Source organism: Mytilus edulis, unplaced genomic scaffold (assembly GCF_963676685.1).
Source record: "Mytilus edulis unplaced genomic scaffold, xbMytEdul2.2 SCAFFOLD_96, whole genome shotgun sequence".
Classification (NCBI taxonomy): domain Eukaryota; kingdom Metazoa; phylum Mollusca; class Bivalvia; order Mytilida; family Mytilidae; genus Mytilus; species Mytilus edulis.
In genome coordinates, this window is record NW_027266967.1 from 1,966 (window position 1) to 146,144 (window position 144,179).

The following is a 144,179-nucleotide window of genomic DNA, read 5'->3' on the forward strand; positions in this document are numbered from 1 at the left end:
CACATCTTCAAACGCCATCCATGTCAACAACGAAGTTCCCTTTCAAGTAAACGTGCACTTGAAAGGTCACGGATAGATTATATCTAAGGCTTTTTCCACTTCCAAATACAAGCCAATGTTCATCTGCCCCCATGTCACGGAATAATGACACAGCAATGACAGCAGCATCAGTATCGACTGTTCAAGTCATGAGTCAGTTAAGTCTGTGAATCACTGCATCAGACACAAGTTTTTTTTTATATTGATTCTATAGTATAAGCCTATTCATTTTAACATGGGGCTAAACTTGAAACACCATCATGTGGTGAATAACACAAAACATCCTGAGCATTTGTAGCTACAACTAACTCTTCCTCAAAATCTATTGATCAAGCGCCTGTGAATAAAAACTAAAAAGTTCTTTCTTAATGTCGCCATCTCTCAGAAAACTTTACCAATTTTGAGATTTGATTCGACTCTGGATTCGTCTTTGTATTCTCTTACCCCTAAGTGTATTTCTTTTTTCTGGTGGCAGCATTCAAACTACCGGTATTGTCTATATATGCATTCATCCACTGTTACAGTTTCAAGTTGTTTCATAACGAGTATGCTGATAGGGTATTATGCCCTTATCTTAAAAAGCATGAAACTATTATGATAAAGTCTTGGATGCATATGACAGTAGTAGCAACACATGTTCAGGATATTCTATCTTTACCGCCGTGATGCGTTTCAAGTTAAACACCATATTAATACATATGTATTAAAAGGCTGACACTAGAATCATGGTGCATGTGTCTGATGCAGTGAAACACGAAATTAAACAAGTCATTATTCGAACAGTCGTTACTGATGATGCTGTCATTACTGTTTCGCTATTTCGTGACATAGGGGTAGACGAACTATGGATTGTGTTTAAGAGGAGGAAAAGCTTTGGATAAATATATATAAATGACCTTCCAAATGCACTCGCGATTAGGGATCACACACAAATATTGTGATCCATTTTTCCGGTTGTGATACGGTTCTCTGTTTTCTTGAAAAGGGGGAAAAAGACTGTTTGGGAGACATTGATAGCATTTGAAGATGTGACTTTAACTTAAAGAATGATAATTGATCCGCCTAAATCACCGGTGTTTACTGTAAGATAGTAAAAAATAATCATATGGGGTTAGCATGGTTAACAAAGCAAGAAATATCTATTTACGCAAAAGGGTAGGTTAATTGAGGTTATCAACTTAGTCTAGTCTTTTCCAGCATGCAAAATGTACAATATACTAAGACACGTGTTTAGGGGACGAGCCTGAAATTGGCTCGTATGCTACCAAGTCCAGCCGCTAATGGATGACGACGGGACAAAGAGGATCACTTTTAAAAAACTCTTTCTGAGGGCTCATCATGTTGTCAGAAGCTTGCACATTGTGGATGTAAGAAAGGTTGTCGCGGTTGTTTTTATGAGGAAAATCAAGTCTCCCGTGCCCTGCGTCGTGTGCATGTGGTGGTAACTGGGAATTTACAAGGTTTTTTTGCCAAATAGTGGTAATTTTTAAAAGGTTTAGTACTTAAGTGATTTTATTTTGATTAAATCAATCTATCCAAAGCTCTACATCGAACATATGGAGTGAGGACTCATCTTTGACATTTACGCACTATTGGTTTTTTTTACCGGAAGTGTTAACTTTGTATTTAAATATTAACTACAGAATATGATAAGTGGTTTAGAGGATAAATTAAAACCTAAAGTTGATGACCACCACAAAAAAAAAACCACTTTCTTCACATTTTGAAAAAAAAGATAGATATCAAAATAAAAAAATGACATATTTATGTCCTCCATTTTGAATATTACCGGAAGAAAGGATTTATAAGACATATATCTTATACATTGTATTCCTTGGAAGCATCAAAGAAATGTTCCTGTACAATTTAATGATAGTAACAATACGTTAAAACACATTTCAATCCCCCTCCCTAAAAAATAAGCTTATTTTAGTCAATGTCCGCCATATTGGATTCTACCGAAAGTAGGGTTTTTAGAGACATTTTATCTATATAATATATCCAAAAGTATTACATAACAAAGGTTTGTACCAAATATTATTATAGCAGCATGCTGATAGATCCTTTTCACACATTGTGGATTCATTATTATTCGTGGGATACCAATTTTTCGTGGATTTTGTTGGTACAGGCAAACCACGAAATTTGATGTTCAACGAATGACAAATTTTACAAAGGCTTGTACTAGTATGCAGACTTCGGTAAAACCACGAAGTTAAATATCCACGAATATGTGAGTTTCCCTGAATCCACGAAAATTGGTACCCACGAAAATAAATGAATCCACAGTACTAGCCTTCTATATTGGGCCGATTAAAGTATCGAGGGGTTAATGCATCAACCACGTAACTGAAAATTTTGCAGTTTTGAGATTTATTGATTTGTTTAGCACTAAAGTATTAAATGATATTACCTAAATTTTTTAGAGCAATTGGTTATAAAATAAATTTTTAATTGACATGTTCATCAATCTATTATAAGTTTGATAACGAAAGTTTGCCAACATGAACGACTTATCTCGTATTACTATTAGAATGAACGTTTTATTCTTATAATTAAATAGCTTGCACCAAGCGCCCCAACAAAATATCTAACGATGAGGTGTGTCGCATTCCTATAAACAAACAAATGTTTGAAAATGCATATGCCTCAACACTGTAACAAGTACTATCTTCATATTGCAATTGACATTTTGATTTATTTATTTCAACACCTAAAACCATTTCCCCCACAACATCAGATAATGTTTTGCAGCTGTTAAAGAAATGTGAATATCAGCAGGTTATCAAACAAGCAAGGTCAACTAAGTGTTACTGGCATGACCTCATATTAGATATATAAACATCAACTGAGATTAAACCAAGTAATTGTTTTGATTGATGACGGGTTTTGACACGGAATTTTGATATTCAGCAAAAAAACTGCAAATTAGAAAAAAAGTTTGTATATTTTGTTAAAAAATAATGCATATTATTGAAATAATTGATTAATTTTTAATTCCATTATACTTAACTTTTACATTTTATTATACGTTTTTAATTAAAATTGATATTATTACAAAACATATTTACGGTACAATTCATTTTCATTATACCTGTTTCCTAAGAGAAAAATATTTAAAAAGATATTAAATTTAATATGTTTGTATCTTCCTTAATTTCATTAGTACCAATAAGCGCATGTTTTTTTTGTTTTTGCAGTAGCATCTATATTATTTGAGACAAGAGAAAAAGAAAAAGGAATTAAAATGTATGCCTAAATGTTTCATTTGGTAAGTTAATACGGAAAAAGTATTACATTGAAAAATGAATCAATTATTTTATGTAACATACAAATTAAGTATATTTTTTTAAAATGCAAAAAATAATCGTAGCATAGTTTTTTTTCAGAGATAAATATGCTGAATCAGTATGTAAGAAAATATATATCTATTTACTTTTTATTTTTAAGCATTTCGAATACAAAACACTTGTACGTGCTTATCTCATATAAATAAAAAAAAATGTAATAATTAATAATTAATCTAATAATACTAGATTATGTTTTATAGGAAAAATGTTTGAATGAAAATATCTGAATGATATTTCGTATCTGTTGTAGATATACAAAATATGGCAGACATACAGTGGTCCTCAGATGATGACTTGGAGGAAATTTTGAATGCAATTGAACTTGATGAAACAAGTGGTGACCAAAAAGAAGAAGCTGTGAGTTTTGATAATACTAGTAGTGTTAACAGAACTGGACAGACTGATACGGAACACTGTAAAACCTTATTCGGAATCAACTATCCAACAGGCTGATGTCACTGTAAACCTTGATACGGAATCAACTATCCAACAGGCTGATGTCACTGTAAACCCTGATACGGAACCAACTATCCACAGGCTGATGTCACTGAAAACCCTGATACGGAATCAACTATCCAACAGGCTGATGTCACTGAAAACCCTGATACGAATCAACTATCCAACAGGTTGATGTAACTGAAAACCCTGATACGGAATCAACTATCCAACAGGCTGATGTCACTGTAAATCTTGATACGGAATCAACTATCCGACAGGCTGATGTCACTGTAAACCCTGATACAGAACCAACTATCCAACAGGTTGATGTCACTGAAAACCCTGATACGGAATCAACTATCCAACAGGCTGATGTCACTGTAAACCCTGATACGGAATCAACAATTCAACATGCTGATGTCACTGTGAACCCTGATACGGAATCAACTATCCAACAGGCTGATGTCACTGTAAACCCTGATACGGAATCAACAATTCAACATGATGATGTCACTAAAAAAAAACCCTGATACGGAATCAACTATCCAACAGGCTGATTTCACTGTAAACCCTGATACGGAATCAACTATCCAACAGGAACATTTCACTGTAAAACCTGATTCGGAATCAACTATCCAACAGGCTGATGTCACTGTAAACCCTGATACGGAATCAACTATCCAACAGGAAGATTTCACTGTAAAACCTGATACGGAACCAACTATCCAACAGTTCATCGCTACTTGCCTAATGCATGCTGTTACAACACTTCCTAATATCGAAACTATTGACCACAAATTCCTAGAAAGTGGACACACTCAGATGGAATGTGACAGTATGCATTCTGCCATTGAATTTGCAAAAAAAAAAAGACCGAGATTTATGTTCCACAGCAATGGTCGACAGTAATCCGCATGGCCAGGAGGAATGATCCATATTTGATAGTTCCGCTCACATTTGAAAATATATACAGGACTCCAAAAACAGATTTTTCGGTACAGAAAAGAAGACATCAATGGAAAAAAAATCAAATAGCTGAAAATGATATGGTTGAGATTTGAAAAGAAGGATCCAGATCATATATCCTTTAAACATAAATTTGGATATTCGTTCCGTAAAATGAGAGTTACAGAAAAGACTAGAAAAGGTCGTCCCGTAAATTTAATGGAGATACATAAGAGATATACAGCTAAACAGACAGTATCTGCTGCTAAAATGAAAGATTTACTGAATCTTTGTAAAACTGGTGTTATTCCAAGCGAGTACCACAGTTTCTACAAAGGATCACAATCGGACAGCAAAACACCAGATATACTCCCAGATCCGGATTGTGAGGAAGATGAAATTGACTCCGAAAAAGAATAATGATTAAGACTGAAAACTGCATCAGTTGTCTTCAAAGCAAAAACAATATAACAATCTTGGTTTATCAGTTATAATATAACATAAACTGATATAGTGAATTATGCATTTCATTTTCAATTCACGTAGTCTTAGGAAATTCATTGATTTTTGCTGTGTTATATTTTCTTGTAATCAAGTCTAATTGCCACAAATGTCGAAGGAAACATAAGAAAGTTTTAATTTTGAAAGAAAAGGAATATTCTTAAGGGAAAGTTTAAATAAGTCGTTTTTCCTCTATTATTATTTTAATTTTAAAATAACTTTATTTTGTTTTATTAACAACATCCAATCTTTTTCTATTGGAACTTTTGTCTTTTTTCTTTAAAATTCAGTGAAAACTACTTCACACAATATATTAATAATTTTTTATGTGTATTTAATTTCATCATGTGTTTTAGAAAATAATAGTATTTCTTATAAATATAATAAAGATCATCCATTACCATAAATTCTTTAAAATAATGTAATTTTTTAAAACAACCAAAAAACAGAATGATTGGAAAATATTTGGTCAAAAATAACAATTTGAATTTTGTTCGTGAATAATAATATATATTTTAAAATTCACATTCCGTGATTACTTTGTGTATAGTTTTCCCTGTAATTACATCACCTTATGTATTGTTTTCTTTCACTTAACAATGTTTAATTATATCAAGTGTTATTTTGCATTTATCACAGTATATCATTCAAAACAAATAAAAAATAATTAGTTATATTTATTCGTTTTTCAAATTCCACAATCTCTTATTGCTTGCAAATGCAATGATGCTTATTAAACAACATTTAGAATATGATACACCACACAGGCGTAAAAATGTTATCACTAGTAATGACCTTGTGACACAAACATCTGCATTACATTTTAATCATTATGGAATACCTATATCCGTTAAACATTTCAAGTGCAATTATATCTTTTATCTGACAACCAATTAGCATCAAATTATAAAAGGATAGTAACTAAGTCTATTTTTGCAATCTATGTTAATTTGGTACATTTCTGTAGTAAAATAGAATTTACATTTACAGTCAAACTTTGTATGTCGGTTTCTGAAAAGTCACAACTTTCTAGATACGAGATTGTTGCATTAACCCATCGGTATGATGTCCGCTATTTTTTATTTAACCGGCAGTGAGACATTTTTTTCAAATGCCTTCTTATCTGAAATAAAAGAGTAATATTTCAGGAAGGTCTATGCCAATGTTCATGCTTATATCAGGATGTGCACAACTCGTCTAAAATATACTTGTGGCCGCCGGACTAAATGTGATATTCCAATACTAGACATTGTAACAAAAAGTGAGATTTTGAAAATTCTTCGAAAAAATACGATCCACTTAGAATACTTAGCCTGGTCACAATACGAACAAAGAAGCTCATACAGGATCTATGGAAAAGTGGATTGAATTGGGATAAACACGTTTCGGAAAACTCTAAGGATTACTGTAGCAAGCGACTTTGAGAAAGCGACACACAACGTATTTCCGAGATATTATTTCTCCGGTAATTCTATTTCGGAATAGTCTGGTAACAGCGCTTCTGTCTTCTGTTCTACGATCTGACTGATTTCATTTTTTCGAGATCCGGGTCACGGTATCATAAATAAAGATGATAGTTAAGGCAATATGTACTACAACAACTGTTCAGCCAGTACATTAAATATACATATTCGTATTCCAACGCGAAGTCACTGACAGTACGACGTCGACAATGGACAAGTACAATAAATCGGACGTTATGCTCCCGCGATAGGTTAACCAATAATGGCTAACGTGGAGAATCTCTTAGTATGGCCAGTCAACAATAGTTAATTTCCATTTTTAACCCACTTCTGAAAAATCTTACGGGTCTAAGGCATCAGTGCTTTTATCCATTTTTAAAGGTAATAACTACCTTTGTCCCTGTTATCGTGGCCCTAGTGGAGAATCTTTTAGTTTTGCGAGTCGGCAACAGTTCAATAAACCCAATTCCCTTTGCTGACTGACTCGTACGGGTCTAGGGCATAAGTGTTATGGGTCATTTTAGAGTCAATATCAACTTCTACCTCTGGTATAATTGTCGATGTGGAGAATCTCTTAGCTTGGCCAGCCGGCAATAGTTCAGTTCGAATTTGTTGTAAACCGGTATCCCATATCCCCACTTTTAACCCTCTACTTACTTACTCATACGGGTCTAGGGTATAAGTGCTATGGGTCATTTTAAAGTCAATAAGTACCTCTTCCTCTGGTATCATTGCCTACGGGGACAATCTCTTCGTTTGGCCAGCAGGCAATAATTCATTTCGAATTTGTGATATACTTGGGTACCCCCTCCTTATCCTTTCCTGACTAACTCATACGGGTCTAGGGCATAAGTGCTATCGGCCATTTTAGAGGCAGTACCAACCTCTACCTCTGGTATAATGGTCGATGTGGTGAATCTTTTAGTTTGGCCAGCCGGCAATAGTTCAGTTCGAATTCGTTGTTAACCGGAATACCATATCCCCCCTTTTAACCTTCTACTGACAAACTCGTGCGGGTCCAAGGTACAAGTGCTCTGGGCCATTTTAAAGGCAATAAGTACCTCTTCCTCTGGTATCATTGCCCACGTGGAGAATCTCTTCGTTTGGCCAGCCGGCAATAGTTCATTTTCGAATTTGTGATATACCAGGGTACCCCCCTTATCCTTTTCTGACTAACTCGTACGGGTCTAGGGCATAAGTGATATGGGCCATTTTAGAGGCAATATCAACCTCTACCTCTGGTATAATGGTCGGTGTGAAGAATCTCTTAGTTTGGCCAGCCGGCACTAGTTCAGTTCGAATTCGTTGTATCTTGGATTCCATATCCCCCCTTTGAACCCTCTACTGACAAACTCGTACGGGTCTAGGGTATAAGTGTTATGTGCCATTTTAAAGGCAATAAGTACCTCTTCCTCTGGTATCATTGACCACGTGGAGAATCTCTTCGTTTGGCCAGCCCGCAATAGTTTATTTTCGAATTTGTGATATACCAGGGTACCCCCCTTATCCTTTTCTGACTAACTCGTACGGGTCTAGGGCATAAGTGCTATGGGCCATTTTAGAGGCAATACCAACCTCTACCTCTGGTATAATGGTCGGTGTGGAGAATCTCTTAGTTTGGCCAGCCGGCACTAGTTCAGTTCGAATTCGTTGTATCTTGGATTCCATATCCCCCCTTTGAACCCTCTACTGACAAACTCGTACGGGTCTAGGGTATAAGTGCTATGGGCCATTTTAAAGGCAATAAGTACCTCTTCCTCTGGTATCATTGCCCACGTGGAGAATCTCTTCGTTTGGCCAGCCGGCAATAGTTCATATTCGAATTTGTGATATACCAGGGTACCCCCCCCTTATCCTTTTCTGACTAACTCGTACGGGTCTAGGGCATAAGTGTTATGGGCCATTTTAGAGGCAATACCAACCTCTACCTCTGGTATAATGGTCGATGTGGAGAATCTCTTAGTTTGGCCAGCCGGCAATAGTTCAGTTCGAATTCGTTGTATCTTGGATTCCATATCCCCCCCTTTGAACCCTCTACTGACAAACTCGTACGGGTCTAGGGTATAAGTGCTATGGGCCATTTTAAAGGTAATAAGTACCTCTTCCTCTGGTATCATTACCCACGTGGAGAATCTCTTCGTTTGGCCAGCCGGCAATAGTTCATTTTCGAATTTGTGATATAACAGGGTACCCCCCCCCCCTTATCCTTTTCTGACTAACTCGTACGGGTCTAGGGCATAAGTGCTATGGGCCATTTTAGAGGCAATACCAACCTCTACCTCTGGTATAATGGTCGGTGTGGAGAATCTCTTAGTTTACCCAGCCGGCACTAGTTCAGTTCGAATTAGTTGTATCTTGGATTCCATATCCCCCCTTTGAACCCTCTACTGACAAACTCGTACGGGTCTAGGGTATAAGTGCTATGGGCCATTTTAAAGGCAATAAGTACCTCTTCCTCTGGTATCATTGCCCACGTGGAGAATCTCTTCGTTTGGCCAGCCGGCAATAGTTCATTTTCGAATTTGTGATATACCAGGGTACCCCCCCTTATCCTTTTCTGACTAACTCGTACGGGTCTAGGGCATAAGTGCTATGGGCCATTTTAGAGGCAATACCAACCTCTACCTCTGGTATAATGGTCGGTGTGGAGAATCTCTTAGTTTGGCCAGCCGGCACTAGTTCAGTTCGAATTCGTTGTATCTTGGATTCCATATCCGCCCTTTGAACCCTCTACTGACAAACTCGTACGGGTCTAGGGTATAAGTGTTATGTGCCATTTTAAAGGCAATAAGTACCTCTTCCTCTGGTATCATTGACCACGTGGAGAATCTCTTCGTTTGGCCAGCCGGCAATAGTTCATTTTCGAATTTGTGATATACCAGGGTACCCCCTTATCCTTTTCTGACTAACTCGTACGGGTCTAGGGCATAAGTGTTATGGGCCATTTTAGAGGCAATACCAACCTCTACCTCTGGTATAATGGTCGGTGTGGAGAATCTCTTAGTTTGGCCAGCCGGCACTAGTTCAGTTCGAATTCGTTGTATCTTGGATTCCATATCCCCCCTTTGAACCCTCTACTGACAAACTCGTACGGGTCTAGGGTATAAGTGCTATGAGCCATTTTAAAGGCAATAAGTACCTCTTCCTCTGGTATCATTGCCCACGTGGAGAATCTCTTCGTTTGGCCAGCCGGCAATAGTTCATATTCGAATTTGTGATATACCAGGGTACCCCCCCCCCCCTTATCCTTTTCTGACTAACTCGTACGGGTCTAGGGCATAAGTGCTATGGACCATTTTAGAGGCAATACCAACCTCTACCTCTGGTATAATGGTCGATGTGGAGAATCTCTTAGTTTGGCCAGCCGGCAATAGTTCAGTTCGAATTCGTTGTATCTTGGATTCCATATCCCCCCTTTGAACCCTCTACTGACAAACTCGTACGGGTCTAGGGTATAAGTGCTATGTGCCATTTTAAAGGCAATAAGTACCTCTTCCTCTGGTATCATTGACCACGTGGAGAATCTCTTCGTTTGGCCAGCCGGCAATAGTTCATTTTCGAATTTGTGATATACCAGGGTACCCCCCTTATCCTTTTCTGACTAACTCGTACGGGTCTAGGGCATAAGTGCTATGGGCCATTTTAGAGGCAATACCAACCTCTACCTCTGGTATAATGGTCGGTGTGGAGAATCTCTTAGTTTGGCCAGCCGGCACTAGTTCAGTTCGAATTCGTTGTATCTTGGATTCCATATCCCCCCTTTGAACCCTCTACTGACAAACTCGTACGGGTCTAGGGTATAAGTGCTATGGGCCATTTTAAAGGCAATAAGTACCTCTTCCTCTGGTATCATTGCCCACGTGGAGAATCTCTTCGTTTGGCCAGCCGGCAATAGTTCATATTCGAATTTGTGATATACCAGGGTACCCCCCCCCCCACCCCCTTATCCTTTTCTGAATAACTCGTACGGGTCTAGGGCATAAGTGCTATGGGCCATTTTAGAGGCAATACCAACCTCTACCTCTGTTATAATGGTCGGTGTGGAGAATCTCTTAGTTTGGCCAGCCGGCACTAGTTCAGTTCGAATTCGTTGTATCTTGGATTCCATATCCCCCCTTTGAACCCTCTACTGACAAACTCTTACGGGTCTAGGGTATAAGTGCTATGGGCCATTTTAAAGGCAATAAGTGCCTCTTCCTCTGGTATCATTGCCCACGTGGAGAATCTCTTCGTTTGGCCAGCCGGCAATAGTTCATATTCGAATTTGTGATATACCAGGGTACCCACCCCCCCCCCCTTATCCTTTTCTGACTAAATCGTACGGGTCTAGGGCATAAGTGTTATGGGCCATTTTAGAGGCAATACCAACCTCTACCTCTGGTATAATGGTCGATGTGGAGAATCTCTTAGTTTGGCCAGCCGGCAATAGTTCAGTTCGAATTCGTTGTATCTTGGATTCCATATCCCCCCTTTGAACCCTCTACTGACAAACTCGTACGGGTCTAGGGTATAAGTGCTATGGGCCATTTTAAAGGCAATAAGTGCCTCTTCCTCTGGTATCATTGCCCACGTGGAGAATCTCTTCGTTTGGCCAGCCGGCAATAGTTCATATTCGAATTTGTGATATACCAGGGTACCCCCCCCCCCCTTATCCTTTTCTGACTAACTCGTACGGGTCTAGGGCATAAGTGTTATGGGCCATTTTAGAGGCAATACCAACCTCTACCTCTGGTATAATGGTCGATGTGGAGAATCTCTTAGTTTGGCCAGCCGGCAATAGTTCAGTTCGAATTCGTTGTATCTTGGATTCCATATCCCCCCTTTGAACCCTCTACTGACAAACTCGTACGGGTCTAGGGTATAAGTGCTATGGGCCATTTTAAAGGCAATAAGTACCTCTTCCTCTGGTATCATTACCCACGTGGAGAATCTCTTCGTTTGGCCAGCCGGCAATAGTTCATTTTCGAATTTGTGATATAACAGGGTACCCCCCTTATCCTTTTCTGACTAACTCGTACGGGTCTAGGGCATAAGTGCTATGGGCCATTTTAGAGGCAATACCAACCTCTACCTCTGGTATAATGGTCGGTGTGGAGAATCTCTTAGTTTGGCCAGCCGGCAATAGTTCAGTTCGAATTCGTTGTATCTTGGATTCCATATCCCCCCTTTGAACCCTCTACTGACAAACTCGTACGGGTCTAGGGTATAAGTGCTATGGGCCATTTTAAAGGCAATAAGTACCTCTTTCTCTGGTATCATTGACCACGTGGAGAATCTCTTTGTTTGGCCAGCCGGCAATAGTTCATTTTCGAATTTGTGATATACCAGGGTACCCCCCTTATCCTTTTCTGACTAACTCGTACGGGTCTAGGGCATAAGTGATATGGGCCATTTTAGAGGCAATATCAACCTCTACCTCTGGTATAATGGTCGGTGTGAAGAATCTCTTAGTTTGGCCAGCCGGCACTAGTTCAGTTCGAATTCGTTGTATCTTGGATTCCATTTCCCCCCTTTGAACACTCTACTGACAAACTCGTACGGGTCTAGGGTATAAGTGTTATGTACCATTTTAAAGGCAATAAGTACCTCTTCCTCTGGTATCATTGACCACGTGGAGAATCTCTTCGTTTGGCCAGCCGGCAATAGTTCATTTTCGAATTTGTGATATACCAGGGTATCCCCCTTATCCTTTTCTGACTAACTCGTACGGGTCTAGGGCATAAGTGCTATGGGCCATTTTAGAGGCAATACCAACCTCTACCTCTGGTATAATGGTCGGTGTGGAGAATCTCTTAGTTTGGCCAGCCGGCACTAGTTCAGTTCGAATTCGTTGTATCTTGGATTCCATATCCCCCCTTTGAACCCTCTACTGACAAACTCGTACGGGTCTAGGGTATAAGTGCTATGGGCCATTTTAAAGGCAATAAGTACCTCTTCCTCTGGTATCATTGCCCACGTGGAGAATCTCTTCGTTTGGCCAGCCGGCAATAGTTCATATTCGAATTTGTGATATACCAGGGTACCCCCCCCCCCACCCCCTTATCCTTTTCTGACTAACTCGTACGGGTCTAGGGCATAAGTGCTATGGGCCATTTTAGAGGCAATACCAACCTCTACCTCTGGTATAATGGTCGGTGTGGAGAATCTCTTTGTTTGGCCAGCCGGCACTAGTTCAGTTCGAATTCGTTGTATCTTGGATTCCATATCCCCCCTTTGAACCCTCTACTGACAAACTCTTACGGGTCTAGGGTATAAGTGCTATGGGCCATTTTAAAGGCAATAAGTGCCTCTTCCTCTGGTATCATTGCCCACGTGGAGAATCTCTTCGTTTGGCCAGCCGGCAATAGTTCATATTCGAATTTGTGATATACCAGGGTACCCCCCCCCCTTATCCTTTTCTGACTAACTCGTACGGGTCTAGGGCATAAGTGTTATGGGCCATTTTAGAGGCAATACCAACCTCTACCTCTGGTATAATGGTCGATGTGGAGAATCTCTTAGTTTGGCCAGCCGGCAATAGTTCAGTTCGAATTCGTTGTATCTTGGATTCCATATCCCCCCTTTGAACCCTCTACTGACAAACTCGTACGGGTCTAGGGTATAAGTGCTATGGGCCATTTTAAAGGCAATAAGTACCTCTTCCTCTGGTATCATTACCCACGTGGAGAATCTCTTCGTTTGGCCAGCCGGCAATAGTTCATTTTCGAATTTGTGATATAACAGGGTACCCCCCCTTATCCTTTTCTGACTAACTCGTACGGGTCTAGGGCATAAGTGCTATGGGCCATTTTAGAGGCAATACCAACCTCTACCTCTGGTATAATGGTCGGTGTGGAGAATTTCTTAGTTTGGCCAGCCGGCACTAGTTCAGTTCGAATTCGTTGTATCTTGGATTCCATATCCCCCCTTTGAACCCTCTACTGACAAACTCGTACGGGTCTAGGGTATAAGTGCTATGGGCCATTTTAAAGGCAATAAGTACCTCTTCCTCTGGTATCATTGCCCACGTGGAGAATCTCTTCGTTTGGCCAGCCGGCAATAGTTCATTTTCGAATTTGTGATATACCAGGGTACCCCCCTTATCCTTTTCTGACTAACTCGTACGGGTCTAGGGCATAAGTGCTATGGGCCATTTTAGAGGCAATACCAACCTCTACCTCTGGTATAATGGTCGGTGTGGAGAATCTCTTAGTTTGGCCAGCCGGCACTAGTTCAGTTCGAATTCGTTGTATCTTGGATTCCATATCCGCCCTTTGAACCCTCTACTGACAAACTCGTACGGGTCTAGGGTATAAGTGCTATGGGCCATTTTAAAGGCAATAAGTACCTCTTCCCGTGGTATCATTGCCCAGATGGAGAATCTCTTCGTTTGGCCAGCCGGCAATAGTTCATTTTGGAATTTGTGATATACCAGGGTACCCCCCCCCCTTATCCTTTTCTGACTAACTCGTACGGGTCTAGGGCATAAGTGATATGGGCCATTTTAGAGGCTATAATATGGACTGAATTAAAGATTAAAGACTCTTATTGATCTCCGTAATTTTGAAGAATTATGTCATTGAAATAGTAATTGACAGTTTCTAATTTTCTGTTTATTATATGTCTTCAATTAACTATGTTTCTTGTTTTTCTGATCTTTTTAATTGTGTGATACTATCATATGTATTGTATATTTTAGTTTTAGTATTGGACTATATTTGTAGACAACGAACAGATTATGGAATGCCCATATGACAATTAATTCCATTTAATTACCCTCTATTTAATCATCTTGTTTTAATTACTAAAGTTTACATTGATTCAATAATAACAACATTTTAATGATCATAATTGTTTTGTGTTGTGTGAGGTAATGCATTTAAACTTTTCATTTACTTTCATTTTAAATGACGCGGACCTTACAGAAGACACCTATTGGCTTAATATTTCTTAATTACTTTATATTGCTATAAATAGCATAACCATAATGGATATTGACAGCAAAATTTATTTTATTGTCACAATCTAATAACTACCCAAAACATTTCATCGAACGCGGTTTTGATCTCATGAATATTATTGACGGCTAGCCTCATGAATATTAACGCCGGCTAGATCCACACTAGTGAATAGGGAATAGGTAACGAATAGGCAACGAATAGGGAATAGGGAATAGGTAACGAATAGGGAATAGGGAATAGGTAACCAACTTGACGCCCATGTCTGTTTGTCTTTTTCCTTTTTTTGCCATGGCGTTGTCAGTTTATGTTAATGTAAAGACGATGATATTTAAAAAAGTAGAAAGAAATGATTTGATATGTATTTACACATTTTCCTTATCGATATCAAAAAAGCCGAATGAAAGGAAAGATAAGTACTAAAAAACTAGTTTAGCGAAGCTTTATACCAATATGAATAACTTGATTTAAAACTTCGTTCGTAATTGTCTTTTAAAAAAAATGACATTGCATATATCTAATATTTTTAAATACACTAGTATTCTAAGAGAAAAATATTTCAACAAAGCATTTCATAATTGTACTTATATAGGAATTGAAGTAGCTTAATATTGACTTTTTTGCCATTGGACTCTTAACAAGCAACGATCAATCTTAATATTGACAAGGTATTTGATTGCTAGTAAATTTAGGTAAACAAATATTACATAACGATCAACAAACACATACTTCTAACGCTGAAAGACAAAAGTTTAAGACGTGTAAATTAACCTTGAAAAGTTTTGTTTTATACTATGCGAATTTTACATTCAATAATTTGAGGACAAATACAAAGTTGCAGGATCAATAATTTAGGTTTTGTCAGTTTATTTTCAATTTATGAGTTTGACTGTCCCTCTGGTATCTTTCTTCCCTCATTTAAAACTTGTCCAAAGCTTTTATTTGCTTCTCTTCTCCTTAAGCTTTACGTATAGTTTCGAACTCTTGAAATTTGTTGGGCTTACGTTGCTTTTGTGTTAAATTCGGTCTAATTTTTCTGAGTTGTTTGTTGAGAAACCATATTAGACAATGTCTATGCACTTTCTATTGCTCACAAATTTGTCTAACCAGAAAACTTATATTTTACTTAGTTTTAGGGTTAGAAAATTTGCATGTTCATGTTTTTTATGAATTTCATCTTAAACTTTTTTTTTATTTGGTCTTCACTGTTTTAATTCGAGCGCCATTGAGTTGTTTTATGTAATCTCTAGTCCTTAATTGTAAGCCTTGTATCTTTGATTGAACGGTAGGGTCCATCAATTCGCTTACGTTGTAAAGATATATATTTCATTACAATTCCATATTAAAAAATTCGCTCCCATATTTAAAAAAAATTAAAATTCAAATGGGAACGTGTTTTAAGCGGTGTTGAGGGGGTTTGCAGGATGATGTTGAAAAATAAATAGCTTGGCCCATTAAAAACCCACAAATAAATTATACTGCCAAAAACAGGATAAAATATTCTGTAGCACAAAAAAGAAAAAGCAATCCGCCATAAAAATCCTGCTGCCCACCCCAGAATATTAAATATGCATAACAGACGATGTTGAGTATATACTAAGTTATTTCAAATTAAATTCTGCAAATTATTAGTATGTTTTATTTCGTTAATGCATTTAAAAAAAAACGTACTAGCTGATTGTATTACAAAATTATAGATCAGTATGTATGAGTTATAACTTCTTCATAAAGAATTAAACTAGTAAATGACAAATCGAATTCGTAGTGACATATTTTAAAATGGAAATAACGAATTGAGTTAAAATTTATTTCTAAAAGGTCTTTATTGGCTTTAATAAATCTTTCATAATTTTACGATCGTAAAGTGAATATTTGATTATTATTCTGACACTGGATTGGTACATTGAGTGCTTTTACTGATAGGTGTACACACAGTACAATTTCTAATTGCTTTATCTATTTGAAACAATATTTAAGTTAAACATCTAAATAGCTGTACACACAAGGCAAGTAGGAGCGTGCATTTAGAATAACCTTGAAAAATAGTGTTTTACGATTTCGTTCAAACACTAGTTTAAATGGCCAACTTAAATTTGATAAATATTCCAGTTTTGATATTTGCACAATAATTTGTACTTGTAAAAATCATCCAGATACTCGCGTTGGTTGCTTCGATGCTTTTTATAATTTTTTGGGGCAATTTTCTATAGAAACCTTACTAAATAACTCTTCATTGTGTTTTATTCACACAAAAACAAAGATTCTTTTCTAAGGAATAGAATAAGCTCCGAATAGTATTACGGAAAAGATAAAGTTCATCATTGTAAAAATGTCTTCCTATTTGATATCATGTGCTTTTTTGTCTACCGAGAAAACATGTACAGGAAGTTGTAATTGATGTAAATAAAGGCAACAGTAGTTTCGATGTTCGAAAGTCATGAATCGATTGAGAGAAAACAAATCCGGGTTACAAACTAAAACTGAGTTAAACACATCAACTATAAGAAGAAAACAATGAAACAACAGAAACACTGAAGTGCAATAAAAAACCAAAACGACGATGAAACACACACAGAAACGAACTATAAGATAACAACTGCCGTAATTGGTGTAACATATAATGTAAACACTGATTGTTCAAGTATTATGCACAGTTACCGTAAAACATAATTATTCTATTGTGTTATAAATATTTTCGTCCATTCGATATATTTTTAAAATAATCAATTACAACCATTTCATTAAATAGAGATGGAAAATAGACATTCAATTGATTTGAAGTTGTTTCAATGGTATCGACTTGGTTATTCAAATTCGTAATTATTGCATTGATTTACTAGTATATACATCTTTTAATCTGTGACTTTTATTTACATTTGAAAAAGTTCCCGTATTTTTTTGTGTATGTGCAATGAACTCTTATTAACACAATATAATGTGTTCTGTAAAAATATTATTGCAATCTTCATGAAAAACTGGGTTTTTTTTGTAATCATCATACGTGACGTGGCGTAAAACCCGAAGTAACTTTGAAATTTATTTTGATTACGTATGTTTTTCCCAAATCAATATCGCTTCTTATGTGAGTTTAGCCAACCATGTCTTTCTTTTCTGATGATCACACAATGAAACATTATCAGCTATTGCCATAATGATTTACAGCACATTATACATATACAGCTGACACGTTTTTTTTTGTAATAGGAACTATGATTGCCAAATTCCTACTTTGTATAGATGATGTCGCCTCACTAAATGATTTAATGTTTGATGACTATGTTAAACGCATATTAATACAAAATTTAATCCTTGTATCCACTGGGTCGATGCCACTGCTGGTGGAGTATCACCAGCCCAGTATTCAGCACTTCTATGCTCTGTACTGACATGAAGTATCATTGATATGGTCATATTTATAAATTAACTGTTAACAAAACTTTTGAATTTTTGAAATACTAAGGCTTTTCTACCTCATGAATAGATTACCTTAGCTGTATTCAGTAAAACTTTTAGGAATTTTGGTCCTCAGTGCTCTTGAACTTCGTACTTTATTTCGACTTTTTAACATTTTTGGATTCGAGATTCACTGACGAGTCTTTTGTAGACGAAACGCGCGTCTGGCGTAAATACAAAATTTTATTTTGGTATCTATGATGAGTTTATTTACAACCACTGGGTCGATGACACTGCTGGTGGAGTTTTAATTCCCAGATGGTATCACCAACCCAGTAGTCAGTACTTCTGTGCTGACATGAATTATCATTGATATGATCATATTTACAAATTAACTGTTCACAAAACTTTTGAACTTTTGAAATACATAGGCTTATACCTCAGGATTGGATTACCTGAGCTGTATTTGGCAAACTTTTAGGAATTTTGGTCCTCTATCCTCTTCAACTTCGTGCTTTATTTGTCCTTTTTAATTTTTGTTGATTCGAGCGGCACTGATGAGTCACTGATGTAGATGAAACGCGCGTATGACGTAAATTTAAAACTTAATACTGGTATCTATGATGAGTTTATATCTATCATATCGAAATTTAAATAAATGATACAACAGATATAGTAAAGTCTGTCTCATATAGAAAATAACTTTGAGGGTAGGTTGAAAACAAAGCTTGCAGAGTGCCCGATAAGGCCCATCGGCATTCCGCAAGAAAACATTAAATTCTAGTCAGTTAACAGAGTATAACAGACCTACCACGTGCGTGGTCCGAACTGACGACTTGAGTGATACATTAGACGAGCTACAAAGTTGGAAATTTTGCTAGCTATAAACCCAATTTGGACTACCATTTTTATTTTGAAAACTACCTATACCCAGTAAAAAAATTGTTTTCCATTCGTCCTGTTGGTTTATATAGACGAACGTTTGTTTGGTCAAGTTTCATGGACTTCTCCCCTTTTTGAATTTTCCTTGGAGTTCGTTATTTTTGTGAATACTTTTTTGGACGCTTTCGTAAATCAATATCGTAGGGTTTGAATAAATTCAGAGACGAGGGAGTACAGTTTAGTCCCGCTGGAATTGTATGAACCAGTGACCTGTCTTAAGTTAGGAATCTGATGTTCAGTAGTTGTCGTTTGTTAATGTGGTTTATTAGTGATTCTCATTTCTCTTTTTTTTTGTATAGATTAGACCGTTGGTTTTCCCGTTTGATTGGTTTTACACTTGTAATTTTTGGGGCCCTTTAAATCTTGTTGTTCGGTTGTTCGTTGAGAACCAAGGCTCCGTGTTGGTGACCGTAATTTGACCTATAATGGTGTACTTTTATAAATTGTGACTTGGAGGAGAGATGTCTCATTGGCACTCATACCACATCTTCCTATATCTGTTTTAGTATCATATTTCAGATATAGTTCTAGTACTACAAAACTAAAATATACTATCGATATTTGCTGTGTAAAATGATCTGTATATTTACGACAACATAGATATTCTTTTACTGTATATATCTAGCAGGTCAATTTTGGTTACTAAGAATACTGATGAACAACAACTTTTTATGGAGAAATATAATTCTGTGAATGGGGGACCCATCCTATCTGTATTCAAAATGTTCATATAGGACACGAACTCAATCAACAAATTAAAAAAAGTATCCTACGAAGGAAATCTCTAAGTGGAGGTGTACTTAGCTAAAATACACAAATCTTATAATTATATACATGTAAACAAAAGGCAAAGTGTTGGAATAATTTATTTGGAATCAACTTCTTAAATTCCCAGGTGATTTAAAAAAAAACCTTCTCAAAGATGACTTTCTGAATTTATCAATTCCAAACTAAAAACATATCTCATTTTACACCCATTTGAAAGCATAAAATTTGACAACAATAAACTTAAATGCAAAATAAACTGTAATTGGTGAGAACAGCATATAATGGAGATTGCCTTCAAGTTTTATGAAAATCACACATGATTTGAAAAGTTATAGAAATTTTTGTAGTTGATTATCTAAGCTCAAACCCAATAAAAAAGTCTTTTTTCCCCCCATAGATTAAGTTCACAAAATTTGACAGCAAACAATTTTAATAAAAATAAACTTGACAATTGGAAAAGCTGTAACCTATTATGAAAAACCAATAACCATTTTTTGAGACGACTGACTGATCAATTTAAAATAGTACCTTTTAAAATATAAAGTTCATTTTCATATTAGAAAAAAAGGTATATACATTTTCAACTGATAAAATAACAGTACACAATATATTCTTTCAGGTTTGTATGATTTTACAATATTTTATTCCTATTAAATCTGCTTAAAAAACTGAGGCAGAGCCTGTATATGACATTTCACCCCCTAGTTGACTAAATACAATAAATATATGATCAAATCATATTTGGGAATCTCATTCATCCGGAGTCGTATTTTTTTCTTCAAATCAAAAATTATGACAATATTAGCTAACATCTACGTCATTTGGTCTCATTATATATTTGTATTATAGGCAATCATACCATATATCCTTATTTTCTACAAAACATATGTGGTTGCTATTTTATTTGTCAACGCTGTAACTAAATACCATAACTTCAGAAGTTTAGGCTTTAATCGATATGATGTAAAGATCGATGGGCCCGCCCAACAACACCCACTTACACAGTGTTTATCAAATTTCTATATTTATTTATGTATCTATTCAATGCATTAATAGATTTAAATAACACTCAAATGTAATCACTTTAAAGACCGTGTTTACTTTTAAGAATAACACGCCTATTAGTCTATCATCTTGAAATCTGTAGTATTTAAAACAGCTCACTATTAACCAAAAATATATTAAATGAATAGGTGCGTAAAATTAGTAAATTCTGTAGGAAACTATCTCGACAATGTAAAAAAAAAATATTTGCATTTGCTTAACATATCTTTGTCTTATCTATTATTACCAAGTAATATATCCAATAAGAAAATCAAATAATTAATGAAAGAAAACATATTGTGTAATCTTAGAACTAGATAATAATTAAGGAACATACTATTATTTGTTTTGTAACCGGTTGTATAAAAAGAAATAAAATGCAATAAAACAGGATAGAAAATAAAAAAAATCCTCGAGCTTTTAATAAATTTATGCAGCAAAATAACAAACAATGAACCCGATGAACTGTAATTACTTGTTCATTTTTCAGTTGAGTATTTAATTCAAACAACGGGTCTCATAATCAGAATGACGTGATTATTATTCCTCGGACTAAAATGATTTTTTTTATCAACTTTATTATAAAGATTCAATGTTCAAATAGACATAGTTGTAATCTTTCTAAAATTTTGGCACATAAATCAACATATGATATAGTTGTGAGATTTGTAAACCCGGTTTCCCTCGGTTTTAGTTTGTAACCCAGATATGATTTTTTTCCTTCAATTACTTTAATGACTTTTAACAGCGGTATATTACTGTTGCCTTTATTTACAATGTATGACAACCTTTCTAGCTTTGTTTTTTTTTTAGAGATCACAATAAACTCATCATAAACATTAGGATTCAATTGTGTACGCCAGACGTGCGTTTCGTGCGGTTTTCTCCGTGTTTGTCTGTTTTCCTTGATTTGTATCTTCATACCAATGATTTATAAGAATACTGGTACATAGAAGTTACTTCTAACAACCATATTTCTTTTCTTGAAGTAATAAATAGTTTACTAATTGGCTATGCGTCTTCTAATCTATAGTATCTTGCCAACAATATACCTAGAACTAAGTCATTAACGTATTTTTGTGTATTTCTGAAAAAGAAAACAATATCACAAATGTTTAAGCATTTCACAAAGTTAACATAGTCAATTAAGATGTTTATAAATACAGTTGACAATCAAGTAAAATTGTTTCAATGATCCTGTTAAAGATCACTATTTGGAAACTTTGAAACTGCTATGTAATTACTGTATGAATTACAGAATGGTAGTGCTGCTTCCTGTATTGCTCTAACGTAAACCTGCAACTGGAATGACTAGTTTCCACCATTTAAAAAATTCTGGAATTTCTGAATTGTTATCACATTGATTTCTAAAACAAATACAGTGATTTAACAAAAATATAAATCAATGTGTCCTTCAATTACTTTCGTTTAACTTCGGTTGATAAGTTTACTTCCAATCTATACAAATGTAAAGAAAAGAAAATGTCTTACTGTTCCTTAATTGCAGGGGAAAATTTTACTTTTTTAAAACCCAAATCACTACTGCTGTATTGTCTTTGAAAAAGTTGCACAACCCTATGCCCATAGCACTTGATCAAAACGCTTAGAGAAATTGATATTGATGATATTGATAAAATTCTCATAATTTGCGGTTTCATGTGCTAAAACCGTAGCATGTTGATATTTAAATGTGTTTTTTGTGTGTTTTTATTGTTCTTAATTTTGTTGTAAGTTTAATTGACTCTTGTTGGCATGATTCATTAACAAGAATAGTTCAAGAATAGATTAAATGTGTATGAATATGACTTTACAGATACGTACAATTGATGTCGAGTGTACCTGATGACATTTATTCAAGAACATATGTCGTACTTGCTAAAATCTGCATATTTCATATTACTACCGCTGGGTCAACGCTGCTGATGGTGAACTTTGAACAACATAAACCGTCAGATCAGAATTAGGTTCGTCTGTATGATCACTAGGTCGATCGCTCTTGATGAACTGTTTAATCTTAAAGGTACTGTCAGCTTCTTATCATACTTTTATATTGCTACCATTGAGTCGACACCACTGTTGTTGAACTATTAACCCCAAACAGAACCGTCACCTTTGTAACAACTACATCAGTATTGAACATTTATATTAATCTCAACGAGTCATTAAGTCACCATCGCTACAATAAAATGACACTGCTGCTTGTCAATTGTTAGCGTCAAAGGGTTCGTCAGCCCAGAAGCGAGTACATTAGTATCTACTCAATTACATTTTCTTAAAATGTTCTTATGTTTGAAACTAGTATTTCATTACTTTTTGAATTAAAAGTGAGACAATTTTTTACCTAAGACTTATTCCCTTATGGGTTCCAAGGAGATTTATATACATGTATTTTGCTCACAAAATTTGGTTTCTGGTTATCTAAATTGTACTATATCAGAAACATGCTTTGTATACATTGAGACTGGTACCATAATTTTTTTAAAAGATACATTGCTTATACTAGAGGACTTATAAATGTGCCTTATATTTCTCCTAGAAAATTCACCTCATGTTTTCCAATAGACTTCATCCAAACTCGTCTCTTCCATACATTAACGATCATCTTTCTAACTGGTTTAACTTTCTGAAATTATTGAAGTCGTGATTGTATTTGAACATTACATTTTATATAAAAATGAAAATATTCATAGAATAGCTTTGTTTCTCTCAAAGACATTATCTTTTTGATTATTAAAATTCTGTTATTCTGCATTTATTTATCAATATAAATCTCTCACTTTGCTGGTATATGCAATAAGCTCTAATTTTATTCTTTACAACATTAAATCTATCCATTAAGAGTTTATTCACCGACCGTCACAAGGTCGATGCAACTGCTGGTGGCGGTTTCTTCGTACTTGTTTGGCTTTATAAATAAATATTTTGATATGAGCGTCACTGATGAGTCTTATGTAGACGAAACGCACGTCTGGCGTACTAAATTAAAATCCTGGTACCTTTGATAACTATCTGACCCCATTATGTGTATCCCACCATCCCAGTACCCAGTTGTCAGCACTTACGTGTTGAAATGCATTATCATTGGTACGGTCAAACTAATAAATTAACTGTTTTCAAAACTATTTTTTAAAACTAAGGGTTTTCTACCAATGCATATATTATTTAAGTGTTTTTTGATAAAAAAAAAAAAAAAAAAAAAAAAAAACTCTAGACATTTGGATCATAACTGCTTTCCAACTTCGTTCTTTATTTGGCCAATGTTTACTTCATTCGAACGTCATTTGTAAACGAACATGAGTGTTTGACGTACACAAAATCAGGCCTGGTATCTATAATGAGTTAATAAATGTTTTCTTTTTACACATTCTGACTTGAATGGAGAGTTTTCTCATTTGGTACTCATACAACATCTCTTTATTTCTATTTATCATGTTGCAATGCCATTTCAAAAGCTACATGTTCATCATTTTCACTCCAGCGCAAAAGCTTAAGTAATTGAAATTAATTTTAATTAAGTATTTTGTCGGTTTTTCAGTATAATTATTTTGTGATTTTTGTTGATAACATAAAATAAAGGTGTTTTAAATACACTATCTTCTTATTCTACACGAAACATGTTTGGTCGCATTTTTATTTTATCAGCGATGTTACTTAGTACCATATATTAAAATGTTTTGACTGTTATCGATATGATGCAAAGAACGACAGGTCCTATCCACAACACCCACTTGCGCAGTGTTTGTAAAATTCCCAATGTCGTCTATCTTATGCACTAATAATCTTATATAACACTTATCTGAAAACTATATATCTTTGATTTGTATGTTTTTTTGTATTTGACGATAAACACCGTTTAATGTCAATAATATTATTTGTATTAAAGATATGTGTTTTGGCAACTATTACACCTTTAACAAATTGTAAAACATATTTTTGTTGTCGTTATGGCGAGTGTACTCATGTATTTAATGTTAAGTACATTTAAGTACAAGTAATGTCGGATAATAGTCAGATTCATGGCATTTTGAAATGAAGAAAGAGTGAAAATGTACGATGCATTTTTAATTTTTAACAAAAGCTATCATAAATTTTATTCAAAATTAAAATTTAAGGAAAAAAATATACAGTTCCTGTCAAAAAAAGAAAAAAAAACAGAAGACAAGCAACATTTCACTTCATACTTAACAGAAATCTTAAGCTAGAGCAACGATAACTTAACCTAATACCAGGATTAACTCAGATAGTCCAAGAAATGGGTAGAATAGTTAGACACAGGGTAAAAAAGGAAAAATTACAAAACGAAATGATATTTATATCTATATTAGTCTTTTGTTTTTCTCATGAAACGGAGTTGATTTTTTTTTCATGTCATAGACACACAACAGCTTAATGAAAAGCATAAAGATTAAGCAACTAGTCCAAATTGAAAACCGGGAACGATCTCATGTGCCCTGGTAGGTTAAGAAGATCATCATGTGGCATTTGTGGGGTCGACCATGTATATAAAACTATGAGATGCGATAACTTAACATAGTGCTCGACACTTTTTTCGATGCAGAATATAAGTGAACGCATCAAAAATAATAAATTGAAGAGCGTTTTAATTACGATAAGTTTCACTGTTTTAACCAGTTTTTACAATTAATTTGTAAAACATTAGTAAATTTATATTTTCTAACACTGACACATAGCAGATCTCATCCTTGGCTTTCAAATATTTTGCTTCGAGCGTTCCTGGTGAAGATGAATCCAGAAATGGCATTCAGAAGCAAGAAATTTATAAAAAGTTGTTACATATTTTTTTCTCAGTGGAAAACGATGTTTATGTCAAGTACGAGCTTACCATTCTTGAAACAAGATATTTGTACCTGCATTTGGTCTTTGTTTCTCTCATGAAACGGAGTTGTCCAATAGTGTTGAACTTAACGAGGACCGATTTATTAATTTAATTGTGTTCGATGTTTTCAGATATCTGAAGAAAATGCTGTTCAACGTATAAAGCACAATAACAATCAATTTATAATGTGGGCAAATGCGAGTTGTTTTTGTAACTTCTGAACTTGTATTGGCATTATTAGCATTTTGTACATATGACATAAAATTGAGAATGGAAATGGGGAATGTGTCAAAGAGACAACAACCCGACCATAGAAAAAAACAACAGCAGAAGGTCACCAACAGGTCTTCAATGTAGCGAGAAATTCCCGCACCCGGAGGCGGACGTCGCTTTTTTAACCATATTAAATATGCTTAAAAAAACACAATCTTTTTTGGAAACCAGCTTCTAAAAATATTATTAGAACTGGATAATCAAGAATGTACTCTTTCTTTGATTTATTTTGGGAAAATGTATAAAAAATAATTGAATGCAATGAAAGATAATGTTATATATTGAATACAAGTAATAAACTATTTGGAAACTGGTAAACTAATAAATAGTGTAGACGCTTGCTTTGATCTTTTATAGTTTAAATTCAATAATTTTAAACAAAGAATGAATCTGTTTGTAAAGTGCATTATGTCATAGTAACTCAGTAAAAAATCGATTTCCCCTTCTGGTGAATTTACGCAGCATAGGAACAATAACAAAGAACCCGATGAACTTTTAATTATTTATTCATACTTCTTTGAGTATTTCAATTCGAACAATACGTTTAACTCACAAAATGACTTAATAGTCATCGTTATAAAATACAAACGTTTTTCTTTAACTTTATGCTTTAAGAATCAATATCGAAAATACATAATGTACTTTAAGAATTTGAAGTTTTGGCACACTAAGTAAACATGTAGGAACCAGGATTAATATTTTGTATGCCAATTGCGAGTTTTGTATACAGGAGTCTCATTAATGACACTCGAATAAAAAGATAAATGACGAAGTCGATGAGCATTGAGAACTAAAAATCTCCTAAACTATGCCATATACCAGTGGTTCATCATCTGGTTATACAATTAATTATTGATGTATACATAGCAGCAGGGAACACTTACAGATACCTCTGATGGAAGACTATCAGTCTCCGAGGGTATCAACTAAACGATTCAACCGTGGATATATTAATTGACCCGAACGAAAATGACGTTGGTGCAGGATACGAAAAGTACCACATGCATGGATATGATATGTTTTCTGTCCTTTCGGAACTTCTGATCAAACTCGTTTAGTTAAGGAGAGTTGTTGATGTACAAGTTTAAATTTTCAGTGTTAATTAAATATGTGTCTTTGAGATTTGATTGTCTTTCACTCTTTATTTATTATATAGATGTTTGGTCTGGTATTTTCATTTTTTTCCGGCACAGTCACTTTGGTCTTCACAAGTTCTCATCCTGATGGTTTATGTCGGATCTGAACCTGCAATCAGATTTAATTCACTATCCTTTATTGATTTATACATATTATCATATTTTGTTTTACTTGTTTCCTTCATTTCTGGTATTATATCTGTAACAAATTGCTAATTTGATACAGTTTATCTTGGTATCTATAATGATATTATTTATCTTAAATTTTTATTATCTGAGCGTCACTTATGAGTCTTATGTAGACGAAACGCGCGTCTAGTGTATTATCTTATACGTCTGGTACCTTTGACAACTATTTCTAAGAAGTTCCTGTATGAATAAATAAAGGCAACAGTAGTATACCGCTGCCGCTGTTCATGTCAACTTCATAATGATAAAGGAAAAGTCTACAAGAAGAGGTGCACAATTGGTTCCCATTGGAATGCCGACAATCTGTTGTAAAACACGTCTTCCAAATGTGACAAATATGTTGTCAATCAAGAAATCAAGCATCTTTATACTGTCAGATTCAGAGTGATTCTTTTGAAATATTCGTCTTATAGGTGATTGTATTTTGTCGTCGTATGCCATTTTATTATTTCACTAAAGTAGAGAATGGAACGTACATCAAACAGTTATACAACAGTCCACTCATGTCTATAATGCAAATCGAGAATATTATGTATTAAGTTACTCTTAAATCAAAAATTTTATCTCATTTTTGGAGAAATCATAAAAAGGTTAAATTGATGTTTTTAACAACCAAGGAACAAATTTCTTTCAGTTTTAAGCAAACACATATACGTGTATCATACACCTTTAGTAAACAGTTTTATAGTGTTAAGTGTGCCTTTCATAAAATACACAAGTATCTCATTATTTTCCGTAAAGATAGGTTAAACGTTATAAAACGAACATTGTATTACACCAAAGTAAATACTTTAAAGTGAAATCTTTAATACGATTTTTTTCAATCGTGCTTTCGTGTAACTTATTTGCATTATTAATTGATTACCTCCATCAGTTATTTTGCCTTTTAAATATAAAAGCAAATTTTTGATATACGCAAACGTCAGTATGTGTATTTGAAGTCCTTATGATACTTTACCGAAGCTATAAGCATATAGTTTCATATGTAAATTTCAGCAATATAAAAACAAGTCTTGTGAATAATATAAATATCATATTTTCAAATCAATGTCTTTATATAACTGCTATTATTAATGTATACATATATTCATAATGTTTAAAGAACAAGTAGAAAAAACAGTAAAAAATATTCCAATGTAGACCAAGGATCCTTTAAAAAATCATTGTTATACATTTTACAAACTATAAAAAATTTCACTGCTTCTTTCTCTCTTTAAAGTAATTAAAAATTGCTTTGACGTAAAAAAAAAAAAAAAAGCAATAGAAAATTAATTACTTTCAACATTAGAAAAAATGAAATTGATAAATGCTGAATGTTGTCACATGGATTTTTGAAAAGGTTGAAAACATTAAAAGAGATATGAATCATTATTATATCCATAAATTACTCCAGTTAGAGAAACTTATCCACCGAGGATAATTATTGTTGATAAGTTAATTTCTATTGGAAACGCTCACAAATGAAATATAAATAAGGCATCTTTTCTGAATAACATAATTGCATGAGAAATTTACCTTTTAGCAAAACACGTTGAAATTAAAACGATAATCAATATCGTTATATTGTTCTGTATATTCTATTCAATTGTCTAGGCCAATGGGATAATGGGGTATTGTCATTTGCAGTGTAATTTTGATACGAGATGGAATTTTCTTACTGGTTTGCTTTCTTGCTTTTTTAAGGCGACACTGGAGAGATTTGAATAATCTTTGTACATGACGCTCTCAATCGAGGTCTCAATATTTGTATGGATTTGACTTTCCGCATACATTTAATTGATTTCAACCGTAGCTGGCGACATATAAATAGAGGCAACAGTACTATACCCCTGTTAGAAAGTCATAAATCGATTGAGACAATAGGTTTATGTCGTACTAACTAGAATCTGTCTCACACACATATATTTCTACCACTGGGCCAGTTAAGCTTCTGGTAAATTATGTTCTAAATTCACTGTGTTCAAACGAACATAAAGTATTTATGTGCTAAATCTCTCTAGATTTTTGTAAAGCATACATATCTGAGCACATTCAGATATATACCTTTATACGATAAAGGCATAATAGAAAACTAAATACATATTTAGGTACTGTTAGGCGCAATGACCATCTCAATTTTAATAACTATAGATCCAGAGATCACAATATTTCTAATATCAAACACCATTAACAGTTCATGTTTTGAATACGGCAACCATGTATCTACGAAAACAAATCCCGGTTTATAAACATCACACAATCAACAATACCGGTAAAAGACAGCAATCAAACATCTACAAAATATATACAAAACACATTAATTCTTTACATACAACTTCAATACATTAAAAAAACAGAATTCTTAATGAAAATTAAACTTCAATACAAAGGAAACGTACGATAATGGTCACTGCCCAAACCTCGATAGTTAAATCTCGTGCAAAGTTTCATTATATACTGACCGCCAAAACTGGTTTACAACTATTGTGAAAACACAATAGAAAATTACATACTTCAAAAATCATACGCGAACCGCACATAAATATATCTATCGCCTCCATAGCAAGGACGTCAGGTAAGATAAGTCAAAACTGGTAGTGTCGGCCACAAATCAATTAAAAACTGGATAATGTGGTATGGTTCACATTGAGACAAATGTATAAAAATACATTTTGATTAAAACCACTGAATTGAACCTACTGCTGGCGAACAATTAAACCCTTTTAAGGTACCGTCTCCCCTTACACAAACAAAATCGATATTATACATTTTTATTAATACCATTTTGTCCACACTGCTGCTGGTTTACTATTATGTCTTTTAGCCACGTATCTAGTATATCGGTATCATACATTTTATTATTACCACTGGGTTGACACCTCTGTTTGAAAACTATTATCCATAAGGGGTATCGTAAGCCCATAGGAAAGAACATCGGTATCATACATTCATATAAGTACCACTGGGTCAATGACTCTGATGTTAAACTTTCAATACCTATTAGTACCGCTTACCAAGTGGCAAGCACATCGGTATGAAGCATTTACATAACTATCTCTCGGTCGAAAGATCAGGTGGTGAACTGTTTGTCCCTAAGGGTACCAACAGCCCGAAGTGTACTTAATAAATGTTTCAGATAAAGAAGGTATTTCTGAGGGTTAAATGAATGAAAATGAAATACTTATTAAGAATGCGTCAATAAAAATAGTGTCATTGTGAATTGTATGACAACAGGCTTATTTAAACAATGCCACATACATTTTAAACTATCTATAAGAGTTTTCAGTCAAAATCCGAAACATTAGATATGGATCAAGCAAAATATCTAACGGACAAAGGTCAAGGATCAATGGCTCTGTGTATTTGCATTATTTTTGTTTTCATAGCTCGGAAATATGAATATACCCATAGGTAAAAATACGGCATTTATATATTTAAAAAAAAGGGATGTGGGCAAGACTTTGTCCTCGTTGACCCTAATTCCAAGCTGAAATAATTCACAATCCTTTGTTGATTAATACAAATGCGCATATTTTGTTTTCCGTGTTTCCTGCATTTCTTGTATTATATCTGTAACAAATTTCGAATTAAATACAGTTTATCTTGGTATCTATGATGAGAATAATTATAAAGCTGCTGATTTTTATAACCTGATTCAGATTGTATGTATAAAAATGCAGATATGGTATGATTGCCAATTAGACAATTTTCCACAAGAGACCAATGACACAGAAATTAACAACTATAGAGCACCGTACTGCCTTCATCAATGAGCATAGCCCATACCACATAGTCAGACAAACGTAAAACAATTTAAACGAGAAAACTAACGGCCTAATTTATGTACAAAAAAATGAACGAAAAACAAATATGTTATACATCAACAAATGACAACCACTGAATTACAGGCTCCTGACTTGGGACAGGTACATACATACCGGAATGTGGTGGAGTTAAACATGTTTGCGGGATCCTAACCTCTCTTAACTGGGACATTAGTGTAACAATATAACATAAGAACGAACTATAAAAATCAGTTGCAAAAAGGCTTTGATTCGTTTCAAAATTGCCTTTCTGATCTCCTTCGCCCGTCAATTTCCGTCTCTCATACAAAACCAAATACACAAAATACACACCAACACTTCATACGTGATTAAGTATTGATCATAACTATATTATGCCTTTTTGTAGATTTTGCTTGTATTTGAAGCTTATTTCTGTAGAAAACATAAAATACCAGAAAAACAATTCATGGCATCTTGAGATAGCTTTCGAATTGATAAATCCAAAGCAATTATCAGTTTCAGCTACTATTGGTTTATAATTATGCTGACGTTTTATGTGATTTTATTTTGTTGAAAATAAAAAGAATAGTCAGGAAATGAAAATTCCTAAATATACAATATACAACAAGTTCTAATAAAATATATGCGTGAGAAAACCAATGCTGTAACGATTTTTCAGAATATCTTCATCTTTTTCAAACAATAACACAGTTTTGAAATTGGATTTTCATCATTGATGTTATTCTAATTGAATTTTTCATTTGAAACCATTGAGGTGAACAAAAATCAATACACAAAACAGTCTGCTGAGTCAAAATGTTTAACATTATTTAAAATAAAAGCTGCGTGAAACGGTTGAAACTAAATAACATTAACGTTAAGAAGTGAATATATATATTATCTTTCATGTGTATAATCGAATATACGCTAACAGGTCGTCAATATTTATCTCAAATCTTTGTTTACCATAACAAACTAACTAACTTAGCAGGGGGATATAGAAACGTACAGTTTATCAACAAATTCAAATTCATACTATTAATCCAATGTCTATTACTTAAAGAGTATGTCTTTACGTTTATCATCGTATAATTCCGTGAAAGTCAATTACAATCTACTGCATCATTCATTTCCATGGTCATATCTTTTATATTAAAGATATAAATATATCTATCTGTATATATGGTATACTAAGATCTGCGTCCAGTGTCAAATCGACATCCGTTGTCCAGTAAGATTCCATATTAGAATAAGATTTCAAATCACGTCCTTTTCTGATACCATCGATAATCGATGTCCTTCCTTTTTGTCTGGGCGAATTGCTTCGGATAAAAGAATTCAAACATTCCAGCACCATGCTAATATTTGAAATCATCAGAGACAAGTTGATACCGCTAGTCTGTTCAAAAAGGTTGTAAATTTGTAAACGATTTAATGGATTTATTTTAAACTATGATCACTAGAATTCTATCATACAATTTTAAACAGTCATTTAGTGCAAGTCATAACATAAGTTCTGTTTTTTGTTCACTGGTATTGGTAACACTCTTTGCAAACTTGACAAACTCACAAACATGGATTGTGTGAAAACAAAAGGAAAAAAACGGACAATATGTGACTGAAAGATAACATGGATTCATCAGTTTTCGTATAATACCAATGTTCGTTGATTTCTTATGTAAAGTTGAACCAACAATTAAAACGTTCAGCAAATTACCAGATGTCAATAGGCGTGTATACAGACTTGTTTCGTGTTGTTCAGTCTTTAGTGTTGTCTGTTTATCCTTTTCTTTTTTAGCCATGGAGTCGTCAGTTTTATTTTAGCCTTATGAGTTTGATTGTCCCTTTGGTATCTTTCGTTGCTCTATTTTAATGCCCATACTATCTGTTATTTTATAGTCGTTACCAACAATATGGTGACGAGTTGAAGAAGCTTATAACAGCGTATGCATTTTTACTGTCGATTATTGTCGTTTGTTTTTATGAGTAAATTACGTGGCGATTTTGTGACTCGTTAACGAGTTGCACAGGTATTATTATTTGTCAAACTTGTCCGACTATAAAGATAAAACCAAAAATATCAATACTGAACTGGAATGTTTATGTCATATCATTCAAATATGGAGGAGTCTCCAATCAGATTGGACATACTTGACATGGAAATTTGACCTCGATTTAAGGATATCATTTTTTTTACTCAGTTTGAGACAAGTACGACACGACAGATCAGGACTTCCTCTAGAGACCATACACAATCAGGTTCTATACACGTATCAGTAAATATTTCTGATATTCTGCATCAGTATGATTTACAATGAATCTTATCGATCTAAGCTATTTTTTTCCTAAAATAATCTTGAATGCAATAAAAGATTAAAACGAACCACTCAAGTATGATTCTGAAGTCTTGAAATGCACGCAAATTAAGTATTTACAAAATTGAAACGAACACATCAGCTGCTGCAGCGTTTTAACTGATCCCGTGTATTGCCATGATTAATAATTTTCTTACATTGCATCTTACCCCGAGTGATTCTCTCCTCCTCCCAAGACATATCAGCCTGGTGGTAATTGATGGTAAAAGAGTGCCTTTGTGTGGTCAGAGGTTCGTATATATCTTCTGAAAGGAATTCTGTCTTCTTTCATAGACACAACGATAGCCATTCAAACGATTTTAAAATAGATGTTCTGACTCGCCAACATACTACTTACTTCTAGTACGTTACAACTGTAGAAGGTACACCGTATTTGTAGTCTTGCAAGTAAAATGGCAAAATATGAAGTATTTCGTCCTAGCGGAGAGACTGTTAAAAGTCTTGGTATGTAGTATTTGCTACCAAGTCAGATACACTTGTAATTTGATTTTGTCATTTGATAAGGGACTTTACGATTGAATTTTCCTCGGAGATCAGTATTTTTGTGATTTTACACATTTTATACACTAGTTTCTATTACCCTTTAAATTATAAATCAAATTCAATTAGCATGTCTTGAAGGCTTTTGGGGATACAGAAAGCTAATATGGGTGGCTCGGGTTCGTTTATTGCCATGATTAATAATTTTCTTACATCGCATCTTACCCCGAGTGATTCTCTCCTCCTCCCAAGACATATCAGCCTGGTGGTAATTGATGGTAAAAGAGTGCCTTTGTGTGGTCAGAAGGTCGTATATATCTTCTGAAAGGAACTCTGTCTTCTTTCATAGACACAACGATAGCCATTCAAACGATTTTAAAATAGATGTTCTGACTCGCCAACATACTACTTACTACTAGTACGTTACAACTGTAGAAGGTACACCGTATTTGTAGTCTTGCAAGTAAAATTGCAAATTATGAAGTATTTCGTCCTAGCGGAGAGACTGTTAAAAGTCTTGGTATGTAGTATTTGCTTGCAAGTCAGATACACTTGTAATTTGATTTTGTCATTTGATAAGGGACTTTACGATTGAATTTATGTCGGAATTCAGTATTTTTGTGATTTTACATATTTTATACACTAGTTTCTATAACCCTTTAAATTATAAATCAAATTCTATTAGCAAGTCTTGAAGGTTTTTGGGGATACAGAAAGCTAATATGGGTGGCTCGGGTAATATCTTGGATAGTTTATGATGTTGGTTTTTTTTTTTTTTTTTTCAAATTTTAACGGATGAGATTGACCTTTTTCTCTTATATTGTGAACTTTCATCTTGGCTGATGTTGTAAGAACGTCAATAAAATTGAGAATGGAAATGGAGGAATGTGTCAAAGAGACAATAACCCGACCATAGAGCAGAATGTATATTCTTCTGTATACCAGAGTTTTTATGTGATCGCGAAGTTTTTATAAACGCTTTTTCACAGTATCATTTGTGTAGCAAAACAGTTTTATTTGGATGCTTAGGTTGTAAGAAATTCTACCTACTGCAGTGTTCCAGGTGATAGCTCATGGGAGAAAGATATTAACATAAGTCTAACGGTTAATGGTGCAGATTAGTAATGTGTATTCATTTATATAGCAATGTCAAAGAATGTAATCTTAGAGGCAGATATTTCTTACGTGAGTGTTATAACGAGATGGGTTTTGTTTGCATGTTGAATGATCAAATTTAGTTCTTGTTCAGTATTTTTCCACTTCATAGGTTGATAGAGAGAAGTATTGAAATTATATTGTCTCTATTTACCATAAAAATATTGGCTTAACACAGGGCTTTCTTTTTAGTTTCATTGCTATTTCATAAACCTTGAAGTAGTGTTCACTATTAAATGTGAAATTATGACATTTTAATGAAGTTGGACTTAACATTTAGTTGGTGGTTGTAAGGTGTTGTGAGAGTCCAGGGATCAATATTATCATCTCCGTAGATGTTAGTATGGAGACCCATAACGATAAGCGAAACAATGATGATTTTAGGTGGGAGAGGGTTTAAGGTTTATATATATACCTCGTCCAAATTCTGATTCAACATTGCAGGATTAGTAGGATTAAAAACTTGCATCTGTGGCATCTCCTGCATTGTGTCAGTGACCTAGACCACTCGGCCAACTAGAATTTATCAAAATATGTATTTAGTTAACCGAGGAATATTCCACCTGATACAACCTTGTCTTCTCTGGTTGGAATTATCTATACGTATTGTATTGTGGTATGAAGATAGAATGCTTTACATTTAAGCTATTTATTCGTAATTGATGGTGTCAATGTCATATAACCATAGATAATTTTATGGTGAACTTTTTTCGTTAAGTTTAGCAACATATTTTGATTATTAAATGATGATGATGTGAGCTTAGAAGCAAGGCATTCCATCATCGTACAACAATATGTACGGTGCAACAGGCTTACATAAGTCATATCATACATTGACGAGGAAAGCGTTCCAGGTTAACAAAAGCTGTTTATATAGCATAGTGGCTAAATGGTTTTGGTCGCTCAAAAAAATGCAAGTGGAGTTTCCAGGATTTTAAAGCAGTATTTGTTCAAATTCTGCTGCGGGATCAACAATATAATATGGTTAGGTTTATTCCTGTTTAATGTTATATTATCTGTTAAGCTGTCAAGTATTCAGATGAATAAAAAATTATCATTGTCGTAAAAGGTAGATTATTTAAAAAAAATACAACATATGTGTTCTCGGTTAATTTGTGTTGGCTGTTCTTAATGAAGAGTTTTTCCTCATGATTAATCTTTACATCGAAACTGATGATTTTGACATATACATGTATATTGATAGATTCTCTAACGATAAGAAATATATCTTCAATTAACACTGTAATTATTTTAGGTTTATGGAGATATGTTCCATTTCTGTAGAATTAGATTTGAAATAAAGATGATGTAATATTGTAAAATTAAACCGGGACTGATTAAAGTGACTGACCATCAAGGGATAGTTTTAAACTTTAAGACAGGGGCTTCAGAAAGAGGGAATGATACTGGAAACTAAATAATTCTATTTTAAAGGATATTGAATATAAAAAAACAATCAACAGAGTAATAAATCAGTTCGAAAATCGTATACTCAATAGTGACAGTAGCGATATCCGTCTATTATTGGACAATCTAAAAATTGAAATTAGAGACGAATCTATTCTATACTGTAAAAGAAAATTGAAATTATCAAGGGAGACAACAAGAAAATTAGAAAGCGAATTAGAACACTTAACGACAATTAGAGATGAGCAATTAAACGAAGATGAAACACTAAAAAATAATAGAAAACAGTTGGAATTACAATTAGACACTATTTATGAATTTAAAGCAAAGGGGCTCAAATTAGATCAAGGGAGAAATGGATGGAACTAGGGGAAAAGAATAATTCTTATTTTCTGGAATTAGAAAAACAGCGACAAGTCAAAAAATCTGTTAACAACCTCAAAAATGAAAATAACGAAGTAACAACAAACCAAGAACAAATTTTAGAAATGATTAAAAACTATTATAAAATATTATATACAACCACGGTTCCAGATAAAGATATACTGCATAAATATGTAGGTGATACTGTTATGGAAAGGGAGATAAATGTAAATGACTTTAAAATTTGTGATGGTGAGGTTACTATAGATGAATGTACTAAAGCTATTAACACGATGAAGCTAAATAAATCACCGGGTCTAGATGGTTTAACATTAGAATTTTATAAGACGTTCTGGGAAAAATTAAAAACAATGTTAGTAAAAGTTCTAAATAAGGGACATGAGGAAAAACTTCTTTCATACACACAACGAACATGTGTTCTAACTTTATTATTAAAAAAATTATCCATTATCTTTAGACAATATTCGTCCAATATCATTATTAAATGTAGATTTGAAAATACTATCTTATGTTTTAGCACAGAGACTTAAAAAACTTCTTCCTAAATTAATTAATGAAGATCAAACCGGAATTGTAAAAAATCGTTTTTTAATTATTGGATTTAATTTACGGCAAATCCAAGATATAATGGACCATGCAGAATCAAACGGAATAGATGGGGCTATAATATTTGTTGATTTTACAAAAGCTTTTGATTCTTTGGAATGGGAATTTATGTTAAGTGTTCTAAAACATTTTGATTTTATAATGAATCATTCATATCATGGGTGGAAACATTATATAAGGGAATACAGACGTGTGTAATAAATAATGGATGGGTATCCGAAATTTTTGAAAACTCTAGAGGAATTCATCAAGAATGTCCTTTACTTTTTGTTTCATCGGTCGAAACTATGGCTGAGCGATTGAGGCAAACCTCAGACATTAAAGGTTTTCGTATTACTATAGATAATAAAACACATAGCATCAAAATATCACAATTAGCTGATGATACAACACTGTTTTGTAGTTCAAAATCAGATATATCTAAAGCTATGAATATAATTGAAACATTTGCTTCTTTCTCAGGGTTGAAGCTAAACCGTAATAAAACAGAAGGAATTTGGATTGGGGCGCTTAAAAACAGCGTATATAAGATTGAGGGCATACGCTGGACAAACAAACCCGTCAAAGCTTTAGGCATTTATTTTGGTCACGATAGACTTAAATGTGAAAAGTTAAATTGGGAACCTAAAATTGATAACATGAAATCATTATTAAAACATGGGAAAAAAGAAAATTAACAATGGTTGGGAAAAAATATTGATCATAAAATCTTTAATATTACCAAAATTTACATTTTTGGCTACTTCGTGCAAAGTTCCAGATATTTACCTGAAAGAAATTGAAAGCTGCTGTTTCAAATATATTTGGGAAGGAAAAAATGACAAAGTAAAAAGAAACACATTTATTGGCGAATATCAGAAAGGGGGGTTGAGAATGATTGATTTTGACAGTTATTTTACAGCACTGAAAGCCTCATGGGTCTTCAAATTAACAACAACCAATCTGCCGAATTGGAAGATTATTCCTACTAAATATTTTAACAATCTTGGTAAAAACTCTCTTGTCTTTAACATGAATTTAGATAATATCAAATCAATAGATGGACTTGGAAAAATACCCGATTTTTATTTACAAGTAATTTCAAGTTGGGTTAAAACAGGATGAGGTTTATCAACATTTTCTAATCACTTTTTTAATATTAGAAAAACAGATTATTTGGGGAAATACATATATATAATATCGCAACAAATGCTTGTTTTTCCCGAACTGGGTAAAAAGTGGATTGCTGTATATTAACGACATATTCGATCGTGAAGGAAATTTATCCGAAAGTTTTATTTAAAAAAGGTTAATTAATAACACAAACTGGATTGCAGAGTTTAAGATGTTAAAATCCTGCATCCCAAAAGAATGGATGCAAGTTTAAAAAAAAGAAAACTCCGTTATGAGTATAATCAATATATAAACTCATCATAGATACCAGGACTAAATTTTGTATATACAAAGTACGAAGTTGAAGAGCATTGAGGACCAACATTTCTAAAAGTTTGCCAAATCAAGCTATGGTAATCTATGCCTGAGGTAGAAAAGCTTTAGTATTTCAAAAATTTTAAATTTTGTATACAGTTAATTTATAAATACATGTATAACCATATCTATGATAATTCAGGTCAGCACAAAAAGTGCTGACTACTGGGCTATAGGTAAGGGTAAATTAAGATGGCAAAATAAACAAATTGAGACAAAAGATATCAACAATAAAATACTCTATAAAACTTTAGTAGATAAAAAAGCCAATCGGTATCAACATTTGGACAAGACTTTATATTTAAAATTTTAAAGGAAAATGAGTTAAAAAATTTCAGATGGAAACTGCTTCAGTATATTATTCCTACAAAGCAGCTACTACGAAAGTGGAAAATTTCTAAGAACAATAAATGCAATTTTTGTAAAACAAAAGACGAATATTATTTGCGTTTCTTTATTACATGTTCATTTTTGAAAGATTTTTGGGAGAAATTACATTATCTTCTAGCAAAAATTAATTTTCAAAACAAGATATTAGCAAAACATATAGTGTTTAGATACAAAATATCAGATCAAGGGTGTAACGGTTTTAATTATTTCTTGACAATACTATGTTTTTGTATTTACAAGTCGTACTATGTATCCGAGCAAAAACTGAAATTTTTAGATGTGTATGCTATGTTTATAAAGGAGCTACGAAGGTTTATGAATGAGAACAAAACAGTATCTCAAAATGTATTTTTCATAAAGTTAAAAAGATTGATTTAATTGATGGAAAAAAAATAATGTTTATATTTTATTATATTCTGTGTATTTTCCTGGATACTCAGAAAGTATTTCACAGGGATACTTTATTGTAGTTTGGACAATGAAGTAAAGTTGTAAAAAGCAATTTGAAGAATAAAGAATACTTATTTGTTGTAAAAAAAAGAAAGAAAAAAGATGAATTTTTTTATCGTGCCATGATGTCATGTTGAGAAAAAGTTTCTTTGTTTTGACTATTAGAAACGCACTCAATACAATTTTAATTACAACAGACACTGCAAGTTTTCAAAAATATAAAAACTCGAAAGAGAAGCAAAGGTTTAAGGTAGATCATAAGTGTATATTTTTTGAGACAGAATTTTTTTATAATTTGCCAAAATGAAGATTTTACTATGCTTTTTTCAAAAATATAATAAAAAGTATGGGTCACAGTGCTATTTTTCAAGCTATGAGTCGTTGAAAATTGCCTAAATTTGGTTAGTTTGTTCATGAAAAAACGCATTAGTGTGCATAAAATTAGAATTTTGAAATAAATTGTGAGAAGATTAAAAGTTAAAAATTTCTCTATCAACCCAGTATAAATTTTGTAATAAAAGAGTTATCTCCCCTAAAATGGCTCATTTGATAAAATGATATTGAAAACCAAAAAATTTGCAGATTTGGGCAAATAACTAGACCGATTTTGTACTGGGATTGTACAATCCAAGATGGCGGTATACCATGAATCTACCTTAAAGTGAACATCCTTTATCTAGTATCAATGCAAACAAAAACGGCTCGAATACTGCTTTGACAAAAGCCTAAATAATTGAATATTTACATAGCCCTCTGGGAAAATGACGATATCGAGTTTGTAATTCTTGTTTGTTAATAACAAAGAGTTATAATTAAGACAATATATCATACCATAGAATTGATAAATGAATTTTCTATATAGTCATCGCCTCTTCCCTCCCTGAAGAGATATGAACTATTATATCAAAACAGTTATATAAAATACAACGTTGGTGTCGTGGTTGCGTGCTTGTCTCAGTTGAAGGAACTCATTGGTTGAATACTGAACTCGGTCGACTCAAACTAATTAAAACTTTTTAATTAGTATTAGTTGCTTCTCTGTCGAGGAAGTGACCGTGTACAATATGGACAAAGACGTATCGACTCTGCATTCTAATAATATAAAGGTGACATTCCTTTATTTGATGGATTTGGCTATTATTTAAGTACTTTTTGTTTATATAGCTCTTTAACTGTTTAGGTCTTTTACATCTGCGGCTTTCAAATATTCGGCTTTAGGGGTCCTTGGTGAAGGTAAATCCAGATAAGCGCTTCAGACGCATGACATTATTAATGTGTTGTTTTCTCTTTTTGGGAAAGCGCTCTAAAAATCAGACTTTACATTTTCATTTCGTACAAACTAGTTTGTATGATAAGAGTCGTTATCCTCCTGGACATGGTCGTTATACAGAAAACGACGTTGAACACATACTATTCAAATTGTACAGAATTTTCGTTTACACCTATTTTTTTCTAAACAATATTCAACAATATTTCGGCTTTTTTTTTTTTAACTTTCATTGTGGAAGTTTAAGGGAACGATACTTATTATAAAATGCATTCTACGATTTTATTTTATATTATTGTTCGTTTCTGTGTGTGTTGCATTTTAACGTTGAGTCGTTTGTGTTTTCTCTTATTTTTGAGAAATTGAGATAAGACGTGGGACGGTACTTGTCTATCCCAAATTCATGTATTTGGTTTTCATGTTATATTTGTTATTCTCGTGGTGTTTTGTCTGATGCTTGGTCCGTTTCTGTGTGTGTTACGTTTCGGTGTTATGTCGTTGTTCTCCTCTTATATTTAATGCGTTTCCCTCGGTTTTAGTTTGTTACCCCGATTTTGTTTTTTGTCCATGGATTTATGAGTTTTGAACAGCGGTATACTACTGTTGCCTTTATTTACGAGGTGGACTTAGCATAATTTGTCCGGATAAAAACAAAAATACCAAACTTCAACGCAAATTCAAAAAGTGGCAAGTCCATAAAAACTAAAGAAATCAAACGCCATCAATTAACGGAACAAGTGAAAAACAACTGCCAACATTTGTCCTGACAAAAACTATGGGTAAGTTTAATTACCTTGGATTGTTAAATGTAGTGTTGTTTGTTCTTGTCCATTCGTTTTTTATGTGTTTTGTTATTTGATTTTGTCATGTGATTATGGACTTTCCGATTAGATTTTCCTCTAAGTTCAGTATTTTTGTGATTTTACTTTTTACTATGTATTGGCATCGACCTTAGTGTTTGAATTCAGTATGGCATTTGATAAGATGATTAAAAAAACATATATTCAATAGACTACATTTATTAAAAACAACAAATGAGGTACATATATTGTAGGTAATATGAAGTGAAGTTTTATATTAACGTTAGGTGATGTAATGAGGCGGACAAATGGATGGAAATTAATTGAACGCCTACAACAATTGAAAAAAGAAAAACCTGATAGACTATATGAATTATAAATCAAATAATTATTAAGTAAATTTTCGAACATTGCTTCGATTAATAAGGCAAAAAACATAACTTTGATTTCAACGCTCTAGGCTTGTTCGGTAGTTTCTGTAATCGCCATTATAAAAGACATTTCAACATAGAATATAGTGTGGTCTACTCATTGTTTACATTCTTTAATTTCTATTCTAATTTTTCTATTAGGAGTGTGCAAACAAAATTATAATCTTAAAATATAACACTGTCTTATTTGCGGCAAAGTATAATAGCATGTGTGATTGTCAAACACTATTCTAATACAATATGATATGTAACGCCACAATGGATAACGTCTGTCGTCAATTTCAAGATTTAAAAAAAAAAAAAAAAAATTCAAGATTGACGGCTAGAGTCATTTGACAATACCGTTACGCAATTGCAATCCAAGATATTCAAGACTTTTTTCTTGCGCATTAGAATTGGATTGATAGTACTGGGTTGTAGATTTTCCACTGTAATTTGCGTATTCAACGGGTTTAATGGTTCACTCTGGATCACCAGTAAAGCTGTATTTCGACCGCTAAATACCCTATTGACACTGATACAATACTGTTATTTCCTTATTGTCTCGGATATTTCATTCGAGACAAAGTGTAATCAATGGCTGATGAAGCTGTTCTTAAAGTTTTACAATAGAACAAAACAGGCTAGAAGTCTTCCGATGATTTTTATAAGATACATGTTTTAAAACTGTGCACATTTTCAGAGTACTCACATAGATAAAAGAAAGGCACAGTGCAGGAACTTCCCTGCTATCTTTAAATCAATCATTGATTGTTTACCATTGTTCTTTTATGTCCAGCGAAAACATACATTCGGACAAAACTTTTTAATTTAATATAAAAAAGTACTAACCAAAAATGATTATTTCATTACATCAAAACAATATTAATGAATGTTGTTCGATGGATTTTAATTAAAAACAGACTAATTCAAGCCACTATTCTGAACACATTCACTGTTCTTTTACGGTTATGATTGTTAAGGGTATTTTTCAAATTTCCAAAAGAATTAGGCTCCAGAATTCATATCACACTAGGGCAAATTCATGAAAGGCCTTCATTCTTTTTTTTTCAAAATTCACAGGATCATTTATCAAAATGTGTACATTTTGGTTTTAATATCATTTTTATGTATTTTCTTACATATTAGCTAATTCTAAACTTTAAAAAAAACAAAGTGCATTACTAACCAAAACTAAATTTCTATATGAAGTAGAATGTACATATTCTCCATCGCATAAAAAACTTTTAATTTTGGATCCCCGATGCAAATATTTACAAAAAACATTTGAAAATAGGCATGTGAATCAATAAACACATGTTCAATTAATTATAATATATGCAAAATGTGTATTAGAGAATTGTATCGGGCAAATTCGAATGCTAGAAGATCATAAAATATAATGATATTGATGGGGACTTTTGCTTAATTACCCTTTTTTCGAGTAAATTTTTTCAAGAACTGTAAACATTCCACGATGTTGAATGAGATGTATCTATTTTTTAGACTTCTTCAAATTACCTTACATTAGTTTATCTTGGAATACAAAATCATTTTAGAAATGTAAAATAAAGACTACAAAGGAATATACATAAAATACCAAATACAAACATGTGCGTGATATTCCATAAAAGTTTAAAACATACAGATTTAAACAACGAATAACGTACGTAAGAAAAATTGGTTTTGATTTCACCAAAGAAAAGTCATCATGCATGTTACATATTTGTTGTAAACGTCGGAAAAGTTGAAGATAAAAATAATGATATGTTGAATAACAAATTTATACAAGAAACATCGAACCACGATGATAATTTGCAACATTATCTTGCTGATCTCAACATTTCCAACACTTTGCATCTTCATTGAATAGTTTAACGTTCGTATAAACACCTGATATTACATTGCAATATCAAGAATAACAATACAAAGAAACGTACAATTAAACTTCTTATCTTATATTATATCAGTAATGTTCACTCTATGTTTAAAGCTTTTGAAAATATATGTACGATGATATTTTCATTAATCACACGATCAATCATGTACATAACCTTTGCCTGGTTAACATGTATATCTTTAAATTTTGGCGTTGGTTTACTCAGACCCTGAAAAAGAAAATAGAAAAAAGAGTATTAATATCGTTCATTTTTAAATACTCCGTTGATAAATTTGGAAATTACTGTGGATTTATTATCTTTCGTCGGAGACAAATGTTCCACGAATAACATATTTTCAATAGGCTTTGGATGCAGAGATTGAAGAACTAAGTTGCAATTTTCAGCAATTTAATACCAACGAAAATAAATTAATCCACAGTATTAAGAAAGAAGCTGAAGTTCAGGCCCAAACTCCCTTACGAAAATTCGACCCGTCAGATTATTTAATCTTATCCTGTTTATTACCTTTTGGTCATACATTTTCCCCTAATATTCAAGTATTCATACATTATTTGTTTTCAAATTTTCGAGTTGAAGTATTTCTGATTTATATTAAATTGCTGTTGTCCTTTTTTCATTAACTGACAGGATGTTTCATTTTTTACAGAAATGAATATTCAAAAGGCGGCCGATTAAAATATTCAAATTGACAAAAGTTTGTTGAAAAAAATAAAACAATTTGTTTTTAGGTTCTTGGACCTATTTGGCATACCTGCCAAGTTTTCAAAATGCCCATGGGGGTTTTGCGTGCAAGATGGCTGTCATACTCCAAAAAAACCTTCAAGGGGGCCTTCAAATTCAGTGTAATGTTGTTTTTTGGCTTATAACCCTCAATTCATTGTAAAATATATTGTTTTGTTAAAATTGTGGACAAAATTACTCTTTGAAAATTTCAATTTGGGAGCCTCCATGGGGGAAACCCCCGCAAATAGTGACAGTTGGCAGGTATGATTTGGTTATAAATAAATAAAAGCAACAGTAGCATACCGCTGTTATTAAGTTATAAATCAATTGAGATGAAACGAATCCGGGTTTCAAACTAAACCCGAGGGAAACACATCAACCATTAGAGAAAAACATCGGAATAACAGAAACACTGAAGTGCAACAAAAACAAACGCCAACATATATGGAAACAGACTACATGTATTTGATAATAACTGCCATATTCCTGACTTGGTACATGACATTTTAAGAAAAAATCTATTTATGTAATGATTTTTTTAATAAATAAATCATGAAAGCATATGAATTATATATCTACCATTGCACCATTTAAGTGGCCTTGGTAAGATATGTTATTTATTTTTCTTTTTTAATAAACTGTTGTTTTCATTTTCTAAACATGTCATTGTGTTTTTCGGAAATCCTAGAAGTGTATAAATAGTGAAATTGTTTCAGATAATAATAACTAAAGTGGTTGTGTCGCTTGATTGCTGTCTCATTTATGTATTCATCACCCTTTTTTGGTTTTTTTTAAAGTATAACTGATGTAACATCGAGTGTGGAATATTGAAAAAAAGCCTGGTACATTCTGTGATAAGTTTTTATGATATCTAACAAAAATGAATATTCTGGCTTTTTAAGAATTGATCAAAACATAATGAAAATTGTTTTTTCATCCAACAAAAGACAGGACTTAAATGGTGACAAAAGTAAATAGAATGACATATGTTTGTATCAAATGAAGTAGAATGACATCTGTTTGTATCAAATTAAATAAAATTGAAATCTGTCTGTATCAAATGAAATTAAATGTCATCTGTCTGTATCAAATGAAATAGAATGACACATGTCTTTATCAAATGACATAGAATGACATATGTTTGTATCAAATGAAACAGACTGACATCCGTCTGTATCAAATGAAATAGAATGACATCTGTCTGTATCAAGTGAAATACAATGACATCTGTCTGTATCAAATGAAATAGAATGACACATGTCTGTATCAAATTAAATATAATGACATCTGTCTGTATCAAATGAAATAGTATGACATATGTCTGTATCAAATGAAATAGAATGACACATGTCTGTATCAAATTAAATATAATGACACATGGCTGTATCAGATGAAATAGAATGACATCTGGCTGTATCAGATGAAATAGAATGACACATGTCTGTATCAGATGAAATAGAATGACATCTGGCTGTATCAAATGAAATAAAATGAAATCTGTCTGTATCAAATGAAATAGTATGACATATGTCTGTATCAAATGAAACAGAATGACATATGTCTGTATCAAATTAAATAGAATGACATCTGTCTGTATCAAATGTGATAAAATGACATCTGTCTGTATCAAATGAAATAAAATGATACATGGCTGTATCAGATGAAATAGAATGACATCTGTCTGTATCAAATGAAATAAAATGATACATGGCTGTATCAGATGAAATATAATGACAAATGGCTGTATCAAATGAAACAGAATGACATCTGTCTGTAGCAAATGAAATATAATGACAAATGGCTGTATCAGATGAAATAGAATGACATCTGTCTGTATCAAATGAAATAGAATGACAAATGTCTTTATCAAATGAAATAAAATGAAATCTGGCTTTATCAAATGAAATAAAATGTCATCTGTCTGTATCAAACTAAATAGAATGACACATGTCTTTATCAAATGAAATAGCATGACATATGTGTGTATCAATTGAAACAGAACGACATACGTCTGTATCAAATGAAATAGAAAGACATATGTCTGTATCAATAGAATGACATATATCTGTATCAAATGAAATAGAATGACACATGTCTGTATAAAATGAAATAGAATGACACATGTCTGTATCAAATGAAATAAAATGACATATGTCTTTATCAAATGAAGTAGAATGACATCTATCTGTTTCAAATGAAATAGAATGACACATGTTTGTATCAAATGAAACAGAATGACATCTATATGTGTCAATTGAAGTAGAATGACACATGTATGTATCAAATGAAATAAAATGACATCTGTCTGTATCAAATGAAACAGAATGACATCTATCTATGTCAATTGAAGTACAATGACACATGTCTGTATCAAATGATATAGAATGGCATCTGTCTGTATCAAATGAAATAGAATGACACATGTCTGTATCAAATGAAATAAAATGAAATCTGTCTGTATCAAATGAAATAAAAATGAAATCTGTCTGTATCAAATGAAATAGAATGACATATGTTTGTATCAAATGAAACAGAATGACATCCGTCTGCATCAAATGAAATAAAATGACATCTGTCTGTATGAAATGAAATAGAATGACACATGTCTTCATCAATGAAATAGAAAGACATATGTCTGGATCAAATGAAACAGAATGACATCTATCTGTATCAAATGAAATAGAATGACATCTGTCTGTATCAAATGAAATAGAATGACAAATGTCTTTATCAAATGAAATAAAATGAAATCTGGCTTTATCAAATGAAATAAAATGTCATCTGTCTGTATCAAACTAAATAGAATGACACATGTTTTTATCAAATGAAATAGCATGACATATGTGTGTATCAATTGAAACAGAACGACATACGTCTGTATCAAATGAAATAGAAAGACATATGTCTGTATCAATAGAATGACATATATCTGTATCAAATGAAATAGAATGGCACATGTCTGTATAAAATGAAATAGAATGACACATGTCTGTATCAAATGAAATAAAATGACATATGTCTTTATCAAATGAAGTAGAATGACATCTATCTGTTTCAAATGAAATAGAATGACACATGTTTGTATCAAATGAAACAGAATGACATCTATATGTGTCAATTGAAGTAGAATGACACATGTATGTATCAAATGAAATAAAATGACATCTGTCTGTATCAAATGAAACAGAATGACATCTATCTATGTCAATTGAAGTAGAATGACACATGTCTGTATCAAATGATATAGAATGGCATCTGTCTGTATCAAATGAAATAGAATGACACATGTCTGTATCAAATTAAATAAAATTAAATCTGTCTGTATCAAATGAAATAAAATGAAATCTTTCTGTATCAAATGAAATAAAAATGAAATCTGTCTGTATCAAATGAAATAGAATGACATATGTTTGTATCAAATGAAACAGAATGACATCCGTCTGCATCAAATGAAATAGAAAGACATATGTCTGGATCAAATGAAACAGAATGACATCTATCCCTGTCAATTGAAGTAGAATGACACATGTCTGTGTCAAATGAAATAAAATGACATATGTCTGTATCAAATGAAGTAGAAAGACATATGTTTGTGTCAAATGAAATAGAATGACACATGTCTGTATCAAATGAAATAGAATGACATATTTCTGTATCAATTCAAATAGAATGACATATATCTGTATCAATTGAAATAGAATGACATGTGTCTGTATCAAATACCTGACAACAATACATTGGGGTGTCTTCCTGAAATGCATATTAGTACAAAACTTTTCCGTTTGTGCGAATCAGTTATGGCTGCAGTCCTTTTGTGCCAGTGTTATTTAGATGATATAACATCTGCCCCAAATTCTATATTTCTCAGATATAAATTTCCACGAGAAAACATACCTTATTTGCGCTAAATTACCGGTATGCATACTATCTACTATTTTTACCTGTTATATAAATCTGAATGAGTAGTAAGTTAGTCCTAAATACAATCATTCAACAAATCAATAAAAAAAAAAGATTACAAGAAATTTGAGTCGTTACTAATAAAGATGACAATTTCGTGATTAAGGAATTTGAAAATGACATTATATTCTTTATCAATTGACTTAAATTTCTTTGTTTAAACAGAGCTTGAATTTCTGCTTATGGCAATTTTTAAAGTACTGTCCAAAGTATTTCCAATCATTTCATATGATACACAATCTACATTACTTTACAGTTACAACAATCGTAAAGAAAAATAACATTTGACGTGGAAAAGTAGCAGACTGAAAATAAATTCATCCGTAAAATATGCTCAATATGTATTAAGCAACACAGTTCAGCTTTTAATATTGTTGACCTACATATATTTTAATGCACACAGAAAGGAAATCTCTATATTTTTTTCAATCAAAGGAAGGAACTTGCCATTAATTTCACCTGGAACATACAGAAATAAACAAAATTCAGTATTTATTTCGTTTCGATTCCAAAACGACAAAATTTCACGGTTCGCGCAAGTTGAAAATGTAATAGGTTAGTACTTTGTATCAGTTAGGTTGCGGTCATATCAACTTGAGACTTAGTGCATATGTTTAAAAAAAAAGTGGTAAGGTAACAAATAGTATATAAAACAATGAATAGCAAATATTGAATATATATTTTATAGGTCATAGAAATACAGAAAAACAAGAATGTGTCCAAAGTACTATCATTTTTCATGTTCAATGGACCGTGAAATTGGGTAAAAATCTAATTTGGCATTACAATTAGAAAGGTCATACCATAGTGAACATGTGTACTAAGTTTCAAGTTGTTTGGACTTCAACTTCATCAAAAACTACCTTGACCAAAAACTTTAACAAGAAACGCGCACTTTCATTTTCTTTGTTCAGTGGACCGTGAAATTGGGGTAAAAAGTCTTATTTGGCTTTTAAATTAGAAATATCATATCATAAGGAACATGTGTACTAAGTTTAAAGTTGATTGGACTTCAGCTTCATCAAAATCTATCTACATTGACGAAAAACTTTAACCTGAGGCGGGACATAACAGACGGACGGACGCACAGACCAGAAAAAAGTATGCCCCTCTACTATCGTCGGTGGGGCATAAAAATGTCATGTGGCTTCAGGGAAAGACTTGGAGCTGGTAGACAGCATCTACCTAAAACAAGTACGTTAATGGAAAGTACGTTTTGGACATGGTAGCGTAAATTTGACTTATAAATCATATTGTATTTCATATTTGTTAAAGAGTTCGAGCAGTCATTTTTGTTTTGTCGTTGTAGAAAACATCTGTGTACCTGATACATAATTAGTCTAGTATCTTTGATGAGTTCGTACAGCAGACTGGTATTGTATTGAACACCTCTGTATATCAGTAGATAGTATGCATGCTTCAGAAAATGTATAAAACGTTCATTTAGCTGAGATGCAGCATTTCACCCATTGACAGACTTGTTGTAAAGAACAAGTGATGTCGTTACAGTTTGTTTGACTGAAATCAGTCAGGTGTGTACTTAATATTTGTGGACAAATAAGATAGAACCGGACTTTTAACAGTCAATAATTGTTTTGATCAATCGTAGACCGGCCGGTAGATAGAATTTGACTTAAAGGGGCACTAGCTGTCAAATTCATGGTCACCGTTTTGACTCAAATTCTCATATTTGATTTAACAAGGTAAAACATTTATTCAAACTATCAAAAGTCTAAAATAAACAGTTTACAGAGCATGGGGTAGATAATATATAGGTTCGTTTCGTGTGTATTTTAGTCCAGACGCCATCTAATGAACTATCGATTTGACCTCAGATGACCATATAAGCGATGTAAAGATAAATAAGGATATGAATGATTAAACCAACACGTGCAATTGGATTTTTATAGGTCTGTCTGATTTTATTTTATAGATTAAAAATAGATGTTTCCCATTGTTTTTAACCGTATAAGAATGATTTTATGTGCATCGACTTAGTAATCAAATGATTTACCGTAGTTTCACTTTCATTGTTGACATTCTTTGTCTTTAAATAACCAGTACACGTACAATGCATGCGTTGTCAATCTCTAGCTAGGGGTTAACTTGAAGTTCACATGAATACGGATTTAAAGAGGTCGACTCATTCACTTGCAAGTGAATAACTAATTATCAATGTTTCTTAGCGTAATTTGACAAAATTGAAACTTTTTGGCTGCAAAGAGTGAATTGTTATTTCACTATTTCACTTTCATTATTGATTGAACAGAAAAAAATCAAACTTTAGATTTTTTATATATCTCGTAGCTAGTGCCCCTTTAAAGGAAATAATTATTATTGTTCTGGACATGTCTGAATCTTGTAAACGGGATTACTCAAAACCGGATTTAAATAATCAGTGAATGTAAAAAAAAAACTTTTGTTTACCTGGTAGATTAAGTACGACTTGAAAGCGTGTCTGATGTATAAAATGATAAGCCTAGTAACTTTGATGAATTAAGGCAATAGTAGTATACGGGTGTTCAAAAGACATAAATCGATTGAGATTAAACAAATTCAGGTTACAAACTAAAACCGAGGGAAATACATCAACTACAAGATAAACAAAGGAACAACAGGAATGCGGCAGTTCAACAAAGCAAACGGCAACATACATGAACATTTAGGAAATCAAGGTTTCAACTCCCTCGGGCAAAGTTGACATTAGAATGCTTAGATGGATTTTTTCTATGTTTTGCGTATTTGTTCTGCCATTCAGCTCTTCGATTGTTTCAATCTCGGCTTTGAGCTTTCCTTGCTTTGGACACATAACATTACGTCTTGTTTTCATTTTTTTACAGCAGTCGGCGGTGGACTATCAGACCCAGAGGGTATTGTCAGTTCAATTGTCAGTACTTGGGTACTGACATGATTTATAACAAACCTTTCTTAAACTATTCCTTTATAAATTTAAAAATTATTAAGAAACTCGAGTTTCAACTTCCCCATTTAATGTTGCCCCTAGATGATTTGGATACTTTTTATGTATTTTTTTTGTGTCATACAGTCCTTCAACTGATTTGATTCTTATACTTTCTCTACCTTCAAATATTTGGCTTATGGTGCTAAAATACTGAAATCTTCACAATTTTCACATGAGCTTATTTTTAGACAGTTTCAGTCTTAAATTGAAGTGGACGCATTTGTGTTCAGTCTTTATATTTAAATGTAAGTTGTATTTGATGATAATACATAACATATATAAGGGTTGAGGATGAACACGGATGTGGTTACTTTCATTTTTGACAAAAACCATCTGCAAAGTGACATATTTTGGCATATTTGATAGATTTTTAATATTTAAGCTTGAATTTGGGCGTCTTTAATGACTAAATCAGATCAAATCTTTCACTTAATTTAATTGAATCGACTGAAGTAGACACTTCAGTGTTTAAAAGTGTCCAAATCTTTCATCAGATGAACCTGAAGTTTTAGGCCAAAATAGGCCCTTACCCGACCTACTCCTTTGGTGCTTCAAAAGTACTTCTCTGGATTTAATTTCATCAGGAATGCTCAAATCCATTTTTTTAAACCAAGGATGTACAACCAAAGGAAACTAAAAGGAAAAGACAAGTCTATCTAACCCTGCTCTGTCTTACAGATTGATAGGTAAGGAAATTTATAACACCCATTGTGTTTTTATCCAGTATGAAGTCCAAAAAGTTTGTTGGTCTATAGCTAATTTTTGTAAATCAAATTACAAGGTGAGAAAAATAATGTCTTTTATAGATAAGTATCAAACAACGGAAATACAATGAATGAAGCCTGTTTAAGGATGGGTCCATTTTTTACAAAGACATAGTAATCTACAAAATGCTGTTGTTAAATTTGGAAAAAAACATTAAGTAACAAAAATATTATTCATTGGTGCAGTTTAACCAGAATTTACTTCTTGATGGAGTTAGTATAAGCTAGTAAGAAGTTATTTATTGTAACAATTTCTAAAATCATGGAGTTTTTCATTGGAGCAGTTTCAATAACAAGGAATAATTCATTGAAACCTTTTCTATGAACTATGAGTTACTTGTTTTCAGGGACTTTCCTTTTTGAATTTTCCTTGGAGTTCAGTGTTTTTGTGATTTTCCTTTTTTTCTATAATGATTGGAATTGTTACAATAACCAAGTAATTATTCATTGCAGCTGTCTCTATAAGCATAGAAACAATTTCTTAAAACAGTTGAGTTAATTTATTGGAATATTTTTATAAATAAGGATATTATATATGTCTAAAACTATGTGTGTGAGTGGGTGCCATGGGCAGTGCCCTGGGCAAATGTAAACACAGAATTACTTTTACATGAATAATCAGGTTTATTAGAAACAAATATTTTTAATTTGACATATTTTATATATCTATTGCATAACATGGTAAAAGAAGAGGAAGACTAACAAATTATACAACAATCTTAGGGGCCTTCCTCATACTCATTCACCAGATGAAGATAATGAAATTGTATTGGTTCTGCAACATAATTGATTAAATAAAAAATAAAATGCTTTTTAATATAGGACACATGGTTGAAATAAATAACTGATTGATTTAAAAAAAAAAGTATAAAGCACAATCAATAAACAATGGTAAAATATTTCTTTTATTCAGCTGAAAGTATCATACTATTAATGGTTTAATGAGTCATAAATATTGGAAGATATCTTGCGACCTGGTAAAGAAATCTAAAATGAGATTTTTTAAATGCAAATATATCTTATTTTAAAAATTGGTAAAAATATTTAAATAAATAGTTTCTAGAAAATTAAGAAATAATTGCAAATGTTTATATAACAATTTAACATTAAAATGTATATGATTTTAGTCACACATTTAATATGAGGGATTTATTTATGTTCTGAATGTCATGAATAACTCTGTTATACAACAGTATTGCACACTAACATAATGATTCAGTTGGAAGGCAAACGCCTGAATCTGACAGATAGAGGTCAATTTGTCGACAAAAAAAGAACCCGTATGTAAAATGTTTACGCCCACAAACAGCGCCACCTATAATTTTTTCTACGGCATCTTTGAGAACGATGTCCCATTCTGTAGTAAATTAAAACATTAAATTAACTAAAACATAGAAAAGTAATTGTAAAACACAAATTAAAAGATATATTTGCAGATGACTGTTTATGCATGATACGCTGGCAATGTGCGCAATGTCCTTTAATCCAAGACTGAAAATTAGTTTGTTTCCTACGTCAAGATGGCGGATTTCAATGTTTACATTTTTTCACCTATTTATAATCTGACACAAATTCGTATCCAATCATTTATTAGCAATTTTATTATTGATCTTTAAATATCATCCAATTACATTTGCCGTTAGAAAGTGGCTACACGTTACCAGCCGTCGTTACAAAGTAGCCATGTGTTTTGTGGGGATACCTTGGGAATGTTGTGTATTCAAAAGTTACGGTAAAAATCAATGTTATCTATCTTATATTTCCATGCATACACAATTTATAACAGCAAATCCATTCTTAACAGACCCCACAAGGTAAACGGACATATTTAACTGTCTGATTGAGCAACAATTCGTGTAAATAAGCCTGATGGGTCGTTTTGAATTCAAGCACAGCAGACAAACACGTGGTAGATTGTTTATGTTTGACAGTTTGTTTACCTGAATTACACGTTGATGTTACTATATACTTACCAATAACCTTTATCGTGTTATACTTTCAAGAGTAATATAATAAATCTTACTCAAGAAATACGTCTAGGTAGGCGCAGGGACTTCCTTTTCTTGGTCCTTAACTAATGAGAGTGTAATGATACATTACAGCATTTTTTTGCATTTGATATATTTCATGTACATGTACATTTTATGTACACAAAGAACAATAAAGTAAAAGAACGTACATGGGTTTAATTCCCACCCTAGGTATACGTTTTGACTCTCATAACAGGTTGGAACAAATAGAGCAGATAGCAATTGACAATAATGTAATGCTAAAATGCTGATTGATGGGGTCAAATCATCAACATCATTTTTTCTAGTATACATCAACTCCCCTAAGGATAAGTCATACTTTACTAAGAGTCCAGTGGCTAAGTCCTGTCTTTTTTGCCTCTGATATTTACTTATTTATATTTTAATTTCTAATATTCTCTTGTGCATGCAGTAAGGCAAAAGCTATTGTTACTCTTATTTTCCTCATTTGCCTTAAAACAATGGAATGTATTGATTGTTGATGTATGTAAAGTGACTTGTAATTTAACTGTCACTGCTAAAAGAGACTTGGACTCTGATGATAAGTGTCCTGACTGTTATCTCATTGGCAACTATATCATAAATGTCAGTTTCCCCTTTATAAGTTAAATTTTTTAAGAAAAGAATTTAATAATAATATAGTAACAAGTTGTAAAAAATTTTGAAAAGTTCAGCACAAGGGCCAAATCTTATTGGCTTTTCATTCAAGAAAACCTAGAGGCATTGAAAAGTGTTGCAATTTAAAATAAATGGTTTGAACTCAGAAAACTATCAATATATAGAGTACAGATATTGTTTTAATTGGGCCTTTGGGAATATTTGCCAGTTAATTGAAGATATAATTGTTATATGCCTTTTCAAATACATGTGTGGCTCTGCACTGGCTGTGGTTAAAAATCTAAGAATGAAGTTGGTTATCTTCATATTTATCTGATTAATATCAACATAATTGTTCCATTATATAATACATATATATATAAATCATTGTAATACATGTACATTACTTTGCTCTTCATATGCCCTATAACAGTGTTTAATTGGAATAAAGTATCTTGTCTTAACCACATTTCTTTATTTTAGTATTGACAGGTTAACTTTTAAAAGCATTTAAAGTCAGTGAGTTGATGACAAGCTCAGTCAATGATTGTAAATCCAGATAATATGAGTTTTTTTTATAAAAATAAATAATGTGATTAAACTGGTTATCTCAATTAAAAGAACTGACATTCTGCTTTGATACTATGAGATTATTTCTGATATATCAGAATAATAAATTTCCCATTGTTGTCCTTTTTCAATAAAATTCTAAACATACTGTTTTTAAGTCAGTTTTGTTTTTGTCTGAGACTACTATAACATGGGAGGTGACCACAATCTCTATGTTATACATTGAAGTGTAGTCTCAGGTTTTTGTAGTCCAATTGACTGCATTTTAGAGCAGGTAAATGTGAATTTGGATTAAATTTAAAGTCATTCAGTATATCTAATGACATCATACCACTATTTTATTTCATCAAAGCATTTTCAAATTTTATTTACTGGTCAGCTTAGGTTATCATCCAATCAATAATTTAATTGAAAGGACTTACAGTTGGTTAGTTGGTTGCAGGACTTTTGAATTCAAATATAAGAAAGAAGAAAAAATATAAAGCAAAACTTCAAATATTACATATAATAGGATTTATGATAACTGCAGGATAGCAGATTGCAATGCTGCTTTTGTTCAGTTATCTTTGTGTTGATTATTATGTTTTAAATCCCTTTCTGGGTCTTTGAATTTGATTTGAATGTTCAGATTTTTTTCTCTTGTCAGATTAAGACAAGCAACAGAACTTGTACAACTTATGTAGTTTCTTATCTCAGGGTGAATCCAGAAAATTTAAAACATAAGTGGTGATATTCTCAACCATAATAACAGGGATAAAAAGGTGGTTTCAACTATATGCATGATCCCATTCAAATACATTAATCTTCCATAAAGATGAGGTTCCAATCACCAGACTCCCTGAGATCTGCAACTGTATCTTAAAGCAGCTATAATAAAACAAAAATTGTACATGTACTTCTGGCCACTGCAGATTGATTTTATTTTCAATCTATGGTATTAAATGCTCACAATTTTGAAGACTATTTCCCTTTTTCCATATTTTTGTTTAAATGTAATCTTCTGCTTCTGCATCTATTGTAACACAGGTTCTTCTGACAAATGACTGATAAACCCATCTTGTATCCTTTTATCTACCAAAAGGGTGTTTGAGAATATATATATACAATAAGTTCAAGTATTTTGTCAAGAAAAAGTCAGTCTGTTATAAAATGTAGGTAATTGTCTTCTATGGAAGTGTTCAAAAACCTGTAAGAACTTGAAAAAAAATGTCATATTCAACCTTTCCATGGCTATTTTAATGTTCCAACAGTAGAGGAACATAGAATATTGAAAGGTATTCAAGAACTCGTCGAAATAGATCTGCAATCATTAATTTTACTCAAATTTACTGTTGTGAACTTGCAATATCATACGATGCGCGTACCGAGTTATCTCCCTTTGATCTCCGCTTCGCCACGAATAAACTGACACAATTGCGTATCCGGGGTTTTTGTGATCTGATATTGAAATAGTAGGAGCAAAAAATGGTTTTACTTCATATTTTATACCCCTCAACACGTTACCAAACCTATTTAAGGATTTATTACGGATTTTCCGTGGACCTACGCAAATTTTCAGAAAAAAAGTTTCACTTCACTCGTGAATTTATAACATTTTAACAATACTTTTTTATTATAATTATATAAAATAAGAAAGCTTATTCAATCTAGAATGGAACACTTTGGTTTTTATTAATGTACGAGTTCAAATAAGACGATACGAGTCCAAAAACCACGAGGCATGCACGTTTTCAAAAAAATCGTAAACTCTGACCTTTTATCACGTGACCAATGTCTTGAACTTAGAAGCCATTAAATCGTTTGCCGTTCAACTGATTTGTCTGAACTTTCAATGATTAATTAGGTTATTAACAAAGACATGCTTATTTTAATATTTAACAAAAGGGTCATGTAAAAATCCCAAACCAATGATGTTAACTGTAATTTATATAACAATGAATTTAGTTTAATTTTTGGCATAAAGATAACATTAAAATTCTTAAATTTAAAAAAAATATAACCATTTGACAAAGAAACATAACTTTAATGACCAACTTCGACAGATAATGGTAAGTAATAAGATAAACTACTATCCATCCCTTTTAACCAAATCTAAGACTAATAAATGCATTTCATCTTTCCCTTACACTTTTAATAATTAGCAGTGGTTTTACAAAGTCTGAATAAAGACTGTCCAACTATCACATGATGATGATTAAATTGTTTCATGGTCATCAAACTCATAACTAATATAAATGAAAGTTATTCAAACTATGTTGTCATTATCATGAAATGGTGGTTCAACTTAGAATCTAATAATACTTCTATACAAGTCATGAGGATGACAAACAATGGGATATACTAAGTAGTTTTATTGTGTTCTCTCTAGGATTTTCATAAAATTTACTGATTGGTGTGTAATACACCATCATATAAATATTCTTTATTCTTTAATATTCTTCAGCTTTGTATTTTTTTTTAATTGTTTTCTTACAGGATGATTAAGAGATTTACCTACAAAAATAATAAAACATGTGAATTTCCAATTATTTCCAGCAAATGTTATTCATTTAAATCTTTTATCTTCATACAGCCTGCCCATGATTTAACAACGAAGGAAGCTTTCTTTAATTTGACCAATATGGTCAACCTGATAGAAATTACAATTCAGAATGAATGCTATAATAAATTAACATGACAGTTGTCATTTAATTCACTAGAAAATGAGAACACTATTAATTAACTGTTGGAGAAATCATACTTTGGGTCATTCTAAATAAGACAATAGGGCTTCAATGTTTATGTTACTACATCATGGATGCCTTTATGCAAGTGTTACTATAATTTACTAAAACAAAGGTCAAAACAAGCTTAACTACCATTCTATATAAATCCCACTAAATTTATTGATTTCCTTTTGAAGTATTATAGATTGACTGTTTTTTTGCTGTTTTACAACACTCTCAGTTCTATTGGCTATTTCTTGGCTGTCAGTTTCTATTGGTGGAGGAAGCCAGAAAGCACTTTAAGCAAAGCAGTAAATATTTGAATAATTATATAGCAAGCAATGATGAAATGATAAATCAACTAAATCTCATACAACACTCTAAATTGTCATATATAACTTTGTCATTCTATTTGTCCCTTTAAAGTTTTTCCTTTTAAAAAAGCATCAGAAAATTTCAAAATGGTTTATTAAACAGTGTCATGGTTTTTAATCATGGAATAAAAGTACTGTGGCTAGCAGTCAAAATGTGTGAATGAATTGTGTTGGTTAAAGTCAATTAGAAGTGGCTAAATATGTCCTGTTATTATATAATTTTTCCACGGTATTACAAGGATATGTATAAAAATATCCAAAAACAGCTAAGGTACATGCACTCATTTTCATACTAAAAACACTTGTTGAAGGTGCACATCTGAATACCTAAAAATTTATACATCAACAAAAAACATCAGTTTAAAGGAGTAGGTGTTAATCCCCCTTAAATTTTATGCATCTCAAAATTTCTCAAACTTGCTGCACTTAACATAAAATCTGTGTAGATAAAAAAAAATGCAAAGTTTGTTTAAAAAGTATTTTTTGCAGGTTTATAATAGTCATGAAACTAGCTTGAACTGTTTCACTATAACTAATGTCTCTGCTTCATCTGAAGAAGTCATTCAGGTAAACAGGAGGCCTAACTAACTTATTTTAGAAATGAATTGATATTGGCATGGCAAATAAAAATAAAACCTTATATGGTTAATAAGTGACAATCTGAATGTTCAATAATATATTTAATAATTTATGATACAAGGGGACTTGACATGACCACTTTCCTATAAAAAATCTATCCATAATTAAAAGGGACATTCATGGAAGAATACATTTGTAAACCAAAAGGCAGTCTCATATAAAAGTGTTTTTTTTTTCTTCATATATGTAAAATTTAAAAATCCACGGGAGAACACTGAAATATGTTATAAAGTCAATTAGAAAAGTTTTAATTCTACTGGACATGACAATTTGATTATTTTGCTATTTGATTCTATATGGTGGGTTAGCTTGAATGATTTTATGTTTAAAATCAATTGTTACACCTATGAAACATTTATACTTATAGTTACAATTCATTTTTAATAAGGGAGATTTTCAAATGAGAAAAAATAAAAAGCCAAAATTAACAATAAAGCTACACAAAGATATGTTATTTTTCAAGTGATCCAATCTTTTTTAAATAAATCTTCAAAAATATTTACATTTTACTTTAACTTAGACATATAAATTGTGACTAGAATATTTAAACATTGGTAAACAGTGTTTCTTCAAGTTTTTTTTATATAACGAAGGTTAAGCAGGTATAACAGTTCTTAGTAACTTACTATATTTGTATTTAATAAATATATAATATAAATATTCAAAACTTGACTGAATTATAGCAGGCATTCAACCATTTTAATGCCCTATCTTCCATTTATACAGTGATATTTAGAGATTAACCACTGATCGTTTACAGCACTTATGGTGATTAAAACAATTTCATCCTAAAAATTGCCCTGATGGTTTATCTCCCCCTGAAACTAATGACGATTATATATCCTCCAGAAGCTGTATGTACAAAAAATGATCATTTAACAATAATAAACAAATACATCAAAATGGAAAAACAAAAAGATAAAAATCTGCACATATTAACAACACCATATATCTTTATATAAAATATATACAACATTATAAAAGATTTTTGATTTTTTTTTGAGTGATGCAGAAAAATTATGCATACAAACAGATAAATACTGAGATAAAAATTTGAAAATACATATACAGTTTTTAACAAAATATAACAGTAACTATAAATGTACGTCACAACAGTGTTACGACCAGCATAGTGAAAGTACAATAAATAAACAATATTAAAATGCATGCCAAATACCAAAGACCTTTTCCTTAAATGGTCAATAAATAACTAGTATAAAAATACTGAAAATCTTTGTTAAATATTTTCCTGGTCAGAGTAGTTCTGCATAAAAAAAATCACTGACGATGAAAACTTGAATTAATGCTTTTTTGAAAAAGGGGAATAACAAAACATGTAAATAATTTCACTAAGAAAATATACAAGTTTTAAAGGATAAAGAAACATTTTACTCTACCTTCTAGGCATACCTATAGTATGACATAAGTTATATAATATTTTTATCTAATCTTAAAAATTTAATAATTTAAAATGAAAAAAAAAAACATTCTAAGGGAAATAACTCAACAAAACTTAGCTAATTATCAAAATTTCTTAATTGTGTAAAATCAGGAAGATGGAGATATTTTTAATGTACTATTGCAGCTGTTCTGAATAGTCAAAAACCATTTCCATATAAATCACATTTTCAGTACAGGAATGAAAATGAAAGAACTCATGAGTTATAGTATAGAAAAATCCTGGCAATAACAGTTATTGTTTAAGGAGTCTTTTTTTTTAAGGCCATTCATAACTTTTCTTTGCTAAAGAGAACAATAAACAACACTAAAATGAAGCTATTGAGACAGACTCAGCTTAATGTGGTAAAAGATGTTGCAGGAAAAGGTCTTTCTTACATTCTGTGCGTAATAAGTCTACAATATTGATAAAATAAACCACCCACATGATTAAGTATCTTAATAGACTTTTGATATTTAATTTTGAAACCCTCATAAGGAACGCAACTAGGATTTACTAATCAATTTAAGTTTTAAATTATAATCATGTGAGAGAAGCAGCAGTCACAAAAACTTCTAGGAAAGAGATGTATAATTTTCAGAATTTTTGTGACGACTGTGATGAAAAGAAATAACAACATTGTGCAATATCATGATGCATTGGTACTGTTACGTTCACCTCGAGATTTGCTAAGATTATATGTTTCATTCACACCTTTCATTCCTATGTCCTGCCATAATTTGAGAGCTTTGTCTTTACGGAACTGCTCCCAACGATCGTCATCAGATTCATGTGTAATGTATCTGTGACCTACTTGTTCTTCTAGCTTCCTTAGATCACACCATGTTTGATAGTCCTGTCAAAGTATAAATAAATAATCAGTATTGCTGTTGGTAATGAGGTTAGGCTAAATTTTCTTTGTAACAAACTTTAAATTAATGTAAATTACGTTTCTTATTTATAAATGTAAGTTTTTTTTAAAACTTTAAAACAGTTTTGAATGAACAAAAAATGTTAATGCCTGAAACAAGTTTTGAAAATATTTATCAAATTATTATTTTAATATTTTGTAAATGTGTTTAATTTTGTGCTACACATGATTATTAGAAGTACTGCAGCAGTTCTACATTAAAACTATCATTATCTCTGGATATATAGAAATCTTAATTAGGTTCCAACTAAAACTGTATATATGTCAACTAATGAAAGTCTACAAACTTTAATATTATAAAGTTATTTTAAACTATTGCCAATCAAAAGCATTGTAAGCAGGATTTTTTCAAGGTGGTCAATATATTTTGTGATATTTACAAAGTGAAACGGTTGTATGTACATGTATATGCCTGATGTTCAACAAAATGTGACCAACTGTGCAATATAATTAACATAAATTGTGAGGAAAAATTAAAAATAATCCTACAAAGCAGATCTTCTACATGGGTTTTATAAACAAAGAACATTTACATAAACTAAATTTTGTTCTGTTATAAGTTTTCATATATAGAGTGTTACTCCCATTAATTGGCAAAAAAAGATTACAAATTATCCCCCTTTCAACTATCTATGTTAAGAGTAACTTAAAGATACAAATATTTCTATGTGACACGATTGTATGCATATATTGAGCGTGTTTCCTACAGCTCTTAGATAGAAACCAATGTATTGTCTACTAAGGGTAAAAACCTTATTTAATATAAAAACCAACACCAGAATTAAATTTGGTTTATGAAAATGATACATAATTGACTTTTACTTTAAAATACTGTAACCTGAAAATGGTTTGATACAATCCAAAAAAGTTCATCACCGGATGTATAATTAATCTAAATTTGTTCAAAAAAATGCTATTGACAGCAATGTATAGGGTGTTCAAATACATCAAAATCATCAGGTTAATAGAAGATACAGTAAATTGAACTTCAACTAAAAAGATTTAAGAAACACACCTTAGAACATAGATGGTCAAATAAGGTTTGAAATTTCCACTTCAACAATTAAAATAATTTAAAATACATTTCTTGACATATTAAATTCTGAAAATTGTTTTAAACTGTAACCACTTAAAATTGTACAACATATAGAAGTAAATAGTGTCACCTGAAGCCAGACATGGGCAAGTGATTTGTCTACTGTGAACCTCTTTCTCATTTTCACCTGTAGTAAGTTACTGATCAGATCTAATGCTGTAAGAATCAAAATGATTGGATGAGTAAGGAGTTGATACAATGAATATGATTGGACAGTTTAAGATCATGTGCAACAAATGATGAAATAACTCTGGAATGCTGTAACAAAGACAATATGAATGGATTAGTGAAGCCAGTCAGTTAAAACAAAACAAATAAGTAAAAAGCTTGAAACGAAAAAAGCTTGAAACGAAAAAAGCTAACAACAATACCGTGAACAACAGTCATGCAATGATTTCAATTAAAACATGTATTTTTTTGGTCTTCCATGTTTGAAAACAGTATAACAAAACATCTACAAATTCCATTTTAAAATATGCTGAATAAATTAGATTCACATCAAATTGTAAGGACCTAGCCAAAATGTTCACAGTATTGCTCAAATACTAGCAAAACAAATAAAACAAGCATTGACAATTCCACTGATACTACATGTTAGTGTATTAGTTGTCTACTGACTCAGAAAATATATTTCTACTAGGTACTTAGGATTTCGGAACAGTTAATCTATTAGGAATCAGGTGAAGATTTTTTGGGTGTTTTTAACTTTAATCCTTCTTTAGATTTATAGTGGTCTTTTATTTTGCAGAACAACTAAAACTACACCAAAAAGTTTGCATAGAAAAACTTACTTCATTTTAAAAAATATAATAAAAGGGAAAAGTAATTACTGACATACTTATCCACATTTATACCAATGTATTTTTGTATCTAAGTGAATAAACATTATAAAATTATTAATGCTACAATAGTATGATACTTATAAGTTTATCAGTCATACAATTTCCTTAATCCTTGATGAGGTCTTTAAAGTTATGTCTGATGAACTCATATGTGTGCCAAGGTACATTTGTTTTCTTAGAAGCACAGCGAACATTGATTAGTAATGCAGGAAAACTAAAAAGCTCTTCACGATTGTTCAGTATATATATACTTTTCTATTCAAATGATTCATACTTCATGACTTTATCATCACAAATATCATTTAGCTAATATGTAGCAATGAGAGAGGGGCCAATTAACCACACCCTTTTTAGTAAACAAAATTTGGTACAGAAATTTCTTAACAGTAACATACAAAATTAGCTATTAACATTCTGAATTATCTACTAAGTAATAACCAAAAAAAAAAAAGAATTTTATACCCCATTTTTTATAACTTTCTTCTGCTACCACTGATTTTTTAAAACAAGTTTTTCAATGAACACATATATTGAAAGAATTGTCTTCTTGAAATCTTTTCACAAATTAACAAAATTGGAAACTGCCATGAAAGAAAACAAAGAAAAGATAGATAGTTCTGTAAAGAAGAAGAGCTTTTCTTGTTAGTGGTAAAGCATATAACATAAAGTAAACAGACACCTGTTTTAACCAAAGATGCTGTAAGACCTTTTTACAAGAAGGTCGTGATCTTTGATTAGTTATAAAAATTGTTCCAAGGAATCTCTCGGCTGTAATAAAAAAGATAAGGATATAGTAAATCACATGCATTACAATTGTTCATGTGGAAAGATGAAAATTAAGGGGGAGATAACACTATACGAATGCTGTGTATTTTCTCTCACTTTTTGTTTCTTTTACGTGAAGAAAAATAATGGTAGTCAACCTTAATGAAGCAAAATAAAAATATTCTGAAAAAAACCCAATATAAATGTGTATAAAATTAAATGCTTGTTTGACTTTTTTTTTAGCTTATTTTTTGGACACAGCATAAGTAAACTGAGGAAAACCAAATAACCATTAAAGAACATGCAATTCCATGCCATAAATATGATATTAAACGAAACATGCATCTAAACATTTAAAGCCCCTTTGTTTGCAAAAAAATGAAATTGTGAAAAGCTGCAATAGCACATTTGGGCAATTTCATTATGTTCTGCTAAGTTTGTTATCATAATAAATAATGTCAATAACATTATAAAGCTAACTTGTATGTTTTTTTCAATTCAACCGATTTAATTCTAAGAGTATAAATATATATTTCAAAGCTAGATAATTGTTACAAATTTAGCTTAATAGTTGACAGTACTTTATAGTTATTTCAAAAGCCATTTAAAACTAGTTAGAACTGAATTAAAGCCTTTTAATAAAAATAAAACTGAAAATATAACTTTATAATATATGTATGTTGGGAGAAAACATGTGTTCATGGCAAATAAGTGTTTTTTGGTGTTTTCAGAAACTTTGGATATATTTCTTTCATCTTTATCCTGCATTCTTTTTCAATGTCTATGAAATGCAATAAATGGCACACTTTTCTAAAAAGAACTAAGCAATTGTATGATGAAGATAAAGCTGGGGTCAAATTAAAATGCAACATATGCAATATACACAAAAATTCATAAGTAATGTATACGACTCTGTTGCTGAACTAGTATACATCATTGCTTAGTGGTCAGTTGAAACCACTTCATAGTTGTGATTTTCTAGCTCATTGAAGACCCCTTTGGTGGCCTTAAGCTGTTTTCTGCTCTTTGATAGAGTTGTTGTCTCTTTGTCACATTCTATATTCAATAATTCAGTACATAATCTCCAGGTATCATGCAATTGTAGTTCTTAAATAATCAACTGTCACGTGCAGGTACCATGCCAGACAGTATGCAATTTTTCCATCTATGGATATGCTATAGTAATTTTTCTTCAACGTTTTGTTTTTCAGCTCTTTTTAAGTTGAGTCTATTGAAGTTTTGAAGACTCACTTTTCATAAGTTTTCTCTTGTTTGTTGGGATTCAGTTTTTTAACCATTATAATTAACAACAGTAGAGAATATTTACATTTTTTAACTAAGCTGAATTTTTCGTGGTCAGAGTGATGTCCTTTTGTCTTAATAATGTATATCCTAATTAATGATATTTAATTGCTGTCTCCCAGTGAATATTATAAGATACTAACCCTCCTGAGATATTTCCTTCCATGGATTGGGTGGGTACATAAATGATGCATTCTGTATTTGATCACTGATCTCTTCATCTTCATTGAAAGGGAATGTTCCACTTAAACTAAAATGATTGTAATCAAGATTTAATTCATGTTCAAATTAAAACACATGGCTAAAACATTTCTATGAATTTTCTAATATTTCAGTCATTTAACTCTTTATATACTCTGAGCTACTACATCTCCAGAAATGGATTTTCAGACAATGAAGTAAATGTTGATATATATCAGATGAAGTTGCTATATCTAAATGCAATAGTCTTTTTGTCATGACAATATTTATTTGATGTGTGTTTTAAATATGAAATCAAATTCCATTATGGCTCCTGATATTTTTTTCCTCTTTTTATTTCTAGATATATGAATAAACATCTCGCACATTAGTTAGTATTATTGTATTACAATGCATATCGATGTGACTAGCTCACAAATATAGCCCCAGTCATTTAGTTTACAAGTCTTTTTTCCATGTCAAGTAAATCTGGCTATATTAAAATAAGAAAATGTGGTATAATTGCCAACTAGACAACTAATGTGGATTAATTCAATTTCGGGTGTACTTATTCTCGTGGATTGAGGAAAACTTCCATTTTTGTGGATATTTAATTTCCTTGTTTTGGCAAATTCTACACATACATTCCTTAAGAAAAATTGTAAATTCTTTGAACATAACATTTATGGTTCCCTTGTACCCACAAAATCTATGAAAATTAGTATCAAATTATGAATCAACAGTAACATGCTCAAATGAAGTGGATACAAGCAACAAAAGGAACCTTAAAAACTCACAAAACATTTCAAATTCAAAACATGAAGGTAAGAATTAAGGATTGTATGTTATACTCATATTACACTTACCTTACATATATAACAACACCTACAGACCACATGTCTAGAGATCGGTTATAACCTTTACTTTTTAAAACTTCTGGGGCTGTAATAAAGAAACACATATATAATCTAAATATGACCAATTACTATAACAATAGAAGACAGTTATTTTGACTGGGACTATCCCTTGGAATATAATGTAGAAGAAGTTCAAGGTTGTATTATATCTTTATCAAAACTAACAATTATTTATGAAGTACTGAACTGATTTGATTAGAACTTATTCTCAAATGTGTCAGACATTTCTGATATAAACCTTTGATATCAGTTTCATATAATTCTGCCAAGAATTGAACACAGCAGAGTGATAACATTGCTACAATCTATATAATTAATATTTTCAGGGGCAGAGATATAAGCATATATGATAATAATCTTGACCTACCAAGATATGCTGGTGTTCCTACTACTGATATTCTGAATGATTTTTCACCTATAATTCTTGCAAATCCAAAGTCACATAGTTTTACCTGAAAAATAATCACTATAAGTCACTCCATGGTTACATTATTGTCACCTTCCAAGATTGCGTGTTTTGGGGTTAAGCTGAGGGCATAACATCAACTCAAACCATATGATATGTACATATCTTTTTCAAAAACCCTGGAAAAAATGTTTCAGCCACCAATATGACCACCATTTTTTGTCTTTTCTGTTTTATAAGTTATTTTAATCTTTGGTGTTTTCCCTTCCATATTAAGGTATTTTTCCTTTCACCATATCTTTATTTTTGTTATAAAAATGAGTTAAAAATATTTATTGTTTGTAAAAGGAAAGATAGTTCAGCAGAAAAGTGCATAATAAATGGGTTACAGCTTGATACTAATGGATTGTTTTTTAAAACTTTTAATTTCCAATTTTCTGATTGCAGCATAGATGTTATCATCTGAAAGGCCTATGCACAGCCATCAACAATGAGCAAAACCATACTGAATAGCAAACAGTAAAAGACCCCTTCTGAATTAGGATACATACTTACAGAATTTGACAGTGTTATACATGTTTTTGAGTGTTCAATGGTTAGTCATAAAGCAAGCCCTCTGAACTTTCACACAGAAAACAGTGGATTACATTGCCAACAATACCTATAACATTTCTGGGAAAAGGAAGTCAACAAGTAATGAATCTGAAAATGCTCATATGAATTCTAAAACCAGATTTTTAGTTACTTAAAAGAATCTATGGAAATTTAAAGGGGCAGATGAACAGACAGACATACAGACAGACAGATAAAACCTCCTTCAGAGCAGGATAAAACAACAATAGTGAATTATTTACCTGATTCCAAAGAAAATCAAACATTTTCTATCTTAAGATAACAATACACATATATTTACCTGTGGAAATGCTGTTTCTGATGATAATAAAACGTTTTCTGGCTTAAGATCACAATGCACTATATTTTTCGAATGTAAATGTTTGAGTGCCACTAAAATCTGAAAAATAAAATATTTGTTGAAAAAAACATTAGTAGAAATTAAAACCTAAATTTTAAAATCATTAGCATTAGTCTTGTGATATGCAAGGACATTTGTTTCTAGCAGTGCACCGAAGAACTGACTGCCAACTTTCTACTTCTTCTTAAATTTTCTATATGACAAGATACATTTTGTGTATTCATTTGGCAAAACGTTTTGGAATTCTTGTTAAGTCTTTCGTAAGATTTGTATAGTCAGCTCAACAACACTTTCTCTATTTCTAGAAAAATGGTACAAGTAATTTTTTCCTCCCTCAAATTTGTTTTCGCAACACATCCTTGCTTATTTATAATTTTCAACAACTTATTGAAAGTGCTAGGATGCTTATTTGGTTTAAATAATCCAGCAAGCTTACATATGTTTATGAAATATCATTAACCATTTGGAGGAAAATAATAAATAAACAGGCTTGTTTTACTCGTAAATTGCTTATAAAATATTCAGACATTTCCTACATAAGAGAACTAATTGTATATTAGCCCCATTTGAATCGGTCAATAAATTGGATATTTCTACTGCCATACTACTAAATGACAGGTGATTTCAAGCCACTTACTGGCTTTCCACTCAGGGTGATAACTGACCTTTGCCGACCTTGATATTTTCTATTATGTTTGTCTGAAGGTTATCAAAACTGTTATTAACTAATGAGTACATCATTAAGATCACTGTTAACACTTACTTGTGAAATGAGGAATTTAGTGACTCTTTCACTAAGACGACCTTTTGGACTAGATAATATCATTTCTAACATGTCACCACGTAGCTTTTCCATAACTACAAAAATCTGCAATAGATAATATGAAAAGTAGTTAAACTTGTATATAATGGTGAAGAAATTACAATTGTGGGTAAACATGTAATGGTGAAGAAATTACAATTCTGGGTAAACTTGTATGTAATGGTGAAGTAATTACAAACTTCTATGTAATGGTGAAGTAATTACAATTCTGGGTAAACATGTAATGGTGAAGTAATTACAATTCTGGGTAAACATGTAATGGTGAAGTAATTACAATTCTGGGTAAACATGTAATGGTGAAGTAATTACAAACTTGTATATAATGGTGAAGTAATTACAATTCTGGGTAAACATGTAATGGTGGAGTAATTACAAACTTCTATGTAATGGTGAAGTAATTACAAACTTCTATGTAATGGTGAAGTAATTACAAACTTGTATATAATGGTGAAGTAATTACAATTCTGGGTAAACATGTAATGGTGAAGTAATTACAATTCTGGGTAAACATGTAATGGTGAAGTAATTACAATTCTGGGTAAACATGTAATGGTGAGGTAATTACAATCCTGGGTAAACATGTAATGGTGAAGTAATTACAATTCTGGGTAAACATGTAATGGTGAAGTAATTACAATTCTGGGTAAACATGTAATGGTGAGGTAATTACAATTCTGGGTAAACATGTAATGGTGAAGTAATTACAATTCTGGGTAAACATGTAATGGTGAGGTAATTACAATCCTGGGTAAACATGTAATGGTGAAGTAATTACAATTCTGGGTAAACATGTAATGGTGAAGTAATTACAATTCTGGGTAAACATCTAATGGTGAAGTAATTACAATTCTGGGTAAACAGTTTGATTATGTCATTAATCTTTTAAAATGCTTTGACTTCAACCTTCCATGGATGTTCCTGTGAACTTATATACATAAATTTTAATTTACATATACCTCAATCTACCCTCAGAGGAGAATAAATAATCAAGGGGAGATAACAAAAGGAAACTTTTTCAGACTTACTGGTTTTTCCAAAAAGGCTTCCTGCTGTTCATGCCCTTAAAGTGGCTCGTGGGTACAAAAATTTTGGCAAAAAATTAAACCTTTATTTTTTCATTACAAATTCTATTTATTACACTATTAGTTATTACTTAATGATATGGTACAAAACTCAACCCAAAATAAAATTCAGTTTGGCCCCAGATGACTTTTGAAATGTAAATATTGAAAAAGCTCCAAATTATCTCCCATTGGTGCAAAAAGTCCATTTTTTGGCATTAAATTTGAAATATCTTTTTTAACTCATCGGTGACCTATATTTTTTATTATTGTTTTCAAATAAGCTGTACATAAACTAAATAATTGTAAAATTTTAGCGATTTCTGTAATTAGGTTATTTCTTTATTTCGATAAATACTCTATTTCTCCTATTAGCTCAACAGATAAAAAGTACATCAACAAAAATGTATGTTTCCGAGGCAGATTCTGAGCTTAAATGAACGGTGACCCCATTTTTTTTATTTCATTATTCTTTTAAATATATGATAAAGTTCATTTATAAAAAAAATATAGCGAAATCCTATATTAGAAAAAAATTTGATTTATACCCAGGAGCCCCCTTAAATTTATATGGCATCTGTTTTATACATAGAACAAACAACAATAACATTTTAAAACCATTTTTAGTGTAAAACAAAATTTTAAACCATTTTTAGTGGTTGTGTAGATAATTTAATAAAAATTAGTATATATTTGTTCATTGACTCAATTAAATGCCAGAATTGTAAACTAACTGGGAAAGAAAAGTGGTGACAACTGGATGTTTTCTTTCAATATTTATCAAACAATACTACATAACTTGTCTTTTACTTATATTTTGGAAATTTCCAACTCTCCATTATAAACTTTTCTTGATATGACTTAATGTTCATAATTTTTACTGTAGAACAGGATATAGAACTAAGGTCAACTGTTCCATCTATTATTTGTAGAATGATGTCTCAGGTACCTGTTAATTCTCATTTCTTACTGAATATAAAAACTTACTCTTTCTGGAGTTTCAAACATTTTTTCTAAATTAACTACACCTGGATGATGGAGATTCTGTAATTATAAAAATATAGTTATAGAAATACTTTAATAATCCAGCATCCTTCACATAAAGTTAATAGAAACTACATTTGCAAGGGCTCACAAACAGAACCCTCATTACGAACATGTCATGATCATAATAATTCAAATAAAAGGGGAAATTATAAAAAAGACTGGTGTTCTATTCCATAAAATTCAACTCTTTTTCTGGCTAATTTATATAATTGGCTAATTGTTGTTATCTTATTAATTATCATTTGATACTTGGTGTCTCTGGTTGAATCCAAGTACATTTTTGAAATAACAAGTCAGTTGTATCAAACAACTCTAAATGTGTCAAGAATTTCCTTTTTGTAAGATAGTTATGTAATTTATGAGTGTGTAAGCTTCATTTTATCCCTTTTTAAACTGTATTAGCATTAAATAAAAGCCTCCCTCTTAACAATGAAAACCATACCTGTAGAATGGACACTTCATTTTTAAGTTGTGCTTCCTGTTTGTTAGGAAATCTCAATTTGTCTATCACTTTTATAGCTACTTCTCTAACAGTTTTCCTGTGTTTGCCTGAAAATAAATCAAAATAGTGCTTGGTTATGATTGGTTAAGGTCATGACATTGATAAAAGTCTTATTTTGGGCCAACACTGAAACCTCTATATTATTTCATTTTGTTTTGGTGTAAGGAATATGTGTCCATATGACACCATACCTGTTTGATCTTCCAGATTTCATGGTCTGAAATGAACTGAAAGTTTATAGTCAAAATACTTACTTGACATATATTTGAACCAGATGCTCCGCAAGGCGCAGCTTTATACGACCATAGAGGTCGAACCCTGAACAGTTGGGGCATGTATGGACGGTAGGACACAACATTTAAGCTTGATACAGCTCTGAATTTGGATTGTGATTAAATAGTTGACACAACATAGGTTTCTGACACAGAATGAATGTGGTCTAAGAACTTAAACTTAAATTTTTTTTAAATTGGACATTTACCTATTATGGTCCAATATCCAAAATCTAAACACATGGTTAGATTCAGCATATCAAAGAACCCCAAGAATTCAATTTTTGTTCAAATTAAGCTAAGTTTAATTTTGGACCCTTTGGACCTTAATGTAGACCAATTTGAAAACAGGACCAAAAATTAAGAATCTGAATACACGGTTAGATTTGGCATATCAAAGAACCCAAATAATTCATTTTTTGATGAAATCAAACAAAGTTAAATTTTGGACCCTTTTGACCCATAATTCGTTGGGACCAAAACTCCCAAAATCAATCCGAACCTTCCTTTTGTGGTCATAAACCTTGTGTTAAAATTTCATAGATTTCTATTAACTTATACTAAAGTTATTGAGCAAAAATCAAGAAAAATGCTTATTTGGGACCTGTTTTTGGCCCCTTATTCCTAAACTGTTGGGACTAAAACTCCTAAAATCAATCCCAACCTTCCTTTTGTGGTCATAGACCTTATGTTGTAATTTCATAGATTTCTGTTTACTTTTACTAAAGTTATTGTGCGAAAAACCAAGAAAAATGCTTATTTGAGCCCTTTTTGGCCCCTAATTTCTAAAACACACAAAATCAATCCCAAAATTCCTTATATGGTCATAAACCTTGTGTTTAAATTTCATAGATTTCTATTTACTTTTACTAAAGTTAGAGTGCGAAAACCAAATGTCTTCGGACGATGACGACACGGATGGCGCCAACGTGATACCAATATACGACCAAAATATTTTCAATTTTTGTGGTCATATAAAAAGTTCACACCATAATGAAGAAGTTGTTAAATATTGATGTGACTGTATATTTAATGATCTGTAACCTTGTAAAGGACTGATAGATGGACTACAGTCAAATGCACTTACCAAGAAAACACAATACCCCTACTATTGTATGGGTCCAGATAAAACTCAATCTCATTCTATTTTGATGTTAAATATGTCAATTATCTTTTTTTTCTCATATATTAACCTTATCATAACATCTAAACAATGCTAACAGTGAAGACACTTAAGCATTACTGGAGTAACATTGGCCTCATTATCTGCATGCAATGTTAGCAACTGTACATCACATATCAATTATGTTTAACTCCAAAGTTGACCTTATGATGTAACTCAACACAAAGATGTCCTTAAATAAACACTCTCATATGTTTTAAAACTTTTAAATCTAAAAACTAGTTACTACCAAAATATGTTACACTACCTAATTTTTCACTTCTTTTCTTTTGTAGAGAAACACTTAATAAACAAAATCAACTAATATTTCATCACCTCCTAAATTTGAGTGCCCTTTATGGGCTTTTTAAAATTAAGAAAACTAAATAGTGTCATTTCACAAATATGAACTTTTTTTCAATTTATATGTAGTAAAAATAATTGATTAACAAGTGGCAGTGTATTAGTAACCAAATAGAAACGATCTTGACCTAATTTTGTGTTAACACTTCATGCTACCTTCACTTCCTCATTGTAAAATACATATCCTGTTTGTGTACATCTAGATAACACAAGTAATACTGCTGTCTTGTAATGCATGTTCATAAATCTTCCATTTACCATTCAAATATTTTGTCTATGAGTTTTGGTTTTATAACAATGTTGATGATGTTATTGACATTTTTTATAAATCAATCAACAAGAAGATAGGAAAAGCATTTCCTTTAACTTCCCTAACTGTAGAAAAAAGAACTAGGTTAAACTGTCATGATTTGAAATATCATTTTATATTTTAAACACGCAATTAAAGATTTCCTTTTCACCTTTTATTATAAAATATGAATAATATATCCACCATCTGTACCGCCTCTCCACAAAAAACTGGTTTTAAAAAAACATTTGCCAAATATGCCATGATTTAAGCATAAGTATAAGCAGGTGCCATAAAACTGAACAGCAATGGTTACTGAGGATTAAATTCAGGGTAAAGTAAACAAGAATGGTTCATCTACTTATACATTCAGATATAAAGACAATGCAAAAACCTTTAAGACAATAAAATCAACGACTCAGATGTGGCATTAATCATTCATTTCAATGTGATGGCAGCATTTTAGAAAAAAAACCAGATATCAAAATAAGAAAGAATCAACCAATATACCGTGTGTAATAGAAAATCTAATTTTCTGTGATAAACAAGAATGTGTCCAAAATACACGGATGCCCCAAATCCACACAATCATTTTCTATGTTCAGTGAGCCTTGAAAATTGGGGGAAATCTCTAATTTGGCATTAAAATTAGAAAGATTATATCATAGGAAACATGTGTACTAAGTTTTAAGTTCATTGGACTTCATGAAAAACTACCTCGACCAAAAACTTTAATCTGAAGTGGGACAGGCGGACGGACGAACAGACAGAGGCACAAACCAGAAAACATAATGCCCATAAATGGGGCATAAAAAAGAACTTTGACAACTATTCTTGTGTTAATCATACCTCCATATACAATACCAAATTGTCCTGAGCCTAATACATCATCAGGATATATCTGATATAGCTGACTTATATCCTGTTCTTCTTCCTTGTTCATACCATTCTCTGAGGATGTATCTACAAGTAACATACAGATTAAATACACGTTATTATAAGTAAGTCAAGACCAAACCTGGAAAGTCAGTCATGTCAGTGAAGAAATGGTATCTCATATAATCATGAAAAAATAATATACAGAAACAATTTCATTCATTTTATTGAGATCAGGTATTTAATCGTCATTTTGCACTTATTCTTGTTTGCAATGCCTTTCTGGTTATAAAACTGTAGTATCTTTGTATGGCACCAAGCTATTAGTTATTATCAACTTTCTTTTAACACTAGCCAACCTCTCAAAGAAGATTTATTAACAATTTCTGCTTTTGATTATGCTGTTCATTTTTTTCATTTAAAGTTTGGTGATCAAGTGTTTTCCAAATAATGCACTTATTCATTTAACATACAAGGGATGACTTGTAGTAAGTGTTACAATGATAGCTTATTTAACATACAAGGGATGACTTGTAGTAAGTGTTATAATGATAACTTACTTCCTACAACACTGGATGTTGGTGTTACTGGCATCAGTGCCTGTCTGATAGCATGCTCCCAATACTTGGCTTGTTCTAATCCAACACCACTTTCAGGAGATGCAACAATATCCCCTTCTCTGCCTCCAAAAGTTGGGTCCTCACCAATGAAGTATACTGTGGAATTGACCCTCATCTCAAAAACATGTGGTCCTTTGTTTGGGTCTGCGTTTGGTCGTATTTTGGCTGGTTCTATGTTTACTATATGTGATAACGGAATCTCCTATAAAATCAAAGGAAACCGTAAACTCTCTTTGTATGAATTTTCAAAGCACTATGTCATTTTACATTTTGGTATCTGATATGTATATAATGGAATGAAATTAACAAAGCTCTCAACTATTGTACCTTGTAGTATCATTGTATGATCTTAACCAAGCTCTAATTCATTTAACCTTGTAGTATGTTTGTATGATATTAACTGTGCTCTAACTCATTTAACCTTGTAGTATGTTTGTATGAAATGTACCAATCTCTTATCTATCACAGAGCTGTAATTTATTAGTATCTGTGTTTTCGATTTACCAAGCTCTATTTTACTTAACCTTGTAGTATAGGAGATGACTGTATTGAAGGTTAAGCTTTACTTAACCTTGTAGTATAGGAGATGACTGTACTTAACCTTGTAGTATAGGAGATGACTGTACTTAACCTTGTAGTATAGGAGATGACTGTACTTAACCTTGTAGTATAGGAGATGACTGTACTTAACCTTGTAGTATAGGAGATGACTGTATTGAAGGTTAAGCTCAGAGGACATCAATTGATGACTTGATGGTCTCAAATTAAGTTTACAAGCGATTCATAAGCTGAGCCAGTAAGCAGGTTTTTGCAACCATCAAATCACCAATTGATAATTTTGGAGCTTAAAATACAATATTGTTATCTCTATTCTAATAAAACTGACAGAAATCAACATCAAATCATACATTTGAAATTTGTGATATGTTGTCTGTGCTTACTTTTCATAGCATCACTTGTGACTTAATGCAATGAGAACTTGTTACATTATCCAATCAACATGAATGTTATAAACAATGTTGCATTAGAATAAGTTATCGTACCTTGTAGTATCTAGGCGAGTCTTCTTTTTGAAATAATGTAATGCATTTAGAGTCCAATCTCCAATAGTATCTCTTCCTCTGTAAGATAGGGAAACAAAACATTAAGAATATTACATTTTTACTTGAGAAATTAATGCATGTTTTACGTAAATTCTTGAAGTCACATAATGTATGGTAACATTTTCAAGGAAACTAATTTTCATAGTAAGAAAAATTGGTCTTTTTAGTATGCATTCATTTCATGATAGAGATAGTAAATGTTGGTTTTTGCCATTGTTGACCACCAATGTTTTCTTTGGTTAACAATCTGCTCAACCACCCTCACAGTTATGGGTCATTAATAAAACATCAGATATATAAAAAAAAATGGGGCTTTTTTAACATTAAAATACAAATTTCTTGTATATAATTGAATAAGGGTCACATGGGAGTGTTGTCAAAGATATTTACATTTTTTTAAGTTTGCATATTTCTTGAAGAATCTTGAGAATGTAATGAACTGTGATGTCATAATTGCTAAGTAAACATGCATGCTTTACATGTAAGCTATTTCTTCTTTCTGGAAATGAAAATAAAGTATACCTGCTGATCATTCTGAGTAAAGTGAACCATCCACCCTGCTTTCATAACCTTTGATCCCGTTCTTTTGGTGTGTTTGACTGATTGATAGATTCTCATTAATGGAATGTTACTGCTTTGTGTAGGACTGAAAATAAATAAGACAAGAGTTCTTACGCTGAAATGTCTTGCCTTTCTTTACTAATCATTGATAATATGTTGATAGTCGTAAATATAAAGCTTTATTACAACTGTCACATAAACTCAACATTAACCAAGAAAACTAACCATTGATCAATGAACCATGAAAATGAGGTCAAGATCAGATGAACCATGCCAGGCATACATGTACAGCTAAAAATTCTTTCATACAACAAATATAGTTGACCTATTGCTTATAAATTAATAAAAACAGATCAAAACACAAATACTTAATACTTAGCAATGAACCGTGAAAATGAGGTCAAGGTCAAATAAAACCTGCGCGACTGACATATAGATCATAAAATATTTACATACACGAAATATAGTTGACCTATTGCATATAGTATTAGAAAAAATAAAACAAAACTCAAAAAATTAACTTTGACCACTGAAGTGTGAAAATGAGGTCAAGGTCAGATGACACCTGTCAGCTAAACATGTACACCTTACAATCATTCCATACACCAAATATAGTAGACCTATTGCATATAGTACAGGAAAAACAGACCAAAACACAAAAACTTAACTATAACCACTGAACCATGAAAATGAGGTCAAGGTCAGATGAAACCTGCCAGTTGGACATGTATACCCTACAATCCTTCCATACACCAAATATACTAGACCTACTGCTTATAGTATCTGAGGTATGGACTTGACCACCAAAACTAAACCTTGTTCACTGATCCATGAAATGAGGACGAGGTAAAGTGAAAACTGTCTGAGGAGCATGAGGACCTTGCAAGGTACGCACATACCAAATATAGTTATCATATTACTTATATAAGAGAGAATTTAACATTACAAAAAATCTTAACTTTTTTTTCAAGTAGTCACTGAACCATGAAAATGAGGTCAAGGATATTTCACATGTGACTGACGGAAAGTTTGTAACATGATGCATCTATAGACAAAGTATGAAGCATCCAGTCTTCCACCTTCTAAAATATAAAGCTTTTAAGAAGTTAGCTAACACTATCCTTATGTAGAGCTTTCTGCAACAAAAGTTACAGGCTGGACAAAAACCAGTTCACATTAAAAACAAAAAAGATGGTCTTGCCTCATTATTCAATCATCATAATTTCATGAAAATAATCAGTAAATTTAATTTGAATTTTCCAACAGTTTTCATGTTTGAAAATGGGGGACACATGTTGATTTTGTAAATCAAGGCAAGGTCCGCATATTTAAACCCACAGTTTTTGTATATATTTTTGTATGTATGAGTTATCATTATAGTTAGGAATATATATAATAATTAATTATGAAAGAGAGTATCAATTTCAGTAAAAATATAATTGTCCTTTGGAAATACATAATCTATTTGAGGCTGTTCTTTTGAACAATACTTAAGGAAGGCACATTAGCAATTAGGTAACAACCTATAGAGGCAATTTTTAACCCTGGCAGCACTATTGATTTTTTAAGTGAAAATAAACACTAAGGATCCTTTAGGATAATTGAGGCCATATTAAGTGTCAACTGGCCCAGGATCCCAAACAAGATGATATTTTTTATTACCTAAGAGGGGGTTTCTGTTGAGTATTGTCCTCATCATCTTCTTCTTGAAGAGGCATTTCATCCTCCTGTATATCTGTATAATTAGTATCAACAGAGCCATCCATTTCAGATGTTATACTCTGTTCTTGGCTCACTGAATATAGAAATAATCACTGTTAATCAAAATTCAGCTGCACAGACAAAAGCATCCCAACCCCCTCCACTCCAGATTCAGATTCAGACACCTAATGTTTTTATATTTGTAATTTTTTTTTTTAAAGACTGCTAAAGATTTCAAAGAATGGGTTATTCAATGCCATGTTCTATTTTTCATTTTTTTTTTCATTTCCGATGAAAATGTAACAATAACCTCATCAAATGAGGACAAAATTAAATATTGAAATAACATTGCACCAACATTCAACTGATCCAATTCTGAATTGACTTATAGTCATTATCATGAAATTAAAAGTCAGATAAAAAGTGCTTTTTTCTAATTTGTCTAATTAGAAATTATCATTTTGAAAAATTAAATTATAGCTATAAGAGAAATAACAAATCAGAATCAAAGTGTCATTCCTAAGTCAGGAACCTGATGTTCAGTGGTTGTCATTTGTTGATGTGGTTCATAAGTGTTTCTTGTTTGTTTTTTTTAAAGATAAGATAGTTGGTTTTTCCATATAAATGGTTTTACACTAGTCATTTTGGGGCCCTTCATAGCTTACTGTTTGGTGTGAGTGAAGTCTCTGTGTTGAAGACCTTACTTTAACCTATAATGGTTTACTTATACAAATTGTGACTTGGATGGAAAGTTGTCTCATTGGCACTCATACCACATCATTGTATATACATTTCAATCATCATTCATGGACTATGAAAATTTTGATTCTTTAATGTTACATATGAACATTATTTTCTTGATTCTTAAATGTTGAAGCTATTAATAACTTACATCCCACTTTTGGTAATTCCCCTGCACAATCCTTTGGAACTTGTGGTGCACATTTTTTGTGACAATTAAACTTGCAATCTGAAAATAAAATGAATTCCATGTTACAATATTATGTATGAGACATCGGGTGAGGAGTTTAAAACAAATAATAAAATAAAGGAAATTGAACTGATTCAAATACATATGAAACGATAATGCTGACTAATTTTGAGGTCCTTCTGTTCAATGTTTTTTTTTTAGGTTTTTTTATAGAAAAGTTGACAAATATTTTTGACAGACTCAATGGAAATGAGATTTGCCAATGCTAATACAACTGCAAACTGAATAATATCACTGAATTATCATTAGTAGTTACCCTTAAACTGAATTAATTAGATTCAGTATTATTTGTTGGATACCAATTGTGGTGAATTTCATAGGTATAGGAGAAGGCAAAATAAATGTTTCTATAGATTGGTTTGCAGCCTTTGGTAAACCCATGAAAAGGAATAGTTCCACAATCCACAACCAGATGCTCCGCAGGGCGTAGCTTTATACGACCGCAGAGGTTGAACCCTGAACGGTTAGGGCAAGTATGGACACAACATTCAAGCTGGATTCAGCTCTAAATTTGGATTGTGATTAAATAGTTGACAAAACATAGGTTTCTGACACAGAATGAATGTGTTCTAATGAACTTAAAATTTTTGTTTCTCTTAGAGCAATTCACTATGCTGTTGAATATTAATCCTCTCAAAAAAATGTTTGAAGAAATTTTCTTTTTTATTTATGAAATTTCAAATGAGAAAAATTGAACCCAATTTTTTTAATCACATCCCCCTTTCCCTTATTCCAAAACTAATCTCAATTAAAATTTCTAATGGAGTTTGCAACAATAACTACTCATTTAAATACATCATAAAATATTAAGATGTAAAAAAACTGCTTGTTATCACTGAATGGTAAAGATTATTTTAATTTATCAGTTGGTAGTAAAAAGTGAATATACATTGTATATTGTATATAACAAAAGATTTAAGTTGATTCTGGACAAAGAAAGATAACTCCAATTAAAAAAAAATCTTGCTATTGCACAATATTTTGCAATTAGATATTTCTTGCTTACTATTCTGGACAAAGAAAGATAACTCTAATTAAATTTTTTTTTGATATTTCACAATATTGTGCAATTAGATATTTCTTGCCATTGCGCAATACTGTGCAATTGAAAAGACTTGCTATTGCACAATACTTAATATAATAATTTTAGATCCTGATTTGGACCAACTTGAAAACTGGGCCCATAATAAAAAATCTAAGTACATTTTTGGATTCAGCATATCAAAGAACTTCAAGATTTCAATTTTTGTTAAAATCAGACTAAGTTTAATTTTGGACCCTTTGGACTTTAGTGTAGACCAATTTGAAAACAGGACCAAAAATGAAGAATCTACATACACAGTTAGATTTGGTATATCAAAGAACCCCATTTATTCAATTTTTGATGAAATCAAACAAAGTTTAATTTTGGACCCCGATTTGGACCAACTTGAAAACTGGGCCAATAATCAAGAATCTAAGTACATTTTTAGATTCAGCATATCAAAGAACCTAACTGATTCATTTTTTGTCAAAATCAAACTAAGTTTAATTTTGGACCCTTTGGACCTTAATGTAGACCAATTTGAAAACGGGACCAAAAGTTAAGAATCTACATACACAGTCATGACAGTTAGATTCAGCATATCAAAGAACCCCAATTATTCAATTTTGATGAAATCAAACAAAAGTTTAATTTTGGACCCTTTGGGCCCCTTATTATGTTGGGACCAAAACTCCCAAAATCAAACCCAACCTTTCTTTTATGGTCATAAACCTTGTGTTTAAATTTCATAGATTTCTATTAACTTATACTAACGTTATGGTGCGAAAACCAAGAAAAATGCTTATTTGGGTCCCTTTTTGGCCCCTAATTCCTAAACTGTTGGGACCTAAACTCCCAAAATCAATACCAACCTTCCTTTTGTAGTCATTAACATTGTGTTTAAATTTCATTGATTTCTATTTACTTAAACTAATGTTATTGTGCGAAAACCAAGAATAATGCTTATTTGGGCCCTTTTTTGGCCCCTAATTCCTAAACTGTTGAGACCAAAACTCCCAAAATCAATCCCAACCGTTCTTTTGTGGTCATAAACCTTGTGTCAAAATTTCATAGATTTCTATTAACTTAAACTAAAGTTATAGTGCGAAAACCAAGAAAATGCTTATTTGGGCCCTTTTTGGCCCCTAATTCCTAAAATGTTGGGACCAAAACTCCCAAAATCAATACCAACCTTCCTTTTGTGGTCATAAACCTTGTGTTAAAATTTCATAGATTTCCATTCACTTTTACTAAAGTTAGAGTGCGAAAACTAAAAGTATTCGGACGCCGGACGACGACGACGACGACGACGCCGACGACGACGACGACGCCAACGTGATAGCAATATACGACGAAAATTTTTTCAAAATTTGCGGTCGTATAAAAATTGTTACACATGAAAACAAATGAATACACAGTACTTTCACAAATTGTTGATATTGTCGTGGTCTCTGGAAACAGCATGTCCATCATACCTTTCACAACTTTTTTGAAGACAAATTGATAAAATGACTACCAGGGTACCCCTTTTGTAAATGAAGCAAACTTCATGTTCTGCATTGGAAAAAAATCCTAATTAATTAGGACATGAAAAAAATTCTCAATGCAATAACATGCTATAGATTTTTATAAAATTCAACATATTACAGATCTTCATTTTTCAAGACTGCATTTGAATTTTGTTGTGACCTCAGAATGCCTTTCTCTATCTTTTCTTAAGTAGAATGACCGCTATTTCAGCATAATCGATGCTGGATATAACATGATTTTACAATTACCCACCACTCTCTATTTATATATATATTCATTTTCACTAATTTTATATGTAGTGAAATATAATCTTGAGATTATTGACAATACAATATCTAATTGTACATGACAGAATGAAATCCTATACTTACTAAAAAAAAATCCCATTAATTAAAAAAGTCATCCCATGGCATCTATCAATAGAGTATACATTTGTACATCAGTTATAAATATTGTTTGTATCTTTCGGCAATGGCAACATATAATGACTAGCACATACAATCATTCAACCAATCATTCTGACATTATGTTTACTGACCATTTATTTATTTTCGAGGATACTAATATATTTGCTGATTGAAGAAAAAATGTATTCTAAATAATATTTGATTTCATGGTTTTGGCTATGTCTTCATTTAAGCCTTTAGTAAAAAAAATTGAACATGTTGAACACTTTTAATAAAAAAACAGCTGCGCCATGAGCGCATGATACGCCCGACGTCTTGTGTGGAAGTTTTATGCAATAATAGTTTCTGAGATAGTTTTAAGCAATAACCATTTATTGTTTTTGAGACACGGCGGGACATGTGAAACCCCCCTCCACCCTGTTTTTTTTTTACAAATATCACTAAAATAAAATTTTGAATCAAACCAAAAAGTATACAGATCTTTAAATTAGTATAACAAAGAAGTGTGTACAGTTTCAAGCAATAATCATAAATTGTTTTTGAGATACAGCGCGACTTGTAAAAAAAACCCTCCCCTTTTTTACAAAATACTCAATAACTCAAAAATAAAATTTTGAGTCATCACCAAAAAGTATACAGATATTAAGATTAATATAACAAAGAAGTGTGTAAAGTTTTAAGCAATAATCATAAATCGTTTTTGAGATACAGCACGACTTGTAAAAAAACCCTCCCCCTTTTTTGCAAAATACTCAATAACTCAAAAATGAAATTTTGAATCATCACCAAAAAGTATACAGATATTAAAATTAATATAACTAAGAAGTGTGTAAAGTTTTAAGCAATAATCCTAAATCGTTTTTGAGATACGGCGCGACATGTAAAAAAAACCGTCCCCTTTTTTACAAAATAATCAAAAACTCAAAAATGAAATTTTGAATCATCACCAAAAAGTATACAGATATTAAGATTAATATAACTAAGAAGTGTGTAAAGTTTTAAGCAATAATCAAGAAACGTTTTTGAGATACGGTGCGACATGTGAAAACCAGGTGCTCCGCAGGGCGCAGCTTTATACGACCGCAGAGGTCGAACCCTGAACAGTTGGGGCAAGTATGGACAAAACATTCAAGCATGATACAGCTCTGAATTTGGATTGTGATCAAATTTTTGACATTACATGGTTTTTTTTTACACAAAACAAATGCCAAGATTTTACAAATCAATTAAAGATTTCTTCTTCAAACTTTTTAAATCTAAAATTAAATAGTTGACACAGCATAGGTTTCTGACACAGAATGAATGTGGTCTAATGAACTTAAAAGGTTTTTTTTGCCTTTGAGCAAATCACTATGCTGTTGAATATTAATCCTCTCAAAAAAATGTTTGAAGAAATTTTCTTTTTATTATGAAATCTGAAATGAGAAAAATTTAACCCCCCCCCCCCCCTTTTTTTTCACATCCCCGTTTCCCTTTTTCAAAACTGATATCAATTCAAATTTCTAATGGAGTTTGCAACAATAACTACTCATTTAAATACATCATAAAATATTAAGATGTAAAAAAACTGCTTGTTATCACTGAATGGTAAAGATTATTTAAATTTATCAGTTGGTAGTAAAAAGTGTATATACATTGTATATTGTATATAACAAAGATTTAAGTTGATTCTGGACAAAGAAAGATAACTCCAATTAAAAAAAATTCTTGCTATTGCACAAATAGGATATTTCTTGCTTACTATTCTGGACAAAGAAAGATAACTCTAATTAAAAAATTTTTTGCTATTTCACAATATTGTGCAATTAGATATTTCTTGCCATTGCACAATACTGTGCAATTGAAAAGACTTGCTATTGCACAAAACTTAATATAATAATTTTAGATCCTGATTTGGACCAACTTAAAAACTGGGCCCATAATCAAAAATCTAAGTACATGTTTAGATTCAGCATATCAAAGAGGCCCAAGAATTCAATTAATGTTAAAATCAAACTTAGTTTAATTTTGGACCCTTTGGACTTTAATGTAGAATTTGAAATTTGAAAACAGGACCAAAAATGAAGAATCTACATACACAGTTAGATTTGGCATATCAAAGAACCCCAAGGATTCAATTTTTGATGAAATCAAACAAAGTTTAATTTTGGACCCTTTGGACCTTAATGTAGACCAATTTGAAAACTGGACCAAAAAAACTTCAATAATCAAGAATCTAAGTACATTTTTAGATTCAACATATCAAAGAACCCAACCGATTCATTTTTTGTCAAAATCAAACTAAGTTTAATTTTGGACCCTTTGGACCTTAATGTAGACCAATTTGAAAACGGGACCAAAAGTTGAGAATCTACATATACAGTTAGATTCGGCATATCAAAGAACCCCAATTATTCAATTTTGATGAAATCAAACAAAGTTTAATTTTGGACCCTTTGGGCCCCTTTTTCCTAAACTATTGGGACCAAAACTCCCAAAATCAATACCAACCTTCCTTTTATGGTCATAAGCCTTGTGTTTAAATTTCATAGATTTGTATTTACTTATACTAACATTATAGTGCGAAAACCAAGAAAAATGCTTATTTGGGTCCCTTTTTGGCCCCTAATTCCTAATTTGTTGGGTCCTAAACTCCCAAAATAAATACCAACCTTCCTTTTGTGGTCATAAACATTGTGTTGAAATTTCATAGATTTCCATTTACTTAACCTAAGGTTATTGTGCAAAAACCAAGAAAAATGCTTATTTGGGCCCTTTATTGGCCCCTTATTCCTAAACTATTGAAACCAAAACTCCCAAAATCAATCCCAATCTTTCTTTTGTGGTCATAAACCTTGTGTCAAAATTTCATAGATTTCTATTAACTTAAACTAAAGTTATGGTGCGAAAACCAAGAAAATGCTTATTTGGGCCCTTTTTGGCCCCTTATTCCTAAAATGTTGGGACCAAAACTCCCAAAATCAATACCAACCTTCCTTTTATGGTCATAAACCTTGTTTTAAAATTTCATAGATTTCTATTCACTTTTACTAAAGTTAGAGTGCGAAAACTAAAAGTATTCGGACGCCGGACGACGACGACGACGACGCAGACGCCAACGTGATAGCAATATACGACGAAAATTTTTTCAAAATTTGCGGTCGTATAAAAAGCACACCCTGTTTTAGTTACAAAGTGCCGTAACTCAAAAAGTTTAAATCTTATTTTCACCAAAAAGTATACAGATCATTTGACCATCATAAGAAACAACTATATTAAGTTTCATGAAATTTGGATAAGTCGTTCTCAAGTTACGGTGCGACATGTTTACGCCGGACAGATGGACAGACGGACGGACGGACAGACAGACGGACGGACACCGGACATTTGTATACCATAATACGTCCCGTCAAAATTTTGACGGGCGTATAAAAACAAGGTTTACCTTTCATCCGAAAATCCAGGAAAATTGGTATCGCACAACTAATAATAAATCCAAAGTACTTGTCTTATACGTACCTTTACACTGTACTCCCTGTCTAAACAGGCCCTTTAAAAGTTTTCTACACCACTGACAAATTGTTGGCCTTGTGTAATTGTGCACAACAAATGTATGAGGCACTTTAATTCGACCTAAGACCTCTCTTTCCATCCAAATTGGTCGGCCACTCCAAGATTTGGAACGATTACTGCGTGCATCTCCTCCTAAACTCAAAGACAGGGATGGTTGGCCAGAGACCATAAGTGCCTAAAATTAAAAAAATTAAAAACAAAAACAAAATTTATTTATGATTAAAAACACATGTGATCAAAATAAATTAAAAAAAATATTGCATAGTTTCCTTTTTACGCTAAATAATTATGTGGGGTTCTCAGAAACATAAGTATCTATCAAACAAATTCAAGGTAATCATTTGAATTACAACTATTTCTTTGTATTCACTGCTCTGAAATGTGATCATTATGTATATATAAAATATATCGTACTGAGTTTAGAACAAGAGAAGTACAATTTATCCAGTTTTTGCTCAATGTTTCACTATCAAAACTTGAATGAGACTGAGTTCAGAAATAAAGAAGTTTGTGCGATAGGAGCTCAGCTCTATTGGTAATGATAAGGAAACCAACAATGCCAAGAAAAACCAGTGTTTACAGTTGATGCATAAATATTTGAAAATTGAAAACACAACAAAAACATATAGAGCTTAGGGTTTAACAAACTAAATATTCAAGCCAGAAAGGTTATTTGTCATAAAAAGGATATGATAAAGTTGGTTTTTTTTGCAAACCCCTGTGCATATATTAATGTCATTAAAAGTTTTGGTAAGTTGGCATGTCTTCATTTAATTTGGTGGAATGTTATATGCTAATTTTATTTTCATATATTCTGCAGGTTTTTTTGCAACATGAACTCAGGTTATAAATCGTTTCAATTACTTGTTGTAATTGTCAGGTGAAACTTCAGTCATTTCAAGTTATGAGTGATCATTGCAGTATTTCTATGAAAATATAATGATTTCCTCATCAAAAAGACGCTGCAAATATTTGAAAATGATTTTCTAAAAAAACCTCAGTTTATCTTCAAATTCAATTACAGAATTTTGCTGAGAATGTTATTGGTTTAGTTTACCTTTTATCCGAATTAAAAATCTTTAAGAATTCATGTTTCATGATATGTCAAATGTTCAAGATTCCAAAGATAGGAAATCTATAGATTTATTCAGGTCAATACAGGTTATGTCTATCATTAACTTGTGCATAATAAAATAATATAACCATTTATTGCCATTTTTATTATTTGTTGCCTATATTTGTTATCATTACAAACAATGGAAGAATATAAATAACATGGACTGCTATTTTTTATCATTAATCCCTTTATTTTTACTTTTTCATATTGAATTTAGGCATAAGAGGTGGTAGATTTTTAATGAAGAAGCTACATCCTTACAATACTATTATTGTAAACTTACAAAATCAGTCGTCATTCCTAATGTTAAGTTACAAAATCAGTTGCTTTCTCTAATTAATGTTACAAATCAGTTACCATGTCTAATCTAAAGTTACAAGATCAGTTACAATTCCTAATTTAAAGTTTAAAAAATAGTTACCTTTTCAAATTTAAAGTTATAAAATCAGTAACTCTTTCTGATTTTAAGTTACAAAATCAGCTACTCTTTCTAATCTAAAGTTATTAAATCAGTTACCATTACTAATTTAAAGTTACAAAATCAGTTGCCATGTCCAATTTAATGTTACAAAATAAGTTGCCATTCTTAATTCAAAGTTACAAAATCAGTTGCCATTCTTAATTTTAAGTTATAAATGCAGTTACCATTACTAATTTTATTTTACAAAATAAGTTTCCATTCTTAATTTTAAGTTACAAATTCAATTTCAGTTACCATTCTTTATTTAAAGTTACAAATTCAGTTACCATTACTAATTTAAAGTTATTAAATAAGTTGCCATTCCAAATTTAAAGCTACAAAATAAGTTGCCATTCCAAATCAAAAGTTACAAAGTAAGTTGCCATTCTTAATTTTAATTTACAAATTCAGTTACCATTCCAAATTTAAAGTTACAAAATAAGTTGCCATTCCAAATTTAAAGTTACAAAATAAGTTGCCATTCTTAATTTTAAGTTACAAATTCAGTTATCATTACTAATTTAAAGTTACAAAATAAGTTGCCATTCTTAATTTAAAGTTACAAAATAAGTTGCCATTCTTAATTTAAAGTTACAAAATCAATTGCCATTCTTAATTTTAAGTTACAAATTCAGTTACCATTCCAATTTTAAAGTTACAAAATAAGTTGCCAATCCAAATTTAAGTTACAGAATCAGTTACCACTCCTTTTTGAAGTTACAAAATCAGTTGTCATGTCTAATTCAATCTTACAAAATCAGTTGCCATGTCTAATCTAATGTTACAAAATCAGCTTCCATTTATCCAATTTAAAGTTATGAGATCAGTTAAGTTACCATTCTAAATCAGTAACCATTCCCAATTTAAAGTTTCAAAATCAATAACCACATCAGTTACCATTATGATTTTAGGTTTTAATGATAGGAGTATAGAATTCATATAATTAGCAAGTTTACTTTGACAATCTTTACTGAAAATCATTAATATCTGATGTTTATACATCATTTGGAATTTCTCTTGATTTCAAGAAACAATACCAGTAAAATATTTGTTTTACTTTTCTTTATGTATAACAAAACATGTTTTAAAATCCAATTATCTATAAACTATATATATATATGGATGAGACATTTGTTTGTCCCCTGGCTAGATCTAATCACGTACTAATTATCATGATGGATATTAACACCTGGTCTAAGCTTGGAAGAACAGGTGACAAATAATGATCTAATACACAGACAGACACTTAGTCAATATCTAGCCATCTGTAATATCATTTCATTGATTTTTCTACCTAGCTATTAATGCCATGTAAGCTAGCTTTCACTTTTAGTGATCCAAGACTGTGATTGCTTTAATTAAGAACTTAGATATTGGTGACTTAATGATCCTACATCACTGACAAACTATTCTGCATTTATATGAATTTACAATGTTGATATTGACTTTACATAATGTACCATGACCATGAACTTCATGTTGACAGAAAAAAAATTAAAACTGCACAATTTTTATTATTCAATTTCAACACAAATCTTTTTTTAAAAAGCAATTGTTCTGTCAGTCAGAACTAATCTGGATTCACATGCATTCCGTTTCTATTAAGTTGGGATTCCCTGATTAACATGGAGATCTATTCAATTGACTGGCTAAACTTAAATTTTACCATTTATTTCTCTGTCTATAGAAGCCAAAAAGTATCATATGCATACGCTAAAAAGACGTGAAAATGTTAAATAAATAAAATGAATAACAGAAACAAGAAAAGAGAGTACCAAAAGTATTTGTGCAGTAAAACAGACCCACAACAACGGCTTCCTTCACGTAAAAGACAAACAAAGTTTGGCACAAAGGAAAACATTATTAAAATATTTCTAAAATAGGAAGTGAAAATCTTAAATTTGTTAAATCCAAATGCAAATTTAATTACATTGCAGGAAAACTGTAGACACAAAGTAGTTAACTTGTTTGTTGTTCAAATGGAGAGGAGTGATAACTAAACCTGCTTTATCCCAGTCTATCACTGGGTTAGATACTATGTTCAAAGTCAAATTATTCACAGCTGATTGACAAATTGCCAATGTTTTTATTACCTAACATTCTATAGTTAATGCTATAAAAGACTTGCACAAGGTTCTTAGAAAACATCTTACGGTCAGACGAATGTCAACATCATGTAATTGCTGTCTCTCATGGCCTTATAACAATCAATACAGGTGGGAAGAGAAGGTAATAAAAATAGCAAACATTAATGTTTTGTAATGTTGTTTCATCAGACAACTTTTGTGTAAGGACCATTTTTGTTTAAATTTATCCTGCGTAAAAAATATTGTAGTTTCAAAACAGGTAGATAATTTATTTAATAATTACAAGAAAATGTAAAATGACCTTATTACACTAACATACCTGATTTGGGATATATGTATAGATTAAAATATGCCTCAATGATATTGGTGATGAGGATTAAAAAATATTGCCTATTGAATTTGTTACTTTTAAAATAGACATTTAGCATTAACGAATTGGGGTTTTTAAAAGATGCAACAGTATTTAAAGAAGAAACTTTAATTCTTGAATTCAACACAACCGTTCTATTTGTCAAATTCCTACTACTTCATAGCATAGAATGTAATAAGAATATAAGGTAAGATTGCCAATATAGTTGGACAACTATCCATCCGGGACAAAATGACAAACATGTAAATAACTTTGATTTTTAGTTGGATCAGTCTCACTTTAGAATAGAAAAAAAGGCAATGTTGATGGATGGATGTTTAAGGTCCAGTGGCAAATTAAATGTATATTCAGGACAAGAGCATGAGAATATGATATGAGTATAAATCCTGCTCTGTACATCTATCATGAGCTCTATCCATTACACAACAAAATAAGTTGTACACTTAATAAAGAAAAAGTTTAAACAATTGTCACAAGATGTATAGATAATGGCTTTGTTGGAATGATACTACAGATTCATTTCCTACTTTTAACTGCTGTGTTTATTTCCTCTCAATGATATTAATCAGTACAACAACAGAATTCACAACACTAAAATTTAAGATAATTTAAACCTCTGTAAAAGACATAAAATCTAACTTTATAAAAAAAAAATGTAGAACATCAAAAGCAAAAAAAGCTTAAAAGGATAAAACAAAGAGTAGCCGTCTGTCAGGGGGAATATCTGAAATCATTGAATTGTGAAACTGTACTAAAGGTGAAGGAGTTTACACTTAGATTGACTTCCTGACCACTTGGGATTCTTAGTCTACTGAACAATCTAATTGACCTTTGACATATACCAGTAAATGACTTTAGATATATCTTGATTACATGTATCGAAATGTAAAATATATTAATCTTCAATTGAATATAACCTTAACCTGGGTAATCAATTTTACTAAATTCTATCCTGCCTACATTCACCTGTTTTTAATAAGTACAAGTGGCAAAAAAGATGTTAGATGCAATGTTTGAGAAGTGATTATAAAGTTTCCAAAAGATAAACTTGATGAACTAAATGAGACAAAGTACATGTCAAGGAAGATATTAGAACAGCATACCAAAAGAATTGGTCTCTTCTTCTTTAATAATACAACTAATAATTTGTTTACATCCCAACAGTGTAAAATTGAGTTTTGGTCACAGCAGCATCAATGTACTGTGGACTTTTTTTGATACTCTATACAGAGAAATATCAAATGTTGTAACAGAACCTTCTCAAAACCTGATTTAATTGCAAACAAATGTTCTCTAGTCTCTACAAAGAGACTACTTGGGGAAAATTTCATATGAACAATCTTAGGTTCAGATATCAACAAAACGCACAGCTTGTCACTAAAGTTTAAATTGAAGTTCATAGTGATCTGGATGTAGTTAGCTCAGTATAAATTTGGACAAACCAGAAATTTAATAGCTAGAAATGAACCCTTTGCAAATATGCAGCTATGACAAATATACAAAATTTAATAAAATTTTCCTATTAAAAACAACCTATAAAATACCCAAAGCATACAACTTCTGTAAATAGCCTTTTTTCGGTAATAACTAAATCTTGTTAACATGATAGAAATCATGTTTTTTAAGTCTAACTTTTGACAACAAAAATTAAATTGATATTCTTTCACTATTTTATCTAAGATTACTTACACATTCTTTTTTCTAAAGATCACTGAATTGTTGTATATGTCAGTAACCTTACATCCTTTTTTAAGATTTCAGAAATACATGTTCATATTATAAATATATTAAATAATATAAGAAAGCTATTTATAGAATAATGCAAACTATTGATATCCACATTACAACAAATGACAACATTGAGTAATGTAATATGGATATCTTACGTATGGTATTCCTGATTCTACCTGTGCTGTGCCTTCCACTGCTAACGAGTCACATTTCTCTCGCACTGGGTTGGGATATGTGATACTACTGGATGATGGTCGCCGCTGTCTGTCATATGAGCAATTATTTGGAATCTTAAAGGCACAACGTTTATGGAAATTCAAGCCACAACCTACAAAAATATAATACAGTATAATCACAATTTATGAAAAAGAAGTTTTAGAATAGAAAAGAGGGGACCATTCAGGTTTAATAACAAGCATCACAAAATTGTGAATTTTATTAAAAGGTATCAAAATTTAATAAATTTCACAAATATAATAATCAGCACGGAATTTACTTTTGGCTTGACTTTGTGAAGCAGAATAGAATATCAAGTGCTAATGAACATATTTGGGTTCCCAAAGTCTTAGTTTTGTTTCATAAAGCAAACTTCTAATGATGTATAAAACAAGCTTATTTATTAATTTTACAACTTTTATTTAAAGTTTTAATCTTTGACCTGAGGGCTAAAGAATTTACAAATACATTTTGAAGTCACTAAAATTATGTCACTTTTAAAGTTAACACATAGTGGTTTTAGAAAAAGATTTTTTATATTGTTCAAGTAACTTTAAACACCAGTATTTATTTAATTGTGATACATTTTAAAAAGAATTTGAAAATTATATTTATACAGTTATGTATATACCGCATCTTTGACTGAAGCATTGTTTTAAACATTGTATTTCGGATGTACAAACAGTAAGAATTAACAATTAGAAACATGCCAGGTTGATTACCATAATAACACCAGGATTTGAATAAAATCAAGTCATTGGACATGTACAGAGGGAAGCATATTAGACAGTAAATCAAGTCATTGGACATGTACAGAGGAAATCATATTGACAGTAAACTCCCTCACGTCATGCACTTCACCTGTTGTAATGAACCCAGATAAATATTTATGATATTCAACCAGAAAAGAAGAGTAACTTTTATATCCGAGATTATTAGACCCAGGGGATTTAAATATAAACTTTATAGCCTTCTACTTTTATAAGTGGAACCAGGTGCTCCGCAGGGCGCAGCTTTATACGACCGCAGAGGTCGAACCCTGAACAGTTGGGGCAAGTATGGACAAAACATTCAAGCGTGATACAGCTCTGAATTTGGATTGTGATCAAATTTTTGACATTACATGGTTTTTTTTTACACAAAACAAATGTCAAGATTTTACAAATCAATTAAAGATTTCTTCTTCAAACTTTTTAAATCTAAAATTAAATCGTTGATCATGACACAGCATAGGTTTCTGACACAGAACGAATGTGGTCTAATGAACTTAAAAGTTTTTTTTGGCCTTTGAGCAATTCACTATGCTGTTGAATATTAATCCTCTCAAAAAAATGTTTGAAGAAATTTTCTTTTTATTTATGAAATCTGAAATGAGAAAAATTTAACCCCCCCCTTTTTTTTCACATCCCCCGTTTCCCTTTTTCCAAAACTGATATCAATTCAAATTTCTAATGGAGTTTGCAACAATAACTACTCTTTTAAATACATCATAAAATATTAAAATGTAAAATAAAGTGCTTGTTATCACTGAATGGTAAAGATTGGTTGGTAGTAAAAGTGAATATACATTGTTTATTGTATAAAACAATAAAAAAAACTTCATCAGCAACATTTTATATTGGCAAATTTCCAATGAAGTTATTTACATAAAGTTATTGGCAAATAAAAATAGAAAATGACGTCATAGTCATGTCTGGCAAATGTCCAACATACATTATCTAAAAACATTTTAGATAAGATAAGGAAAAAAAGCTTCATCAGCAACATTTTATATTGGCAAATTTCCAATGAAGTCATTTACATAAAGTTATTGGCAAATAAAAATAGAAAATGACATCATAGTCATGTCTGGCAAATTTCCAACATATATTATCAACTACTATTCTATACAAAGAAAGATAACTCCAATTGAAAATTAATTGCTATTGCACAATATTGTGCAATTAGATATTTCTTGCTATTGTGCAATACTGTGCAATTGAAAATTTCTTGCTATTGCACAATATTTCATATGGAATCCTGATTTGGACCAACTTGAAAACTGGGCCCATAATCAAAAATCAAAGTACATATTTAGATAAAGCATATCAAATAAGCCCAAGAATTTAATTTTTGATAAAATCAAACTTAGTTTAATTTTGGACCCTTTGGACCTTAATGTAGACCAATTTGAAAACTGGACCAAAAATTAAGAATCTACATACACAGTTAGATTTTGCATATCAAAGAACCCATTTATTCAATTTTTGATGAAATCAAACAAAGTTTAATTTTAGACCCCCATTTGGACCAACTTGAAAACTAGGCCAATAATTAAAAATCTAAGTACATTTTTAAATTCAGCATATCAAAGAACCCCAAGGATTCAATTTTTGTTAAAATCAAACTAAGTTTAATTTTGGACCCTTTGGACCTTAATGTAGACCAATTTGAAAACGGGACCAAAAGTTAAGAATCTACATACATAGTTAGATTCGGCACATCAAAGAACCCCAATTATTCAATTTTTGATGAAATCACACAAAGTTCAATTTTGGACCCTTTGGGCCCCTTATTCCTAAACTGTTAGGACCAAAACTCCCAAAATCAATACCAACCTTCCTTTTGTGGTCATAAACATTGTGTTTAAATTTCATTGATTTCTATTTACTTAAACTAAAGTTATTGTGCGAAAACCTAGAATAATGCTTATTTGGGCCCTTTTTTGGCCCCTAATTCCTAAACTGTTGGAACCAAAACTCCCAAAATCAATCCCAACCTTTCTTTTGTGGTCATAAACCTTGTGTCAAAATTTCATAGATTTCTATTAACTTAAACTAAAGTTATAGTGCGAAAACCAAGAAAATGCTTATTTGGGCCCTTTTTGGCCCCTAATTCCTAAAATGTTGGGACCAAAACTCCCAAAATCAATACCAACCTTCCTTTTGTGGTCATAAACCTTGTGTTAAAATTTCATAGATTTCCATTCACTTTTACTAAAGTTAGAGTGCGAAAACTAAAAGTATTCGGACGCCAGACGACGACGACGACGACGACGACGACGACGACGACGACGACGACGACGACGACGACGCCGCCGACACCAACGTGATAGCAATATACGACGAAAAATTTTTCAAATTTTGCGGTCGTATAAAAACAATGGACAATGAAGATTGCTTACTCGATGCTAGACTGGTGGTCTATGGTTATGGTGTGTGTAAGCTACTCTATATCACCAGGATCTTTGAAAAAAAATCACAGTTTGAATATACTTTGTAACTCTGTCTCATTTATAACATAAACAGAAATAAACTCAAACGTTGCTTCTAAAATATATAATGACATATACCTCTGCTACAAAAATACACTTTTTTGGAAAGAGTTTTTTTTTCTAAATATTGACAATAATATTATTAACCTTCACACTTCAGCCCTTGTTTGACAAGTCCCCACAACATCTCTCCACAGAAATCACAGAAATGTGGAGATTTGTAGGAATGAACAAACAGTAGATGTGGCTTGATCTGTAAGTCTTCCATTGTTGTTTGTGCTGCAACAGAAAACAAGAAATAAAATACATAAATATAAGTAATGGATCACATTACAACATGTATGTAAATAAAACTTGTGAATACTACATTTAATATGAAAGGTGATAGTTTTCTTTATATATTTCCTTGCACTATCTGTTCTGTCTTTAGTTCTGATCATGACCAGCTAAATTATTATAATCCCCTGAAATAAAGCAAAGCTACATTCTAATCTATTTTCTTATATATATCTCCATGCTTTCACTCCAAATGAGCAAGACAATTAGTGAAAACAAAACAATCCAGTTATTTAAAGCCGTCATTGAGCAATGAAAATATCTAAGGAAAACTTTGTATCATGAGGCATATGTATACATGGAATGCAGTATCTTCAACCTTAAAGTTTATAAAGCTTTCTTCAAATAGTTTACACCGTCTGACCCTAACATCTTAGACAAATGTCGCAGACGAGTCAAAACATTCACGGTGCAGTTACCAACAAGGTGACCTCTATAACTTAACAAGGAAATAAAAGATAGCACATAATTTGAAAATGTTCTCTCTACTAAGAAACAAGTTAAGGTAGTTACAATTGTTAGTCGAAGAAACAGTAGATGTGATAACAAAAAAACAAAGAAAATGGACTTTTGACAGAAGGTAAACTTTGAATCACAAGTGAAATGCCGAGCTCAAGAAATAAACAAAAAAGAGGCATCAAACCTAAAAAAGAAAAAATTAGAAGTCTCAACATAAAATTGCACTGAAATAGTTTACTTGGGAGGCCAGCAATTATGTAAAATAATTTAATTATCAGAAGAAAAAAAACCAGTTTCTATTATCAGGTCTGTAGCCCTTGCTGTTGAAATGTTAATATACAACTTCCTGGTGTCAGTCCACTTTTTACTGGAGTTATTTCCCTTTATTGAAGATTTTTACCAATTTTTGTGTTTCTGTCTTAAACTTTCAATCTTATAATAATATCCTTTCAACTTTTTTTCACTGTATTATTTCTGCTTATGACAGTACAATATAAAAGGCAGGATCGAAAATAATGTCATATATCAATTTTTTTCACAAGAAACATTATTTTGCACATATAATAATAAACTGTAAATTCATATGTACATCTATATGGTAGTTTTGCAACAAAATTATTTAAAAATTTAGTTATTAAACAATTAAACACTCAAAGAGAAAGAAGTCATATTGAGCGTTGTGTCAACCATACTTTAATGATATAACTAATTCAGTCATGGCCATTTTAGGTTAATTTACACATGTGGAAATGTGGGAGAGAGTTGAATAATAGAAAATAATTATAGTAAATAGTGAATGGGCGTGTAATAAAAACTAATTAGCAACTAATTCTTGTGGTTTTAATTACTAAAAATAACTAATATTGCATGTATGGCTAAACATAGCATCACATTTTGATTTATACTTATTATTTGCTAATAATGGTAAAATTTATATCATAAGTATGAGATGTTATAGACTTTTCCTTTGACATAACTACCCACATAAATAAATTATAATATGACGTTCATCAATACACCAGCATCATAAGAGTCAATCACTCGTTAATATTTATATAAATTACCGTCTTATTCAATATACTGGTCTGAACATTTGATTTTCTTCTGGTTACTGACCAGGACCAGCCACTATATTAAAAGCGACCACATTAATCAATCAAGGGAACAAAAGACTTAACAAATCTGTTTTTATAGAGACTTTGATACCTCTTAGGATGAAGACTCAAAACTGTTGTTGAAATTTCCCAAATTACCAGAAAGCTTAGAGAATATCCATAGTCAAATTAAAGGCAATATAGGTTATTCAGCAACTAATACATTTAACCTTCAAAAATTAAGAGAATTTAAATAGTTAATATCTTACTATAAGAAGCTGGTCACAAACTTTTCAATCAGTTTGGCGATCCAGTTTATGTTATTTACTATAAAAAGAGGCTAGATGAATTGACTTTATAAAAAAAAAGATGTGGTATGATTGCCAATGAGACAACTCTCCACAAGAGACAAAATGACACAGATACATGTATTAACAACTGTAAGTCACTGTACAGCCTTCAACAATGAGCAAAGCCCATACTGCATAGTCAGCATAACATGCTACCATTACCACTTGACTGAAATGAATAGTTAAATTGACATGTTTGGGATTTACAAAGATCTGAGAACAATGTTATGAAGGAAACCAAAAATTAGCTCTACTTGTTTAAGTTTCAGTAAGCAAAGATATTTCTGAGGGGACTCGTAGCAATCACTTAAAGATCATGACTGCTTAATACTGTAAATTTAGAAATTATTGCAAAAAATGCGACAGAGTTGTAAACACAATAATTCAAACTCGCATTTTGAAATATTTCATATGAAGTAAACAGTATTTTTCTCAAAATCGTAAAAATAAAAATCGCATTTAAGTCTAAAATGACAAAATCGCAATAACAAATGCACGCAATAATTTCTGAATTTACAGTTCTGTAAAGCAGGTAAAATCGAATAAAACACTACAAACCTAGCTTAGACCAACCAAAACTAAAACATTTTTTTAAAACTTCCCTGGGTGAAAGAAACAGTATAAAGAGGGTGCATTTATCACCAAATCTTGGTGCTGTTTAAATGAAAAGCTATGTTAATTGAATACCATTAGTATATGTTACCAAACTAGAAATTGAAAGAGAACACAAGTCAACACACTAAAAATACTTGATCGAATCTTTCTCTGCCTTCCACTTTTACGCCTTAAAATGCATGCATCTTCTGCAACAAGACAGTGAATAATCTTATTTCATGATGAACTTTGAACTTTGTCTGCTGTCTAATAATTGATTTAATTGATTGAAAGTTTCAATGTTTTCTTGTCTGATATTACAGAATTTGATATAAAATGGAGAGGTTAATGTCCTGAGGGTATATACTATATCTGTGATAAGATATTTACATTTGTACATGTAGTCTAATAGTTTTTACTTATATGGTAATTGATTGATAACAAGAAAGTCAAACATAAATGAAAGAAGTTAAAAAAAACATGTATTCTTGTTTATGTTTGTTGCTGTACCTTTATATTTTTTTCTTTCTAGTTGTTGACTACCTACTGATAATGTATGTTTAACTTTTTTATTTATTTATGTCATGTCTTTGCTTGTCCTTTGAATTCATTAAGAACTAGTCTAGACTATTCAATGGTTGATATGGTTTGGGCACTGGTATATTTATCACCAAGGAAAAATGAGGTATTTTTACTTAGTGATATAAAGGAAAAATACCTCATTTTTCCTTGGTGATATATTGATGAACTAATTTTAGGGATATTTTTGATAATATTCCACAGTTTTCCCTTTATACATTTTTTTTTCTTAATTTCATACAATATAAACTTTAAGATAATGAATCCAAACAGTAAGTTGATTAATTCATGTTTGACACGGTATATGTACCGAGGAATATTAATGTGTTAACAAAGATAACCAAACTGTTTACATTTGATGATCTATTTAATTCAAATATAATCTTTTGTATAAATCTAAAACACACAATTAAAATAAATGTACTAAATTAAATATAATAAATATATTGCAAAGAATGGTTCTACATAAACTTTTTACAAAAAATATACTGATATATTAGTGAAGAATGAGTCTACCTAAATTTTTAAATGGTTTCAGCAGAACCCTGTGTCTCGCCTAGGATTGCTGCTGTCAGTGTACAAGTATAATGTTGACTTACGAAGTGAGTCCATTTATCAATAAAATACAGATTTTTTTTAAAATCTAACCTTTTCTGTAGGTGCTATTTCATGAGGACTTTGTCTTGAAGATAGCCTGTCAAAGTTTCATAACAATATGGGAAGGTTTACAAATTTATCATGTAAAAAAATAATAATCCCAGACTGTCTGTAAACTTTAAATGTAAACAACTAAGTCTATCTATCAGAAAAATACTGAAAATGTAATTCAATATTCAAAAGTTGCCACAAACATTATCTCTTCATCATGAAAAAATTTCTGTCAAAAAAAATGAAAATATAAATACTTGTATCCATCAGGAATTATTTTCCACATCTGCTTGACTAATTGATAACGACTTGCTGTTCAAGCTCAGCAGCAAATATTACATACACAATGAGCACAATAACAACAAGTGAATCTTTGAGCTACTGCTCACGCTCACTAATTATACCCCTGTCTGCTTAAAGTATAAGGTAAACAGGAAATTGTTGAGTTGTGAATTTGAAAACGCATCACATGGTATAGCTGACTCATATAAACCCTGAATCCAAATTTCAGATATCCTTGTTATGTAGTTGCTGAGAAAGATGCAACAAAAAATATTCATAGGACAAACAGACAGACTAACAGATGGATTGACCACACATTGACATTGAACATTAAGATGCATTCTGGGTTTTTGTGCTTTTTGGTTGCCATCTCCTGTAAAATAGACCCAATTTGACAAAATTAATAAAACTTAAAACATACTTGAAACTTTTATTATCTACAGACATGATGCTGTAAGAGCTCTCCAGTAAATGGCTGCAAGTTATTTGTTGATCATATGACAGGTATTAAAATGTTTAATAAATTTCAAAAATAATTGGTCTGGTTCATTTTATAAATGGAAAAAGAAAGAAATAAACTGTAGTTTTTCAGGCTACATATAAATAAGTAAGATAAATAAGATGTGATATAATTGCCAATGAGACAACTCTTCACAAGTGACCAAATGACGCAGAAATTAACAACTATAGGTCTATAAGGCTTTAAACAATGAGTAAAACCGTTACCGCCAAATCAGCTTTAAAAAGCCCCACAATGACAAATGTAAAACAATTCAATTTATATGTGCATGAAATCGTGACTAACAAAAAGATATGCAAAAATTTACACTCCAAAGTGACTTGATTGGAATAAAACGTGTGCATGTATACATGTACATGTATATATATATATATATATGTAAAAAATGTCAGACCTGTTCCTGTCTACTTTTTGTGTGCCTTGACAGGAAATAAATTATATCTAAAAACTATTTTTAGTTGATGAATTTATTTTAGAAGTAGAAGCTATAACAGATATTCCCAGGATTCAATATCTTGTTTGGCATGTTTGTTTGATAAAGAAAGTAAATCATATTTTAATTATTTAAATTTACATAGAAGTATTAATCACTATGCACAATTCTTGACTAATTTACATGCACTAAATAACATAACTACACCAAAAGTATTATATATGTCAAAATTAATTTTTTGTTTTCAAGTATAGTTTTATTGCTTACATAAGGACACATTTACTGCATTTTATTACATTTTTATTTCAAGCTTTCAGTTGTATTCCTTAGATCCTTTTAGGGAAATTAACATAAATGATGTTCTCCATATAACAACTTTTTTTCAAAGAATTAAAATTTTTCAATTTTTACTACATGAATATAATGTGAACAAATACCTACAAAATATTGATTGAACTGTTGTCCCAACCCTGCCTCTGAAATGCATATATAACTGGTAAATCTTGCATTATAACTTCAACAAGAACATGTTTCGCTTTAGCTCTGAAATGAACTATTTTTTTAAATATTTATAATCAAGAAGTTGATCAGGAATTGATGTGGAAATGAATCACATCTTGGACATAGCAAGCTCACATAAAGTTAAACTCCAAATTTTTGACAAAGCCCTGATTGTAGTTCTTAAAAAAATGCAACAAAAATTTATATATGACATAATGTCAATGTAGTGTGATTTCAGCATTTGAAAATTTTGGTAAACAAGGGAAATGTTGAGCTTAGTATCATGTGGCTATTAATCTGAAAATGCATCATACAGTAACACATAATCACATCCAAGAAGATCTGATTTAAAGTTCCAAAGAAAATTGACAGAATGATAGACAGACTTTTTACCAGTTTTACCCCATCCAAAAGGATAAGTGGTTATAAAAGAGCTTTTGAATGATGAAACCAAGAAAGAACATCTTGGATGAAACATTGATTTTTAATATCTGAAATTAAAATGTTTATAGGAACTAGGAGGTAAATATTTCAATAGATGCCCCATGTAGACTGCACATGTACATGCACCTGGTATCTTCATGTACATGCATCATTCACAGAGTTTATCCACGTCATAATTCAAAATTACAAGCAAACATTAAAAAAGTCTGGCAAGGGTTTTAAGTAAACCTCAGGCTACCAATAAATGCGATCAAAAGTAGGTCAACCATACTTGGGGACCCATGGGTGGCCTTATGCTGTTTACTGCTCTTTGGTCAGGTTGTTGCCACTTTGACACATTCCCCATTTTGATTTTCAGTTTTAAAGTAACAAAACACAAAAACTTCATTTTCAAGTCTAAAATCCTAATTAAGTCATAAATAGGTAAACTTGAAAGGGATAAGGTGAATGTTCTAATGACAAAAATAATTACTAAATATCATCACAATATCCCTAGTGATAGCTGAAAACTTAGCAGAAAGCTATCACTTTCATTAATTCTTTTAGGAACAATTGTCATAATTAAATCAAAATAAAAGAAACCAAAATAAAAGTCATATTACTATACTCATTATCTGTAAGTAGGTCTGACAACAGGGTTGTAAAATTAAGTCAGAAGATTGTCAATAAAACATGTGAAGGATTTTTCTTTTTTCAACACAAAAATATCTGTCCATATATATATATAACAGAGGCGATCCAAAAGAGACACCCTTGTCAAATAGATATCCCTTTGTCCTATCTATTTGAACAGAGGTCAGCATAATAAAATACATTTAAACAGACACCCTTAGTCCTGAAAGATGATTGTGATCCACTTTGGTGTCAACTGACCACAATTATGTCCTTACAGAATACTTTAAAAAGTTAACATAACTACATGTAGATGACATACATGTACATATAAGAGGTGAAAAACAAATACTCTCAAAAGTTTACTTCGCTGTATGTACATATAGCTATACAAATGACATTCAAAAAAAGGGTGAAAAATAATTATTCCAAAAAGTTTACTCAGCTATATCTACATGTAGCTACATGCATACAGATCTAGATGACATTCAAAAAGGGGGGGGGAAACAATTACACTAGACTGTCATTTAAACAGAAAGCAATCATTTTGTTTTGAGCAATCTTTAGAATTATTTAAAAGCGACGACCATCCATACACAAGTTAATGAAATTTTACGTTAATTTATCAAAACTAATGCATGTTGTATTCAAAAGTCTTTGTTGTAATCCCTTTGAGAGTCGACCAATTGAAATTTTCATGAAGAACTACAATCAAGGTTTAATTGCTCAGGCTACAAAAGTTATGATCCTGTATGTAAAAATCAATATCTTGGATTAACATTGTTTTACAGGATAATCAGCCTTGATCTAATTTATCTGATACACATACCATGTCAATATCCAATGTGTTTGAAAATCTACTTTTCTGATGTCTCAAGGACAGAATTTGAAATTTAAGGGAAGCTGATCATGAGCCATCCTTAAATATTCTAAAGGACTGGAATGCGCAAGTATAAAGAATCCCTCATGATAAAACTTTTACAATCTATATATCTACCCAGTACCCTATCCAAAAATACATAGACAGGGACCCCTTAATCAGCAAGGCCTGGTCTGAGGCTTAATCACAATTCAACTTAACGACCAAACCTAAACTTGGAAAATCTTATGTATATAAAATAAGGTAATGTGGTATGATTGTCGAGGAAACAACTATCCAGAAACCAAAAGATAAAGATATATAACTGAAAAAATTATACATTGAACAAAACAGCTACATTGACAATGTAGCAGAATTTTTTTTTTTTTTATCTGACAACCCTGCATACCATCTGGTACTTTGAACTCTACCAGCACAAAACATAGGAGGCGTTGTTCAGCAGCTCTTTATTTATTGTACAATAAGTTTTTTGTAAATAAACATTTTGGTATTTACCTTTAAATGGATACTTCAATTTACAATATGCATTCTTAGTCACAGGTATACATTGAAATTAAACCTTGTACATGATTTTAGAGGGGATTTTTGTTAAAATTTAGGAAACTAGACTCATAAAAGATATTATTAGTATCATGTTTAGCAATACTTCTACTTCCTCTTTAATATTAATAATTAAATAAAAAAGGAAATTATACATGCAGCATTTCCTAAAAAAAATCCCCTAAACTAAACATGCACACTGTATATACATCAGGAAGTTGTTTCTTTATTGTTGCTATTTTATAGTTAGCATGTTTCCTAAATTTGATTTCTTTAAGTTTTCAAAAAACATTATCAGAATTTTTTGTTATTTCAGTTAGATTTGTTATATACATCTACAATGTATACACTTGACCATGGCCAGTGTCCTTTGAGTCAGAGTGTCAGTGCATGGCAGCTTTAGATAAAAAAAAAATAAAAAAAAATTGTGTTATTATTTATCTTATGCTTGCATGCATTTTTTTGTTGATACACAAAGGAGTCATGACTGTTAGAGATGTGCTTAAAAATGGCAATTTTTCACTCATAATATATATTCTAGCGGACCTCAATGTCTATAAAATTTAAAGTTGCTTTTAGAATCAATTTAGATATTTTCATATAAATCTTATCTTGTACTGTTACAATGACAATATTTACAGATATTTCTTCAGGTTATAACTCCCAAATCATTTTTCTTCAAAGGTGTTCTTTATTGATCCCAATCAAGACATTTATGGTTTAATTTGATTTAATTAGTATCAAACTCTGTCAAGAACTGTAAGGGTGAAATATTAATTGCTTAACAATACAAGGCAATTGACTTGTTTAAAGTACATGCTAACTTGGCTACCATAAATTTTATGTGAACCAAATCAAAAATAAAATTTGTTGAAGTCTTCCCCTTCAATCAAATTGTATAGTATGCTATCCTTTAAATGAAACCATGTCAAAAATCAACTGCAATGTTGTAGAATTTTCAATCATATCTTAAATAAAAAAGAACATGCATGCAAGAAAGCCATCAGTTAAAATGTATGTTGTAATATCTGTAATAAATTCTGTCCCTCAGTCTGAAACCTAGATTGTAACAAATATCAATTTCTATCCAATCAAATTCACATAAACACATTTAAAGACAAAATGTACTTTTGCATGATTAAAAAATAATCATGATTTTCAGTTCCAGCATGACAATGCATATGTATTATCATTGTATAGCTACTGTGTATGTTTCATGACAAAAGCAATAAATTTATGCATTTCATATTCTCCAGGTTTTGATAAAAAAATCTTGTTTGATCTTCTGAAGGATATATACATTCCAGGTTAGCTTAATGGACTCAAATTACAGTCGAAGTTAACATTTCTATTTTTTAAATATTATTTCATTTTGCTCAAAAAACACATGTTCATTTTCTATATGTTGGTAACAGAATCTTACAGTAATTACAGAAATCTAATTCTGAAGGATATATACATTCCAGGTTAGCTTAATGGACTCAAATTACAGTCGAAGTTAACATTTCTATTTTTTAAATATTATTTCATTTTGCTCAAAAAACACATGTTCATTTTCTATATGTTGGTAACAGAATCTTACAGTAATTACAGAAATCTAATGGAACAGAGCATCCAAACTTTGAGTGAGAAGAAGATAAGAAGATGTCCTTACCTGACAATACAATTTCCACAAGACATCCATCTTTGACATCAGTTGGACTGGAAATATGTACTAGTATGTTTGGACTGGTATTGTCATGACGAAACAGTAAAATCTTATCAACCAAACTGTAAAACCCGTGTTCAGGAAACTGAAAATTCAAACATAGAATTGTTAACAAATTTTTGAAGCTAACATATACGTATTACTATTTCTAAATACACGTGATATTTTTGACAGAGCTTAGTTTTGTATATATTCTTTATAAAGAAGAGAGTAATAAATGGTTTGTATACATCATATATATCATACTGTTTTTGCAATAGTGACATATACAGCATGCCAACAGAAAATCATATTGGCTGGACACTGTAACTTGAAGTGGACAGGACTAAATGAACTACATGTAGAAAGTCTCATATGGACAGGCAATAGTATTTCTGCAAATTCTGTTTAGTAATATTGCAATTTGGGTCATATGCCCATCTGCAATATTTATAGTCAACATCTATCTATTGTTAATTACAGTGTCGAGTCCTCAAAGAATGCCTATAAATGTTGTTACATGTACTTTATCATCATTCCAACATTACATGTATATATTGTTTTCTATGGAACTTTTGCATTTCTGACTTATCTGACATACATGTATACATCTTAGTATTATATCTACTGAAATCAATTTCTAAAATTTGAGTTTATTTGGTTGTGGCAATGTATGAATTTGAAGCAATCAAAGCTTTATTTAACTTCAGTAGTAATAAAATTCGTAAGGGTTCCACGGAACCCAGTGTCTCGCCTTCTTTTGCTGTTAATCGCAGACTCAACAAAAATGAGGAAAAACATCAATAAAAATTTCCCTCTTGATACTGTCTTTTGATTGAAAGAAACTTCCAAGTTTGGTAAAAAATCCAGGATAGTTTATAAATCTAATAAATGTTTTATAAACTTTAACTGCAGACTGTATGTAATGTTAACTGGAAGAAAAACTAAGTCCATTTATAAGTAAAATACAGAAAAAGTTATTTTTTTTTTACAAAATTTACTTCTGAATAATATCTTATGATCATAAACAAGCTTTTGTCTAAGTTTGGTACAAATCAAGGATAGTTTAAGAAAGTTATTAAAATTTTAAAAACTTTAACCACAGAGTGAATATTTGTGGACGCCGACGCCGATGACAACGACGCCGGTAGGATCGCTTAGTCTCGCTTTTTCGACTAAAGTCGAAGGCTGGACAAAAAAGGAAATGTGGACATGTACAAATGTAACCGTTCATTCCCTTTCCCTTCTTTCAGAAGAAAATCCACTGACTTCAGAATTATAGAGGTTCAAACAAGTACATTTCCCTCCTTGGGACCAGGAACTACCACTCATATTATAATAACAGTTGAAAGAATTCATCATTTTAAAAATACGTGTATATATAATTGTACATGCATATGTATATACCGGTATAACAAGAGGATACAAAGTTGACAAATCATTGAAAATATAACTCAATATAATATTTTTAGGTTTATTAATCTAAAAATAAATATTTCAGATTAATCAGAAATTAGAAACATACTGGAGTATATCAAAATTTGAAGTTCAAATGTGTTACAAATAAAATTTAAATCATTTTAAAGTTTAAAGTTGAATCTAATCAATGTTTTGCATGTTATCATGATGTATACCTGTGTAGGAGGTGGGTAAAGTTACATGTATATACTAAATTAACAACCACACCTCTCACAAGTGTCATGACTTAATTACAATTTTAGAATTTAGCCTGTAATCTACAAGATAAGACACTGTTTTAGATCATGTTTCACATAAATCTCAGAATATTCAGATATCATAATGAAATGTGATTTTCAATAATTTTACTCAGAAAATTTCTCCTTTCAATGTCACAGTAACAAGCAAAGCCACTTAAGATTTATATTAAATCTATATTTAAACTTTGGACAGTGCATTACTAAGCTTTCTGTTAAATCTTACTTTTTAACTTTTTTGTTGAAGTTATCCCTAATTATATCTAACGGTATGAATTACAGAAACAATATATTATACATGTATGCACTCACTGTATATGGTCTGTACATGAACATGTATGTTTATTACAGATAAATGGCAGACAAAATACATTAAAATACTGAAATACATACACTCATTGACATTAAAAGGGGGAGGGTTGACTTTTTCCAAAAAAAATATTAATGCAGCCACATATGCATGTACCAACCCAATACCATACCCCTTACCAGTGACACAGTCTTTTGTTTTATATTTTTAACTAGTTGATGAGTTTGGTGGTGTAGCAGGGATTTGTTGGGGGGATTTATTAAAGTTTTTAAGTTTTTTCAATTGCAAGGGATTAAATGAGTGAAAAACAAGAATGTGTCCTCAGTACACAAATGCCCCACTTGCACTATCATTTTCTATGTTCAGTGGATCGTGAAATTGGGGTAAAATCTCTAATTTGGCATTAAAATTAGAAAGATCATATCATAGGGAACATGTGTACCAAGTTTGAAGTCGATTGTACTTCAACTTCATCAAAAACTACCTCGACCAAAAACTTTAACCTGAAGCGGGACAGACGGACGAACGGACGCACAGACCAGAAAACATAATGCCCCTCTACTATCGTAGGTGGGGCATAAAAATTACATGATGCAACTTTTTATAAACAACAGAAAAGTGTATCCATCAATAATAGTACAAATGTAAAGATAATGAACGGATAATAAATAATCTATTTCATAATATTTTAATGAGAACTGCTGTAATTGACATGAAGGAAGTAACGTATAACTTCCTATTACATGACATTAGCCTACAGACAATACAAACAATCATAACTTACTTTTTTTTACTTTTTTTTTTATAAAAATAAGAAGATCATGATACATTGTGTATATTCTATTGACACATTGACACAGGTACATTGTACAGATTATTTGTCAATGAATTTAAATCACATAATTAATAAAATGCTTCACTGAGCCCAGCTTGTAACAACTGCAGAGGACGAACCCTAAACAGTTGGGGCAAATTCAAACACAATTTTCAAGCTTGATACTGTCTGAATTAGGATTGTGATCAAATTTTAGACATAATTAAGATTTCTGACACAAAATAAATATGGTCAAAGGTCTTACAAATCTATTGTGCAATACTGTGCAATTAAAGATTTCTTCTTGAAACTTTTAAAAAATTTGAAATTGTAAAAATTTTGAAAAAATATATATGAACTCTTTAAAAAAATATTGGAAACAAATCCCCCCAAACTCAATCCCAGCCTTTCCTTTGTAGTATGAAGCCTTGAAGTACAATTTCAGAGAGATCCATACATTTAAACACAAGTCATTGTCCGAAAACTACAAAAATGCTTCTTTTTTGCCCTTAAATCCAAAATTGTTGGCACCATACATGTGTAACCCCAACAATAGATCCCAACCTTCCTTTTGTGGTATTAAACATTGAAGTACATGTACACCCAAAGCAATCAAAATACTTGTACACAAGTTATTATTCTGAAACTAGAAAAATGCTTGTTTTGGACCCCTTTTGGGCCCTAACTACTAAACAGTTGGGACCATGATCCCCAAAATCGATATCCCAACCTTCTTTTTGTGGTATTAAACCCTCTAAAAAAATTCATAGAGATCAGTTCACTTAAACTAAGGTTATTGTCTGGAAACCAAATGTGTCTTCAGACGACAACAACATCATACTTGTACCATTATAAGATCAACAAAAAAAAATTGCGGTCGTAAAAAAATAAGAAGATGTGGAATGATTGCCAATGAAACAACTAAATATGCAGTTGGAAAATTTTAAAGTACTTAATCAAATGGAACCATCTCGGGATTATTCCAATCATTACTTGATGAAACCAGTCATTTTCCAGTAAAATGTTTTTCACTTACAAAAATGTCTTTTCATAGCAAGATATATACTATTTCAAGTAACGCATAATGGATCACTTGATACAATTATCAAATGGATTAAACTGGCATTATCAATGCAACAGTTCAGAGTCATTTCTGATCTAAATTGACTAAAATTCTAACTGTCTCTTATCTATATGTATAATTATATAAATAGCTATGTATACCACGGTCAAAAAGGCATGTAAGATAAACTCTCTGACAAATTGTTTTCAGGAATTATAAAGAGCAATTTCAGTAAAAAAGTTAATGAGGAATTTGTCCATGGGACACAGATGATGCCCATGCTGGCTACTAATGTTGTAAAGGGGCATAACTCAAGAACAGTAAAAGTGAGGCAACCAGTACCAGTCTTACTTGATATGAGTTCTTTGGAAATAAACATTTTGTATAAGTTTCATTACAGAGGCAAACTTCAAGTTAGAGAAGAGAAACCAAAATTCATCAATTTTTCCATTTGTAAAGGGACATAACTCTAGAATGGTAAAAATGATGCCACCAAAATTTAATCTTGATTTTTGTTTTTGTGGTAATAATGGTTATGTATATAAGTTTCATAACATGTGTTTGATGGAGTGTAGCACTTACTACATGTATGTACTGATTGGTAGTCATAAGCCACTGGAATAGATCACTATTTCAAGTTTCATGTAAAGTATTAACATGAGTGCAAACGTTGAAATGTCACGCCTCCATAATGACGCCTTTTGACTCCACCCCCTTTACTCCATAATGACGCCTTTTGACGCCAGTGTAGTACCTCAGTTGAAACGCTTTGACTCCAAAATGTCTGCATCAGACTTCAAAAAAAATTGTATCCAATATGAAAAGGAGATTCATGAGAATATCTGACGTCAAATTCATTGATGAAATATTCGTTTTCACAATGCATCAACGCTTTAAACGGTTAACCTTACGATTTTTTTTTACTGAAAAAAATCCTATGCAAATCAAGTATGTAAAAAAATAATTCCAATGGAGGAAAGGGTTACTAAACCATTGATATAATGTTGATAGTCCTAAATATATAGCTTTCAAACAACTATCACATAAACTCATCATGATCCAGGAAAATGAGGTCATTGTCATATAAATGAGGTCATTGTCATATAAATGAGGAGAAATCCATGTACACCTTATAATCATTCAATACACTAAATATGGTCAACTTATTCATGTTATTGTTTAGGGTTTCTAAGAAACAGACTTAACCAAGAAAACTGAACATTGAGCAATGCATCATGAAAATGAGGTCAAGGTCAGATGAACCTTGCCAAGGCAGACATGCACAGCTTACAAACATTCATTACAACAAATAAAGTTGCCCTGATTGCTTATAGTTTAATAACAACAAACCAAAACATAAATACTCAAAACTGAGCAATGAACCGTGAAAATGAGGTCACAGTCAAATAAAACCTGTGAGATTGACATTTACATCATAAAATATTTCCATACACCAAATATAGTTGACCTATTGCATATAGTATTAGAAAAAAAGACCAAAACTCAAAATCTTAACTTTGACAATCAAACCATGATAATGAGGTCATGGCCAGATGACACCTGCTAGTTGGACATGTACACCTTACAATCCTTCCATACATGTACACCAAATATACTAGACCTAATGCTTATAGTATGAGACATGGAGTTGATCACCAAAACTTAACCTTGTTTATTGATCCATGAAATGAGGTTGAGGTCAAGTAAAAACTGTCTGACGGCATGAGGACCTTGCAAGGTACACACATATCAAATATAGTTATATTACTAACAATAAGAGAGAAATTAACATAACAAAAAATTTTAACTTTTTTTTCAAGTAGTCATTGAAACATGAAAATGAGGTCAACGACAATGGACATGTGAGTGATGTGACAGTCAGAAAGGTCGTAACATATAAGACATCTATGTACAAAGTATGAAACATCCAGCTCTTACAATTTAAAATATATAGCTTTTAAGAAGTAAGTTAACGCCCCTGCTGGATCACTATCCCTATGTCCAGCTTTCTGCAACAAAAGTCGCAGACTCCACAAAAACTTCTTTAAAAAGGGCCAGAAATTTTGATTAGAGCAGAATGCATGTGTTGTTGACTTGTTGTTTTTGCCAATTAAGCTATTTCCAATCCCTTGAATTGTAAATTGAAATATTTACAGCATTAGTTCAAACACGTTATAACCCATCACTGTTGTAAACTTACTTTAATGGAGAACGGAAGAGTTTCAGTGTTTTATCATTTGTAAAGGGACATAACTCTAGAATGGTAAAAGTGATGCCACAATACTCAAACTTGATCTGTCGTTTGTGGTAATAAGCATTGTGTATAAGTTGAACAACAATTGATTGAGGCAAACTAAAGTTAGAAAATGTAAACTATATAATTTGAACATACAGACAGACAAGGGTAAAACTTCATCAGTGTTCCAGCTAGGATTTCAAAAGAGCAGGGAACCAATCATAAAAAGGACACTTTAGCACGATGTTTGATATTTTAAAAAGGGCATGTCAAAAATTGTCTTACATATAAGTAAACTGCAGGGGTTTCAGCTAAGAGTTTTGATGCTAGATGAAAATCAACCATATTTTGGGTAACAGTATTTAAGGGACCAAGGAGGTATATTACTAGCTCAGTCTTTCCTAGAAACTTTGATGCAAGGTGGGTCTTAGATTAATTTGCAATGCAGAGCAAATCGATGTTATGAAGAATTATTTTTACTTATTTGTGAAATGAATAGTGCATGTCAGTTGAAAAAAAAACAAATAAATCTGCAATACAGTCAGGAACAATACCTAACATTTCACATAGAACTTGTCATAATTATGAAGACAGGTAAAATTAGGTATTTTCATCAAAATATTATGGCAATAACGGCATGGCCTTACAAAAAAGGGCAGAGGGTGTCAGAAAAAGGACACAGGGCAGCACTTGTGGAAGGGCCAGTGGACTGCCCTGTATATTGAGAATATGTAAATAGGTAACTTTCAGAAATATATGATGAGGTCAATAAAGATCCAATTACTTGTACATGTATAAGTATATGAAAAGCCCTGTTATTTTATCAAGCTGATAGTCTCACCGTAAAATAAATGACTGTCCTATTTTTACTATATTAAATAGTCTTATGGATAATGTGCAATGTATATAATATACATGTATGTGTATATGAACTTGAAAGTATTTTACTCATACTGGCTAAATTTACTTTAAATTTGGGCATATACATGTACATGTAAGTGGGCTAGAATAACATCAGGCCCAATGAAATGAAACTATAGTTTGATGAAATACATTTTTGTAAGTTACCAGTTTATATCAGCTGATATGCTGGAGTAAAATTTATAAATACATGTAGTATAAACAAGAATGTGTCCCTAGTTCACGGATGCCCCATCCACACTATCATTTTCTATGATAAGGGGACCGTGAAAATGGGGTAAAAACTCTAATTTGGCATCAAAATTGGTAAGATCATATCATACGGAACAGGTATACTAAGTTTCAAGTTTATTGAACTTCAACTTCATCAAAAACTACCTCAAACAAAAACTTTAACCTGAAGCAGGATAGACAAACGAATGAACAGACAAATGGACGCACATACCAGAAAACATAATGCCCATAAATGGAGCATAAACAAGAATGTGTCCATAGTACATGGATCCCCACTCCCACTATCATTTTCTATGATTAGTGGACCATTGGACTTCAACTTCATCTAAAACTACCTTGACCAAAAACTCTAACCTGAAGAGGGACAAACGGACGGACGCATAGACCAGAAAACATAATGCCCCTCTACTATCGTAGGTGGGGCATAAAAAGTGGTTAAAGGTTTTGCTCAAATGAAAGGTTGGTAATATAATGAGACCCTAAACCCATACCTTCTTTCATTGTTAATTTATTTAAATCCAGAAAATCCAGCATTTCAGCTGATATTCAAATTTGTCAAATCTAAGATACATGTACATTGTATTATAGAATGATTGTGGACTACAGTCCAAAGGAGGATTAAGAGGGATCACAGGGTGCAGAAGTCTCTTTTGAGGAAAAAATTTAGTTGTTTATATTAGGAATAACTGAACCATGACTGGAGTAGGCCACCTTCTTAGGCAGTCAGTGGGTCCCTCCCCCTTAAGGACATTTCTGGATCTGCCACTACTGTTTATTAATCTTGAACTAAAAAATCATGAAAATAAGGAATTAATTTCATAATACAGAAACATACATATACATGCAGTCCGGTGTATTCATGTACCTAAGACTTATGACTTCACTTCATTCAACTGATAAAACCAATAATTGGATAATATTGTGTGAACACATTCATAACATACTTTTATTTTATAAAAGCTTCTGTTTGTATGGTTTCATTCTCTAGATTTTATGTATCTTGTGTCCAAAATTAGGAAAACCCCTGTTCTAAGAGCTCCTCCAATGTCCGGTGATTTCGTGCATGCCTTCCAAAAATAGCTTATACTGAATAAAGGAAAGATTTTGTACTACGAAATATAGCTGAGTTTGAACCATGCACACTGCCAAGAATGCAGAGCAAAAAATATTTTAATCTTATATAAATTTGACTTAAATAAAACAATTTTTATCACATGATGTATTTTTTTTTAATAGAAATTGGCCAAATAAGGCAAATCAAGGGATTGCAGTTATTAATTAACTCTTGAACTTATCAATTTTATTCTTTTATATCCCTTCGGAAGGCTAAAACAATAACATGATCAAATTTATTTTTGTTACTGTGTTTATGTGACGAAATCAGCTAATGCGCAATATCATGGGTGGAACGGACACCAGGGACTCCACTGTACATGTAGGCTACAAAAACATAATATTCCACTAAAGTTTTGTCAAATTTGACCTTAGGAAGTTAGGATCATCATCAAGAACTTTTTGAAGTTCATTTCATCAACATTCTATTTTTATCTACAAATGTATATACAAAAAAATCAAAAATATGTTTTTGAAATTATTGTAAATACGTGTAATTTTTAATTTGTTTCCCTAGCATGTGACGTGCTTTCTTGTAATCTTCAACATATTGAAGTTAAGAAGTATTATGTAGATACGTAGATGTTAAACAGACCACCAGCACCCTACTTTAAATTTAAATTAATATATACTTTTTACCATGGCATGTATGATGTAAACACATTCACAAAAAATTTGTGTTCCTTGTTCATCTTTCTTGAAATATGTAAAGAGTATAAATAAAACTCTGAAGATTCATAGCATGCAGACCAATGAAAATTAATATCTCATCTATTTAATAGGTGATTTATTTTGAAAGACCTGGAAAATACTCACCTTCCTGTCGACAAAAGAACATGCTATTTCCTTTAGACTTGCTAATGTGAGTTCTCCTTCTACGTTAATTTGATCTCTCGTTAAACCTATCTGCATCTGAAAACTTAGAGATTTCTTTCCACTATTTGTGTCCTCCATATTTAAGTGGAAAGGTCTCACCCATGAATGTTGGCTGTCACCTCATCAAAATGTCATCTTGCTCATTGGTGACTTCCGGGTGCTGGGTGAAATTGGGTCAGTAAAGATAATCCGTTCAAATTCTGTATGAATCCAAAGCCAATCATACAGAAATAAGTTGAATTCTGTTGTTTTCTTTTATTAATTCAAAAGACAATGTATAAATAGAATCATATTTCTGCAAAGAAAAATGAAAAGGGCACCGGTGTACCACGTGATAATATTGTCGTAATATCAAAGGTTTTTGGTATACATTTGCAATTTCAAATTATTTAACCTCAAGATTTCAAATTTGTAAAAATGTTAATTCATATGACATAAAAATATAAAATTGTTAAATTGGAACATGCAGGTGAAGAGTTTCTGACTCGCTGTGTTACGACAAATAAACAGGCCTACTTCCGGTTGTTAGGATTGTTCGATTTCTTAAAGATTTTTTTTTACAATAAGGAGTAAACAATAAAAGTTCTCTTAAACACTAATCTCAGGTTGTTTTTTTTCACTTCGTCTTATTTTGTTATTGTGTTGGGACCGTGTGTCTATAATGATTTTTATAAGAAAAATTTTTATAAGAAAAATTTGGTTGAGCTATATATACACTGATGGGCCTGAGACTACTATAACACTACATATGTGTTATAGTAGTCTCAGCACTGACTAAAACATGACTGAAGGCTGGAGCCCCCTTCCGTCAGTCAAGACAGTCAGTCCGCCCCCCCCCCCCCCCCTCAATTTTCTGGATCCGCCACTGAAAAGGTTCTTGTAATTTTCTGCTTCAGTGTACAGTGTACAACACACTGATCATCGAGATTACTTGAAAAATTGTTTCACTTGGTATCTAAGGAATAACAGTTTAGTAAACCTCGACACGTGTGTTCTCATATTTTTCCGCAATAAAAAATAAATATTTAAAAACGTACTTTCTTGTCCCATCCACTTTTAAAAAAAAATGTGTTTGATCTTTGCAAGTATTTTTTTGTGCAGTCAGTAGTTATCATTTTTAAGCAAAGAAACAGTTTATTTTTTTAGACTGCTCTGAGGGAAAAGATATTGATTCCTGAATGGTCCAAAACAACGAAAATGGCATGTCCCTAGACCGCCTGTAGGGGCGGGTCCAGTATTTTGAAAAGGGGGCGGAGTTCAGGCAGTTAAAGATCGCTAAGCGGAGCGAGGCGAAAAAAATTTGGGACCTTTTTGGGGATAAAAACATAAAGTAAGTGTAATATGCTCATTTTATATGTTTCTGGCGTGGAACATGTATATTTGTAGTTGCTGTAAAGTGTAAGGGTTGGACATTTTCGATGCTGTATTCGCTCTATTAATTGTCTATCATAAAGTGATAGTATGGATCCAAAGCTATGTACTGATAAGTTTGATGTGGGAATTGTCAGTAAAAAATAGACATGGAAAATTCTCGCCGTTTTGAAGTAATTCAAGTTATCATAACCTCACATATTATTTCTTGTTGTAAACAAGATATACGCCGAGCTATTCAATGAAATTTACAACACGACCGACACCAGTTGAAAAAGACAAACAAGCAATTTTTATCCAAATGTTTGGTTGATATGTTTCACGCAACAAAATTAAGGGAAGTGAGGGTTTCCAAATCAACCAAAACCTGCGAATGAGTCTGAAATGACATCGAATTTATGAATGACGGTCGACAAATGGAGACATAAAGGCCACACCCAGCAGACAGGTTGAATTCTGGTCTTGGAAAAAGTATTTGATATTACAGTTCGGCGAAACAGACATTCCGATCAGACATGCAAACCCTTGCCACAAAAAAAAATATCCCGTTTTTATTCATCATGTTGTTTAATGCTAAATAATTCTGTTGGAAATTTTCGTTTCTAATAGCAAACAGTGCACAAGATTATTGTTTTCAATCCAGTGACGGCCAAAAATTTTGTTTAAGGCAAAAATCAGTCATTTTTTTCTCTCTCAAATATCTCAAACTGTCTCCTCAAATTAAATGGTTCGTACCTTAGACTTAAAATATATCTAGAGCTTATACTGACTGGGGATCATTACTCAGCTATGTTATTTTAAAATAGGCTGGGGCGTTTGGGGTTAAAGATGTTTTCGTAGGTAAATAATATTGCAGTGGAAGTTTTTTTCATGAGAGTGTTATAGTCAATTGAGTATTACTTTTTGTTTGGTGGAATAGTGAAATAGAAGTCAATACGTTCTTGCTCAATCCTATGTCGCTTTGATGGTGTCATGATTGTCATCCTCAGCCTAAGCAATGTGTTACTGTAATTTGAATTTCAAAATTACTGAGCGACGTTTTTTTCACGGTAAACTCCACCATAGCGAATCACATGGCTTTGACAATCAGGGAATTCCAGCGAAAAATACCTTTATAAGTAAAGAATTGTCACATAAAAATTAAATACTAGAGTACACGGGAAATGACAAAGTTCACGAAGTCTTGAGTGATACCGTTTTTTTCTTAATGTCCACTACAAAACGGGTCAAATCTCCTTCAGTATCTGGTTTTAAAATTATGAACAAAAAATAGTGTACATCTTAATACATGCTTTGATGGATACAATCAGTCTTGTTACTATTGCAATATAGAGATTGTGGGGGGAAAATAAAACATGTGAATATGTCCCCTACGAAACAGTCACCTACGAAACAAGTATGGGAGAGAAAAACGTTTCGTAGTGGACACTACCACTACCACGCAGTCTTTTTTTTTTTAACTCTTTTTTTTCAATTATATTCGTGCAAAACAAATAACAAGGGTTAGTTTCATGTAATTTTTATTATTTCAATATTAACATAGAATAGGGTTGATGTCAACAACGAAACTTTTTGTCCACTCCGAAACGGTTTTGTCAACTACGAAACGCATCAAAATGTCCACTACGTAACATGAGTTGTACCTTCATATGTAAAGTACTGTCTAATCTTTATCGATAAAAAATGGTTCTCCAATTCAGAAAAAAATGAGATTTTTCTAGTATATAAAGTAAACAAACTGGAATGTCTATAGGAAACATTTAGAATTGCAAAAGTATGTGTGTTTAGAAGCAGTTTCATTTTTGTCCCCTACGAAACAGTACACAAATTATGAAAATAATATCTAGTATTTAAGATTGCACTTTTTATTTACAAACAGGTCTATAATAGAGGTATTCAAAATAACTCTTGAAATTAAATTTTAGACAAGTTGATTTTCCATTTTTTTTTAGGTCTGAAAGTTACGGTTTTATTGAAAAACGCCCATATCGCTGTGTATCAGTGTTAATGTACATAAAAAATAATGGACATATTATATAATGATAAACAATGCAGGTTTAAAGCTTCAAATTTTAATTTATACAACAAATAGACTTTTCATACATATTGAAATTTTGTTCGCCATATGTGCGTTTCGTTTACACAAGATTCACCAGTGACGCTCGAATCAAAAATATAAAGGCCAAGAAAAGAGACAACTAGACAATTATTTTTTTTTTAGCACAAACACATGTACATTTAATGGTTATGGCATACAGTACAGTACAATTTAAATAAATTAACAATAGAAAAGAAGTGATCATAAAGAGCAATGAGGACCAAAAAGTCCTTAAAGTTTTGCCAAATACAGCTAAAAAAAAGTAAAATCACAAAAATATCGTTCTATGCCTTCTTTTATTTATCCTTGATATTTTTAAGAAGTTTGTCAGACACCCATACCCGGATCTAAATTCATTTAATATAATATGAGTTAAAATGTTTATGAAAAAACACTGCTAGTTGATAAAATATCACGTTCCTAAAATTTAGAAATACTTGGCATCACACTAATTAGGGGATAATTTCCTTTGTCGAGCATATGTATAGTTTTCCTGACATAATGGTACAACCTGGGGAACCTTTAGCTTTTCTGGAAATACTGATGTTTTAAAACTGTTAAATCAAATTGTACTGATAATATCACTAGATTTTTCAATTTCAACTTTTTTCAAAAATGGAAATACCGTCATACGCTTTCGTCGTTTACTCTATATGGTCGGTGTCATAGTTATACTGTCTGGAGAAGTAGTTCTTCGCCATACTGTTTATGAGTTTAATTTACAAAATTGAGAATGGAAATGAGGAATATGTCAAAGAGCAGACAACAACCGAAGGCCACCTATTTATATATAGGTCTTCAACGCAGCGAGAAAATCCCGCACATGGAGATGGTCCTCAGCTGATCCCTATACAAAAGTGTGCACTAGTTCAGTAAAAATGGACGTCACACTTCACTCCAAAATATAAAGGAACATATGAATGAACTAAAAATAAAAAAAACCATAAAGACTAACAAAGGCCAGATGCTCCTGACTTGTGACAGGAACAAAAATGCGGCGGGGTTAAACAAGTTTTGTGAGATCAACACCCTACCCCTATACCTCTAGCCAATGTAGAGTAACGTAATACATAGCAATACGCAAGGTAAAACTCAGTTTAAAAGAAGTCGGAGTCCGATGTCAGAATAGGTTACAAAAGAAACTAAGTAAAATTACAATATAGATAAATTAACAAAGGACTGCTAGCAGCTACTGACATGACTGCTGACATACCTCAATTAAACTGCTTGAAAAAGTTTGTCTTCATCATATGCAAATGAAGTACAATTCCTCCCTTTAGGGGTTTATTATCATACCATCATAAAATGTATGAGAAGAATATAACCCGTATCATCCCAACAACTGGTTTTAAATTGATTATGTTTATTTCCGATACAAAGACCCTATGAGTAAACCAATATTAATACCAAAATTGCAATCCTTAATGATCTGATAACAGTATCGTAACAATATCCTTTCATAACAAGTCTGTTTAAAGGTTTGGTTAGCTTTTGAGGTGAATGCCGACATTTTTGTGCTTTGTAAAGAATATTATCATAAAATATTGGATGTGAAATACCCGAACGTATAGGATGTCTGCATGTTGATTTATATTTACGAATGATGTCCTTGTACAGATTATAAAATTAAGTAAATATTTTACTAGTGTGGATCTAGCCGTCGATAGCAGCCGGCGTTAATATTCATGAGGCCAGCCTTCAATAATATTCATGAGCCGTCAATAATATTCATGAGATGACTTGCGTTCGAAGAAGTGTTGTTAGAAACTATGAACGATAATTATAATTAAATAACGTTCCTATTTATATTTGATATTACTTCAAATAGGCATGTCAGTGGGTGTCTTCTTCGAGGTCCGCGTTTATTGAATCAACTTTGGGTCTTCTTCAAGGTCTGCGTCTTTAAACAACATTGTAAATGTAATAAAAAAACAATGTAAATGCCTCCATAAATATAAAACAAAGAAACGGTCTTTTAACATTCTGTGATTAGAGAAATAATGTAAACTAAAGCAATAACAAGTTTTAAAAAAATATAATTAAATATAGAAATTAAACGGGACATTACAACAAACAAATAAAGTAAAGAACAGTTCTTATTAAAATTTTGTGATAATTAAATCAATGTAAGCTACAATAAATTTAAAAAATTGATTAAATATAGAAATTTAGGAATGACAGAGAATTGATGGTCATTTGTTCGTTGTCTACTAATAAAGTCCAATCATGAAACTAAAACATACAATATTACGACAGTATTTTCTATTTAAACATATCAGAAAAATAGAAACATAGTTAATTGCAGAAATAAAAAAAACAGAAAAATAACAACTGTCAATTACTATTTCAATGACATATGATTCTTCAAAATTATGGAGACCAATCTGAGTCATTATTAACAATTCATATTATTGCCTCTAAAATGGCCATAGCACTTATGCCCTAGACCCGTACGAGTTAGTCAGGAGAGAATAAGGGGGTACCCTGGTATATCACAAATTCGAAAATGAACTATTGCCGGCTGGCCAAACGAAGAGATTCTCCACGTGGGCAATGGTATCAGACGAAGAGGTACTTATTGCCTTTAAAATGGCCCATAGCACTTATACCCTAGACCCGTACGAGTTTGTCAGTAGAGGGTTCAAAGGGGGGATATGGTATCCGGTTTACAACGAATTCTTACTGAACTATTGCCGGCTGGCCAAACTAAGAGATTCTCCACATTGACCATCATACCAGAGGTAGAGGTGTGTATTGCCTCTAACATGGCCCATAGCACTTATGCCCTAGACCCGTACGAGTTAGTCAGGAGAGGATAAGGGGTACCCTGGTATATCACAAATTCTAAAATGAACTATTGCCGGCTGGCCAAACGAAGAGATTCTCCACGTGGGCAATGGTACCAGACGAAGAGGTACTTATTGCCTTTAAAATGGTCTATAGCACTTGTACCCTAGACCCGTACGAGTTTGTCAGTACAGGGTTCAAAGGGGGGATATGGTATCCGGTTTACAACGAATTCTTACTGAACTATTGCCGGCTGGCAAAACTAAGAGATTCTCCACATTGACCATCATACAAGAGGTAGAGGTTGGTATTGCCTCTAACATGGCCTATAGCACTTATGCCCTAGACCCGTACGAGTTAGTCAGGAAAGGATAAGGAGTACCCTGGTATATCACAAATTCTAAAATGAACTATTGCCGGCTGGCCAAACGAAGAGATTCTCCACGTAGACAATGGTACCAGACGAAGAGGTACTTATTGCCTTTAAAATGGCCTATAGCACTTGTACCCTAGACCCGTACGAGTTTGTCAGTAGAGGGTGAAAAGGGGGGATATGGTATCCGGTTTACAACGAATTCTTACTGAACTATTGCCGGCTGGCCAAACTAAGAGATTCTCAACATCGACCATCATACCAGAGGTAGAGGTGTGTATTGCCTCTAAAATGGCCCATAGCACTTATGCCCTAGACCCGTACGAGATAGTATGAAAAGGATAAGGGGGTACCCTGGTATATCACAAATTCGAAAATGAACTATTGCCGGCTGGCCAAACGAAGAGATTCTCCATGTGGGCAATGATACCAGAGGAAGAGGTACTTATTGCCTTTAAAATGGCCCATAGCACTTATACCCTAGACCCGTACGAGTTTGTCAGTAGAGGGTTCAAAAGAGGGATATGGAATCCAAGATACAACGAATTCGAACTGAACTATTGCCGGCTGGCCAAACTAAGAGATTCTCCACACCGACCATTATACCAGAGGTAGAGGTTGGTATTGCCTCTAAAATGGCCATAGCACTTATGCCCTAGACCCATACGAGTTAGTCAGAAAAGGATAAGGGGGGGGGGTACCCTGGTATATCACAAATTCGAAAATGAACTATTGCCGGCTGGCCAAAAGAAGAGATTCTCCATGTGGGCAATGATACCAGAGGAAGAGGTACTTATTGCCTTTAAAATGGCCCATAGCACTTATACCCTAGACCCGTACGAGTTTGTCAGTAGAGGATTCAAAGGGGGGATATGGAATCCAAGATACAACGAATTCGAACTGAACTATTGCCGGCTGGCCAAACTAAGAGATTCTCCACACCGACCATTATACCAGAGGTAGAAGTTGGTATTGCCTCTAAAATGGCCCATAGCACTTGTGCCCTAGACCCGTACGAGTTAGTCAGAAAAGGATAAGGAGGGGGTTCCCTGGTATATCACAAATTCGAAAATGAACTATTGCCGGCTGGCTAAACGAAGAGATTCTCCACGTGGGCAATGATACCAGAGGAAGAGGTACTTATTGCCTTTAAAATGGCTCATAGCACCTGTACCCTAGACCCGTACGAGTTTGTCAGTAGAGGGTTCAAAGGGGGGATATGAAATCCAAGATACAACGAATTCGAACTGAACTATTGCCGGCTGGCAAAACTAAGAGATTCTCCACATCGACCATTATACCAGAGGTAGAGGTTGGTATTGCCTCTAAAATGGCCCATAGCACTTATGCCCTAGACCCGTACGAGTTAGTCAGAAAAGGATAAGGGGGGTACCCTGGTATATCACAAATTCAAAAATGAACTATTGCCGGCTGGCCAAACGAAGAGATTCTCCACGTGGGCAATGATACCAGAGGAAGAGGTACTTATTGCCTTTAAAATGGCCCATATCACTTATACCCTAGACCCGTACGAGTTTGTCAGTAGAGGGTTCAAAGGGGGGATATGGAATCCAAGATACAACGAATTCGAACTGAACTATTGCCGGCTGGCCAAACTAAGATATTCTCCACACCGACCATTATACCAGAGGTAGAGGTTGGTATTGCCTCTAAAATGGCCCATAGCACTTATGCCCTAGAGCCGTACGAGTTAGGAAGAAAAGGATAAGGGGGGGGGGGGTACCCTGGTATATCACAAATTCGAAAATGAACTATTGCCGGCTGGCCAAACGAAGAGATTCTCCACGTGGGCAATGATACCAGAGGAAAAGGTACTTATTGCCTTTAAAATGGCCCATAGCACTTATACCCTAGACCCGTACGAGTTTGTCAGTAGAGGGTTCAAAGGGGGGATATGGAATCCAAGATACAACGAATTCGAACTGAACTATTGCCGGCTGGCCAAACTAAGAGATTCTCCACACCGACCATTATACCAGAGGTAGAGGTTGGTATTGCCTCTAAAATGGCCCATAGCACTTATGCCCTAGACCCGTACGAGTTAGTCAGAAATGATAAGGGGGTACCCTGGTATATCACAAATTCGAAAATGAACTATTGCCGGCTGGCCAAACGAAGAGATTCTCCACGTGGGCAATGATACCAGAGGAAGAGGTACTTATTGCCTTTAAAATGGCTCATAGCACTTATACCCTAGACCCGTACGAGTTTGTCAGTAGAGGGTTCAAAGGGCGGATATGGAATCCAAGATACAACGAATTCGAACTGAACTATTGCCGGCTGGCCAAACTAAGAGATTCTCCACATCGACCTTTATACCAGAGGTAGAGATTGGTATTGCATCTAAAATGGCCCATAGCACTTATACCCTAGACCCGTACGAGTTAGTCAGAAAAGGATAAGGGGTGTACCCTGGTATATCACAAATTCGAAAATGAACTATTGCCGGCTGGCCAAACAAAGAGATTCTCCACGTGGGCAATGATACCAGAGGAAGAGATACTTATTGCCTTTAAAATGGCTCATAGCACTTATACCCTAGACCCCTACGAGTTTGTCAGTAGAGGGTTCAAAGGGGGGATATGGAATCCAAGATACAACGAATTCGAACTGAACTATTGCCGGCTGGCCAAACTAAGAGATTCTTCACACCGACCATTATACCAGAGGTAGAGGTTGGTATTGCCTCTAAAATGGCCCAGAGCACTTATACCCTAGACCCGTACGAGTTTGTCAGTAGAGGGTTCAAAGGGGGGATATGGAATCCAAGATACAACGAATTCGAACTGAAGTATTGCCGGCTGCCCAAACTAAGAGATTCTGCACACCGACCATTATACCAGAGGTAGAGGTTGGTATTGCCTCTAAAATGGCTCATAGCACTTATGCCCCAGACCCGTACGAGTTAGTCAGAAAAGGATAAGGGGGGTACCCTGGTATATCACAAATTCGAAAATGAACTATTGCCGGCTGGCCAAACGAAGAGATTCTCCACATGGGCAATGATACCAGAGGAAGAGGTACTTATTGCCTTTAAAATGGCTCATAGCACTTATACCCTAGACCCGTACGAGTTTGTCAGTAGAGGGTTCAAAGGGGGGATATGGAATCCAAGATACAACGAATTCGAACTGAACTATTGCCGGCTGGCCAAACTAAGAGATTCTCCACATCGACCATTATACCAGAGGTAGAGGTTGGTATTGCCTCTAAAATGGCCTATAGCACTTATGCCCTAGACCCGTACGAGTTAGTCAGAAAAGGATAAGGGGGGGTACCCTGGTATATCACAAATTCGAAAATGAACTATTGCCGGCTGGCCAAACGAAGAGATTCTCCACGTGTGCAATGATACCAGAGGAAGAGGTACTTATTGCCTTTAAAATGGCCTATAGCACTTATACCCTAAACCCGTACGAGTTTGTCAGTAGAGGGTTCAAAGGGGGGATATGGAATCCAAGATACAACGAATTCGAACTGAACTATTGCCGGCTGGCCAAACTAAGAGATTCTCCACACCGACCATTATACCAGAGGTAGAGGTTGGTATTGCCTCTAAAATGGACCATAGCACTTATGCCCTAGACCCGTACGAGTTAGTCAGAAAAGGATAAGGGGGGTACCCTGGTATATCAAAAATTCGAAAATGAACTATTGCCGGCTAGCCAAACGAAGAGATTCTCCACGTGGGCAATGATACCAGAGGAAGAGGTACTTATTGCCTTTAAAATGGCCTATAGCACTTATACCCTAGACCCGTACGAGTTTGTCAGTAGAGGGTTCAAAGGGGGGATATGGAATCCAAGATAAAACGAATTCGAACTGAACTATTGCCGGCTGGCCAAACTAAGAGATTCTCCACACCGACCATTATACCAGAGGTAGAGGTTGGTATTGCCTCTAAAATGGCCCATAGCACTTATGCCCTAGACCCGTACGAGTTAGTCAGAAAAGGATAAGGGGGGTACCCTGGTATATCACAAATTCGAAAATGAACTATTGCCGGCTGGCCAAACGAAGAGATTCTCCACGTGGGCAATGATACCAGAGGAAGAGGTACTTATTGCCTTTAAAATGGCCTATAGCACTTATACCATAGACCCGTACGAGTTTGTCAGTAGAGGGTTCAAAGGGGGGATATGGAATCCAAGATAAAACGAATTCGAACTGAACTATTGCCGGCTGGCCAAACTAAGAGATTCTCCACACCGACCATTATACCAGAGGTAGAGGTTGGTATTGCCTCTAAAATGGCCCATAGCACTTATGCCCTAGACCCGTACGAGTTAGTCAGAAAAGGATAAGGGGGGGTACCCTGGTATATCACAAATTCGAAAATGAACTATTGCCGGCTGGCCAAACGAAGAGATTCTCCACGTGGGCAATGATACCAGAGGAAGAGGTACTTATTGCCTTTAAAATGGCCCATAGCACTTATACCCTAGACCCGTACGAGTTTGTCAGTAGAGGGTTCAAAGGGGGGATATGGAATCCAAGATACAACGAATTCGAACTGAACTATTGCCGGCTGGCCAAACTAAGAGATTCTCCACATCGACCATTATACCAGAGGTAGAGGTTGGTATTGCCTCTAAAATGGCCCATAGCACTTATGCCCTAGACCCGTACGAGTTAGTCAGAAAAGGATAAGGGGGGGTACCCTGGTATATCACAAATTCGAAAATGAACTATTGCCGGCTGGCCAAACGAAGAGATTCTCCACGTGGGCAATGATACCAGAGGAAGAGGTACTTATTGCCTTTAAAATGACCTATAGCACTTATACCCTAGACCCGTACGAGTTTGTCAGTAGAGGGTTCAAAGGGGGGATATGGAATCCAAGATACAACGAATTCGAACTGAACTATTGCCGGCTGGCCAAACTAAGAGATTCTCCACACCGACCATTATAACAGAGGTAGAGGTTGGTATTGGCTCTAAAATGGCCGACAGCACTTATGCCCTAGACCCGTACGATTTAGTGAGAAAAGGATAAGGGGGGTACCCTGGTATATCACAAATTCGAAAATGAACTATTGCCGGCTGGCCAAACGAAGAGATTCTCCACGTGGGCAATGATACCAGAGGAAGAGGTACTTATTGCCTTTAAAATGGCCTATAGCACTTATACCCTAGACCCGTACGAGTTTGTCAGTAGAGGGTTCAAAGGGGGGATATGGAATCCAAGATACAACGAATTCGAACTGAACTATTGCCGGCTGGCCAAACTAAGAGATTCTCCACACCGACCATTATACCAGAGGTAGAGGTTGGTATTGCCTCTAAAATGGCCCATAGCACTTATGCCCTAGACCCTTACGAGTTAGTCAGAAAAGGATAAGGGGGGGGGGGGGTACCCTGGTATATCACAAATTCGAAAATGAACTGCTTTAGTATTGCCGGCTGGCCAAACGAAGAGATTCTCCACGTGGGCAATGATACCAGAGGAAGAGGTAATTATTGCCTTTAAATTGGCCTATAGCACTTATACCCTAGACCAGTACGAGTTTGTCAGTAGAGGGTTCAAAGGGGGGATATGGAATCCAAGATACAACGAAATCGAACTGAACTATTGCCGGCTGGCCAAACTAACAGAATCTCCACACCGACCATTATACCAAAGGTAGAGGTTGGTATTGCCTCTAAAATGGCCCATAGCACTTATGCCATAGACCCGTACGAGTTAGTCAGAAAAGGATAAGGGGGGGGGGGGGGGTACCCTGGTATTCCACAAATTCGAAAATGAACTATTGCCGGCTGGCCAAACGAAGAGATTCTCCACGTGGTCAATGATACAAGAAGAAGAGGTACTTATTGCCTTTAAAATGGCCCATAGCACTTATACCCTAGACCCGTACGAGTTTGTCAGAAGAGGGTTGAAATGGGGTATATGGTATCCCGGATACAACGAATTCGAACTGAACTATTGCCGGCTGGCCAAACTAAGAGATTCTCCACACCGACCATTATACCAGAGGTAGAGGATGGTATTGCCTCTAAAATGGCCCATAGCACTTATGCCCTAGACCCGTACGAGTTAGTCAGAAAAGGATTAGAGGGGTACCCTGGTATATCACAAATTCTAAAATGAACTATTGCCGGCTGGCCAAACGAAGAGATTCTCCACGTGGACAATGATACCAGAGGAAGAGGTACTTATTGCCTTTAAAATGGCCCATAGCACTTGTACCCTAGACCCGTACGAGTTTGTCAGTAGAGGGTTAAAAGAGGTGATATGGTATCCGGTTTACAACGAATTCTTCCTGAACTATTGCCGGCTGGCCAAACTAAGAGATTCTCCACATCGACCATCATACCAGAGGTAGAGGTTGGAATTGCCTCTAAAATGGCCCATAGCACTTATGCCCTAGACCCGTACGAGTTAGTCAGGAGAGGATAAGGGGGTACCCTGGTATATCACAAATTCTAAAATGAACTATTGCCGGCTGGCCAAACTAAGAGATTCTCCACATCGACCATTATACCACAGGTAGAAGTTGGTATTGCCTCTAAAATGGCTCATAGCACTTATGCCCTAGACCCGTACGAGTTAGTCAGAAAAGGATAAGGGGGGTACCCTGGTATATCACAAATTCGAAAATGAACTATTGCCGGCTGGCCAAACGAAAAGATTCTCCACGTGGGCAATGATACCAGAGGAAGAGGTACTTAATTCCTTTAAAATGGCCCATAGCACTTATACCCTAGACCCGTACGAGTTTGTCAGTAGAGGGTTCAAAGGGGGGATATGGAATCCAAGATACAACAAATTCGAACTGAACTATTGCCGGCTGGCCAAACTAAGATATTCTCCACACCGACCATTATACCAGAGGTAGAGGTTGGTATTGCCTCTAAAATGGCCCATAGCACTTATGCCCTAGACCCGTACGAGTTAGGAAGAAAAGGATAAGGGGGGGAGGGGTACCCTGGTATATCACAAATTCGAAAATGAACTATTGCCGGCTGGCCAAACGAAGAGATTCTCCACGTGGGCAATGATACCAGAGGAAGAGGTACTTATTGCCTTTAAAATGGCCCATAGCACTTGTACCCTAGACCCGTACGAGTTTGTCAGTAGAGGGTTAAAAGAGGTGATATGGAATCCGGTTTACAACGAATTCTTCCTGAACTATTGCCGGCTGGCCAAACTAAGAGATTCTCCACATCGACCATCATACCAGAGGTAGAGGTTGGAATTGCCTCTAAAATGGCCCATAGCACTTATGCCCTAGACCCGTACGAGTTAGTCAGGAGAGGATAAGGGGGTACCCTGGTATATCACAAATTCTAAAATGAACTATTGCCGGCTGGCCAAACTAAGAGATTCTCCACATCGACCATTATACCACAGGTAGAAGTTGGTATTGCCTCTAAAATGGCTCATAGCACTTATGCCCTAGACCCGTACGAGTTAGTCAGAAAAGGATAAGGGGGGTACCCTGGTATATCACAAATTCGAAAATGAACTATTGCCGGCTGGCCAAACGAAAAGATTCTCCACGTGGGCAATGATACCAGAGGAAGAGGTACTTAATTCCTTTAAAATGGCCCATAGCACTTATACCCTAGACCCGTACGAGTTTGTCAGTAGAGGGTTCAAAGGGGGGATATGGAATCCAAGATACAACAAATTCGAACTGAACTATTGCCGGCTGGCCAAACTAAGATATTCTCCACACCGACCATTATACCAGAGGTAGAGGTTGGTATTGCCTCTAAAATGGCCCATAGCACTTATGCCCTAGACCCGTACGAGTTAGGAAGAAAAGGATAAGGGGGGGGGAGGGGTACCCTGGTATATCACAAATTCGAAAATGAACTATTGCCGGCTGGCCAAACGAAGAGATTCTCCACGTGGGCAATGATACCAGAGGAAGAGGTACTTATTGCCTTTAAAATGGCCCATAGAACTTATACCCTAGACCCGTACGAGTTTGTCAGTAGAGGGTTCGAAGGGGGATATGGAATCCAAGATACAACGAATTCGAACTGAACTATTGCCGGCTGGCCAAACTAAGAGATTCTCCACACCGACCATTATACCAGAGGTAGAGGTTGGTATTGCCTCTAAAATGGCCCATAGCACTTATGCCCTAGACCCGTACGAGTTAGTCAGAAAAGGATAAGGGGGGTACCCTGGTATATCACAAATTCGAAAATGAACTATTGCCGGCTGGCCAAACAAAGAGATTCTCCACGTGGGCAATGATACCAGAGGAAGAGATACTTATTGCCTTTAAAATGGCCCATAGCACTTATACCATAGACCCCTACGAGTTTGTCAGTAGAGGGTTCAAAGGGGGGATATGGAATCCAAGATACAACGAATTCGAACTGAATTATTGCCGGCTGGCCAAACTAAGAGATTCTTCACACCGACCATTATACCAGAGGTAGAGGTTGGTATTGCCTCTAAAATGGCCCATAGAACTTATACCCTAGACCCGTACGAGTTTGTCAGTAGAGGGTTCGAAGGGGGATATGGAATCCAAGATACAACGAATTCGAACTGAACTATTGCCGGCTGCCCAAACTAAGAGATTCTCCACACCGACCATTATACCAGAGGTAGAGGTTGGTATTGCCTCTAAAATGGCCCATAGCACTTTTGCCCTAGACCCGTACGAGTTAGTCAGAAAGGATAAGGGGGTACCCTGGTATATCACAAATTCGAAAATGAACTATTGCCGGCTGGCCAAACGAAGAGATTCTCCACGTGGGCAATGATACCAGAGGAAGAGGTACTTATTGCCTTTAAAATGGCCCATAGCACTTATATCCTAGACCCGTACGAGTTTGTCAGTAGAGGGTTCAAAGGGGGGATATGGAATCCAAGATACATCGAATTCGAACTGAACTATTGCCGGCTGGCCAAACTAAGAGATTCTCCTCACCGACCATTATACCAGAGGTAGAGGTTGGTATTGCCTCTAAAATGGCCCATAGCACTTATGCCCTAGATCCGTACGAGTTAGTCAGAAAAGGATAAGGGGGGTACCCTGGTATATCACAAATTCGAAAATGAACTATTGCCGGCTGGCCAAACTAAGAGATTCTCCACACCGACCATTATACCAGAGGTAGAGGTTGGTATTGCCTCTAAAATGGCCCATAGCACTTATGCCCTAGACCCGTACGAGTTAGTCAGAAAGGATAAGGGGGTACCCTGGTATATCACAAATTCGAAAATGAACTATTGCCGGCTGGCCAAACGAAGAGATTCTCCACGTGGGCAATGATACCAGAGGAAGAGGTACTTATTGCCTTTAAAATGGCCCATAGCACTTATATCCTAGACCCGTACGAGTTTGTCAGTAGAGGGTTCAAAGGGGGGATATGGAATCCAAGATACATCGAATTCGAACTGAACTATTGCCGGCTGGCCAAACTAAGAGATTCTCCTCACCGACCATTATACCAGAGGTAGAGGTTGGTATTGCCTCTAAAATGGCCCATAGCACTTATGCCCTAGATCCGTACGAGTTAGTCAGAAAAGGATAAGGGGGGTACCCTGGTATATCACAAATTCGAAAATGAACTATTGCCGGCTGGCCAAACAAAGAGATTCTCCACGTGGGCAATGATACCAGAGGAAGAGATACTTATTGCCTTTAAAATGGCCCATAGCACTTATACCATAGACCCCTACGAGTTTGTCAGTAGAGGGTTCAAAGGGGGGATATGGAATCCAAGATACAACGAATTCGAACTGAATTATTGCCGGCTGGCCAAACTAAGAGATTCTTCACACCGACCATTATACCAGAGGTAGAGGTTGGTATTGCCTCTAAAATGGCCCATAGCACTTATACCCTAGACCCGTACGAGTTTGTCAGTAGAGGGTTCAAAGGGGGGATATGGAATCCAAGATAAAACGAATTCGAACTGAAGAATTGCCGGCTGCCCAAACTAAGAGATTCTCCACACCGACCATTATACCAGAGGTAGAGGTTGGTATTGCCTCTAAAATGGCCCAGAGCACTTATGCCCCAGACCCGTACGAGTTAGTCAGAAAAGGATAAGGGGGGGTACCCTGGAATATCACAAATTCAAAAATGAACTATTGCCGGCTGGCCAAACGAAGAGATTCTCCACGTGGGCAATGATACCAGAGGAAGAGATACTTATTGCCTTTAAAATGGCCCATAGCGCTTATACCCTAGACCCGTACGAGTTTGTCAGTAGAGGGTTCAAAGGGGGGATATGGTATCCCGGATACAACGAATTCGAACTGAACTATTGCCGGCTGGCCAAACTAAGAGATTCTCCACATCGACCATTATACCAGAGGTAGAGGTTGGTATTGCCTCTAAAATGGCCCATAGCACTTATGCCCTAGACCCGTACGAGTTAGTCAGAAAAGTATAAGGGGGGTACCCTGGTATATCACAAATTCGAAAATGCACTATTGCCGGCTGGCCAAACGAAGAGATTCTCCACGTGGGCAATGATACCAGAGGAAGAGGTACTTATTGCCTTTAAAATGGCCCAGAGCATTTATACCCTAGACCCGTACGATTTTGTCAGAAAAGGGTTAATAGGGGGGATATGGTGTCACGGTATACAACGAATTCGGTCTGAATTATTGCCGGCTGGCCAAACTATGAGATTTTCCACGTGGGCCATTATACCAGTGGTAGAGGTAGGCATTTCCTCTAAAATGGCCTATAACAATCATGCCCTAGACCTGTGCAAATTTGTCAGCAGACGGTTTAAAGGGTGATATAGTATCCCGGTGTACAACGAAGTCAAAATGAAATATTGCCAGCTGACCGACTAAGATAATCTAAACGTGGAACATATTAGCAGATGTAGAGGTAGCCATTGCCTTTAAGATGGGCCATATCACTAACCCTGATTGCGTTGTCAAACATATCAGATGTATGGAATAATGTTGCCTCGAAAATTACCCATGGTTCTTATGTCCTAGACCCGTTCCTGTTAAACAGCAAAGGGAAGTACTCTTGTATATCACAAAGACCAAACTAAGAGTTTCTCCTTGTGAGCTAACAAAAAGATTAGCGTAGGTGTTTTCTCTAAAAAGGCCCATGTATCGTATATCATAGATCCGTACGTATTGGTAGGAAAAGGGTAAGGGAAGTACTCTTGTATATCAAAATATTCAAACATACTTTTACTTGCTGGTCATTTTAAAGGTAATTAGTACCTTAACCTCTGTATCATGGTCCACGAGGAGAATCTTTTAGTTTGACAAGTCGTCAATAGTTCAATTCGACTTTGAGATATATAAAGGTGCCCATCTTTCTCTTTGCTGACTAGGTCGTACGGTCTAGGGTATAGTAGTATGGGTCATTTTAGAGGCAATTCCTATTTCTTCCTCTGATATAATGACCCACGTGGAGAATTTCTTAATTTGGCCATCCGGCAATAGTTCTTTTCTACTTCGTGATGAATCGGAGTACCACAACCCTTGTTATCCCCTCCTGATAAACTCGTACGGGTCTAGGACATAAGTACTATGGGCCAATATACAACTACTACATATACCTCTTGTGTCATGACCCATGTGGAAAATGTCTTGGTTTGGCCAGCTGGCAATAGTTCATTTCGACTTTGTGATATATAAAGGTACCAACCTTATCATTTCCTGGCTAAGTCGTACGAGTCTAGGGCATTAAAGATTTTTGTCATTTTTGAGGCAATGGATACCTCTCCCTCTGATATAATGACTCGTGTGAATAATTCTTTCTATTCAAGCTCTAATGTCAACATGTCACACATGTTACAATGAATATGGGCAGCGAGAACGTTGCGTTTGTGATTTTGCTCTTAACATACTTGGGCCGCACATGAATTACTTTAAAATAAATGAAAGTGATCACAACATTAATTATTAAAGTTCTTATACTAGTAAAATAAATTACTAGTAAAATTTTAAAGTTTATATGTAAAATATTTAACAGCCCACGGTTTAAATTCATTTTAATGTCCATATGCTAATCACACGTTATCATTTTACTTTTCACGATTTATATTTAACACATGTTAGTCTATGTTTTTATTTTCGTCTTTTCCTCACTCTGAGCTGCTATATTTTCAAGTTCCAAAGAATTCAAGTTTGATGATTGGTCTAGATATCAAACCAGTTTTTGTTCGAATTATGGCTGATCGTGTAAGTCCATCTTTGCCGTAAAATAATTTGTCAATGATCGCCAAAGTCCAATTTACTTGTCCTGAATCTGAACTACATATTTCCGACGTTAATGTTCTATGTGTTTCGATCTGTGTATCGGTAATATTTCCTAAGCGAATTTATTTATTCCTGCTTCCATCTTTTTATGTAGTTTTTAAGAATTAATGAAAGAAACTTTGATTGTCTAGCCAGTTACTGGTTCATGCGTAGTGTCTTTGGTTCCTGGTTGTAAACTACAGCCTTTAAGGCCGTTATACGGTAGCGTCTTTTCAATATGATAATAAATGTGACGGAGTAAGGGGTTCGTCGTCCGCGTTTGATCCGATGAAACGTATGTTAGTGGGCGATCACTGAGTAAACGTTCTACTTCAGTCATTATCGTGTTGAGTGTTTTATTGTCCATATGTGCTCGTTTAATGCAGTTTTTCGTTATTCCTCTCAATCTCTCCCACCATCCACCGAACAAAATTGTTCCATAAGGATTAAGCTTCTCGGTTACATGATGATTTTGATAAATGTTCAATTTCTTATGCTCTCGCATCATACAAATCATTTACAAATACTAAACGTGATGCATGGAAGAAGTCTAACAAAGCTCTTTGTTAATTAAAGCTCGATATAATATTGTCAACATAAAAGTATTTCTTTAACATTGCTGTCCAGTCTGTTGAATTGCAGTCAAATGTTTACGTATAACAGCATTTAGGATAAACGGAGAGAAAGTTGCTCCAAATTATACTGACTTGAATCTGTTTGCGGTTAGTTGACTATTTGGGTCACCCGGGTTACTACGCATAAGAGAATCTGGTAACATCACGATCCTCTTCATCCAGCCCATAATAAGTAAGGCTTTTTTCTATACCTGTCGAGACGGCGTATTTGTGCATTCTAAATCGGAGGAAAATTCCGGTTAAATCATTAAAGTTTGGCCAAAGATCCATCAAACAATCATTTAAGCTTAGATTAATAGGTGAAGGTTTGCAGCTACAGTCAAATACAATTCTGATTGGCGTGGTTGACGACTTTTTACGGAAATGATGGTGCGGTATGGAATGAACAATTGTTTTGGCTGATCGTTCATCAACTCTCTCGATAAATCTACGTTTTTCTTGTTCATTAATAATTTTTCCGTTTTTCTGTAAAAGTGTAAGTTCACGATTGAGACGCTTAATGACATTTTCTGTTCTCCGTTATTCAATACTTCTGTTGTCTAGAAGGGTGTGGTGTTCCTCCTTACAAGGTAACTTATCAACATATCTTTATGTTTCCATATGGTAACCTCTACCATTTGATTTATATACATCTTGGAATTGTCTGTTTTCAGATTTGTTGTCACTATTATTTATACTAGCAGCTTCAACTTCCATAAATTTCTCCATTATAAAAGTTCTACTCTTCAACTTTGTGACCAACTAATATGTTCATCATTGACGTAAGTGTGTGATCTGGATTTGCAGGTATTCAATTGATGGTGCCGGTTAGAAGGTTACGGATTTCCGACTTTACGGTAGTAGGTCCTGTTCCTCATACTATTCTATCATCGACAATTGACCAGTAATAATCGAATTAGATATAATTCAATAGAGAATCTTCAACCATTGGGTCATGTGAGACCGGATGGTCTAGTTTCAAGCCAAACAAATACTTTAAATTTGTTATATTACGTACATAAGTCTTCATTGGTACAGCTATTTCTGGTACAATCAAAACGTTGATAGGTAATTTGCCGTTGTCTGTGCCATCACTTGTGTCACAAAATCCTGACAAGTTTATGGTTTTCTGTCTGGTAATTGTCAAATCAAGCTCTGTAGCTTATTTTTCTGTGATGAGGGCATTTGTGCGCCCTTGTCAAATAATGTGTTTGTGTAAGTACATTGAATGCCCGAACTTACTTGCGCTACGACAGTTTTTAGTCTGTGTCTGTGAGTGAAGAGCTATACCCGTTTTCTTCGCGTTGTGTTGTGTTTACTGAATTGTGTTACTAGTAATATATTCATTAGTGTTACTCTGTTTTTCATCTTTTTAACCTCGTCTTTGCATAAACTAGTATGCTGCTTTATTTTACATTTCCTGCAACTTTTGTGTGATTTGCAATCAGCTATATTGGGGGTCAAAGACAGTTAAAACATAAACGATGCTGTTTAACAACAGAAATATTTGCTGTTTGATCAATTATCTTAGTGCAATTAACGGGAACATGTGATTCGTTACAAAAGTACACATGATTTTACGTTTATTTGTGTTGATTTATTTTGTACGTACCTTTGCATTGGTGTGAAATGCTGCTGTAGTGGTTTAAGTTTCCGTATGATCAGAGGAATTGCCTCTCTCCATAATGTTGAGTTCTTGAGATAGTATATGTAGTAGTTCATTTAATTGCCAACTATTTGATTCATGGTGTCTTGTAAGATTTATGCGTACGTCCCCGGTAACTTTTTCAATATGATAGGGACCAATAATGGGTCATATGTATTCTCTGTTTGACCAAGGGATTCTAAATCACGTACATATGTTTCAATTTTGTCGTAAAAAATAACGTAAGCTCTTGTATGAAGGTATGTAAAATTAAGCATTCATGTACGTTTGCGTGATGTTGCGAACTTGTGGCATTTGTGTTTAGCGTTGATGTTTGTACTTAGATAAATTTTGCTATTGGCTGTATTTTTTTTCTAAATTAAATAAATAATCATCAGAGTTAACGATTTCTGTTTCGAAGGTTATTGGAATCAACAAGTTTTGTGCCGCTCTCCCCCTTTTTTCGTCGAATTTCTGGAATATTCCGGAGACGGCACTACTATGTCCTGCTAGTATCGATTTCAGCTGTAAATTCATCCTGGTCACTTGACACCAATATCGTTAAGAGGTTCACTTGACACCAATATCGTTAAGAGGTTACATCGGACAACTATATAGCTAACAATAACAAAAGCGAATAGAATGTATGTATATCTATTTTGACTCTTATGTCAACACGTGACACTTACGTAACATTACAATGATTAACAACAGCGAAAAATTGATCAATTACTCCTTAACATATTGTCTAAGTATCGGTACCCAGTACGATTGTAATACGTAAGTAAGCGTAGCATTGAGTCCGAATAAAGTGAACGCTCGTGTGCGTCTGTCACTATCAGTTTGGTAAGTAAATGATTCGCAGGTAATAAATACGGAAATTTGGTATTCTCTAAAATGATTCCGCTGTGAATCCTTCCATTGCATCTCAAAAAGCTACCGTCATCTATGAAGAGTCACAATTGTCTAGTGCTAGGATATTGCCTTGTGTTTTTATCTCAGATGTTTGGTATATCGGTATATTGGTAGTTAAATATGAACCGCTGAACGTAAGCAGTTACTCAAATCACTTTCCTGAAAATTTCAATATTTCCAATTGTCTATAACGTTATTGATATCATAGTGATCAGTATGAACTTCATTGTTTAGAAATTCCTCGTCTTCGTTTTTTTCTGTAATTGTCAATGCCGTTAACTAATTCTGTCTTTTTTTAAAGGACACTATCGATGTATTGATCGACGTCAATTCCTCGTGTTAAGAGATTGGTTGGGTTGCATTCTTTTGGGCAATATCTCCATTAATGTTGATTTTGTAGATTTTGTTATTCCTCGCGCTCGATTCACAATAAATCGTTTAAACAGTTTCGATGATTTAACCAGTGCAATACTATACAGCTATCCGACCAGAAAGCCACGTTTTTTCATTAGAAGGTCGATTTTACATGAAAAGCTAGTCTAGTTCCAATAACTGCGGCCATAAGTTCTAGTTGCGGTTATGTAAGGGTTTTCACTTGCGCTAATCTGCTTTTCGCAATCACTAACGTAATTTCGGTTCCGTTGTTCAGATAGTCAGTCGCAAAATACGTGTAGTTCAAGGTATACCGAAGATTAGATGAAACAAAGGAGAATACAAAATTTGATCAAGTAGAAGTCATTACAACACTAGGAAAACTTCTGCAAACACAAACATTGTTTTAGGACTTGAATGAACAAATTCTAAAGTTAACGGAACCGGAAGATGTGGTAAATTAGATTATTTCATTCAGATGAATTTTCGGTTAATATGATAACCTTGATTTGACACGTACGTAAGTTCATACAAATGTCCAAAATCCTGCAGTTCCGTCACATTGAATCAAATACTAAAGTACTAGAACGCACACTTTAAATCCAAAAACTATACCGTTTGTTTCAATGCAAAACATAGCATACCTACACAACGCACTGTCGTTTGAAAACCAGTTTGCCCAAGCCATTCTCACAATCAACACGCAATAAAGTACATTTCCTGCAACTTTTAATCAGAGTAACGTACCAAAACTTACGCTTCCAACTTTCGAAGGCACGATTTCAGAATGGCAAACCTTCTGGGACTCATGTGAGTCGTCCGTACATCTTAACTAGTTACTTACAAATATACAAAAGTGTAACTGCTTGAAAGCTCATGAAGTAGAACACGAAGCACTAGATTTAGAAATTCCTTCGCCTATAAATCAGTAAACAAGCTTACGAAGTTTTTTACGATCAAATTGGAGGTAGCGTCAAGGTCTAGAAACTTTGGGTAAGACACATGAAACATACGGCACACTACTTCTTCCCATTATTGTCAACGAATTACCCGTTGAAGTCAGAAAATATCTCGCGCGAGGACATAGAACAAAAACGTTGGTATAACGGACCTCCCTGAAAGCATATTAGACGATATCGTTATACCGGACACAGGACAAAAGAGTCGACATCCGAAATTGGTGAAATCTAAATTTTACAAGAATATTGAGACTAGACCTAGCGTTTAATGTCACGAAATACATCCACCAACTCATTGCAGTAAATAGTTATCAAAGGTACCAGGATTATAATTTTGTACGCCAGAAGCGCGTTTCTTCTACATAAGACTCATCAGTGACGCTCATATCAAAATATTTATAAAGCCAAACAAGTACAAAGTTGAAGAGCATTGAGGATCCAAAATTCCAAAAAATTGTGCCAAATACGGCTAAGTTAAAAAACAGCCGACACATAATGCCGTATGAACAAATTTGTTATCTTTAACTACCTTGGTATACACAGACTAAACGAATGTAAATCTAAACGCACATTGTAATGAGAAAAACCACACAAACTAATGTAATGCACGTTAAACCCACTATCTTCGAATTCGCCCAACGTTCAACTCGTGAATGACATTGATGATACGGAACATAATACTACTATTTTGTATTCTCAACGGACAGAATTGCAATCGAATGTACTTTTGAAAACTGCCGTGGCACAAGTAGGCTCAAATCAGTTCTTTATCGATACGGATATTCTTTTTGACGAAGGAGGGCAAACATCTTTTGAAACGCAAAACTTAACTAAATTAACAGATAGCGGGAACATAAATAATATATTAATCGGCATTTGGAGGTGCAGAGAAAAACGTGAGACACATAGAAAAGTCAACAATCTATCTGAAAACCGATGTAGGACACGTATTGTCAATCAAAGTACTGATAGTACAGATGATCGGCATGCCTATACAGAATCACATACGTAATATTGATACACAGAACGGTTATTTGCGTGGTTTAAAGATAGCGCACACGGTGACAAAGCACGATTCATTCGAGATATCGTTGCTGGTAGGCGCATATTACTACGGGGACGTTGTTAAAGATTATATAGTCCGTGTAAACGATCCGACCGCCGTGAAATCCAATATCGGATAAATGCTTTCGGTACTTACATACGGTAAGAAAACAAACACGTCGAAGACTAGTATGTGTAATGTTCTAGTATCACACAAAGTTACAGAATTCAATCTGGAGAGATTTTGGAATTTAGATTCAATAGGAATAAATAGTAGGGAGGTAGACGAAGACGACAACGCATATATTTAAGTCTATCAGGACAGATCAATTGAGTTCTGAGAAAACAAATATTCCGCTATGTTACCTTGAAAACGTGATGAATTGCCTATAAATTAAGCAGTCACGAACAGAAGGACAGAAACGTCCTTCAAAGACTTACTCAAAACTCAGATATGTTAAAGAAGTACGGGAACATTATACAAGAACAGGAACGAAGAGGATTCATAGAGAAGGTAGATGAAACAGATGAACTTAAGACAAGTATCACTACATTCCTTATCATCCTATACAGAAGGAATCAAGCACTATGCCTATCAAAAATTGTTTACGACTGCATTTGTCGACATCGCATAATTCGCAAAGTTTGAATGACTGATTTGTATGTGGACAACATTCTGTTAAGTTTACAGAACGAGGGTGGGCTGACTATAAGGAAGGGAGATCAATGATGGAGGAAACTGGATTCTATCTACGATCCTGGACGTCAACCGTGTGGATATACGTAAGCTAGCTAAAACGGAAAAAAAGTACTACTATATGCGGACAAAACACAAAAGTACTTGGTATGTTATGGAATAGCTGATTCGATGATCTGATGTACCAGAAATTAATACGGCCACTTTGTGAAAAATTGTGCATATCATGCTACAGGAATAAAATTTGGCATAGACTCAGCTCAGCTGTTACTCTTTTATTCAAGATAAGGAGGCATTTGAAAAAATGTCTCACATCCGGTAAAAATCTTAAATGGCCGACATCATACTTAAATCATCCAAATATCAGAGGGCTAGTGTAAGTGTGTGAAAAGCGGTTTTTATCATGCTGATATAATAATATTTGGAACAAACCTTTGTTATGTACTACTTTTGGATATTTTATATAGATAAGATGTCTTTTAAAACCCTACTTTCGGTAAAATCCGACATGGCGGACATTGTACTAAAATAAGATTATTTTTAAAGGAGGGTATTACTACTATCATTAAATTGTTCAGGAACCTTTCTTTGATGCTGCTAATGGATACAATACATAAGACATATGTCTTTAAAAGCATTACTTCCGGTTATAGTCAAAACTGGCGGACATGAAACATCATTATTTTACTTTAATATTCAACTTTATTTCAAAATGTAAAGAAACTGGGTTTTTTTTGTGCTGGTCAGTTACCATTTGGTTTTGGCTTTAAGTTATCTTCTAAACCACCTATTGTATTCTATAGATAATGATTAAATACAAAGCTAACACTTCCGGTATTTAAAACCAATTTGGAGTAAATTTCAAAGATGAGTCCTCAGTCCATATCTTCGAAATAGAGGTTTTATTTGGATAGATTGATGAAAATAAGATAAAATCACTGTAGTACTAAAACATCTCTAAAAGTACAGATCATCATTTATGGCCGCAAATATTCACAATGGGAAAGCTGATTTTCCTCATTTACTAAGACAGCGGCGGTATTGGTTTTTACATCAATAATGTACAAGCTCCTGATAAGGTGAAGAGGCCTAACAAAGAGTTGTCCAAAGAAGTTCCAATGTTTCATATTTTCCCCGCCATTATAAACGTCTGGAATAGTAAGCATAGAAACCAAATCTCAAGCTTGTTACTCATCCACACCCCGCCATGGTATATTGCACGTTTTACATGATGAAAAACATTAGACCGAGTCGTTCAAATATCATCAATAAGTCTTTCCACTTTCAAAAACATGTTTTTCTTGCTTCGTAAACCCCATCTGATAAGTTTGTTCGATCTTACTACAAAACTACGTATCGTTTTATCAATGTCATTATCAATCCATATCTGGTGATGTTGGTTGATCAATCATCATTCTAAATCATTAAGTCACATCTTCAAACGCCATCCATGTCAACAACGAAGTTCCCTTTCAAGTAAACGTGCACTTGAAAGGTCACGGATAGATTATATCTAAGGCTTTTTCCACTTCCAAATACAAGCCAATGTTCATCTGCCCCCATGTCACGGAATAATGACACAGCAATGACAGCAGCATCAGTATCGACTGTTCAAGTCATGAGTCAGTTAAGTCTGTGAATCACTGCATCAGACACAAGTTTTTTTTATATTGATTCTATAGTATAAGCCTATTCATTTTAACATGGGGCTAAACTTGAAACACCATCATGTGGTGAATAACACAAAACATCCTGAGCATTTGTAGCTACAACTAACTCTTCCTCAAAATCTATTGATCAAGCGCCTGTGAATAAAAACTAAAAAGTTCTTTCTTAATGTCGCCATCTCTCAGAAAACTTTACCAATTTTGAGATTTGATTCGACTCTGGATTCGTCTTTGTATTCTCTTACCCCTAAGTGTATTTCTTTTTTCTGGTGGCAGCATTCAAACTACCGGTATTGTCTATATATGCATTCATCCACTGTTTACAGTTTCAAGTTGTTTCATAACGAGTATGCTGATAGGGTATTATGCCCTTATCTTAAAAAGCATGAAACTATTATGATAAAGTCTTGGATGCATATGACAGTAGTAGCAACACATGTTCAGGATATTCTATCTTTACCGCCGTGATGCGTTTCAAGTTAAACACCATATTAATACATATGTATTAAAAGGCTGACACTAGAATCATGGTGCATGTGTCTGATGCAGTGAAACACGAAATTAAACAAGTCATTATTCGAACAGTCGTTTACTGATGATGCTGTCATTACTGTTTCGCTATTTCGTGACATAGGGGTAGACGAACTATGGATTGTGTTTAAGAGGAGGAAAAGCTTTGGATAAATATATATAAATGACCTTCCAAATGCACTCGCGATTAGGGATCACACACAAATATTGTGATCCATTTTTCCGGTTGTGATACGGTTCTCTGTTTTCTTGAAAAGGGGGGAAAAAGACTGTTTGGGAGACATTGATAGCATTTGAAGATGTGACTTTAACTTAAAGAATGATAATTGATCCGCCTAAATCACCGGTGTTTACTGTAAGATAGTAAAAAATAATATCATATGGGGGTTAGCATGGTTAACAAAGCAAGAAATATCTATTTACGCAAAAGGGTAGGTTAATTGAGGTTATCAACTTAGTCTAGTCTTTTCCAGCATGCAAAATGTACAATATACTAAGACACGTGTTTAGGGGGACGAGCCTGAAATTGGCTCGTATAGCTACCAAGTCCAGCCGCTAATGGATGACGACGGGACAAAGAGGATCACTTTTAAAAAACTCTTTCTGAGGGCTCATCATGTTGTCAGAAGCTTGCACATTGTGGATGTAAGAAAGGTTGTCGCGGTTGTTTTTATGAGGAAAATCAAGTCTCCCGTGCCCTGCGTCGTGTGCAATGTGGTGGGTAACTGGGAATTTACAAGGTTTTTTTGCCAAATAGTGGTAATTTTTAAAAGGTTTAGTACTTAAGTGATTTTATTTTGATTAAATCAATCTATCCAAAGCTCTACATCGAACATATGGAGTGAGGACTCATCTTTGACATTTACGCACTATTGGTTTTTTTTACCGGAAGTGTTAACTTTGTATTTAAATATTAACTACAGAATATGATAAGTGGTTTAGAGGATAAATTAAAACCTAAAGTTGATGACCACCACAAAAAAAAAACCACTTTCTTCACATTTTGAAAAAAAAGATAGATATCAAAATAAAAAAAATGACATATTTATGTCCTCCATTTTGAATATTACCGGAAGAAAGGATTTATAAGACATATATCTTATACATTGTATTCCTTGGAAGCATTCAAAGAAATGTTCCTGTACAATTTAATGATAGTAACAATACGTTAAAACACATTTCAATCCCCCTCCCTAAAAAATAAGCTTATTTTAGTCAATGTCCGCCATATTGGATTCTACCGAAAGTAGGGTTTTTAGAGACATTTTATCTATATAATATATCCAAAAGTATTACATAACAAAGGTTTGTACCAAATATTATTATAGCAGCATGCTGATAGATCCTTTTCACACATTGTGGATTCATTATTATTCGTGGGATACCAATTTTTTCGTGGATTTTGTTGGTACAGGCAAACCACGAAATTTGATGTTCAACGAATGACAAATTTTACAAAGGCTTGTACTAGTATGCAGACTTCGGTAAAACCACGAAGTTAAATATCCACGAATATGTGAGTTTCCTGAATCCACGAAAAATTGGTACCCACGAAAATAAATGAATCCACAGTACTAGCCTTCTATATTGGGCCGATTAAAGTATCGAGGGGTTAATGCATTCAACCACGTAACTGAAAATTTTGCAGTTTTGAGATTTATTGATTTGTTTAGCACTAAAGTATTAAATGATATTACCTAAATTTTTTAGAGCAATTGGTTATAAAATAAATTTTTAATTGACATGTTCATCAATCTATTATAAGTTTGATAACGAAAGTTTGCCAACATGAACGACTTATCTCGTATTACTATTAGAATGAACGTTTTATTCTTATAATTAAATAGCTTGCACCAAGCGCCCCAACAAAATATCTAACGATGAGGTGTGTCGCATTCCTATAAACAAACAAAATGTTTGAAAATGCATATGCCTCAACACTGTAACAAGTACTATCTTCATATTGCAATTGACATTTTGATTTATTTATTTCAACACCTAAAACCATTTCCCCCACAACATCAGATAATGTTTTGCAGCTGTTAAAGAAATGTGAATATCAGCAGGTTATCAAACAAGCAAGGTCAACTAAGTGTTACTGGCATGACCTCATATTAGATAATATAAACATCAACTGAGATTAAACCAAGTAATTGTTTTGATTGATGACGGGTTTTGACACGGAATTTTGATATTCAGCAAAAAAAACTGCAAATTAGAAAAAAAGTTTGTATATTTTGTTAAAAAA

At 33.1% G+C, this 144,179-nt stretch overlaps 2 protein-coding genes and 1 pseudogene across 18 annotated transcripts in view; 1 reads left to right on the top strand and 2 right to left on the bottom strand.

Moving 5' to 3' along the window:
* LOC139504662 (uncharacterized) overlaps nt 1-4,736 on the top strand; it is a 6,406-nt gene extending 1,670 nt beyond the window's left edge. Inside the window, exons 2-4 of the mRNA XM_071294701.1 lie at nt 3,640-3,746; nt 4,016-4,297; nt 4,380-4,736. Coding sequence (XP_071150802.1) covers nt 3,640-3,746; nt 4,016-4,297; nt 4,380-4,736 — 746 coding nt within the window. The remainder of the gene's footprint in view (nt 1-3,639; nt 3,747-4,015; nt 4,298-4,379) is intronic.
* A 37,267-nt stretch (nt 4,737-42,003) lies between these two features.
* Nucleotides 42,004-114,991, bottom strand: LOC139504659 (serine/threonine-protein kinase D1-like). 17 transcript variants are annotated; one of them, XM_071294695.1, is made up of 22 exons: nt 114,585-114,986; nt 105,330-105,468; nt 98,383-98,445; nt 95,551-95,682; nt 92,111-92,262; nt 86,116-86,344; nt 79,558-79,635; nt 78,627-78,759; nt 76,926-77,049; nt 76,344-76,421; nt 75,241-75,502; nt 74,654-74,767; nt 71,659-71,765; nt 71,157-71,213; nt 69,049-69,153; nt 68,226-68,324; nt 67,274-67,358; nt 66,856-66,931; nt 65,953-66,059; nt 62,971-63,056; nt 61,588-61,729; nt 42,004-44,318 (listed from the first exon to the last, which is right to left on the bottom strand). In XM_071294695.1, the coding sequence occupies exons 1-22, from the start codon at nt 114,720-114,722 to the stop codon at nt 44,308-44,310; spliced, it is 2,517 nt and encodes an 838-aa protein (XP_071150796.1). In that variant the 5' UTR covers nt 114,723-114,986; the 3' UTR covers nt 42,004-44,307. The 17 variants fall into 17 exon arrangements, 16 of the variants coding, with proteins under 16 accessions (XP_071150796.1, XP_071150792.1, XP_071150800.1 ...); XM_071294691.1 differs by having other exon boundaries at nt 92,090-92,262; XM_071294690.1 differs by lacking the exon at nt 62,971-63,056 and adding an exon at nt 64,422-64,510 and having other exon boundaries at nt 42,361-44,318; nt 92,090-92,262.
* LOC139504661 (uncharacterized) lies at nt 69,206-69,864 on the bottom strand (annotated as a pseudogene).
* Nucleotides 114,992-144,179: the final 29,188 nt, after the last annotated feature.

Excerpts from the sequence above, each read along its gene's own strand:
- LOC139504659 (XM_071294684.1), bottom strand. The coding sequence starts at position 114,722 with ATGGAGGACACAAATAGTGGAAAGAAATCTCTAAGTTTTCAGATGCAG. Across the intron at positions 77,050-78,626 it reads CAACAGAAACCCCCTCTTAG|TCCTACACAAAGCAGTAACA; the intron begins GTAATAAAAAAT and ends ATTTATTTTCAG. Across the intron at positions 75,503-76,343 it reads ACTCGCCTAGATACTACAAG|GAGATTCCGTTATCACATAT; the intron begins GTACGATAACTT and ends TTGATTTTATAG.